The sequence below is a fragment of the Mercenaria mercenaria genome, chromosome 9 (assembly GCF_021730395.1).
Source record: "Mercenaria mercenaria strain notata chromosome 9, MADL_Memer_1, whole genome shotgun sequence".
NCBI lineage: Eukaryota > Metazoa > Mollusca > Bivalvia > Venerida > Veneridae > Mercenaria > Mercenaria mercenaria.
The window spans coordinates 60,491,212-60,628,548 of NC_069369.1; the positions used below are offsets into that span (position 1 = coordinate 60,491,212).

The 137,337-nt window shown below is 35.7% G+C and overlaps 6 protein-coding genes and 1 long non-coding RNA gene across 9 annotated transcripts in view; 2 read left to right on the plus strand and 5 right to left on the minus strand.

The window, feature by feature from the left end:
• LOC123547242 (BRCA1-A complex subunit Abraxas 1-like) overlaps nucleotides 1-462 on the minus strand; it is a 25,692-nt gene extending 25,230 nt beyond the window's left edge. Inside the window, exon 1 of the mRNA XM_053551531.1 lies at nucleotides 371-462. Coding sequence (XP_053407506.1) covers nucleotides 371-454 — 84 coding nt within the window. The 5' untranslated portion in view covers nucleotides 455-462. The remainder of the gene's footprint in view (nucleotides 1-370) is intronic.
• A 7,912-nt stretch (nucleotides 463-8,374) lies between these two features.
• Nucleotides 8,375-31,658, minus strand: LOC123546233 (uncharacterized). The gene is made up of 11 exons (XM_045332427.2): nucleotides 31,553-31,658; nucleotides 25,856-25,892; nucleotides 25,335-25,413; nucleotides 23,904-24,032; nucleotides 17,251-19,589; nucleotides 16,625-16,769; nucleotides 15,391-15,537; nucleotides 14,141-14,308; nucleotides 13,117-13,236; nucleotides 11,216-11,378; nucleotides 8,375-10,774 (listed from the first exon to the last, which is right to left on the minus strand). The coding sequence occupies exons 4-11, from the start codon at nucleotides 23,904-23,906 to the stop codon at nucleotides 10,509-10,511; spliced, it is 3,351 nt and encodes a 1,116-aa protein (XP_045188362.2). The 5' UTR covers nucleotides 23,907-24,032; nucleotides 25,335-25,413; nucleotides 25,856-25,892; nucleotides 31,553-31,658; the 3' UTR covers nucleotides 8,375-10,508.
• Nucleotides 31,659-31,765: 107 nt separating this feature from the next.
• Nucleotides 31,766-56,355, minus strand: LOC123546234 (DNA nucleotidylexotransferase-like). The gene is made up of 11 exons (XM_053551530.1): nucleotides 56,189-56,355; nucleotides 52,614-52,821; nucleotides 52,130-52,216; nucleotides 50,868-50,944; nucleotides 50,093-50,195; nucleotides 46,929-47,000; nucleotides 46,232-46,352; nucleotides 40,069-40,201; nucleotides 38,641-39,300; nucleotides 37,231-37,354; nucleotides 31,766-36,230 (listed from the first exon to the last, which is right to left on the minus strand). The coding sequence occupies exons 1-11, from the start codon at nucleotides 56,311-56,313 to the stop codon at nucleotides 36,144-36,146; spliced, it is 1,797 nt and encodes a 598-aa protein (XP_053407505.1). The 5' UTR covers nucleotides 56,314-56,355; the 3' UTR covers nucleotides 31,766-36,143.
• Nucleotides 56,356-59,912: 3,557 nt separating this feature from the next.
• Nucleotides 59,913-75,278, plus strand: LOC123547244 (ornithine aminotransferase, mitochondrial-like). The gene is made up of 8 exons (XM_053551532.1): nucleotides 59,913-60,070; nucleotides 66,693-66,903; nucleotides 67,744-67,841; nucleotides 71,175-71,301; nucleotides 72,511-72,734; nucleotides 73,031-73,203; nucleotides 74,485-74,563; nucleotides 75,141-75,278. The coding sequence occupies exons 2-8, from the start codon at nucleotides 66,714-66,716 to the stop codon at nucleotides 75,258-75,260; spliced, it is 1,011 nt and encodes a 336-aa protein (XP_053407507.1). The 5' UTR covers nucleotides 59,913-60,070; nucleotides 66,693-66,713; the 3' UTR covers nucleotides 75,261-75,278.
• Nucleotides 75,279-77,202: 1,924 nt separating this feature from the next.
• On the plus strand, nucleotides 77,203-81,160 carry LOC128559543 (uncharacterized). Its single transcript, XR_008372444.1, has 2 exons — nucleotides 77,203-78,889; nucleotides 79,045-81,160. It is a non-coding gene; the product is annotated as an uncharacterized LOC128559543 (long non-coding RNA).
• Nucleotides 81,161-84,071: 2,911 nt separating this feature from the next.
• Nucleotides 84,072-110,248, minus strand: LOC123547312 (uncharacterized). 3 transcript variants are annotated; one of them, XM_053551534.1, is made up of 3 exons: nucleotides 110,227-110,248; nucleotides 102,326-104,064; nucleotides 84,072-84,533 (listed from the first exon to the last, which is right to left on the minus strand). In XM_053551534.1, exons 2-3 carry the CDS (start codon nucleotides 104,031-104,033, stop codon nucleotides 84,358-84,360), a joined length of 1,884 nt encoding a protein of 627 aa, XP_053407509.1. In that variant the 5' UTR covers nucleotides 104,034-104,064; nucleotides 110,227-110,248; the 3' UTR covers nucleotides 84,072-84,357. The 3 variants fall into 3 exon arrangements, with proteins under 3 accessions (XP_053407509.1, XP_045190239.2, XP_053407508.1); XM_045334304.2 differs by lacking the exons at nucleotides 102,326-104,064; nucleotides 110,227-110,248 and adding exons at nucleotides 84,875-86,613; nucleotides 95,778-95,985; XM_053551533.1 differs by lacking the exons at nucleotides 84,072-84,533; nucleotides 110,227-110,248 and adding an exon at nucleotides 97,634-101,983.
• Nucleotides 110,249-120,753: 10,505 nt separating this feature from the next.
• On the minus strand, nucleotides 120,754-125,382 carry LOC123547246 (uncharacterized). Its single transcript, XM_045334195.2, has 3 exons — nucleotides 125,221-125,382; nucleotides 121,545-123,283; nucleotides 120,754-121,217 (listed from the first exon to the last, which is right to left on the minus strand). Exons 2-3 carry the CDS (start codon nucleotides 123,250-123,252, stop codon nucleotides 121,042-121,044), a joined length of 1,884 nt encoding a protein of 627 aa, XP_045190130.2. The 5' UTR covers nucleotides 123,253-123,283; nucleotides 125,221-125,382; the 3' UTR covers nucleotides 120,754-121,041.
• Between the last annotated feature and the right edge of the window lie 11,955 nt (nucleotides 125,383-137,337).

A 137,337-nucleotide genomic window follows, 5' to 3' on the forward strand; every position in this document is an offset into this window, starting at 1 on the left:
GAAGGGGGGTCTTTTTTCATATACAGACTTTTCGTTGCTTTTAGATAGAATTTCAGGCTCCTGTGGCTGGACCTAGTCTTGGCAGCTGCTAAAAAAAATTGCCAGTCCCTGTCGCCAAAATAAAAAAGTATTCGCCATCTATATAAAATAATCGGAACTGGCAATAATGGCGACTGACAGCATGAGTTCTGAGAATATATGCTGAACTGATGAAATTTTTCTCCTTTTTTCAGAAAATTTGTGAAAAACTGAATGAATCAGTGGGTAAAAAGTCTTGTTATTTCATTAAACTTTGTGAAAACATCCTGGAAAATATTGTTTATACAAAGAAGAACTATGCTTTAATAAAAAGAAGTTCAATAATTAATACCTGGTCTCCGTTACTCGATGAATTATCGTAGAAAAGCGAAGCAAGAACAGTTCCCGAAATATTCACCGCCATTTCCGCTTTCATTCGGAATATCTCGCCAAAGTGAGATAAAACCCATCCATAACACGTACATAAATCTGTATTGCTAATTTATTTCTATTTATCAAACATTGCACGATTGGCTTTATAAATGTAAATGGTTATTTACAACTTGATTAGTATTAAAATAATACTCTTGGTAAACAGTGACAAGGGGTTTCATGAATTTCGACTTTGTTTTACCAGATACAAGAAACTTTAAACAAAATTAATGTAAAAAGATAAAACATTAGCAAATTAACAGCATTAAAATGATCGAAATAGATTAGATGATATATTGTAAGGTCAACTATAAGCTCATAAGAGCAACAATTACAAGTACAAACATGAACAATTAAGAAGGATTGCTCAAGCACTCTTGTCATTACCTTAAGACCTCAAGCGAATGGTGTTTTATTGAATTCTTCAGTGCTTAAATCTTGTATTCTTACCTTCTTCAAGCTTTGTATCTTTGTTTTTGAAAAAGTTGTGGTATAGTTTGGTCTGGTTAGATTGACTTAATCAGCATCTTCCCAGAAGGAACAGTACATAAATGTTTAAAAGCACAAACAAGCCAAAAGAAAAAAATAAAATAAAACAGAAGCTAAAAAGCACCTGGAAAAAATATGGCTCTCACTGACATTTAAAAGTCTAACTTGCCCCTCCAGGTTCAGATATAAGTAATTCATTACTTTGAAAACTTCTGGAATGGAAATAGTATTTTTTTCCAATTTCAGAGATATTTCATGTAATGATTAAGATATAGCCCCCCCCCCCCCTTTAAAAAAACTGCAAAGTTCTAGTCGTCTAATGCGATGAGTTTTTGAAAAGAAACATGAATTTAATAGCTCAGTTTCATCGACAAAGTCTGAGATCATAATAGGCATTAAATCCCGGCAAAATCCGGAACATCACACCAATGAACTTGACATAGATTTAGTTAGTCAGTATTTAAAAGAGCTGCGTGACACACGCAGGTTGTGGATTATTCATCGCAGTTAGAGATTGCAAGATTGCATTAACAATTTAACAACCTATCAGAAAAAATCACTCCGTCAAAATATCTTCCAACAGAAACAATTTTCCCAGGGTAAATCAAAATCTAAAGAGGGTAACCAGAAGGCGTGATAGGGTTTTCAAAAATAGTTAAGAAATCGAATAAATTCTCTGACGGTAAATATTTCTAAGGACCTCAGATATATAGCCTGAAGGAAAAGAAAACATGCTAATCAAAATATTAAACGGAAATCTACCTGATTCTCTCCCCCCCCTCCCCATTCCACTGTATCAAAACCAAACACTAAAAAAAATTGTCCCCACCCCTCTCTTTCACTGTATCAAAACCAAACACTAAAAATTCTGCTCCCTCCTCAAGCATGCAGACAAGATTTAGTATCCCTACCAACCTTAAAATACCATGCAACAATAAACTCCTTTCCGATGAAACTTCAAAAGCAACAGATCAAAGCAAACAACATCAGTCAGTCTGTATCTATTGCAAAATTCGATTTAAATTTACCATCCTACTGCAAAAGAAACTCCAAGACATATCCGATCAAAAATAAGTCTCACCTCCGGAAAACTGTCAAAACTACCCTAAAATGCAAAAGAGTCATATAAATACCAATGACAAAGAATAGTTCCTGTCGAATCTTAATCCTTATGAGGCATGTAGACCGCTATAACTACACAGCCATCCGGTATACAGCAAGGTGGTGCTGAATATCTGAGGTCCCTCCAGGGAGATTCAGTGCCGGGCTTTGAGCCTCGACAGAGTCCACCCACAGCTACTGGGGTCCTCCTTCATTCCACAACATGCAAAGAGAAGGAGGAACATACCAATGAGGAGAACCAAGAACCAATCAACATCAGCCTTTCAGGTTGAAGCATTGGAATGCAGAGGGTGTCTTCAACAAGAAGGCTGAACTTGAGCATATCCTCAATGAGAAAGACATCAATATCTGTTGCATTCAGGAAATTCACCTGCAACCAGAGAAATCCTTCAAAGTCAGAGGATACCAGTGTTTTCGCTGTGACAGCATTGGCAGACGAAAAGGAGGCATCATGACACTGGTCAGGAACAAAATGCTGTCCAGACCAACATGCATACGGATGACTCCGAGTTCCAAGTTCTGAGCCTCAGAAAGAACGAGTTCAACTTGAAACTTGTGAATATATACTCCCCAAGTGATAAAGCTCTATCCCTAGACAAAGTTGCAACTGATGAAACCAGGTTCATCATTGTATGAGACTTTAAAAAGTCACTCAAAAAGCTGGGGATATGACCACCTGGATCATGCTGAGAGGAAGTGGAGACCTGACAAGATGATTATAAGCCGAGCCTTATCAACAAGCCAGACGACCCCCCAACCTTTTACTCCAGAAGCTGGTGAACGTCAACCCCTGACCTTGCCTTATGTACTGATGACATACACGGACAAGTTGATGAGCAACTAGGAGGTAGCGACCATAGCCCAGTCCATCTTACTTAGTAACTATGGACCGTATATCCTCTATTTCACCCAACATCCCCAGATGGAACTACAAGAAGGCCAGACGGACCTTTCACCAAAGTCTGAGTGATGAGCTCTGTAAAGACATCAGAGTGGAAGGTAGAGACATCAAGTTCCAACCGGGTTGTCAAAGACTTCAACGCAAGTATACTAAAGGCAGCTTACAGCGCCATTCCAAGGGAAGCAAGAAAGGACTATAAGCCCTACTGGAGTGATGAGTTGGAGAATCTCCAGGCAAAGCTATCAGAAGTCAGGGAGGAAGCAGAAAACAATCCCTCACAAGAAAGAGACAAGGCCAAATTCCTCAGGCACAAACTGGAAGCACAGAGGAAGAGCTGGAGAAACAAAACAGCCTCGCTCAAACTAGAGCGAGTTTTGTCAAAAGCTATGGAGATTGAAGAGACAGCTGGACGATGAAGACACAGGAAGAGGCTCAACAACTTTTGAAGAGAATGGTGACCTGTTGATGGGTAAACAAGCGGCAGACACTTTTGCCTCCAACTACAAAGATGTTTCCAACATCCCCATCAACATGGAATGGCAAAGAGAATCCCGGAGAGAAACAAGAGGGTCATGATGGCCCTAGGTCGCTCACCTGAGAAACACATCATAACAATATAAACATGTTTGACCTAGTGATTTCATGGGGGGAAAAATCTGACCAATTATCATTTAAATTGGAGCAAAAATCTTGAGTATAAACAAGTATTTTCTTCGATTTGACCCAGTGACCTAGTTTTTGACCCCAGATGATACATATATGAACTTGACCTAGATTTCATCAAGGCTGTCATTCTGATCAAATTTCAAGATCAAATGAAAAATACAGCCTTAATTGCATACACAAAGTTTTTCATTGATTTGACATACTGACCTAGTTTTTGATCCCAGATGACCCATTTTCGAACTTGACCTATATTTTATCAAGGCAACCACTCTGACTAAATTTTATGAAAATCAAGTGTAAAATGTAGTCCCTATTGCATACACAAGGTTTTTCCTTGATTTGACCTAGTGGCCTAGTTTTTGAACCCAGGGGACTAATCTTCGAATTTGATCTAGAATTCATCAAGGCTATCATTCTGACCAAATGTCATGAAGATCAACTGAAAAATACAGCTTCTACTGCGTATACAAGGATTTTCTTTAATTTGACCCAGTGACCTAGTTTTTAGCCCCACAGGTGACCCATATTCAAACTTGATATAGATTTTATCAAGGCAATCATATTGACCAAATTTCATGAAGATCAATTGAAAAATACAGCCTATATCGCATACACAAAGTTTTCCTTTGATTTGACCTAGTGACCTACTTTTTGATCCTAGATGATCTATATTCAAATTTGACCTAGATTTAATCAAGGTAAACATTCTGACCAAATTTCATGAAGATCAATTGAAAAATACAGCCTCTATCGCATACACAAAGTTTTTCTTTGATTTGACCTAGTGAACTACTTTTTGACCCCAAATGATCCATAATCAAACTCGGCCTAGATTCAATCAAAGCAATTATTCTGACCAAATTTTTGAAGATCAATTGAAAAATACAGCCTCTATCGCATACTCAAGGTTTTTCTTTGATTTGACCTAGTGTCCTACTTTTTGACCCAAGATGACCCATATTCAAACTTGACCTAGAATTCATCAAGGCAATCATTCTGACTTAATTTCAGGAAAATCAAAATATAGCCTCTATCGCATACACAAAGTTTTTCTTTGATTTGACCTAGTGACCTAGTTTTTGGACCCCAGATGACCCATTTTCGAACTAGGCCTATATTTCATCAAGGTTATCATTCTGACCAAATTTCAAGAAGATCAGTTGAAAAAACACCCTCTATCGCATACACAAGTTTTCCCTTTGATTTGACCTAGTGACCTACTTTTTGACCCCAGATGACCCATATTCGAACTTGACCCGGGCAATCATTCTGGCCAAAATTCATGAAGCTTAGTTGAAAAATACAACCTCTATCGCATACACAAGGGTTTTCTTTGATTTGACCTAGTGACCTAGTTTTTGATCCCAGATGACCCATTTTTGAATTCGGCCTAGATTTCATCAAGGTTATCATTCCGACAAAATTTCATGAAGATCAGTTGAAAAGTACAGCCTCTATTGCATACACAAGGTTTTACTTTGATTTGACCTAGTGACCTAGTTTTTGAACCCAGATGACCCATTTTCGAACTCGGCCTAGATTTCATCAAAGTAATCATTCCAACAAAATTCTATGAAGATCAATTGAAAAATACAGCCTCTATCGCTTACACAAGGTTTTTCTTTGATTTGATCTAGTGACCTAGTTTTTGACCCCAGATGACCCATTTTCGAACTCGGCCTAGATTTCATCAAGGTAAACATTCTGACAAAATTTCATAAAGATCAGTTGAAAAATACAGCCTCTATCGCATACACAATCTAAATGTTGACAGACGACAGATGACAGACAGACGCCGGACATCGAGCGATCACAAAAAACTCACTAAAAAGGGAAAGGCAGACAACTCAAGTGACATCAAAATGAAAGAGACAGAGTCTTAAACTACATGAGCTACAGACAGCTCTCAGACAGTTGAAGACAAAGAAGTCTCATAGACCAGATGGAGTCACAAATGAAATGCTGACCCACTTATGCACTGCAGAAATTTGCAACTACAGCTGGACACAAGGACTACTCCCACAGATATGAAAAGAGGCAGTCAGGTTCCCCATCCATAAAAAGGGAAGGATCCAAAGAAAGCTGCCAGCTATCGTCCAGTCGGTCTAACCAGTTGTGTTGGAAAGACCATGGAGAGGGTTGTGAATGCATGTCTGAAGTGGTACATGGAGACTAACAGCCTACTCGCAACACAACAAGCTGGCTTTAGACGATTCCACTACACTGAAGACCAGACTACTTATCTATCGCAAGAGATAGAGGACACCTTCCAAGAGCAGAAAGTCGTGCTTACAGCATGGATTGATCTGCAGTGATCGTTCGACAAAGTCTGGACTGATGGATTCCTCGTCAAACTGATGAGGGGTGGAGAATGTGTCATGCTGAGGTAGATTAAGTCATACCTTTACAACAGGAGAGCAAAAGTCAGCTTAGAACATGCCAACAGTAAGAAGTCCATGTTGTGTCATAGTGTCCCGCATGGCGGAGTCTTATCCCCTACACTCTTCCTGCTTTTCATCGATGACATGGTATCTGAACTGCCGAAAGGAGTAAAGGCTGCACTCTACGCTGGCGACCTGGTGTTATGGTGCAAGGAAGAACATGCCACAACAGCCACATACAGGATGCAAGAATCCATCAAAAAGCTTTTAGCTTGAACTGAGGATTGATGTGTCATGATCAATACAGAGAAATCGTCCACCACAATATTCTCCCTGTCGTCAAAGCAGAGGGCGGGCAATATCAAGATGGTTAATACTTCACTGACTGAAGCAGACGAGGCGACATACCTTAGAGTGACATTTGACAAACGGCTAACCTGGAGAACCCTCATTAGTGAAGCAGAAGGGAATGCCCGTAGGAAGCTTGCCATGATGCGTAAACTTGCTGGAGCAACGCGAGGAGCAAATGAGCACCTACTCAAAAGACAGTAATCAGGGAACAGGGAGACCCCATTCAGAGTATAGTTCAACTGCCTGGTCTCCTCTAACATACATAAAAGTTTTTCCCCTCTATCATAGCATGTGACGGATCCCTGTGCTTGACTTGGAATATATAGAATAGCTATAACTCTTTGATTTGAATATATTGTATAGCTGTGGCTTTGAATGTATCTATATATAGCACTTTGACTATAATCAAAGAGCATTTTGGCTTTACATATATCGCATATCTGTAACTCTTTGACTATATCTTAGAGCCATTGGACTTCAAATATATCGTATATCTATAGCTCGTTGACTATGAATATATCTTACAGTTCTTTGGCTTTGAATATGTCGTATATCTTTAGCTCTTTGACTATGAATATATCTTAAAGCTCTTTGGCTTTGAATATATCGTATAGCTATAGCTCTTTGACTTTGAATACAGCTTAAGAGTTTTTTGGCTTTGAACATATATTGTATAGCTATAGCTCTAGCTCTTTGACTTTGAGTATATATTAGAGCTCTTTGGCTTTGAATATGTCATATAGATATAGGTTTTTGACTTTGAATATATCTTAAGAGTTCTTGGGCTTTGACTTTGAATATATCTTAGAGCCCTTTGACTTTGAATATACCTTAGAGCTCTTTGGCTTTGAATATATCTTAGAGCTCTTTGACTTTGAATATATCGTATAGCTATAGCTCTTTGACTATGAATATATCTTAGAGCTCTTTGACTTGGAATAGATCTTAGAGCTCGTTGGCTTTGAATATATCGTATAGCTATAGCTCTTTGACTGAATAGATCATATAGCTCTTTGACTTTGAATAGATATTAGAGCTCTTTGGCTTTGAATATATTGTATAGCTTTAGCTCTTTGACTTTGAATATATCTTAGAGCTCTTTGACTTTGAATAGATCTTAGAGCTCTTTGGCTTTGAATATATCGTATAGATATAGCTCTTTGACTTTGAATATATCGTTTAGCTATAGCTGTTTGACTATGAATATATCTTAGAGCTCTTTGACTTGGAATAGATCTTAGAGCTCGTTGGCTTTGAATATATCGTCTAGCTATAGCTCTTTGACTTTGAATATATCGTATAGCTATAGCTCTTTGACTATGAATATATCTTAGAGCTCTTTTACTTGGAATAGATCTTAGAGCTCTTCGACTTTGAATATATTGTAACACTAGAGCTCTTTGACTTTGAATATATCTAAGAGCTCTTTGACTATGAATATATCTTAGAGCTCTTTGACTTGGAATAGATCTGAGAGCTCTTTGACTTTGAATATATTGTATAGCTATAGCTCTTTGACTTTGAATATATCTAAGAGCTCTTTGACTATGAATATATCTTAGAGCTCATTGGCTTTGAATATATCGTATAGCTATAGCTCTTTGGCTTGGAATATATTCTATACCTATAGCTCTTTGATTTTGAATATTTCATAGAATATATCGATAGCTCTTTGACTTTGAAAATATCAAATAGCTATAGCTCTTTGACTTTTGAATATATCTTAGATCTCTTTGGCTTTGAATATGTTGTACAGCTATAGCTTTTCGACTTTGAATATGTAATACAGCTCTGGCTTTGAATATATCTATATCTATAGCTGTAGCTCTTTGACTTTGAATATATATATTCTTGTATCCTTCCGGGATCCAGTGTGTCTGAAAGGCATTTCGTTGATGTTTTTTCTTTAATATCTCACTTAATTGTATAGCTATAGCTATAGCTCTTTGGTTTTGATAATATAGTACAGTTCTTTGGATCTGAATATACTACATTTATATTTGAATGTATTATGATAGCTCTTTGGCTCTGATTATGTCTTACAGCTCTTTGGATATATATTCCCGCTATCAGGTGTGTACTATTAATTATTGTTGTATGAAATCAGCACTCGTCATTTTCAGTCCTTGATCAAAAGAACAAGAAATAGAACATTCTATATAATAAATAGATTATTCATATTGAAATTACCAATGCTTGATAAGGATGGTAAATGGACACAAAGCAGCAACATGTGATTTAAAGATGTTTTTCACAATTATTTCTAGCGGACAGAATTTTTTGTAATTTTGCATATTCATAGATTGATGTATGACAAGATTAAATAAAAAATAAAAATGATAGGTACCCGTGCTTCTTTTTTCGATATTCAAAGTTTATTAAGAACACCAAATAGGTATTTTTGTCTCAAGAAACAATACATACATGTCATAATAAAACTACTGCAAACAACTATTTATTCAAAGTTTCACTCTGATGTGTCTGTTTATGCATCACAATTAATGAAACCAGTATAACTATGCATAAAATGTCAACATATAGATTTATTAACTCAGAAACATTACTCTTGACAGATGTCGAAAGTATCTGAAACTGAGAAAAACACGAAGTATTTCTTAATGATATGAAAAATCTAGCGGACAGAATTTTACCAAATTTTATATTATGTAAGCTAGAACTAAGACAAAAAAAAATTAAACCAAAAAAATAATATCAACCAGTGCTTGTTTTCAAGAAAAATTAAAAAATATTCACTCCACCCACAAAAGTATTTTTTCATTACCCCACCCACCTAAAAATTATGAACATTTTTTTTCTTACAAAACAAATTGCACAATGTTATTATCAGTTTCTTAACCAATTTTCTTACTCACATGCGAAATAATGCTCCTTTAAGGTTGCATGCCTCTAGGTCAAATACTTTTTGAGATACGTGCTACACAAGCTTTCACATGCCATTTACGTATATATTTGACCACGTCAAGGGACATAAATCTGTGTTTTACTGAGTGAAACCACAAATAAAAGCACTGGTGCACAACTTCGCATGCTGAATTTAATTCTTGTGTGGTTTCATAACTCTTGGCGCATATACTTTTGAGGTACATGAGACACAAATGTTTAGACCCTTTAAGTACAATTTGACTGTCAAGGGCCATAACTCTGGTCTTACTATGTAAAATGCGGGATGGGGCACAAAAAGTATAACAACATTTTTAGGAAGTCACATCTGAACTTGAAGGAGATAGATCTACGTTAAGATTTTCTGGAATTTTATTTGACTTGGAGCCAGCTGCATCATTACTGGACGAAATAGATTACTTTCAAATTGGCTGTCCACAATGTATTCGATTCGAGCACTTCCTACGACTACTCCTCCAATAAAACACCATTACTTTTAAAGGTAAAATATGGATGCACGACCTATATTGTCAGTACATACAATATTTTTGGCGCTAGTGCGCTGCATATCCGACATGCACTTTCGGCGGCGAATCCTGAACTTTACAGTGGTTATCGCTTGCTGCGCGATTGAGCTGCGCACAAAATATTGTGATGAACTCCTTTAAATTCATTGTATTTCATTTCAGTATCAAAGTTAGATTATTTAAGTAAATAACACATATATCAAATATAGGTATTATACAATATGCAAAATATCAAATTCAAACATATCACATACAGCACATTTTGTAAGCAATCAAATAAATATTCATGGTTTAATATGCAGAAAACAGTGGATGCAATAGGAAAATTATAGACTTTTCTTTACTTTTGGGTAGACATGAATGTAACTGGGGATATTAACAACCACACTGTCTAAGAAGACTCCTGGTCTTCAACTGGTATGTAACTTTCGTTTTGGGGTGAGGTTAGGACACACATGCATGGTTACCTTAAATCATGTGTGCGAATTCTTTCTATTTTCTTTTTAACCAGATTATTTCTTTTTATTGTAATTTCTTTTAACATTTTGTTTTTATTTTCCATATTGAAATAATAACTGATATACACCTGTACAATGTATTATCACAGTAAGGACTTGCCACTGTGATATTTTCTGTGAATCTTGACTGCTGTGATAAGTTACAGCTGGTGTCTATCACTCCAGTTAATATTTTTTCTGTGGTGCCAGTCGTTCTATCATTTTACAATGTTCTTTGGTCTGTATCTTCCTCTGTGATACCAGTTACAATATAACTATCAATATTGGTAATTGTAGTCACAGTATCTATAGCAAGTTTCCATGTCTTTACTTTAGCCTTAAAACCCTCCAGGGCATATCCTGCTTCAAGGGAACTGTCTCTGAATAACCTTGAATAATCTTGGAACGATGGTATCATTGAATCAAGCACAACTTGCTTATACTGCATGTTGTGACTGGTCACTGACTTTTGGTCTCTTCTTATACTTTCTGTAGAAAAAAATACACATGTACAATTAACAAATCTTCTAATGCAACACTTGATATTCTGTAAATAGTGACAGTTATAATATATAGTGACAGTGTATTTTCAGAATTCATCACACTTTTAGAGCAAAGTGGTGATTGCAGCCCAGTGATTGAGTGTTACTTTTCATAGATTTTCCTTTATGCTGAAATCTGCTCTTAGCTGCAGTTTCAATTAAGAGGGCAATGTCTATCATTTGACAGATGTATAAAAAGAGCAAATATCAGATCAAACCAAGAGCATTATGGAAGGTGTAAAGTGCAATGTACATAGTCACTCCTAAAGAAATGGATGCAAGTGTGTCTAATAAACATAAAATCCAAATTTTATACTTGTAAAATATGATTTATTTATCAATGCAAAGAGGCATTGAGTGTTAAAATATTGTATTAAATGATACTTACCCAATTTATCACTTAGAAACCCGACACAATCCTCTTCAGTCTGTCCAGCACCTAACACCAAATACCCATGATGCAACACAGAGGAAACGTGAAGTAGGCATTCCCAAAGTTCTTGCTCCTTCAAGTCTATCAACACAGGTGAGACACCATATAATATCACAGTCTGTAAAATCATGCTGAGTATTTAGGAATCAAATATCGCTAGTATGTAAAAAAAGACATAAAAATGTAGTACAAATAATTTGAGATGCATTGTCTTTTGTCTGTTGTCACAAGAAATTTTAACTCACCAGAGGATTGAGCACATAGCTGATACAGTGGAAGTTTAATGCTCTTCATAAATAGCAAGAAATAAAAAATGAGGTATCTTCCGTTTAAACTGAAACTACTTGCACAACTGTAGTCACTTTTAACTAGAGATTGTTTTTAATGAAAAACATTGTCTCTAGCCACTTAACAAGCAGACATTGTAAATTGCCACAAATCAAGGGCCATATCTCCAGTAAAAATCAATAAACTACAACATTCCAAGGATGTACACAACTAGGCTTGGCACTGATCACTCTTATGCAGGTTGGTGGAATTTCAATCAGTGGTATAGGAGATGTAGCACAGACATGCTTGTTGAAAACATGCCCAATAGCGAAAGTGAAGCTGCAAAAACATTATAAAATTTGACAAATAAAGAACATGAAAATAAATGAACCAGAACATGCTAATAATATCCATAATAAGGGTTGGCACTGATCATTTCTGTAAGGCTTGGTGGAAATTCAAACAATAATAAACAAGAGGGCCATGATGGCCCTATATCGCTCACCTGTTATCATTGGACTTGCGGACAAGAAGGTCCTCAGAAAAAATATCTATAGGGGCCATAACTCTGGAATCCATAATGGGATCTGGCCAGTTCAAAAAAGGAACCGAGATCTTATGGTGATACAAGTTGTGTGCAAGTTTGGTTAAAATAAAATCATAAATGAAGCTGTTATTGTGCAAACAATGTCAAAATAGCTAATTCTGGTCCTTTTAGGGGCCATAACTCTGGAACTCATAATGGGATCTGGCCAGTTCAAGAAAGGAACCAAGATCTTATGGTGATACAAGTTGTGTGCCAGTTTGGTAAAAATCAAATCATAAATAAAGCTGCTATTGTGCAGACAAGGTCAAAATAGCTGATTTTGGCCCTTTCAGGGGCTACAACTCTGGAACCAATAATGGGATCTGACCAGTTCAAGAAAGGAACCAAGATCTTATGGTGATACAAGTTGTGTGCCAGTTTGGTAAAAATCAAATCATCAATAAAGCTGCTATTGTGCAGACAAGGTCAAAATAGCTGATTTTGGCCCTTTTAGGGGCCATAACTCTGGAACCCATATTGGGATCTGGCCAGTTCAAGAAAGGAACCGAGATCTTATGGTGATACAAGTTGTGTGCAAGTTTGGTTAAAATAAAATCATAAATGAAACCACTATCATGCAGACAGGAAATTGTTGACGCACACACGCACGGACTGACGACAGACGACGGGTGATCACAAAAGCTCACCTTCTCACTATGTGACAGGTGAGCTAAAAAGAAGTGGCTAAAATATCATAAATTTAATAAATCAAGGGCCATAACTCTACTGAAAATCAATGAACAGGAATATTCCTAAGAAATGCAGAACTAAGCTCGGCAATGATCATTTTTGTGAAGTTTTGTGTAAATCCACCTTGAGTTGCCAGCGGAGTTCCGCTGATAAACTTTGTGACATACAGACTCTAACAGACAGACTTTTAATTATTATTACATAGACTGTTTGGTTCACAAAAAGAAGTGTGCTCACTCACTTGTTAACAATATAAAACTAAAAGGCTATGCAAGCTATTATTTGACACGGTGGCATTAAATACCCTTACCTGAGGATTGCTTTCAGCAAGTGAAATAACAGTGTCCACTTTACTATACCAACTTCTATCCACTTTGTTACACCAGTTCTGCTGCAGGGGTGAAATAGAGATCCCTGTACATACATTATCCTGTAAAATATTATGTCAAGTATGCATCTTAAAGCCTTACTATGGAGGAAACTAGCAATTTTACTCCTCTTAACTTGCTGGACTATAAGATACAGGGAGTATCTCAGATGTATACATACAGTCAATTGTTCTGGGAAAAATTAAAGACATATACATCTATAGTATATAATATAATTATCAACTCATTACTGTCTTCTACGCTGCTGCAATAAACCTTCCACTCAGGTGACAAGTTATGTGTGCTGACCAGAAGCATAAATTACATTATATTCTGTCATTTTGTTATCATATACACTTAATAACTTTCCTTGGGTTTAGTGCAAAACAGACACAATGTAGGTCATACATTGACTTTGCAAACACTTGATGGAGGAAGACTCCAGGTGCCCTTTCCGGCTTAATTTCAGGCATAAGTGGGCAATTGGATAGAATCACCACCCTTCTGTAAGCCAGCTTAATGGTTTCCTCACATGAAAACATTCTACACCCCAAATGAAATTTCGAACCCACAGTAGCAAGGGGCAAGAGATTAGAAGTTAGTAACCTTAACTACTTGACCATAGAGGCCTCTAATTTTCCAACATTTCTGAACATGTTTGTTAGGGTTTAGCACTGTGGTATTTCAGCCATGTAATGGCACACAGTTAACCTTACAAGAGTTTCTGGATACTATGCCAGTTATAACCTGTCCTGTGCAAGTAATTTCGAACTTCTCCACATGTGTCAGAGGTGGAGGACAGAATGACTGGAGACACAATGTCTTCTATCAAATCGTCATGGAGAACATAGACCTCGCCCTAGGAAAGAACTCACAACCCTATAATCCATAGATCTGCACTCTCCCTACTAAGATAAATGTCTGGGAAACTTTCTGGACCACTCAACTAAGTGAATCAAAACTAACCTCCGTTGCCAAGGTAACATAGGTTACCATATCAACTTCCATGGCCTCACTGAGTTGAACTAGTTGTTTATAGGGAATGGTATCCATGGCAACTATGTCAAGTTGTTCACAGATACTTACTACATCATCTGATATGTTGCCCTTTACAAGTAGCACATCAATAAAAAGCTGAAATATACAAAAAAAACTAGTATACAAGGAAATTTGTTTAAAAATTACTTATTTCTGCAACTGAAAATCAGACAGTGGAAGAATTTTCAAAATCAGCTTAAAACTGAGGAAGTTATGAACATTTAAATATTTGATCAAAATGACAGTCATTCTGTTCCAAGAGCAAAATTAAACAATATACATCTATCTTTTTTATTTCTTTGAACAGTTTTTCTTAAATCTGTAAAATAATATCTCTACATTTTCCAAACAGACAGAATTATATTATCATGCTTGGCATATTGAACTCAATCAAAAGGTCATTTACTAAATAAATAATTTGAGCCGTGCCATGAGAAAATCAACATAGTGGCTTTGCGACCAGCATGGATCCAGACCAGCCTGCGCATCCGCGCAGTCTGGTCAGGACCCATGCTGTTCGCTTTCAAAGCCTATTGCTATTAGAGGAACCGTTAGCGAACAGCATGGATCCTGACCAGACTGCGCAGATGCGCAGGCTGGTCTGGATCCATGCTAGTTGCAAAGCCACTATGTTGATTTTCTCATGGTGCGGCTCATTTAGCAAAGTGTAAATGCACACAAAAATGGCTGTCTCCATTGCTAACCATTCTCTTAAATTTCAAACTGCCATATCTTTTAAACAGTGGTCCAATTTTTACAATTCTTATGAATGGCTGGCCAATGTCATTCAGATGCCTATCATTATATCACACTGGCTGTGCCATTATTATAACTTGGCATCTGAAATTTTATTCAATGACAAATCACCTTTTGGGATATACTACGTCTTAAATGTCAGATGGTTTAAAAACATTTGAGCCGTGCCATAGGAAAACCAACATAGTGGGTTTGCGACCAGCATGGATCCAGACCAGCCTGCGCATCCGCGCAGTCTGGTCAGGATCCATGCTGTTCGCTAACAGCTTCTCCAATTCCAATAGGCTTTAAAAGCGAACAGCATGGAGCCTGACCAGACTGCGCGGATGCGCAGGCTGGTCTGGATCCATGCTGGTCGCAAACCCACTATGTTGGTTTTCCCATGGCACGGCTCATTTAATGAAACAATGAATCAACCATACCATTTTCAAGACATCAATGATATCTGTTTGCCAACTATCAAGTTTAGATTTACCACAGGAAAACCTCTCCAGGGAAGAAAATTCTTTTACTTTCACTGGTTTATAACCTTTATGTCTGAACGTCATTGTTAGGTCTGCATTAACCAGCTGTAAAATACAAATAAAGGGTTGTTTACATTATACACTTATTAAATGGCAAACCGCCTTGGTAGCCTAGTGGTAGAGCACCCCTTTTGTGTGCAGGAGGTCATAGGTTCGCTGCCTGACTGCATTTTACCAGACATGAAAAATGGTACTAGTAGCCTCCTGGCTTAGCACTAAGCATTATGTGGATAGCACTAGGACTGGTCAGCCCAGAAACAGTATAATGTGACTGGGTGGGGTATCATGTCACCTGTCTATGAGGAGATATTCCTGTAAGGCAGCACTAAAAAGTTTGGCATTGTGCTCACTGCTACAAGTAGATACCATTGCTTTTATGACTGAAAAATTGTTGAAAAGGGCATTAAACCACACACATTAAATGGCAATGATGGGCCTGGAGTGGTTATTAGAACAACTAATCCTATATTCACATGGTGAAGTACAAGTGCTAATATAGACTTGGGAGCTGTAATAACCATGTAAGGAACACTACTGTATGTGTTGTTTATTATACACCTACACCAAGTAACAATTACATTGATTGTTTGAATCACTTCATCATATGAAATATTAACGTTGACGAATTTTTTATGGGGACAACATGGGGTAAAATGATGTCAAAAATGATGCCACACATCCATGGCAGTCCAATAACTAGTTATTTTGCTCACTTACGGTTATTTTGCCCACTTTCAGTTTTTGACCTGGGTTACAGGATTTTGTCTAATGCAGTATTGCAACTATTTATAGTAAGGTATATAATAACTTGTTATATTTTACAAAAATTCTAATAGGACCATTTCTGTTAAAACACGCTTACGCTAAAATGACGTCACGTTTTTGTTGAGACCAAGAAAGAGCACTACTATATTTTATCTACTGTTTTAGATTAAGGGCATATTAGAATCAAAATAATGTATAGCAAAATCGTGTTTTACCTAAATTACTACACTCAAAATTGATTATACGTTGCCAGAACAACTCACTCCGGCTACGCCCTCATAAAATTATTCCGCGGACATATAACCTGTTTCCGTGTATTAATAACGTTAAAACACAGTTTTTCTATACATTATTTCTTAAATATTACCAATGCTCTACAGTGTTTTCCATGGATTTTCTGTAGTGTCATCATTGTCTCTATAGATGTTTGTACAACAACTCCATCAATAACCTCTAGAGAGGCAGTGTGTGCACCAGCTCTGGTATAGCAGTCTACTAGGTTGGTATTCAGCCTGCAAACATGTACAAACATTAATTTCATTACCATGAATAGACAAATTAACAAATGTATATCTTTTGACTAGCATTGCATTTCAATAAATAAAAAGGAACTTGTGAAAGAATTAACTAGCTTAAAGTAATATGCGCCACCTACTGATTTTCAACGGACTGTTATGAATTTTTCACAAATTAAAGTTGACGATATTTCCGACAGACTGGTATTTTTTCTCTGTTAATCTACAAGCATGGTCACTAACATCATTTTTTGATGTTATTTTGCCACAAAATCACTGTTTTTAAATTGCAATTACTATGCCAAATGTATTTGATGAATGTTGTCAAGGATGTAGTTAATAATCTTTGATCTTGTGTTATCTCTGTCCCATTATGATAAAATTCTTTCGCCTCTGAACTTTAATGATTTTGTTCGATGACAAAATCACTGTATGGGATATACATGTATTATTTCTTAAACATTTTATTGTAACTAACCTTGGGTTTCCATCTTTGCTCTGTTTCAGTACAATATCACACACAGCTCTGCTTATATCGTCATCTCCATCATAGTTCACACCCCAAACCAAATGTTTCATTTCTTCTTTCATGTCTTCAAACTGACTTTTATTTTCACACACCTGTTCTCCAGTACACTTACAATCATCAATATGTTTTGCTTTCACAGTAAATGAAATTTCTTGATCTAGAGGATTTATTCTGCTGAAATTTTCTAAAACTTCGCTTTTCTCATTTAACTCTGCTTCTGTATTCATATGTCTACTTCTTAGAAATACACTTGAATGTTTTACACTTACTGGCTTTGTGCCCTTCAAACTGGACATGTTTTCAGGCATACAATGATCAACTTTCGTCTTTACAATTCTTATTTCCATATCGGGCTTGGATGAACTGCCTGAACCATTTTCAGATATTTCTCTAAAATCAGTGTCTCTGCCTTTAGAATGACAGGCTGCTGTTTGTAAGTTTTCAGTCCTACTATCCATATTTCTATTGGATATATTGTTTATGTCTTTTAACATACAGTTCAAGCTGTCCAAATTCAGAATTTCAGGTGGTTTTCCTGCAGTAACATTCAACTTTCTCTCAGACACTAAAGCAGCTGTGTGCAATGAATTTTGAATATCTTGCTGAGCACCAGAACTTTGTTCAAAGTATGGAGAGATTTCATCAATTACATTGTTTTCTTTAACTATAAAATTGTTTGCATCTTCATTACGATTGATAACATTTCTAATACTATGCTCTACATGGTCAATATTTGGTATATATTTATCACTTCCACCTGATGGTTCAGACTCTTCTTCCCGGAAATGTCTGCTACGAAATTTTAACGCAGAAACATTTGTTTTACTTGGTGCTGTACTAGTTGTTTTTCCAAGTGAACCAAGTAAAGCATTTATCTGTTGTATCTGTCCTCCTTGAAGTGAACCATGTCCACTCCTCTGTCCCTCAATACAATCTGACTTGACAGGTTTATCATGACTACTAATTTTCAAATTTTCTTTACCAATAACTGCTTTCATTTGATTTTGTGACACATTACTGAGTTCCTGTGTCTTTTTCTCAATATTGTTTAACTCAACATTTTTTTTCAATATCTGATCTACTTTTCTCAACGCCTCATGATTAACAGCAATGCCTAAAACTTCCTTTGTCTTACAATATTCTTTATGACACTTCTGAATGTTTATATCAAAAGAACCTTGATTTGCCTTGGCAGCATCAGCTTTAGAATTTAAACTGTCTAATAAATTCTTAGGTGGTCTGTCATGAGATGGTTTGAGAGTTGAATCATTTATTTTCCTTTTCATATTTTCTTTCACGTTTGAGTTAGTAATTATAAATTCTACTGTTTCAAACTCCTCATCCCCCGCAATATTTTTGCTTTCCCTATTATCTTCTTTTTCATAAGTTGTCCTTTTATCATAATGATTTTCTTCAAAACAATCACTGAATTCAGAATCAGAGTCATCAAAGCAACTATCAAATTCTTCATCAATATCTGCATGTTCTTGATCCATATTTTGTGTACTACTAGCATTGTGTTTATATATATTAACCTGTTTCTGCCTTTCTTTCTTGTCCTTTAACATTTTCAAGTCATTTTCTATGTCCCTCTTCAGATTTTCTATATCTGTAATAATTGCCCCAGAATCATTAGAATTCTCTTCATCTTCTACAGCCTCATCAAAGACACCACTTTGATCTGTTTTGTTTCTGTCATCTTCAGTACTTTCACTTTGATCACCTTTTAAATTTTCAAACTTTTCAGTACAATCTCCTTTCATAGCTTCAACATCATCAAAAAACCCAGATGTATCATCAAGTTCTTCTTTTTCTAATTCATTGTTTTTCATTTCTAAATGAATAAACTCTACACCATCTTCATTCAGATAGCTAGCTGATTTGTTTGTACAAATCTTATTAAAGTTTTCTTTATCATTACACGTCTCGTGGCCAACAATCATTTCTTGTATATGATGTAGAACTTTTGAGTCATTTTCTACTACATTATCATTAGCATTATCTATCTTAATTGCAACTGAATCAACTTTTGGATTACACTCTGGATCACTTAAATGTTCCGCAGTAGGACCTTTCTTAACATCCTCATTTTTCTGCAAATTGTTCAAAATACTAATGCCCTTATCTTCATGATAAGCACCGACATCATCAAAATTAGGTATCTTGTCTCTGTCTGCGACAATTTTTTGTCTTGCTTCAGAAACTCTAATCTTTCGAGTCTCAATGTGTTGAATACATTCATTTATAACTGCTTTCATATGGTAAGTAACATTAGCCATTGGAATCCCCTGCAAAAGTGACATTTAAAGATAGAACATTTTTTAAGTAATAAAAACATAGTGATGAATACTAGATAACCATTTGCAAACACCATGTTTCAGAAACTGTCAGTAAATTTCAAAATTTTGTTAATCATGAGAACTTATTAAGAATTACTTTTTAACCTTTAGCCTGCTAAATTTCAAAAATGAACTGGTCCATCATTCAATTTTAGGCACTACCATTTATTATTTGAATGGGTGTCCACTGAAAATTAACTGACTGAATAGTGAACAGTGAAAATTAACAGACAGAAATGCAAACAGTACAGACCATAATCATCCTGTATCTGTATACTGTGAAATCATTAATATTCGTGGGGGACTAATTTTCGTGGATTTCGTGGTTGAGTAAATCCACAAAATTAAATCCCAACAAACAAGTAAAATTCCCATTCATTTTATGCTCAAAAGTGGAAATCCACGAATTCATATCCCCAAGAAATTGCCGTTTTTACCAAAACCACGAAATTTCATGCCCACGAAATTTAATGATTTCACAGTATTGTATCTTAAACCCCCAACTGCCATATAAAGGCCAGAAGATGGCGCTGGGGCAGGTTTCTATGTAAATTATACATGCTTCACATCAGGGAGCCCTTTTTCAAAATTTTGAATGAACTACTGTTAATTTTAAAATGAAAAATTGCATAAACATACATTGAAACATGCTTTATCAAATGGTGCAATTATTTTTACAAACAAAAAATTGTGAAGTATACTTTCAAAAAAAAAATTTAAACCAACTGCCAAAAATTTGAATTTGCCGGGAGGAGCTAATGGGGTCATGAACCCAGGAGAGATAAAGAATGTAAACAGTTCCCACGTGGTAATGTTTATAAACAATCCTGAAACAGCAGAGAGGGTCATTAATCAATGAAATCAACACCAGTTACATGTAAAGCTTTGCTGTGATTTATTTTTGAAGAAAAGTAATTGGTATTTAACTGATAAAATATCATAATAGATCATTATATTTTATTTCTCAGTGTATTTACATTAAAGTTTTAAATCCAGTTGTAAGTTTTATGAGTAAAATTATACTGTTTTACTGTCATACAATGGTTCACCAATAATGTCCCATGTAAGGTACTCCTTTTGGATTTGGATACAGTGTCCGAACCTGGTTTAATACACAATCTGGCATCAACTCCCTTTGTGTCAGTTCAACATGAGCTTCTGTCATAGCACTATTTTTTCTTTCCAAATAAACAGTATTACTCCATAAACCTCTCCGATCTAGCATTGTCCAAAACTTTCTGTACAATCTTTTCCTGATGATATTATTCCCGGGACGAGCTGTTAGACCATTCCCGAGCCATGACTGTGGACTTGCAGTCACACATGGAAAATTCAAGCAAAATACACATGGAATGTCATCCCTGGGTTGATCACTTTGGCTATCCTCTTGGTTAGATTTATCTTGATTTGCTGGTTGGCAAACGTTTGATTCTTGTTGCAAAACACAGTTACCGTCATTTTCTGTCGAAGTTGTGCATACATTTACAGACATCTGTTCTGGATCTGCATTATTAGATTCATCAACATGCTGGCTTCTAACAGCACTAGGAGAGTATGTATCATCATGTTCTATAAGTATGTCCCATCCATTAAAATTAAAAAATCCTTCTGTGATTTCAATTTGTTTATTTGTCATGACCACTGTATATCTTTTTTTCTCATTTGCAACAAAATTAGAATCCATCCTTTCCTCACAAACATGCACACTTGCAGTGTTTACTTTTATCAAACTCTGATAATTTTGGCCACAGCAACATTTGTTAATGGGTGCTTATTGTTCTACATTCCAGACTTTAATAGTTTATTATTTCTACATCGATTGATACATTATCTCAATTAATGGACCAGTGCCAGCAGTGTCAGAAATGTCAAATGAGTATGCTGGATTTTAGGTTTCACTCATTTTAATCTAATAAGTTGTGAGGAATGCAATTTTTCTAGTTTTGTCATAACTGATATAAAATGGATGAACAAAATATGGATATTATCAATGAGCAGCCACCATTAAAAAGACTACGAGATGACCTCAGAAAAGAACGACAGGACTTTCCATCCCATTCAAAAGAAGCCAGAAAAGAATCTAACAGAAAGCAGAAATTAGCCAAAAACAGACTTCGAGGAAGACTAGAGTATTACTACAAGGAGGAAAATGACAAAATTGAATTACTGAACAAAATGGATAAACTGAAAATATTTCTTGGTGAAGGAAAGTTAAATGTTGTGTCTACATTTGAATTATTACACAGAGTGTTTGATTATTTCATAAACCAAAACATTCCGAGTGAAAGAGATAGAAATCAAAATCCTACAGATGTTGAGGGTTCTATGTACATGTACCAAGAAATACAGAAAGAAGATGCCAAAACTGATCAGCTGTATGTTGGAAGTACGACTTCTTTACGGACACTAATCTCCCAAGTTGAGTCACACTCGTCAAGGTGTCCTCAAAGTTTACAAGTTAGAGGGACTACAATGCTTCGGCATGTCATGTCAATGGATATGGAATGTGATGATTCTCAGCATTCATTTTCATGGACATCATCACCACACATGAAAAATGGCAAATTCCTAGTGAATGCCAGGATTGCTCATGGATACTTTTCATCTGGTATATTACCAAATCAATTTGGCAAATTTTGCGAGGCATCAAATATTGGAGACATGGGAGAAAAATACCTGAAAGAATTTCAAAAATCTTATGAAGAAGTTATTTCACAAGAAACCAAAAAATCTAAGGAAAACGCATTACAACAAGAAATTGCATCAACAGCTGCTATGTTGCCAGATGACGAAAATATTACTGGAATAAATATACTTACTGACGCACGCCATTGTTGGCGTAAAAATGCAGCATTTAGTGATATAGTGTGCCTAGGACAGGCAACAAGCAAAGTTTTGGACATACAAACTGTGTCAAAAAAGGATGATGACCCATGCTCTCAAAGACACGAGCTTATTGGAGTTAAAAGAATTTATCAAAATTTGGATGAACAATCTTGCCCTGTCAATATTCACGCACATGATAACAATAATCAAATAAATAAGTACATTCAAGAGGAAAGGAGCCCAACTGAAAATGCCCTTGATTCATGGCACATGACAAAGTCAATTGCAAAAGCTGCCAAAAAAATAACATCTGGTCAAAAAGCAACTCACGGAAAAATTTGGCATGAAGAACTCTGGGATAAAGGTGCTTCTATTAGAACTCATGTGTATCATTCAATGAAAAATTGTCAAAATAATGCGGATATTTTAAGAAAAAATCTTTTGAATTTGATAGATCACTATAAGGGCGATCACGAAAACTGTCTTCTTACATCGAGGTGTAAGACTGACCAAAATTATGAATGTTCCAAATATTTGATCAAAAGTGAAACAGCTGAAAAAATCCTGACAGACTTCTTAAAAGGACTGCAAGTCTATAAAAATGCTGAAAAATGCAAATTTTGCATGGATACACATTACGTGGAATCATTCAATAATGCACTGTTACAATATGTGGACAAAAGGATATCATTTGGATCAAGTACATATAAAATGAGGATTAATTTGGCATTGCTAGACTGGAATGAGAATGTAAACAGAGGTTCTACTTCTGAAAAAATTATTAGTTACAAAAGAAATCCAGAAAGAACATACAGTGTACCAATTAAAAAAAGAAAAACCAATAATTTCAAAGAAGAAATCTGGGTAATGTGGATTAACAGAACATATGGCCTTTAAATGTAAGTTCATATTTTGATTTCGTCTGCTACAGCATGGCAATTGTTTACATCTGTTGGTGAATCATTGATAAGCAAACTATTTTTAGTTAATTGACATCCCAGTGTAGCGTTGCTATTTGATAGGCTCCTCCTACAAAATTTACTACCAGGGCAGTAAAAGTTGGGGCTTTAAGACATTTACTTCATTTGCAGATAATCCTCATCAAATATATTTAACTTGACTAACAATTTAAATTGATTTAAAAATAAATGTCAGGCAGTAACAAAGGATAAGTAAAAGAACTTACATTTTTTGTGGTAGTACACATTTCTGCTGTGTTTAGCTGAACATTTACAAGGTGTTTACAATTTTAAGCCTAATGCATAGTACCATTAATCCACATAACCTAAGTTAATGGTATGTTTACATAAACAGTATCTCTAGCAATTGATCATATTTTCAAATATGAAACTGGGTCTAGTATACCTTTAAGCACATAAATTTTCAACTGACATGATCAAAACTAAAGCTAGACACATCATTATAAAAGATACAAACCATTTCATTCAAGTATGTTGCAAGCCTGGACCAGGAATGGATATAGTACAGAAGATCGTCAGCTGCTCTGGCGCCAAATCGTTTCCTAAACTCCTGGGATACACTGATTATATACTGATATACTGGGTGCTGTAAAAATAACATATAAATTACTGATTCCTAATGTGTTCTGTTTCAATTTCTTATGTTCTTGGCATGTTTACAGTGACTGTCTTGATTAAAGTTTTTAAATATATCTACTTGATCTTGCTGTGAGAAGCTATCACTACTGTTACTTCACTTGTGAACTAGAAGTACTCAAAAGAACCCCATAAAATGGAGACATATTTCAATGTATAATTACTGTCTAATAGCCTATTGCAGATGATGATACTGCTGAAAAATATACTGCCAGTACAATAAAGTTCAACAACAAGAGTCACGTAGAGCAAAATATCTAAGGGGAATAATTCGGTAAAGAAACAGCTATGGTTCCTTCACACTACATTTCCACTTAATGCCCTCCTTTTAAGGGGCCATAACTCAAAAATGTCATCTGAGTAGGACAAGCTGATGATGTGCACTACCAGGCTACATTTGTGGGGGTGTGTGGGGGGGGGGGGGGGGGGGGGGGGGGGGGGGGGGGGGGTGACCAAGGCAAGGTGGTGGCCAGGTGTGGGTACACAACTTCACATGTTTATAATAAACGTTCATGGAAAAGAATGAAAGAAGTTTAATGAAAGTCTACCAATTGGTTGGTTTGTTATGTACAAATCTGTTGATTTTTAAACAATAAAACTCTAAGGAAAATTGACCAATTAAAAAAAATGACAGACATCATCAAAGTATATTGGTTCATATTTATTTCAAGTTTCATGAAATTCTACCAGCTTGTTACTGAGAAATGACTGCAGACGTGGATTTTTCATTAAATCAAGGGCAATAACTCTAAGGGAAATTGACTAAACAAAAGAAAAAACTTGACAGGCATCATCGCAGTATCTGATAGTTACTGAGAAATGGCTGCAGACGGACACTTTTGGGCATTTTTCATTAAATCAAGGGCAATAACTCTAAGGGAAATTGACTAATCAAAAAAAAACTTGATGGGCATCACCGCAGTATGATGGTTCATGTTTATTTCAAGTTTCATGAAATTCTACCTGCTAGTTACTGAGAAATGGCTGCGGACGGACAGACGGATGCACACGATGGTCGGACAACGCCATTTCAATACCCCCCCCCCCCCCCCCCATATTTCATTGGCGGAGGATAATAACCAAAAGGATTTTAGCTTGGAACTAACTTTTGGAACTTGTAACAATAGTTTGAACCATCATACCTATACACTGCAGCATAGCATCTTAATTTTCAAAAGGGTTAATAAAATCCTTTTACATGACTAATGTATTTATGCCAGATTACTGCTCTAAATTATGAATGGAAAAATACCTCAACATCAAGATGTTCAAGAAGAAGTGATGCATATCTGAAATATTGACTGCCGACTTCATCTTCAACACACTTTATCCTGAAAAAAAAAAGCAATTATTTTACACTTAAATCTTTAACTAAATTAGTTCACATAATCTACAAAGTTAAAGGTTTCTTATTACATATATTTCATGCTGTTACTAATAAATGGTGATTAACTTGATAATCAACATCTCTGAATTATACTTTGTAGCAGGAACATAACATAATTATGGCCTAATGTTTTGTTTTTTTTATTTAAAATTTTCGCTTCAATGATAGTTGTTCAAATATTAGCTGTGACTGAGATACCTTTAAGTGAAATGACAGAAAATGTTCTTGCCTTAAAAACAGGAAAATTATTACACAAGTGACTGTCAACAGGAAATGTAAAACTATAGGCCAAACAATATTACACTGAACAAGTTTAACTTAATGAAGTTTCAGAGTTTTGCATTACATCATGCTAATGATTTCCAAAACAAAATATATCATTTTACCTTCTTGATGGCCCTAAGAACGATTTTACCAGGTTATCTACAAAGAAAGTAAATACAGTATTTATTTAATTGATATATAATTATGCTGTATTATTAGTCTAATAGATATTAACTGGACAAAATATAGATAAAATTCTGTATAAGCTGATCCTGATACTGACAAATAATTTAGTAAAGGCCAATGGTATGACATGGCAAGGAACTGAAGGATTATACTGAAAAGATGAAAACACCAGTATAAAAAGCTAAACAACTGACTGCCACAGTCAGTACACCTTGAGGTACACATAAATGGTTTTCAAACTGTCAGATTTATAAGCATTTCTGGCCCCTATAAAAATTATACTGTAAGCATATAATATATTATATTCATAAACCATGACATGACTATAATAGCAAAATAACATAAAAATAAATCAATATCTGACAATGTTTAAAAATACAACCATTCACCACCAAAGCCTTACTCATTCAGTTTATCCAAATGGTTTATATTATGATCTGGTATATTACTGGTACCATAATACCATCCCTCTAAGAAAAGCAGCCAGTAAAATGTTATCATGCTGTCTTACATGTCCTATTACTTGTACTATGAGTGTGTAACTTACTGTAGTACTTTAACACTGATATATATATTGTAAATGTTAACATTTTCTTTGTATGATCATATAAATGCTAAAGGAATGCTCTCGATCACCTTTAGCTATGATATCGGAATCAGCTTCTTCGAACACTGTTAAGGTTATTGTATCAATACCATAAACAAATCATCTGCTTTACAATATTAACAGCAAGCTCCTCACAGCAGTTATCTTCCCTTGCGTTCATTATAATTTATAATTTATGTACCTGTAAGGGGAGGTAATCACTGCGGGGAGTTTGTATTAACAGTTGAAACTCGATATCTTGAACTCACTTATCTCAAAATTCAGACATTTTCATGTCCGGGCATGCAGAAAACACATACTCAAAATATCATTTTAAGGTTTAGGAGTATATCTATATAACACAGAAATATTTGATAAACAAACAACATCTTTACCAACAATCTACCTGACCATTACATGTTCTGCCATACTGTCCTGTACGATGGATACTTAAAATATTCTCAAAAAGTTATCCCCCTTTAAAAATGAATACCATTTGTAAAGAAGTAAAAATAAAAAATTGCTGAAAACTACATTCAACCTAGTTATGTAAAATTTCAGCACTGGGACATTACTGCAAGTGCATCGAAATCGACGTAACAGTTCTATATATGGCTAAGTCTTGTTTAATTTGGGTCAATCCTAGTCCAATAAATTTGTCGCAATCCTAGGAAATATTGAGATAATTTTTTCATATGGGCAATATCCCCACTCGCATCAAACACTTGAAAGACCAAAATAGTTGAAGCAATTACCGATGAAATTTCCATTGCTGCCGACGCTTTACATGCTATAGGTTTAAATGCCGACTGTTTCACGAATTGGCCATAAATTCAAATAAAACTTACATGCATCAAAAGGGGATTCAATTCCTCATTGATTTATGTAAAAATTTTCAAATAATATCCAAACTTATGAATTTTCTTGTGATTTAAACCTATGTAGGTACTGTACAGTGCTTTAGGGTATAGCGGATAGCTAACTAATTTTCTTGCATTCTAATTCAAAGAAACATAATTTTGTAGTTTTTTTTTCTGTATATCAGACAGAAAACAGCTATTCTTTTCAAAACATTCAGCCTTTGATAGAAATTCATGTATTTTTTCTCTCCATGCTATTGTTTACATAGTTACGTGCTGGTTTAGGGTGTACAGGATAGCTTTGGTCACTTTTCCATTATTAGTTTATAATCTACACCTAAACAAACTTCCCAAGATTTTATTGCTATAAATCAGAATAATAATTTATTCTCTTTTCAAAAACATTCAGCTTTTTAAATTTCTATCAAATACTTTTCATTCATTGATGTTTTTTTTACATACACACTCATTTAGTCAGTAACGGATAGCCTCGATTTTTATTTGAATACATATGAAATATGACACAACAAGCAAACATTTAAAATGTATGTCAGAATGTCTGTCTGCATGCCAGTAAAAGAATGATATGAAAATTTATACAATAATTCAAGTCTAAATATAAAATTTATCAACCTATCCCCTAAATTTCGCTATACCCTAAAGCACTGTATACGATTAACATTTACCGTGTGTATACACGCTATACACGCCAATATGCGCAAGCGGTAAAACCAATAACTTTACATGACTGTGTACTGTGATTCATCCTCCATTATTTTGGTCCTTCCAAGTTTTTACATTTAGATTGCCAGTCACAAATATAAAACAATCTGAACATCGAATTATTTTGACTAGGTCAATCCCCTGGAATTTGAGGTAGTGAGTTTTAACTGCAATTACATTTCTAGTCAATTAATACATTATACATGTAACCAGAGCGTTACTGTTGAAACCAGATAAGGGGAGCAGTGGTCTAGTGGTTATAAGGTGTTGACTGCTCAATCCAGGGATTGTGGGTTCGCATCCCACGGGGACCAAGCCTTCTAAATTTTTAAAAATGATACCAATGCTGGATTTTCCAGGAAGCAGACTAAAGAGTGGTTCAAATAAGTCGCATCTTTCATCACATTAAACTAAACAAGAAAATATTTATCCGAAAATAAAGTATCCGAAATTAAGTAAGACGCAAATTCAAGAAATCTGAGAACCTGCATGTAAAAATTTGATGATTTACAGTCACAATGATAGGACATACCCAGTAGAAGCTTGTTCTGGAAGGTATATGATTTGTTTTTGCTCATCCTTTGCAAAAAAAAAAAATACAAAATTACAGCTATTTGTTTACAAATCAAGAGCATTAAAGGGAAGTAAATCATATATCATTTAAAAATGTACCCAACAACTCAGAATGAACCACAAGTGTTACTGAAGTTAAATAAAGTTCACCACTGCTCAGTTGAATAAAAGTATATGTCAACATGTGAACATCAGTAAGAAACATTTCAAAGAGATAGCAGCATCCTTTTAATATCATACCAGTAAATTAATAAACACTGTTGCAATCTGATATTTTTGCATAAGTTAGATAGTATCTTTATTACAAAGACAGTCTTAAATTGAGGGTTTTACTGCAGACCAAAAATCTGTTGATTTACATCCACCTTCACATCTGTTAATACAATATTTATTAACATACTTCTTTCACTAATTAGTAACTAAACTGCACTGCTTTTAAAAATATTTTCTCCATTTTATTGTAGTACTGAACTTGTGAACACTGTTTATAAAATACATGGCAAAGGTTTTTTAAATATATTTTCTTCTTTAATAAGTTTATTGGTGCATGTTTTTTCTGCTGCAGAATAAGAATTTTACTAAACCGTGGTTATAAGATGGGTACAATTTAGCAATGCTTAAAGTGTCATGGTGGTTCAAGGTAACTTGTAACACTGAAATACCAATATCTGTAGGCTCACAATATTAGATTTTAATTGATGTTTGAGATCTTTATTTTTGCAAATGGTCTTAAAAGAAACTACAGCCTTCCCCGAGCAGCAGTTACATCTTCTATTTTGTTGTTTGTTTATTTGGGTTTTACGATGCACCAACACAGTATAGGTTAAACAGGACTACAAATTTTGGTTTCACATCTCATTTACATCGAAATAAAAACATGAGATATGGAATCAAAATTTGCATACCTGCTGGAATCACAGAGTTACAGCAAAACCAAGTGTTAAGACCCTATTAGTCGCCTCTTACGATCATGCAAGGGTAAGGCAGTGGTTCCAATTCTTTTCATACACAGATCGTCCCAGAACCACATGGGGCTCTATTTTGTTGAGATTTGTCGAGATCTCTTCATGTGACAGCAGCACTATTTTTTATACGGGTGGTGGATTAAGTTCAAAAAGAAACTAAAATAAGACTCAAACTGTTTTCATAATATTGACCTAAATGTAAAGCTATTTTTGTAAACTATATACCATGGTACAAACTAAGTTACAGTAGGATACAATATGTGTCACTGCTGCCAGTTGGTAGAACACTTGCCCATAAGGGAAGGGTCCTGGGTTTGAGCCCCATACTGACTGCACATTTTTCTCACTATAACATTTGATAACAAATGTGGGACCACCACTGTATATACTCCAAGATCATTTTCACCTTATTCTCTATCCCAAAAGAAATTCGGGGACAAAGTTCAATATAGGTTAGGAGTATGTCTGTATGTCATGGTACAAACTTAGTCACATACAGTAGGGTAGAATTAAAAAATTATGTCAGGCAGCCAGTTAGCTCAGTCAGTAGAGCACTCACCTTGTAAGCGAGGAGTCTAAGGTTTGAGCCCCTGATTGACTGCACATTTATCTCCTAAAATGACCGACTTATTTCATACCATAACATACTTCCTCTACTATATTGAAATTTGAATTTCTTATGGGATAGAAGACAAGGTGAACAAGATCTCCGAGTATATACAGTCTCAGTTCCATTTTGGTCACCATTTGTTGGGCTTTTGGTAGAGCAAATACAGTAATCTGGGGGTGTCACTAAATAAGATTAAATAAAACCATATGCAGTTCATCAGAATTATTTCAAATTCAGACTACTAATTTTACTTTTATTTTTGAAACTTTTAATACTGTCATTTGAGGAAATGTTACTTTTCCTGCAGAACAAGTTTTTTTTTCTATCAGTAGGTAACCCATTTTTCTCAATAGATTTGCTTTTCTATGGGATGCCTTATCAATCACAAATCAATGAATGAATTTGTTTTTGCTAGTTGGTATGTCGCATGAAAAGAAGCCAGATTAGGTTGTTCTGTGACTGAGGGGACTATATTTTGTAAGATAAGTTATTTCCAGATATACACACAGGCTGTGTCATAATTTGTTGGTTCAGTTGGTTCACTCACTGATTTGAGTATAGTGTGATTTATTTCCCAGATATCCAACCATGAAAATATGGCAATAACTGTCTAAAGTTAAAAAAAGATAGCCTGACAAAGTTGCATGTGCACAACTGCCCTACTGTGATCTACATTTGTATTAAATTTCATCAAGATTCGTCAATGGATTACTGTAATGTGATAATTTATCAATTTTAGAACAATTCAAGGGCAATAACTCAGCAGTTACTGAAGAGATCCTGATGGAAGTTGTGCTTGAATTGCTGCCCTATAGTGACCTAAATATGTATTAAGTTTCATTAAGATCCATCCATGGATTACACTATTTGTAGGAATTCATGAATTTTAAATAATTAAAGGGTAATAACTCTGTAGTTACTGAAGAGATCCTAATGAAAGATGGGCATGCACCACTGCCCTATAGTAATCTATAATTGTATTAAATTTCATCAAGATCCACCAATGCATTACTTTATTATGTGGGAATTTATGGACTATCAAATAATTAAAGGACAATAACTCTTCAGTTACTGGTGATCATGATAAAAGTTGTGCATTATCTACATTTGTACTGTTTCAGGAAGGTCCACCAATAAGTTACTTAGACAGTCAAAAATCCCTTCTTTTTACCAAATCAAGGGGAAAAACTCTGCTTTCACAGGGTAAAGTGGGATAATAAAACATGGTCATGTGCTAATTAATAATTATGAGGTTTGGTGAGCCTAGCTAAAATAATTTTTGAATTATAAACATTTTCAATTCCTGACAGACTTACATACATACAGCCAGATGGACCACACCAGATCTATATCCTTTTCCCTTCTGCAGCAGATAATTATTCCGTTTAAGTTGTACCAAACCAGTTTTGTTGAACGAACATGTCAGTGGATGTAAGTTTCCATTATTCCAGACCTCTCACAACAGCTTATCATTGGACTTCAGGTAAGGCATGTCTTAAATGAAGAAGTACAAGAAAGAAACTACCAGAAAATCTACTTATAATTTATTAATTTCATTTGTATTTCATTACTGTAAAGGTATACAACAATGCTATGGCTGTAAAAATTTAAACAAGTCTTTGAGTTGCCATGAATCTCTCTAGAAGTATATCAATCAACAATAATAGTAATTATAATACATATTTTAAAATACTATCAGACTACCAATGTTTAACAGAACATCAGCTGAGGTATACTTGTCCAGTTCAACAGTAGAAAACAAAAATTTCATAAATCAGTGAAATTTACTTCCACTTTTACTTAAAAATTAATCTGGAACATTCATATAAACTGTCTTAAACAGATAGACATAAATATTCTGTATTTTTAGAGCAGATTACAAACTAACAGTGAATCTAATTATGAAAATATTTACTTTAAAATCTGTAAATGAAAAAAGAACCTATCCTACAAAAATCTAACAAAAATATTATAATAACCAGTAACATTACTTAAAACTAAAAATACACTGTAAACATGTAAACAGCAAAACTACATACAGTAGAACCTTGCGTTAAGACCATCCCTAAGACCACCTAATTACAAAGGCCACTTTTTCAAGGTATTAATTTTTTCTGTACTATTTCAATGGTTGCAAACCTCTTTAAAAAGATCTCCCTGCCATTTGCTAATAATATGTCAACACCAACTGCCCCAAACTTCCATTAATACGACCAATTTTTGATGCTTTAACATCTTTTTGTCTATAAATGTTTATGTAAAATGAGAGGAGTTAAATGCATTAAACATAATAAATAACTAGAATTCTTATGGGACAAGTGAATTTCTTCTCTTTTTTTACCTTGAAAACTGTGTTAAACCTTACCCTACTAAATTTCTATAATGAACTTGTCCATCTTTCAACTTGGACAGTGCCATTAACTGTTAAAAGGGATGCTTACCAAAAAAATACTGACTGAATGGTGAACAGTGCAGACCATGATCAGACTGCATGGACATGCAGGCTGATCATGATCTACACTGGTCGCAAAGGCAGAATCAATCATGTCCAGCATGATAAGGGTTAAACAAATGGAAAAGATTAACAGTCAGATGAAAGATTATAACTAAATACATTTTGTTAATAATCATAAATTTTCATTTTTGTTTTGAAATTGTTTTGAACTCGATTGTAAAATTTTCTAAATTGTAAGTTCGTGACATGTAACCGTGCTAAACATGCAGAAAACATACCTTATGATATTTAAACTTTCACTAAGTGAAAACGGGGCATAATTCTGACAGAAAGTATGAGAAGAGTCATCACACCTGCTACATGAGGTCATCTTAAGATACCAAAGATGTTGTAGAATTTGAAAACATTTGTTTGAGTTTGAAAAACAAGCTCAAAATAAAAAAAATTCCAAAAAAAATCTACATTAAAATGGGAAGCAATTTTAATAGAACAGGCATTATGTAAACTTGCTCAGTGAGGTCTTCTCAAGATGTCAAAACATCTAATTTTAACAAAACATTAGCTAGAGAGACTGATGTAACTTGCCCTATGACTGGACATCTCAAAGACGTGTGTGACTATTAAACACATTTAGCTTTAGCTTAGTTTTAGAGAATTCTGCTCAAATGCTCAAAACTTTCAGAACAAAAGTGCAGATTCCAATGCTAACAAATGGTTGACAACAAAAGCTCAATCCTGTATGCCTTTTTGATATACATTGTATGTACATGTTGTAAATGAATTGTGATTAATAAAATATTGTTTTAACCAAAAGCTCTTGTATTGGAAAAAATTAAAATAGTTGAGCTTAAAAAGTTCAAGACAATATAAAAAACAACATATCATTAATTTTGTAAATTACAATTCTTGTTTCTTTTCTAGCAACATCATGACCGGTAGAAAAACAATCTGAATTATTTTTATTTCTAAACTAAGACAGAGGTTTATTAGTATTTGTAAAGTAAATCCAATAGTAAGACAGTTCTGTTTAAGACCAGTATTTATAGGACCCACATGAGGTCTTACTAGCAGGGTTCTACTGTAGTCAAAAACAAAATAACATGCAAATATACAACAAAATAAATCGCTAAATTGAGCAAAAATGTTATTCTATCACATTTATCAAAGCCATTCATGAATTTACAAAAGTTAATCTCAATGTAGAAAAACAATCTGAATTATTTTTATTTCTAAACTGAGACAGAGGTTTATTAGTATTTGTAAAGTAAATCCAGTAGTAAGACAGTTCTGTTTAAGATCAGTATTTAAAGGACCCACATGAGGTCTTACTAGCAGGGTTCTACTGTAGTCAAAAACAAAATAACATGCAAATACAGTCTAACCTGTACTAACGGTCACCTCCGATCAGCGGTCACCTCCGTTCAGCGGCCATTTTATGACGCCCCCGACGGATTTTCCTCTATTTTATCACTTTATTCAGCGGCCACCTGCCGTCCGCGGTCAGCGGCCACCGAAATTGCCTCCCGACCGCCGTATCTGACCCCTTTCAGCGGCCATTTTTCTTCCAAAACGAATTATTTTTAGGCAATAATCGCCGAAGATACCCGATTTTGAGAAGCACGTGGTTGCTAAGTTTCGCGTGACTTCACCATAAGAACGACAAAATGACATGAGCTTCTCAATTAAAACTGATAACCAAAGGTGTAATCCCCTTTTGTTATGATCAAATGGCCAGTAATTATCGGCAATTAACGTGTCGCCTCGTGTCAAATTTGTTGTTCACAGTTTGACCTCGGTTAAAGATAATATTCGATAATTAATTAGTAGCATAATATTTGTGATTTTGTATACTTTTGTCATCAAAATACTTTTAAATTTATACGATATTGTGTTTGAAAAAAAAAAAATAATAAACCACTCTATCTTTTACGGAACGTAACGGCAATCTTAGATTTAGCGTAGACAATAAGCGCCGAGAGTAGCGTCCCTTACCAAAATGGCGAAAATTGTAAACAAACTTGTTTTGAAGTTGGAAAATTGTCTGTAACAATTTTTGTAGTAAAAAAAACACGCCGGAGTTTTAGATTGTTAAGAATACCATTCGTATTGCGAAGGCAAATGCACGTCATTGTATCCTGGTAAAATAATAAAAGAAAACCCAAAAAGAAATGGGCCTAAAGGCTATAGACTGGTCAGAAGTCTGAAAAATACATATACTGGCTGCACCTCCGATCAGCGGTCACCTGGCTTAAGCGGCCAAATTGTCTGCTTCCCTTGGCTGGCTGCTTAAGACAGGTTAGACTGTATACAACAAAATAAATTGCTTAATTGAGCAAAAATGTTATTCTATCACATTTATCAAAGCCATTCATGAATTTACAAAAGTTAATCTCCATGTAGAAAAACAATCTGAATTATTTTTATTTCTAAACTGAGACAGAGGTTTATAAGTATTTGTAAAATAAATCCAATAGTAAGACAGTTCTGTTTAAGACCAGTATTTAAAGGACCCACATGAGGTCTTACTAGCAGGGTTCTACTGTACTCAAAAACAAAATAACATGCAAATATACAACAAAATAAATTGCTAAATTGAGCAAAAATGTTATTCTTTCACATTTATCAAAGCCATTCATGAATTTACAAAAGTTAATCTCCATGTAATATACTTCGTCATTATAACTTTCTTGTCCAAAACAGACAGCAGGAGATATTTCGTTTTTGTTTGCTTAAAAGATCAGTGAAAATTGGAATTGACAAAGTACTGATGTTTTCTTAACATATTGAAAAACAACTAACAGAAAAGAAACAACGTTTTCTTAAGATATTTAAAACAACTACCAGGTAAGGATTTACATATTTTCGTGAAGAATATCTTACTAATACAAAAGGCTCTGCATATCAAATACCTGGTATTTTTTAAACACAGCACTGATGAAACAAGGAACATTTATTTAAGGCTTCTTGAAATAAACTGAAATTCTGCAGGATTTTCAAAGACAGGAAAATTTGTCTTTAGGAAAAGATTGTTTTTTCTATTAAAGATTAAAAAAGAGACATCTACAACAGACATACTCCAAGTAATCTATATTGAATAAATCTTATTTTTTTACGCATCTAAATTTTAGGTTCAGATACTGGTAGTTTTCAGAAATATTGGAATACAGTGTAACTTCTCTTAATGGCACCAGTCCTGTGATAAGTAAATGCATTGTACCTCTTCACAGAGACATTTTTCCCCTTCCAATTACATATTATTCAATTTATTCTTAGTAAAATAAACTCTTCATAGCATAACCTGTAATTAATAAATACATTTTTGTCTTCCATGTGGTGCCTGCCCTACAGAGACTACACTGAACAGTGGATGGTTTAAAAGTTTCTCTCCTAAAGTTCATTAACCAGAGGCTTCAATACTTTTTTTCTCTCCCAAAGTTCATGTTACGGCAGGTTCAACAGTTTCTCTCCCAAGGTTCATGATATGGTAGCTTTAAATTGTCAAAAACTTCCTTCTCACTTCCTGCTGGAACCTTCTTACCCTGTACAGAAACCACAAAACATTTTCATTTCTTTAGAAGCAATATTATAATTGAGCCGTGGCATGAGAAAATCAACATAGTGGGTTTGCGACCAGCATGGATCCAGACCAGCCTGCGCGTTCGCTATTAAAGCCTACTGCAATTAGAGAAACCGTTAGCAAACAGCATGGATCCTGACCAGACTGCGCGGATGCGCAGGCTGCTCTGGATTCATGCTGGTCGCAAACCCACTATGTTGGTTTTCTCATGGCACGCTCAATTATAAAGAACGATATTTAACAATTTTGAAAGTGAAAATTCGGATATTTTAAAAAGTACATGTCATGACTAGAGTACATTGTATATGTCTGAAACACCTATTTTTTCTCAAGTACATGTATATATTTTGCAATAGTTTGGTGCTATAAGACTTTAGAACAGCTGATTTTCAATTAATGCTTTACTATCAACAACATTCAGCAGTTGAATTAAGTTGGAAATTCATGTTGGAATTGCTCCTCATATATTTCATAGAAAACAAGGTATATTTATAAATGTGGTTAATAAATGCAGTTGAACTTTGTTCCCTCGAATTCGACCAGAATGGCAAATTTTTTTGCAAGTAATCTGTAGTAAAACAATATACAACAAACGGATTTTGCCAGGACCTGACGATGAGTTCGAGCAAAGGGTGGAGTTTGAATTATCCAAGTTCGAGCAAAGGAAGTTCGACTGTTTACATTTCTAGATAGTTCCTTTTCCTTTGCGTTTTGCTAAAGTAGTCTAAAATACTTCATATGCTGTCCTTCCAGCTTTTAATGCTGGCAGGACAAAGGTGTCCCTCCAGGTATTATTTCCATCAATCTTCAACAAGCCAGACAATTGCTTCCTCACTTGCTGCCCTTAGCACGGACTTGAAGCCACAGAGGTGAAAGGCAAGTTATTTGAAGTTAATGTCCTAAAACACTCAGCTAGGGAGACCCTGTATTTTCATATGCCATATATTTTCACAAGAACTTACCAGGGTATAGTCATACAGTCCATGACTTGTCAGCTTCATATTAAGTTTCCTCTCAGAGTAAGTTCTGGCATCCCTGTTGAACTGCTTACTTCCTGTCCAACCAACCAATGCGTAATAATACTGACTGTAAATAAACATAGATCTAAAATATAGTCTGAAAGATAACACTGGCTATGAATAAAATCTTAAATCTGAATATATGATATTGTAAAAGAAATGTTATGTATAACAAGAGCTGTTAGGGGACAGCATTGTTTGACTATTCAACAGCCTTGTCACTAAGAAAAGTTATTTCAATGAGGTCAAAACAGAGACATAATATTGTAAACATGCGAAAAAGAATTATGGAACCTGTATCATGTTGTTAGTTCAGTAAAGTGGACAATGTGTGAAGTTTCAATCCATTCCCATTATTGGGTACTAAGATATCAACTTATATAAAAAACTTGATAAAAAATTGCAGAGTAGAAAAATGGGCATAATTTTGTAAACATGCCAAAAAGAGTTAAGGAATCTAAGAAATGCATTTCATATCATCACAGTGAACAAGTGTGTGAAGTTTCAATCAATTCCAACATGTGGTTACTGAGATATCAGCTTACGTACAAAACCAAACCGGGACAAAAATGCAGACACCGAAGAATAAGCGCGTGCAATCACTCTACCTATCCTTCTATCCTTCAAATAGTCAAGCAAAAAACACTGAACAGTACTGCCATCAGCTTTTAACTCAACCAACATAATCTAGGACACATAGCAACATTCCAGCACCAATGATGGAAGAAAGACCACTTGTGCCTTTCACGTTATTATTTCAAGCCTGGGTAGTACCTACTGACTTTCTTCAAGCTGGCTGGATAGTTTAACCCTTACCCTGCTTAATTACTATAATGAACTTGTCCATCTTTGAATTTGGACAGTACCATTAACTGTTATAAGGGGTGCTTACCAAAAGATACTGATTTGGGAACAGTAAAGATCTTGATCAGACTGCATGGATGTGCAGGCTGATCATGATCTAAACTGATTGCAAAGGCAGAACCAATTGTGTCCAGCATGGTAAGGCTGGATAGCTTAATTCCTCATGTGAAGGAATTCTATAACCCGAGCGAAGTTTCGAACTCACAGTGGTAACAGATATGTGATTCAAAACGTCTGTCCCCTAATGTTGATTTACAGTAGTGTAGTAGTGATTCAGTTGCTTTACAACTTTGCAGTCTAGAACCGTATTAATGTCAAAACCATATAGTGCAAATTCTCCACCCCATCTCCCCTAGAAGCAAAAGTTTGGGAATCTTTAAATTGTAGTTAGTAACAAGAAAATAAGTATAAATTGAACTTTTAATATACTAGAGTTAAGCTTTGCAAAAACTCATGAAATATTCCAAAGATTATCTCTCTCTCGAATACCTGAATGGAGCCATTATTAAGTCCACTCTCCTTGCAATCCAGTCCCTCTCCTCAGCAGCAAGTTCAACTGGGGGTTTATCACTGGGTCCAGTGCCTTTAATATGTCCTGATTTCAGTTCAGAAACATCAACACTTCCTTCTAGAGAGTCCACAACCTCATTTTTAACTTCTTCTAGAGTATCATCATCTTCAACTGCTAAAACATTAGGTTCTTTGTTTCCACTTGCACCATTTCTTGAATAAATTACTTCAGTAGAACTGGCCCCCATCTTTTTTACTTCCTTACTAATGTCTACATTTTCATTATGTGATCTGTAGGTTCCATTATCAGTATTTCCATTGTTCAACTGATTACCAAATGGCTGTAAGCCTGGCGTAAGAATGTCGGTATTTATTTCACTTTCACCACCACTGTTTCTTACTTTTTTGGGAACCTTTATAACACCAATCCATTTTTCAAAATGGTCTAGTTGCCCTCTTGAGCTAAGTTTTGTGTTTCTAGCTAATACATCATCAGTATATGTGCTACGTTCAAGCCGCCCACACAGAACAGTGTCTGCAGATTCTAGACTGTGCAGTAACTTAGGCAGTGCTCCAACTATCTTGTCTTCTGTTGGGTGTGTTATCAATATATCTACATCATGTCCACTGGTCTTACCTCTAAAAATACACAAACATTGGAGAAAAATTTGAAAGAGCATGACTTTGTACTTGTACAAACCTGTAAATTATTATAACTACATGGAATGTTATGGATACTGGTTTCTCAAGGAATTTGAAAACAATAGGTTTTTTATTTTGTTTTGTTTTTGTTGGGTTTCCAGTCAAACAGACACAATTTAGGTCATACAAGGTCCTTCCAGTTATAGTTGTGTATCAAGGGCAGGTCCATCCAAAAGGGTGGGGTGCAGCTGGCATGCTCTCCCTCCTAAATTCTGGTCATACACTTTGATGACCTAAAATTGACTTGGTCAAAATTTTCAATTCTGTTTGCTTGTAAAACTTTACTAGTATTTATAATTGCTGAAGTAGATTGTTTGCTTGCAAATCTTTAAGCAGACAGTCAAATTAAAACAATTATCAACTTCATCATATTCATTTTTTTATTTACAAATGTAAACTAAATTTAATAGATGAAATTGTGTCAAATATTCCTGCATAAACTCTGCCAAATATACGACACATTGCACCATTTGAGGTAAACTTGACAAAACACTTCTTTCTAGGCATGCCCAAGGACTCCCTAGTAGTTTCAGAGGAGTAGTCTGGACAAACTTTTGTGACAGACGGACAGACAGACAGAAGACAGACAGACTGATGGATAAGACAAAATCAATACATCTCCCCAGACATATCTGTTCAATCTGCCAAAACATTACGAGGTTTAATACTCTTAGATCTTCAGCTACATTGAAATTTTAAACAAACCTTCTGAATCCACCAGTGACTGTTGCAATAGCTCCATGCAAAACTTTCCTAAGATGTTTTTGCACCAACTCATAGATAAAGCAAGCTTCGTGCCTCAATACTGGTGTTGTAAGATCATCACGAAAAGCAAGACCTGTAAAATATGGTACCTGTTTAATACAGTCAAATCTTTTTGGAAGACCACCTGTGAACAGAGATCTAATGACTCTAAAGACCAATAGTTTCGTATCTGGTCTTAACCTGTAAACACTTTGAAATTCTCATACTCCAAATCATTATCTTTATATAGAGGAATGACAAGATCTGCAACAGCATGCTTCTATATTTCTCATTATACTTCATCTGTATTTCCCTATATAGTATATAATATTTCTATATTGTAATGGTTCAGTGTTTTATAGCCTAAGGCCATTTCTTTAAAACTAGATGCACGGGCAACATATCGAGCCTGCCATGCACGTACGCCCCCACAGACAGAGGGACGCATGCACATACACTGAACAGCCATTCTGACAACTACGTCTTCCCTTCCGCAAGCTGGCTCGACAAAAATTGACATCAAATATGCTACAGCATGCTGGCATGTATCTATTAAAAAAACAGTCTAAAAATATATCAAGTTTGTTTTGTTTTTAATAAAAAAAGGTTTAATGTCATAACACCATTAAAATAACAACACAAACCTAAATATAGCCAAACAGTCTAAAAATAAACCACGATTTGTTTTAAACAAGAGATCACAGAGTGATCTTGGCGCCCACCAATGTGCCATTTTTGAGTGTTCCAAATTTCAAGACTTATTGACTAGATCATGGTCAAATTTCATTTCCATACACAACACTGTGCATGTGGTCCAAATTCGAAAGCCGCAGCTTGAGAAATGTGAAAGTAGGTCACTAGATCAATTTCAAGGACAAAGTTCTTTGTACACAAAACTATGCATGTGCATCAACAGGGGTTTTTTTTATTCAATAGCAGAGGCCGAATATCGGCCTCGTCCCCCAGCCGAGGATTTCCCCCACAGCCATGGATTTCCCCTACCGCAGTCGAAATTCCCCTACGTCCGAAATTCCCCCTCCGAAATCGTAAACAAAGCAATGGAGATTACTCCCAGCGATTTTCCTGACCGAATATCGGACCCGTTCACAATTGCAGACGGTCTTTCACAATTTTCAATGGGTGTGAAAACCTTTAGAAATAGTAGAAAAATGTTAGAAGAGCGTTCAGTGGACCGAAGGTTCCGGTTTTGACCAGCGAAAATCGATAAAATCTCGTATCTGACCCGCACATAATATGCCGTGAGCGTCTGCTTGTCTAGCGGTAATACTCTTTGATGCGTAACGAGTTAGAAAGCTCTGCCCCTTGTCAATCAAAATCCCAGTAAACTTCATACTGTTTGTCGACACCAGCGTTAGTATGATAGTAGGCGGAGCGTCGTATGTTAATTAGCTACTGACAGATGTCAATCACGCAACGCGCTGACTGATACGCGGTTATCATCAGTATGTAATATAGTTGATTGATAAACAATGCAGCGTCAGATTATCATATTTGTACCTCTTGTTAATTAGCGGTAACAGCTTATGCTGTATTGTGTAGTATGTGTTGTTAATTTAAAGTAATTATTTTATGTGCTTGATTTGATTAAATAAGCTGGTCGGCCGTTACGCAAATTTATTATCTTTGCCGAGGTATTTTGCTAGAGCAAAATAAAATATAAATGTTTTAAGTAATCAGATATTATAAGTATGGAATAGTTCTGGTGAAAAGATGAAATTTAAAACGGGTATTTTATCAAGAATTTTTAATGTTTGCTTTCGTTTTTTTCATATTTGTCACACGTTTTCGCGATCGTGATTTTCGGACTTTTTTATCCTTTCTTACAAGATTTTCTAGTACAACTGAAATAAAAAGCCAACAAAAGTATGCATTTAATAATAATATGATGACTCTTGCAAAAGCAACTCTTATTTTAAAGCATTTTTTGTGAATAAAAGCATGTGACCTTTAAATATTCAATGATTTGAGCATTTCAACTCTCCCCCACCCACCTTGTTACAATGATAAGTGAACATTAGTGCAAGTCCATCTATTGCTAAGTGACAGTGTGTATAGTTGATGAAAGTTGCAAGAATATGTAATAAAAACATAGTTTAAAGTGTTTATTATGCATAATTGTAAATTCCCCCGAGTGAAAAAATCCCCCAAAACTGCTCGTCGTGCGCTATTTTCTTCCCCAAAAGACAGGCTGGGGCCTCTTCCCCCAGTCGTAAAAAAAAACCCTGATCAAGTTTGAAGGCTGAAGTTTGAGAAATGTGAAAGTAGGTCACTGGGTCAAAATCAAGGTCAAATTACACTTCAGAACACAAATCTATGCATGTGGTCCAAATTTAAAGCCTGAACCTTCAAAAATGTGAAAGTAGTTCACTAGGTCAATGTCAAGGTCAAAGTTTGTTTCGGTACACAATCCTACGCATGTGGTCTAAATTTGAAGCTTGTAGCTACAGAAATGTGAAAGTAGGTCACTAGGTCAATCTCAAGGTCAAAGTTCATTTCGGTACACAAAACTATGCAAGTGGTACAAATTTGAAGGCTGTAGCTCGAGAAATGTGAATGTAGGTCACTAGGTCAAAATCATGGTCAAATTTTATTTCGGAACACAGAACTATGCATGTGGTCCAAATTTGAAGCCTGTACCTTCAAAAATGTGAAAGTAGGTCACTAGGTCAATGTAAAGGTCAAAGTTTGTTTCGGTACACAAAACTATGCATGTGGTCCAAATCTGAAGGCTGTAGCTTGAGAAATGTGAAAGTAGGTCACTAGGTCAAAATCAAGGTCAGATTTAATTTCGGAACACGAAACTATGCATGTGATCCAAATTTGAAGCCTGTACCTTCAAAAATGTGAAAGTAGGTCACTAGGTCAATGTCAAGGTCAAAGTTTTTTTCAGTGCACAAAACTATGCATGTGGTCCAAATTTGAAGGCTGTAGCTACAGAAATGTGAAAGTAGGTCACTAGGTCAAAATCAAGGTAAACTCATGTCAAGGTTCATCTTGCCACTCAAAACCATACATGTGGTCCAAATTTGAATGTTGTAGGTTATTGACAAGAAGATTTTAAAAGCTTTCCTCTATATAGGTCTATATGAACCATGTGGCCCCCAGGGCGGGGCCATATTTGACCCTAGGGGGATAATTTGAACAAACTTGGTAGAGAACCACTAGATGATGCTACATTACAAATGCCAAAGCCCTAGGCTTTGTGGTTTGGACAAGAAGATTTTCAAAGTTTTTCCCTATATAAGTCTATGTAAACCATGTGACCCACGGGGCAGGGCCATATTTGACCCTAGGGGGATAATTTGAACAATCTTAGTAGAAGACCACTAGATGATGTCACATACAAAATATCAAAGCCCTAGGCCCTGTGGTTTTGAACAAGAGGTTTTTCAAAGTTTTTCCCTATATAAGTCTATATAAACCATGTGACCCCCAGGGCGAGGCCATATTAGACCCCAGGGAAATAATTTGAATCATCTTGGTAGAGGACCACTAGATGATGCTTCATACCAAATATCAAAGTCCTAGGCTCTGTGGTTTTGGACAAGAAGACTTTCAAAGTTTTTGCCTATATAAATGATTTATATGTGATACGTCCCGGATTGTCCCGGAAATTACATACTCGTCCCGGTGTCCCGGACAGTCTTGAAATGTCCCGGAAAAATAAAAATACAGGAACAAATAAAAATAATCCCCCAAAAAACTTGGTTTTTTTTGTCTATAAGTTGTTGAAATTTACACAATAAACAGTCCCCGGTGTCACATTGTTTATTCCTAATCAGTTTCATGCCCTCGAGCGGGACACGTGTTGATTAAGTCCGCTTTGATCACGCGACGATCTTTTGATGACACTGATTAAGTTACAGTCAGTTATTATGATGACCCTGATTAAGAACTGACAGGATTATGCAATCAATAACTGTTTTATGGTACTTAAATTAGGAACAATAGTCGTAAATCTCTATGTTTTTAGCACGTTGGCGGTAAAGCTACATGTAGCCTTTATGGAAGAGATTATTGAAAACTGTCAATTCAACGATAATTATTTCAAAAGGTTGTAATAATTTAAGATCAAGATCGACTGTCACACATATTCTAAATTAAAATATTGAATGCCTTTGCCGACCGGCCCATTGAAATTGACCCGACTCCAAATATTTTATATTGGCGATTTTAATTACAAGATATATTTTATTCCTGTAAGGATTCAATTTAATTATTTGATAAATGTTTAAGCTTTAGAATGATACCAAATTAGCTAGAATCTAAATCACGATGACCAGGTTGATTTTTCGTATATAGTAAGTCTCCTAATTCTGTTCACCTCGGGAACGCAATAAATTCACGTGCCGAACTACAGATGTGTATTACCCGTACATGAATTTACCTCCCTTGGAAAGCTAGACGACATTTGCAGCAAACATTGTAAGCGAGTGAACAATGTTTATCTCGCAAAACTACATGTAATATTACGATATTTTTGCATGAAACAGACGAATACCAATGTCACGATGTATGTCCCGGACAAAAGGTAAAAATCCCGGAAATTTTAACTCAGAATCCCGGAAACGTTCTGAAAAATTATGGCATGTATGATAAATCTATGTAAATTATAGAAATAAACAAAGGGCCATAACTAACTAAAAAATTGTTGAACCAGTCTGATTTTCAGGGGGACACAACTAGGGTACTAATACATCATTCTGACAAAGTTTGGTCAAAAACCCTCCTGGTAGTTTCTGAGGAGATGTGATAACGAGAAATTGTTAACGGAAGGACCGACGGACGGACGGAAGGACGACGGACCATGGACGCAGAGTGATTTGAATAGCCCACCATCTGATGATGGTTAGCTAAAAATGAGTTGGCCTGATAGCCCTGAGTCATTCACCTTACACTGACTGATTTATCTTGAATATATTTCATGGCAAACTTACTACTAACCGTAAAATTTGTATTTAGTATGACACTTGATACATAGCAAAGATTCATTAAGATCCATTACTGGGATTTTTCATGTTAATCTTTTTTCTATTATTTGACCCAGAGACTAGATTTTATGCCAAGATGACTAAGTTTTGTAACTGCCATTACGACAAAACTAGAAAATGTCAGCTATAGAGTGACAGTTAACTTCCGCGAGTGTCAACTAGGTTTTTCTGTTATACGGCTCAATACTTCTTCTACAATTTGACCTAATGACCTAGTTTATGACACAAGATGACTCATCGATCAGTTTCAAAATTTACCTACGTTTTACAGAAAAACATTCTGTCAAAGTTTTAAACAGACTAACTAGGAAATAATGTCTACAGAAAGTTAACAAGGTTTTCCTATTATCAAAACTACCAGGTTTTTTCACCCCACATGACTACTAAAAAAGACAAACTTTTAAGCTGTGTATACATATTTTTGACTAGGTCCAGAGCCATAACTCTGGTCTGACTGAGTCAAATCCAAAATAGAACACAGGTGCACAACTTCACATGCTATATCACAAACATCTAATAGGTTAAACACAAACTTTTAGGTCCTTAATGCACATTTTTGACTACATCATGGGCCATAACTCTGGTCTGGCCAAGGGAAATCCAAAACAAAACCCCAGGTGCACAAGTTCCCTTGCTGAAAAATACTCCTGAAACTTCTAATGACTTAAGTCAAATAGATTTCGAGATACATGGGACCAAAAATTTTATTCCCATTATGCATATTTTTACTAAGTCAAGGGCCATAACTCTGGCGTGACACAGTCTAAGTCCCTGGTGCACAATTTCACAAGCTTCACAACAATACAATCAAGTTTGATGACTGTAGGTTAAATACTTTTTGAAAATTCTGAGGAAGGGACATCTACAACAGAAAATTCCTTTTCACACATAGTGAAGTAGAAATTGAATAAAAGCAATTAAGCCCTTATTACCATTATCCCTAATTGCAATTAGCATGCTATTAAGCAACAATTATCTTTTTGATGTAAGAATTTTTTCTTTCAGAACCTAAGGAAAGACATAACACAACAAATGCTTATGTCGTAAATACAGTATGTAATGACTATACTGCATCAGGCACAGAGGAGGTAACAAAATCCAAATAATTTTACCCCACTGGACTCTCCAATCAGCTGATTTATGCCCTTTCTGTACCTCTTCAATGGAGCTCCAACCTTTGGCTATAAACTGCTTGGCTGTTGAAGGTCCAATACCAAATATTTCAGTAAACAGCTGTAAACATTACATTATCATTCATGTTCAAGTTATTATCAACTGAAATAAATAAACACTCTAGATCTGCTCCCAATATTTTGATAAACCCTGGAGAATGCATCTAGAGGTTTGTTTGTTTGTATGTTAGCTTATTTATAGTCACCATCATTAATCCATATGGGTGACTCCTCCAGAAGACTGCTAGAAATGTTAGTGGGAGGATATTGCAAGATACATAAGACACTCTAATTCCAGAAGCTTCCCTGGTTCTTTAGTGTCCCAGCTGTAAAGCACCCATACACAGGACTCTTAATATGCTAATGTAAGTATTTATTCTTAGTTGGTGGATTGGGGCCTTAACTCACAACCCCTGGATTCATAGTCAGACAGTGTTACCACTGGACCACTGCGTCTGCTGTTAAACATCCAGAGGTCATCTCAATATCACTTAAAAAAGATAGCAAAATGTAAACAGAAACCATTTATCAATAACATATTATCATTTATGTTAAGCATGAATTTAAAACTTCACTTATACTTTACTTATTGTACCTATAAAATATCAACTGAAATAAGAATTAAACATTCCGTTACCTTCATTTTGTGAAACCAAGGATCTTTCAGAATATTTTCAACTTCCAAACATTCCCCGTCTTCAAGGATTTCCTATCCATGAAAATAATATACAATGTAGATATTTATCATCTCAAAATACTGCAAAAGTAATGTCTCATCTAACAGCACATCCTAGCACTAAACTAACTTTAAAATAAATGGGAAAAACGATAATACCCTGTATTTACAGTCAGCCCTGTCTGTAAAGACCATCATTAGGGAATGAAAAGTGGTCTCTGCTGACAATAGGTCTCTCAACACATGATTGTAAATTTACACTATAAATTGTTTAATGTGAAGAGAATATCTTGACCTTTATCAGCAGGTTTTGTATTAGTGGCTTTTATTCAAAGGTGGTCTTTAGTATCGGCTTGGCTGTATTTTCTAAAATTAGATTCTTAAAGCTTTAGATTCAGATTGCATTTGAAAAAGTATGTTCAATGTTTGTATTTTCTGTGACGATTTCCGTAACGTTCTGGTCAGTGACTGAAACTATTTAAAAGAAATGAAATGAAAGAAATTTTCTTTGCAACTAAAGAAATTATCTATGAACAACAGCTGCTGCATAATGTCATTTGACAGAAGAAACAAGATCTTCGTACAACACTACTGCTTTTCTAACGGAAGTTGATTTGAGAGTGAGTCAACATTTAAAACAATCAAGCTTAGGTAAATTTAGTGTACCATTAAAACTAGATATTAGTTAAATTTCAGTTTGATATATCCTTCATTTGAGATTCACAGCTGAATTGAACAATTTTGGTAGAGGGTCACCCAAGAAAAATTGCTATGAAATAATCTGAAATCAGACCAGTGACTTCTGAGAAGATTTTCAAAGTTTTCCATATAGTCATATAGAGGAGACTATTAGTTACCCTGCCCCTAGTAGCTACATTTTTAGACAAATCAAAATACTTTGTTTCAGAAAAGATTTTTTTAAAGTTTTGCATTTAGCTATATAGTTAGAATTAGCCCCGCCCCATGGCATGCATGCCTTTTAACAAAACAAAATGATTCTAAGGATATTGGTAGAGGGTCACCTAGGGAATATTTCTTTAAAATAAATTTGAAACTGACCCAGTGATTTCTGAGAAGCAGATTTTTTTTCCTTCTGCTCCCTGTATGGAGGACCTAAATCTGAAGGAGTTTGAAAAAGAATCAGTGTGATGTTTGGCTGAAACTGGCTTGATAATTTAGGAGAAAATGTTCTTTAATTTTTAAAGAAATTATGGATGGATAGACATTTAACAATCTGACATAAAAGTTCATCAATAGCATGAATGAGCACTTCACAGTCAGGTGAGCTATAAGTCCCCACCTACTTTCTGGTTAACACTGAACACTTCACACTCAGGTGAGCTATAAGTCCCTACTACTTTCTGGTTCACACAAAGCACTTCACACTCAGTGCGCTATAAGTCCCCATCTACTTTCTGCTTCACACTGAGCACTTCACAATTAAGTGAGCTATAAGTCCTCACCTACTTTCTGGTTCACAATGAGCACTTCACAGTCATGTGAGGTATAAGTCCCCATCTACTTTCTGCTTCACACTGAGCACTTCACAGTCATGTGAGCTATAAGTCCCCATCTTCTTTCTGGTTCACACTGAGCACTTCACAGTCATGTGAGCTATAAGTCCCCACCTACTTTCTGGTTCACACTGAGCACTTCACACTCAGGTGAGCTGTAAGTCCCCATCTACTTTCTGGTTCACACTGAGCACTTCACAGTCAGGTGAGGTATAAGTCCCCATCTACTTTCTGGTTCACACTGAGCACTTCACAGTCATGTGAGCTATAAGTCCCCATCTACTTTCTGGTTCACACTGAGCACTTCATACTCAGGTGAGCTATAAGTCCCCATCTACTTTCTGCTTCACACTGAGCACTTCACAGTCATGTGAGCTATAATTCCCCATCTACGTTCTGGTTCACACTGAGCACGTCACAGTCATGTGAGCTATAAGTCCCCACCTACTTTCTGGTTCACACTGAGCACTTCACAGTCATGTGAGCTATAAGTCCCCACCTACTTTCTGGTTCACACTGAGCACTTCACAGTCAGGTGAGGTATAAGTCCCCATCTACTTTCTGGTTCACAGTCAGGTGAGGTATAAGTCCCCATCTACTTTCTGGTTCACACTGAGCACTTCACAGTCATGTGAGGTATAAGTCCCAATCTACTTTCTGGTTCACACTGAGCACTTCTCACTCAGGTGAGATATAAGTCCCCATCTACTTTCTGGTTCACACTGAGCACTTCACACTCAGGTGAGCTATAAGTCCCCATCTACTTTCTGGTTCACACTGAGCACTTCACAGTCATGTGAGGTATAAGTCCCAATCTACTTTCTGGTTCACACTGAGCACTTCTCACTCAGGTGAGCCAAAGTCCCCATCTACTTTCTGGTTCACACTGAGCACTTCACAGTCATGTGAGGTATAAGTCCCCATCTACTTTCTGGTTCACACTGAGCACTTCTCACTCAGGTGAGCTGTAAGTCCCCATCTACTTTCTGGTTCACACTGAGCACTTCACAGACATGTGAGGTATAAGTCCCCACCTACTTTCTGGTTCACACTGAGCACTTCACACTCAGGTGATCTGTAAGTCTGCATCTACTTTCTGGTTCACATTGAGCACTTCTCACTCAGGTGAGTTGTAAGTCCCCATCTACTTTCTGGTTCACACTGAGCACTTCACACTCAGGTGAGCTGTAAGTCCCCATCTACTTTCTGGTTCACACTGAGCACTTCAGTCATGTGAGGTATAAGTCCCCATCTACTTTCTGGTTCACACTGAGCACTTCAGTCATGTGAGGTATAAGTCCCCATCTACTTTCTGGTTCACACTGAGCGTTTCACAGTCATGTGAGCTATAAGTCCCCATCTACTTTCTGGTTCACAATGAGCACTTCACACTCAGGTGAGCTATAAGTCCCTGTCTACTTTGTGGTTCACACTGAGCACTTCACACTCAGGTGAGCTGTAAGTCCCCGTCTACTTTCTGGTTCACTCTGTCTACTTTAAATAACTGATATCCCTGGGTATAGTAAACTCACTTTTCATCGAACACTCGTGAGTGCTTCTTAACAACATGCAATTAGACATATTTCACTCTCAACTCTAAACATATTTTACCTGTACAACTCTTTTACTGTGGTCTCCTATATTTGTTATATTGTGTAACTGCTGTATACTGGACAAAGCAAAGGGTAATGACTTCAATACACATGATGCCCTCCTGAAAGCATAATTATGCAGTATGTATAAATTATTTTTAAAACAGCTTTCTTCTGTTATGTCGACAAGTTTTAGCAGTCTTAGATTTTACTTAAAATACTTTTCATAATGTCAATTTCATGGTCAAAAATGTATATTTTTTGTTCCATTGTAAAACGCAGATAAAATCACAGTTAAAAACCTTTTTTAGAAATTTTACATTTTTGTATAGAAATGTTGCTATTGTACTTATTAAGTTTTTTTTCACTATAAATTAAAAATCTCTTTTTACCACTCTAAGAGTATTTTCGAATAAGAAAAGCCTTGTAACAGAAAGGGTCAATCAAACAGTAGGTACCATATCCGACCATAATAGTACACCATAACAGTACATTTTTATATGAGCCGTGCCAAGAGAAAACCAACATAGTGGGTTGGCGACCAGCATGGATCCAGACCAGCCTGCGCATCCGCGCAGTCTGGTCAGGATCCATGCTGTTTGCTTTCAAAGCCTATTGGAATTGGAGAAACTGTTAGCGAACAGCATGGATCCTGACCAGACTGCGCGGATGCGCAGGCTGGTCTGGATCCATGCTGGTCGCAAACCCACTATGTTGGTTTTCCCATAGCACGGCTCATATATCTTTTTCTAAATCTACCAACTCTTAAAATAGGTCAGAAATAATTGTTAAACCTGAAAGCTAGTGCCCTGGAATAATCATGGTCTCCCTCTCGTAGGTCAGCAAACTTCTCCAGTACTTCTAATGCTTTCTGTAAGAACCAAAGTTACAGTCAATCAATAGCCAATATTGACCCTTTTCAAGTTTTGTTAAAGTTATTCGCTCACAGATGAGGTGAAATTTTTCAACATGTTCATTTCCACCAAGTTTGGCATGTCACACAGTGTGACAGAAAAAAATGATTAAAGTGAGTGAAAAAATGGGTTAGATATTGGTAAAAAAGCAAGGGGAAAGTAAATTTTCTCCATCATTTAAAAGGTGCTACAATAGTTTAATACCTTTTGAACAGCACTTTTGGTAATTTATTAGGATATATTGTAAAATTCTTAATATCTTCATTTCAAGAATTATGCACTTGCATACAGTGTGAATTGCATGATAAACATTTCATTCTAATATAAATAAATGCATGTCACAGACAAAATCTTCCAAAACTAGAGCTATCACTAAAGGTGATGAATGTACCCCCCGCATGCACTGACACAGTACATTGCAATTTGACGCACACAAGATTGCATAATTATGTGGACTGTATATATATATAGACTGTATGTATACAGTACAGTAACAAAAACTAAGTCCCATAACTATGCAGAATATTTATCTAAAAGAACGTAACATGCACCATGCACAACTAGGGTTGGTACTGATCACTTGTGTGAAGTTTCATTAAATTGTGTGCAAGGGTTCGGAAGATTAGGCGCACACAAGATTGCATATGCAGACTGTAAGTACATAGTATGTTAACAAGAAACAAAGTCCCATAACTCTGCAATTTTTGTTGTTGAAAGAACCTAACATGCCCCATGCACAAATACTGTTGTTACTGATCACTTGTGTGAAGTTTCATTAAATTGTGTCAAGGGGATGAGGAGAGATGGTGCGCACAAGATTGTGTCTATGTATATAGTATAGTAACAAAAAACAAAGTCCCCATCTCTGCAATTTTTTTTTCTGAAAGGACCTAACATGCCCCATGCACAATTACTGTTGTTACTGATCACTTGTGTGAAGTTTCATTAAATTGTGTCAAGGGGATGAGGAGAGATGGTACGCACAAGATTGTGTCTACAGACAGACAGACAGACAACCTGAAACCAGTATACCCCACCCCCCCTTACAACTTTGTTGTCGGGTGGGTACAATAACTTTATTCACATTTTAAATGAAAATTGATAATGATACTTTTTGTGCTTATCATTAAGCAAGAACTTACTGTATACTTCTCATTCAAGTGCCTTAAGGGCGTAGCTCTTTGACAACCATACTCGGCCAAAACTGCAGACTGGTTTGTACTATCAACCTGAAATATATGTACATGTAGTTAAAATTAGCAAAGTAAAACAAGCAGTCATTATGCCTCAATCAAACTGTAAAACCACTGAAAATGCAGATCAACAGAAATTATGTATAATTTTGTCACATGGATGCATTAAATTCTTATTTAAATAAAATAATATTCAGTCCAAACTTATAAACCTGTGGAGACCAGTTTCAAAACTCAGAAATCTGACTGGTTCTCTGAGAGCACATATTTGATATTGACTAGTGGCAAGGCTGTTTTCTGAGACAAGTCTGAATCAAGCTATAGGTGCTAAATAATATATATATTTATGCAAATTTCACAGCTCAAGCAACATTGAAATAACCTGATCTGATAGAACTATCGCCAGAGTGTTAATTCAATACTTCTTATACACCTCTTCATTTCTCTGTGCACTGTTACTGGTCCTCTGAAGCCTGTGTTTTTGTTCCACACTGACAACTGTGCCTGCTCTCATACAGTCTGCAAACCACTGTACTGAGACAACATTTACATCATCTAGGCTGCTTGAATCTGCCATATTAAGCTTCCGCAACACTTGATCATATTCTTTAAACTCTGTTACAACATGCGTAACACTTGTACTGAAATTAAACATGCAGAAATTTGCTGAAAATGGTTATCTATATATATTTCAATTATCCTACATTTAGCAATAAAATTGAATTAATCTATAAAATTCACAGTCCAAGATCAAACAAGATTCTACATGAGTAATAAAAGTACATTTTCTCCCAGTTTTGTTCTATATTATTCTGCAAGTGGTTCTTTTGACAAAGTTTTTATGGAAAAGGGCTCTTTATTGACTGAGCCTAATTTAACCCTTACCTTGCTAAATTTCTATAACAAACTTGTCCATCTTTCAGTTTGGATAGTACCATTAACTGTTAAAAGAAGTGCTTACCAAAACCAGGGGTGTAAAATTCCACTCGCCCGCTCGCATTGGCGAGTTAAAGTCTGAGTAGGACGAGTGGACCTCGCTGTATACTCGACCGATCGGGCGAGTGGTTTTTTACGTCCTTACTTTACCAAAATTCAGAAATTACAACTCCAAAATGTCAACAAACTTTGAGATGGTTCAGTCGCTACCTGGGTTGACTGGAATTTACCCGCGAATCGTAAAGATATCAAAACGTCATGCAGGTAATTTTCCATTCCACAAGCACGTGCGACCTATCGTATTAAATATCTAATTTACGTAGACACGTACACAAAAAACGTGCGTAGTGCATTCATTTTTTAACATTTTCGCTTCAAGTTTCCAACACCTCTTGAGAAATAATACTATTTGAATTCTATAATGATCTTAATAAGATATCGACAGGAATATAGGCAAAATTCTATAAAAACGGTCGAATTTTCATATAATCATTTGTAAAAATTCAAACAGCGCGATCTTAGTTACTTATTTCTTTCTAAAAGTAAATAAATGATGAATACTCTGGGCATAAAATTCAGACTTTTGACCAGAAAGAACAAAAAACAGAATAAAAAAATCTTAAATAATGAAAAAGCAGCAGCAATTACAATACATGGAGTAAAACGATTTTTGGCAAACAGATTTTCTGTTAGTACGGCAGAATAGGTTACGTGACCTCGTGAACGTAAATAGAAATGCGATTTTAAAATAAAGCAATGTGATGTCATTGCGGTTTTTAATAAGTTTTAAATGAATCTTTGTACATGTATTTTTTGACCAACAATTTAAAAGTTTTTTTTGTCAAACAATAATGTAAATTCCTTGAGGGCAAATAGGTCACAGAGGTAGGATATCCACTATAGTAACTATCGTTTGAGACATTTACCTTTTATACGGGATATAGCACATTCGCTTTTGATAGCAAATTAAGAAGAAACTTTTTATTGATTTCTATTTTTCAGCAATTTTAAGAACCGATGCGGTAAGATCAGACAGTGATGTGTCACATGGCGCGAAAACATGACGTAATGCCATGACAATCTCGAGCAAAAATACCGCTTTGATCTCCACTTCAGATGTCAACATACTGACACACTTCTTTTAGTTCTTTGAGGGGGTGTAAATTGATCATGAATTACTTAAAGCAGGCCCTTCCCCAGAAATTTTTTAAGGCGCTGGGGTAAAGTTTGCGTGGCGGGATAAGGGGTGGGTGCGGGAGGGGTTTTCCCTCCCGTGTTCGATTTTTTTTTTAAATCAAACCCAAATGGTGGTTTTTTAAGTATACCATATGCAAAACAACACAACAACATGTATTTCATTACTTCTACATTTTTATGCCCCCGAAGGGAGGCATATAGTTTTTGAACCGTCTGTCTGTCTGTCGGTCTGTCAGTCTGTCGGTCTGTCCGCAATTTTCGTGTCCGGTCCATATCTTTGTCATCGATGGATGGATTTTCAAATAACTTGGCATGAATGTGTACCACAGTAAGACGATGTGCAGTGCGCAAGACCCAGGTCCGTAGCTCAAAGGTCAAGGTCACACTTAGACATTAAAGGATAGTGCATTGATGGGCGTGTCCGGTCCATATCTTTGTCATCGATGGATGGATTTTCAAATAACTTGGCATGAATGTGTACCACAGTAAGTCAACGTGCAGTGCGCAAGACCCAGGTCCGTAGCTCAAAGGTCAAGGTCACACTTAGACGTTAAAGGATAGTGCATTGATGGGCGTGTCCGGTCCATATCTTTGTCATCGATGGATGGATTTTCAAATAACTTGGCATGAATGTGTACCACAGTAAGACCACATGCAGTGCGCAAGACCCAGGTTCGTAGCTCAAAGGTCAAGGTCACACGTAGACGTTAAAGATCATTTTTCATGATAGTGCATTGATGGGCATGTCCGGTCCATATCTTTGTCATTCATGCATGGATTTTAAAATAACTATGCATGAATGTGTGACACAGTAAGACGATGTGTCGCGCGCAAGACCCAGCTCCGTAGGTCAAAGGTCCTAAACTCTAACATCGGCCATAACTATTCATTCAAAGTGCCATCGGGGGCATGTGTCATCCTACGGAGACAGCTCTTGTTACATAATCATATAACCATCAATATATCATATACACTAAACAGATGTCCACTTCTTTTATATGTATTTTCGAACAACACATAATTATTATGTCCTTCCACTTCTTTTGTACTAACACTAACAACACATAGGCATTTTTGTTTTCATATACCGGTAAGTGTCTGTCTTTGGCTCTGTGCCATTCCTTTACTGCACCACTGAGTCTTAGTTTATCAACTGAATAATTACCGATAATCTTTAACGTTTTTTTTTCATCTCTGTCAACACGGGTGGATGGACGATGATTATTGTGTCCAAATTTTTTAGACACTTTTCAAAATAAATATTTTCGGGAAATAATACTTACTATTGTACATAACACTCCTTTTATAAAAGTGACAGTATTAAAAGTGTCAATTATTAGGGCGAGTGGCTGTTCACTAAGGGCGAGTAGATATTACTGGCTACTAGTCCTGCAGGGCGAGTGGTGTGAAAAAAAAATTTACACCCCTGAAAACCATACTGACTGAAGAGCGAACAGTGAAAATCATGATCAGACTGCAAGGATGTGCAGGCTGATCACGATCTACACTGGTTACAAAGGCAGAATTCAATCAATCATGTCCTGCATGATAAGGGTTAAAAGCAAGGACTTTAAGCTAAATCTATGCACTCTCACTCTACTGCTGATGTGCAAGCTGTGAAATATTTACACAGACATGTAGTGACAGTTTTTTCCCACTATTTTGGGAATGGGGCTGGGTCCTTTCAGCTCAGTTGGTATAACACCTGACTTGCAAGCAGGAGGTCGTAGGTTCAAGTCCTTCGCTGGGAAGATGATTTTCTCAATTAATTTCAACAGATGAGTAAAAACTGTGATTTAATTAAAGAGTCTAGTAAGTAGCCGAGAAAACAAATATCCGAATTGTATGCACTAAACACATAATCATGACATTTACCTAAATGTGTCTGTTACTGATATTTTCCTCTTGGCTGCCGCATTTTTCATGTCCTTCAGACGTTGTTTCTGAATCTTAGCATCCAGAATATACACTAAAAGTGGTATTTTGGTCTTTGTTGACATTTCCGCGGGAGATAATCGGTGTTCGTTCGTTCGACGGAGTTCCTAATTCCCGTATCCTACCCGTTCCGCTGCAGAAAAAAAACATTTACATTTGAACTTTTGTTTATCGCAAGCTACTTTATGTCAGATACGATATAGCAAGCCGAGCTACCGTATATGTAAATGGTTTAAATGTTTTTTGTTTTGATTTCTGCAAAATTAACAGGATCTTTTCTCGATAGTAGCCAGGCAACCTTCTACTTCTCTGGTAATCTATGGATTATTCAAGGCTAATAATACCGCTACACCCAGAAATTGTTTAAGTATTATTTTTTCTGTAATATGAAGTGGATTTCTGTAGTGGTCAGCTTGTTATACCCAAGGTTGCTAATACATTTGCACTCTATCATTTTGAGGGAAAATAACTATCCACCAATGAATGAAAAATGGCATTTTAAGAATAATCATTTAAAAAAAAAGTATCTTCATATTAAAAGAGAAAAGGTTGAAACTCCACAGTTCGCTCAACAGGACAACAATGGAAACGCTGCAGGCACAATTTGACTGATGGTAGTGGAAATGTATTCTACCGTCCACACCATGTAGCAACCTGTTTGCAAATGTTACAAGTACCAAAATACAATTTAGAGACATTCGCAGATGTGTTCGTATGGCAGCGTACATACATGAAACATTTAATGGCACACGCGATGCAATTCCATAGAAAGCGGCGTATGAATCCCAGTTAAAATAATGGGCCCTAAACAAGAAAAAAAATGGACAGAACTAAACATACTATAATTTTAAAAGGGAAGCAGAGGTTTTTGAACTTGCATATCACAGAAACTGTCAAAACAAAATAAAACAAAAAGCTAGCAAAGTGTGATTGATCAAAATCTAAAACTAGGAAAACGAGAGTATTAGACCCATTCAAGGTGAAATATTCAAAATTGAACATTACCACTAACACAACATAAATTCCGTCCTGAACAATCTGAAAAGATCGACAATTTAACAGTTACAACCCATTATGTGTGTAACAGCACTGTGGGGAGTGGGTGGAGGGGGGTGGGTGGGGGTGGGGTAGGGGGGGGCGGGGGAGCGGGTAGGAAAATATTCGGACCTTATGCTCGTTCTCAAAAACCGTTCAATATTTTTTCAAAACATTTTTATTCTTTTTCAAGGTATTCCCAACCTACGTCTATACACTTTTGCCATATTCGTGGGAGCTTTTGTACCCTCTAATAACCATGAAGCAGGCTTACTGCTGAGCTTTTTATCAGTTCTGGAAAGAAATAAAAGTCGCAGAGGCCAAGGTCTGGGCTGTGCTGAGGGTGGTACAACAATTGCCATTTGAAGGACTGAAGATGAAATTGTATGACAGAGTGCATTGTCATGCAAAAGAATGGCATTTTTTCTGGCCTGGCCCGGGACGAAACTTTTCAGTTTTTCTTTGAGTTTTATTCCCAAAATTACGTCTGAACAGTATCTAACAGTTACATTTTGACTTTTTGGCATGGAATGAGCGTGGATCCCAAAAAAGCAACCAGCATAAACTTGCTAGGAGAGAGAGACAGCTAAAACTTCTTCGGAGGTGGGGAACCAGTCCGTTTCCACGGCTTTGACTGAGCTTTTGATTCAGCTTCAGTATAATGAACCCACATTTCTTCCTTTCAAAAACACATTTTCATCACGGTTATAACGATCTAAATTTTCTTTTGCTATGGTCAACCTGGATACCTTAAATTGGTCTTCTGTCAACTGTTTCAGCACCCACCTAGCACTTACCTTGCTCATACCTAATTTTGCGTGTAAAATCTTATGTACTGCCGCTTTACTGATCCTAAACTGAATGATTTCCTCCTCAATGTCAGATTTGTGATCTATGTTGACAGAAACCTCAACATTCGGCACCATTGTAGATTCTACGTAGATACTAGTTGAGAAGGCATATTTTATTTACGCCTTTTAGCTCGACTATTCAAAGAACAGGTAGAGCTATTGGACACGCCCATGCGTCGATGTTCACGTCGCTGCTGGCGTCGGCGTCCCAATTTGTTTAAATTTTTGTATGTAAGCTGGTATCTCAGTAACTACTTGTGGGAATGGATTGAAACGTCACGCATTTGTTCATCGTGATAAACTGACTTACACTGCACAGGTTCCATAACTTTATTTTGCATTTTTTACAAAACTATGTCTCTTTTTCGACTTAGAAATTTTAGTTTAAGGTTTTATATGTAAGCTGGTATCTCAGTACCCACTAATGGGAATGGATTGAAACTTCACACACTTGTTCACTGTTATGATTTGATATGCAGTACACAGGTTCTATATCTCTAATTTGTATTTTTACAAAATTATGCCCCTTTTATTTTTTCGAGTATGTAAGCTGGTTTCTCAGTACCCACTAATGGAAATGGATTGAAACTTCACACAATTGTCCATTGTCACAAGAAGGTCTAATCAAAGAAGTTATAGCTCTTTGGTCTAATACGTATCAGTTGTTCCAGATTGTCATGAGCTGAAATGCTTGTACAGGTTCCATAACCCTGTTTTGAAATTTTACAAAATTATACCCCTTTTTCAACTTTAATATTCATTCAATTGACATTTGACAGTTGAAAAGTCCTCCGACAGCTCTGGTTATATTAGAAACCAGGGACGGTAGCTTGCATTTCCACTGCCATGCATGAACAGGCTCAAGCAAACCGAGCCTGTAGCAAGTTTTCATTTTTGTCGTGTTGATCCACCTGTGGAGTTTTCAATTTTTCTACTATATCAGCAAATACATCTATTCTTGATAAGGAAAATGATACCATTTGCAGTGTAAAGTGAAGGTGAATAACTCATTGCTGATGGTACACCGCATATGAATTACAAAATGTATCTTTTTTTTACACTACTGCAGTAATGGTAAAACATTGGTGATTTTTTTTAGCGATTTAGCAATTATACAGTATAGATTCTGGCTGGCAGGGCAGTCAGAATAAGATTATTATGACTTGCCATCACTCCTAACCCCACTTAGGCCGAATTTTCTATTAAATTTATGTTAAATAAACTTTTTGTTATTTTTCACTTCTGAAAATAAAACGTACGCACGTGCGGTACTGGGAGGGATAAGGTCAGTAATTCGGTCGAAAAATGTGCTTCCGTGGTGTAGTCGAAAGAAGTCCATAATAAATAGATCCTAATTTTTCCATTTTTTGCGCAAATTCGTGTAGAACGAGTGCTTTAATCACCATTTTTCACTACTAGAATACATTCTGCATGAAATGAGACGGTTTTCATGTTCATACATCCCACATGGCAAGTTTTGCAGATCGAAACCGGAAGTAGGTGTTTATTGCGCGGACGAGAGCAAATATGCGCCATTTTTAGGGTAGCAGACCACAACTGACTGGCATTTCACTAGGAACTACATAACCCCCTATTTTCTTTTCATTTTTTCGTTAATTTGTGATAGAACTTTCATGAAAAATAGTTGTAGGAAAAAGTGATGTTCTCTAAAGATACGTAAAGACGATCTGAAGTTGTCGTTTTTTATATGAAACAAAGAAGGATTTGAATTACTGACCTTTAACCTGGGAGTAGGAACAACCGATGTAAATGCCGTAAAACCGTTACAATATACCGGACAAGTGCGCATTCATTTGACACGTGTTGGCTTGTTCCCTGTAAACTGCGACAACGCTGTGTTACGTTACAGACTTGAGAACCAGCCTTCCATATTTACACGGTTTTTGTTTTGTTCGGCAAATTAGAAGATTCCTTGGTAATTTAAAGGTTTTTGTCTTTAATTAATGTGGCAAGCTTTGGTAGATATCATGCATTTTGTTTCATTTGTTGACAACTTGTCAGTGAGGCTTATAGCCTTGAATGAACATTTTAAATATGAAAAATTGGGAAGAAATTATGCCAGTTTGGTGTCCTTCATTGGGTCTTTTCAAATTCGTGTCTTTTATTGGGGTCTGTTACACAGGTGCTTGTAACGCTGTACTATTTTTAATTTTCTTGATGTATACATGACATTTTATGGTGAAGTTGGCTCAACAGACATACAGATAGTTTATATATATATTGAACTTATAAATATTCATTTGAAGAGGATTTCTTGACAATCTGACTAAAGTACATCTCCTATTACGCTACGCATAGGATCTGAAAACGACCTATTCATTGCCTCGTTCTGACGGCCCTTTCACTAGCCAATCAGAGCCTAGCTTACAACATCTTGCAAATCTACCTCTGGCATTGACTTTTGATATTTACAATTCTTATGTCGTAATGTATCAGATAGCCGGTTAGCTCAGTCAGTAGGCCACTTGCTTTGTAAGCGAGGGGTCCCGGGTTCGAGTCCTGGAATAACTGCATATTTTTCTTACTCTTTGACAATCGAACAAGTCGTCTGATTGGATAACATAAAAATGGCAATCATGGAAATCCAAAATATACAGAAGACGAATGTGAATGGGTCGTTCTCAGATCTTCGTTTAGAAGATCAAGTACTTTAGTCAGATTGATTTCTTGATACATGCACATCATTTGTAACACTCATTCTGAGTCCATAAATTCCAATGTTTCCAGTCGGCCAGATCAGTAAATAAGACTTAGGGTGAAAAAGTAACGATAACGACATGGTGAATCAATTTCAGTTTTTAGCTTGACTTTTCGAAGAAAAAGTAGAGCTATTGCACTTGCCCCAGCGTCGGCGTAGCCATTGGTTAAAGTTTTTGTTAAAGTCAAATATATCTCTCTGTTACTATCAAAGCTATTGACTTGAAACTTAAAATTGTAATTTACTATCAAAGTCTACACCAGGAGAAACAATCCCTGTAACTCTGTTTGAATTTTGACAGAGTTATGCCCTTTTTTTAACTTAGATTGTTTTTGGTTAAAGTTTTTGATAATTTTAGTCAAATATCTCTGTTACTATGAAAGATTTGACTTGAAACTTAAAATATTATTTACTATCAAAGTCTACACCAGGAGAAACAATCCCCATAATTCTGATTTTAACTTTTACAGAGTTATGCCCCTTTTGTACTTAGATTTTTTCGGTTAAAGTTTTTAATAAAGTCAAATATCTCTGTTGCTATCAAAGCTTTTGACTTGAAACTTAAAATAGTTATTTACTATCAAAGTCTACACCAGGAGAAACAAACATAACTCTGATTTGAATTTTGACAGAGTTATGCCCATTTTATTTTAGAATTTTTTGGTTAAAATTTTATAAAGCTTTTACTCCAGGCATAGCTCTAATTCCGAGTCAAGCACTGCGAAAAGTCTAGTGCCTGTTATAAATTATTCCCCTTTCTGTATAGAATTTTACATAAAATTGTTTCAATTCAACAATTACTCAATTTAGTCTGTGGATTCTGATAAGAGGCATTGTGTCTGATATCTTTCGGCCTCCATGTCGGATTCATGTGGAGAAGTGGTGCATTTACTTGCAGAGAACAGCAAGGTTAATGTTAGTACTGGTACAGAATCCAGGAATACTGGCTTAGGTTAACTGCCTGCCATTACATATCTGAAATACTGTTCAGAAAGGTATTAAACCCCAAAGAAACAAACAGATTTTTCAGGTATGCCCACATCTCCCTAGTCAGCATTACAAGTCTCCTCTGACAATTCATGTTTATGCTGCTTGTTAGTTGGGGAAAAAGGAATATTTTTATATTGTATAATTTGAATTTATGTGAAATAGCAAATTTTTTCACTTCAAATATTTGGACAACGGCTAGGTGTGTTACTAGTCCCCTAGTCCTAAAAATAAGACCTGACATAACATATTTTTGGCTCATCTGAACCGAAGGTTCAGGGTGAGCTATTAGTATAGAATGGTCCGGCATCCATCGTCCATCGTCCACATTTTTACTTAAACATCTTCTCCTCTGAAACTACTGGTCAGAATAACACCAAATTTGGTCTGTAGCATCCTGGTGAGGTTCTCTATCAATGTTGTTCAAATGGGAGCATTTGGCCCCTTTTAGGGGCGCTAGAGCTAATAATAAAAAAACCCTTTAAACGACTTCTTCTCATGAACTGCTTGATGGATCTTCATTAAACTTGGTCTGTAGCATCATTATAAGGTTCTTTCGGTTTTATTCAAATGGGGGCACTTGGGCCGCCTAAGAGCTTAAAATAGAAAAACTTAATTAAACAACTTCTTCTCTTGAACTGCTTGATGGATCTTCATCAAACTTGGTCTGTAGCATCATTATAAGGTCCTCTCCCAAGTTTGTTCAAATGGGGGCACTTGGCCCCTTAAGGGGCTGCTAGAGCTAAAAACAAATCCCTGTAAACGACTTCTTCTCATGAACCATTTGATGGATTTTCATCAAACTTGGTCTTTAGCATCATTATAAGGTCCTTTCTCAAATTTGTTCAAATGGGGGCATTTGGCCCCTTATAGGGGCCGCTAGAGCTAAAAATAGAAAAAACTTTAAACGACTTCTTCTCATGAACTGCTTGATGGATCTTCATCAAACTTGGTCTGTAGCATCATTATAAGGTCCTCTCCCAAATTTGTTCAAGTGGGGTGACGGCCGCACTTGGCCCCTTTTAGGGGCCACTAGAGCTATCATCAAACTTGGTCTGTAGCATCATTAAAAGGTCCTTCCTCAAATTTGTTTAAATGGGGGCACTTGGCCCCTTTTACGGGCTGTTAGGGCTAAAAATAGAAATACCTTGAAACAACTTCTTCTCATGAACCGCTTAATAGATCTTCATCAAACTTGGTCTGAAGCATCATTATATGGTCCTCTCCCAAGTTTGTTCCAATTGGGGCACTTGGCCCCTTTACGGACCGCTAGAGCTAAAAATAGAAATACCTTTAAACAACTTCTTGCCATGCACCGCTTGATGGATCTTCATTAAACTTGGTCTGTGGCATCATTATATGGTCCTCTCCCAAGTTTGTTCAAATGGGGGCACTTGGCCCCTTTTAGGGGCCTCTAGTGCAAAACATAGAATTACTTTTAAAGGTCTTTTTTAATTCTAAAATTTTTATTTTTTTTTTTTAAATTATTTTGTAAATTTAATACTTTGTCACAAGCAAGATCTAATTAGGTCAAAGTCGGCCTCAGATGAGCGACTTAGGCCCCTCTTGTTACACTTAGACGTCTATTGGATTATAATGAAAAAAAAATTGAAAATGAAATGTAAAATAATTAAATAATGAATGTTTAAGGTAAAATGAGCATGTACATGTCTGATATTTTTAACTACCATACCAGCCCCTGTGATTTTGACTATGTTCAAACATACATTTGTACTCTAAATTATTGAAGAAAATTTTTTTTGCATTTTGAGCACAATGAGCAGTATAGATCTTATCAGTCATACAGGAATCATGAACTAAACACTTGCAGAACGTGGCTTCAAGATAACATTTAGTGAATAGATAAGCTTTAGCATCGGTAATTTTTTCCTGTGTCATCTTGGGAGATATCAAAAAGTCTAAGAAAACTGTAAATATAAATCATATATTCTATAACTGTCAGTTCAGATCTCGAACTATTGCTTTAAAGACAGTAAAAATAATTTTGATATGATTTTAATTAACATACTTTTAAACACACTTTTTAATTTTTTGCCAACATTTCATTGAGTCACTGTAAATTGGATTATATGAAAATATAAATGAATTACTGCCATGTGTTATTTAAGGCTAACAAGTGCACACACAGTGAAAAAAACGTTGTCAATCGATTTATAAATGCAAAAACATCATCTTCAACAAATTGAAACTGAAAGTTGAAGAAATGAAAACTGCTATCCATCGTTTGAACTCACAAAAATGTGCAAGTGTGTGGAATGACTTCTTGCATTTCACATTTTACTCTGGCATTTTGTGAATATGCGAGCTTAAATTGGAACCCAGAATCTGCATAATTGTGACTTGATGTTTCATTTTGATCAATTTTTTTTCTGCTGCAGGGATTTCTTTATATGAGCCAGGTAATGACATGGTTATTATTTTCTCAACCATTAAATACTGGAAGTTGCAAAATGAGTCTGACTTAAAATCCTACCAAAAAAAACCCACAAAACGTACCTCACATAATTATACAAGTAGTAAATGTATGGTTAAGAAACCTATGATGTTGCATTTGGACCATTAAGATTTTTTATTTCTGACCCGGTGAAAACTGGAAATTATGTGACATTTTCATTATTGTTTTGTCCGATTGTAGGACATTTGCCCCCCAATGAAAAAATGTACTACTGGACATTTGTCCCCCAGTTGAAATGGCAGATAGGACATTTGCCCCCCACTTCTTATTTTTAGAATGGACATTTGCCCCCCAATATTTTTATCCTATGTGCCAGTAGATATACTGTGTTTTATGTTGTTAGCTCGACTATTCGAAGAATAAGTAGAGCTATCCTACTCACCACGGCGTTGGCGTCGGCGTCGGCGTCACACCCTGGTTAAGTTTTTCGTACCAGTCCACATTTTGACAAAGTCTTTTGAGATAAAGCTTTGAAACTTTCAACACTTGTTTACCATCACCATGTCCAGTTATAGGCAAGAGTACATAACTCTGTCAAGCATTTTGACTGAATTATGGCCCCTTTTGACTTAGAAATCTTGGTTAAGTTTTTCATACCAGTTCATATTTTGACAAAGTCTTTTGAGATAAAGCTTTGAAACTTTCAACACTTGTTTACCATCACCATGTTCAGTTGTAGGCAAGAGTACATAACTCCATCAAGCATTTTGACTGAATTATGGCCCCTTTTGACTTAGAAATCTTGGTTAAGTTTTTCGTACCAGTTTATATTTTGGGTAAAGTGTTTGACATATGGCTTTGAAACTTTTATATCTTGTTCAGTATAATAGTCTCTATCAATAGGCAAGAGTACGTAACTCTCTCATCTTTTTTGGCTGAATTATGGCCCTTTTTGAACTTGGAAATTGGTTCTGTTTTGTAAATGTCCATGTTTTGTCAAGACTATTTTACATATGGCTTTTAAACTTTAAACACTTGTTTATCATTATGATTTCCATCTGTAGGCAAGAGTACATAACTCTGACAATTATTTTGACTGAATTATGGCCCTTTTTGGACTTTGAAATTTGTTCAGTTTTTCTTACAAGTCAGCGTTTTGTCAAAACTGTTTGAACTGTGGCTTTGAAACTTTTAACACTAGTTTATCAACATGATTTCCATCTGTAGGCAAGAGTACATAACTCTGTCAACTATTTTGACTGAATTATGGCCCTTTTTGGACTTAGAAATTAGTTAAATTTTTCATATAAGTCCATGTTTTGCCTAACATATAACTTAACATATTTGCTATCATGGTCACACATTGCCATTTAGTGCAAGACTAATCGAAATCCACAAATACAGGAACATTTTTTGTTTAATCCATTTTTTTGTTTAGTCTGAAAATCTATGGAAATATTTTGACCCCATTCTTCAATCAATTCTTCGAATAGTCGAGCGCGCTGTCATCCGACAGCTCTTGTTTTATTATCAGAATTACTCTAAAAGGCAATTTTCAGTAAAAAAAAACTATGTTATTGATAAAAATTTGATGAATATGTTAATTACATTCAGGTGTTAAGGTAAATAATAGCCTATTATTGAGTTATAAAAGTGCTCATAACAATGTTATAATTTTTTAATTTGTGCAATGTTTTCAACACTCAAACTTGTTAATTTGGCAATTATCTACTAGAAAGATGTAAGAAACAAAGACATTGTTATCTATAATATGATAATTATCTTCTACCAAGTTCCTAAAAAATCACTAGGGGGCAAAAATATTGGGGGGCAAATGTCCGCTTCAGAAATAAGCACTGGGGGGCAAATGTCCTATCTACCATTTCAACTGGGGGGCAAATGTCCAGCAGTCCTCTTTTTTATTGGGGGGCAAATGTCCGGATCCTGTTTTGTCAACCACATCTGCAAAGAAGTTGGGGGTATATTGCTTTGCACTTGTCAGTCGCTGTTGTTATTTCTTGATGGAATATTGATGGAAACCATCATGATCAGAGTTGAAATCAGAGTGAAGAAAATGCAAAATTATATTTTATTTTTTGTCATGATTAAGAGTTCATTGTTTGACCCCCAACTTATAATTATGTAAAATTATGTAATTGGGTGAGGGGGGAGGGGGTGGGGGGGTCAGAAAAAGTACTAATACAAAGTTATATTTGTTCAATTTGGATCATAAAACATTTAACTTTAACTGTTATTCATCTATAATAGGTCTTTTTTTTAAAAAATCATGAAATTATTGAGGATCGTTTTTGTTTCTTAAATGACAAAGGCTTTAAGTTTGATTTTAAATTATATTTGATGCACATTTACTTCATAACAAAGCCACCCTGCATGTTTAAATGCAATTTAAAATCATATTGACTTGTTTATTTACAGTGTTAAAGCTTACAGTACAGCATGTTGAGCAGACTTTATAGACCACTGGTTGCAGCCTCACAGAGGATATCACAGACTGCAGTGAGGTGCACCTCCTCCGGTGTGAAACCCGCAAAGATCGGCCAGAAATCAGAGGCCATATTTGAAAGAGAAGACAGATATGGGGCTCACAATTACGCTCCACTTGGCGTGGCCTTAAATAAGGGACAAGGTTAACATTATTATTTATAATGTTACAGTTTCTTAGTATATGTTGTCATTAAAAAGTTTCTCTGAAATTAGATAAGCTTGCTTAATAGTGTTTATATTCTAAGGAGAACAGTCCTTGACAGGTTAACGGTGATAAATGATTCATGATCTCTAAAAACAGGCACATTTGCCATAATTTTGCATGTTGTTTATTTTCCTCATGTTTGTTGATGTAATTTGTATACATGTACTTACTACTGATGGTATGTATAATTGAGCCGCGCCATGGGAAAATCAACATAGTGGGTTTGCGACCAGCATGGATCAAGACCAGCCTGCGCATCCGCGCAGTCTGGTCAGGATCCATGCTGTTCGCTTTCAAAGCCTTTGCAATTAGAGAAACTGTTAGCGAACAGCATGGATCCTGACCAGACTGCACGGATGCGCAGGCTGGTCTGGATCCATGCTGGTCGCAAAGCCACTATGTTGGTTTTCCCATGGCGCGGCTCAATTATGTTAGCTACTACTTAATGTTTAAGTGCAATTTTGACTTATAAATATTCACAATGTTAAGAAATATAAACAAAGTCCCTGGTTCATTTTAAAATTGAAATATTTAAATGAAGTGAGAGATTTTAAAAAGATTATCTGCTGTTTAATTAATTAATCGTTTATTACATATATCAAAATTAGTAATAATGGTCATTTTCTATTTATGAGTCAAAAGAGTCTTTCATTTAGTGAAGAGATGGGATATCGTAAATCAACCGGTTTCAGAAAATATTTTAGTCAAAAATGATTGTGCAGTGTAATTAACATGAGGTATAAAGTACAGTTTTACAATGAGTGTTTATTTTTGCAGGTGTGTTTGTATGGGACGTGGACGGTAACAAGTACTTTGACTTCCTCAGTGCTTATAGTGCAGTAAATCAAGGTCATTGTCATCCTAGGATCATTAAGGTAATGTATCAAGTATGACAGGTTTCATGTTTAGAAAAGAGATAAATCAACAACTTGGCCGCAATAAAAGTGTAAAAATAGCGTAAAATAGACATTTGAATAACACCTAGCTACGCCTATAAACTGTATCTAATTGTCCAGTTATTTTGCTATGCTGAGCAAATTGTTTTCTGAAAAAAATACTTTTCAACATAAGCATAAGTTTCATCTTATTAATAATTAATGTACCAGTACAACAAAATCATAATTGTTTGTGGGGGACTAATTTTTGCGGATTTCCTGAGCGTATTAATCAGCGAAAGTAACTCCTGAAAAAAATGAAATTCCTATTTATTTTTGTCTAAGTTGAAATCAACAAATTCTTATCGCTATGAAATATCGGTTTTAGTCAATATCACAAAAATTCATGCCCACAAAGTTAAATGATTTTGCTGTATCAGAAAAAGTATTTTTTAACTTTTTTGATGTGTACTATAAATCATTTCAGTTTGCGGGCCCAAAATATCATGGTTTTGGTAGAAACAAGTATTTCGTGGGGATATAAATTCATGGAGTTTGACCTAAAATGAATGGAAATTTTACTGCTTATTTGGGATTAAATTTTTCATGGTTTGACTCAACCAATGAATCCCTGAATGTTAGTGCCCCACGGAAATTAATAATTTCATAGTAATCCCAAAGTGTGCATAAATGTCGTTCTTAATTCATGTTAACAGCAACTGAAGAGGTTTTTGTGTCTTGTTGTAAACTGTAACACAAAACCTCTGTCTTGATTGTGAAGGTTAATTGTAGGCCTATTTTGCGCTTGATAAATCATCACATTTTACAACATACTTGACTGAGTTTAGCCGTTATTTTGTCAAAGATGACAACTTCTTTTGTTGGTGATTCTTTTATCAGATTTGAAGATACAAATGAATCACAAAGGCGGAAATTGTTTACGTTTGTATTTCTTTGCATTAAGGTTTTAAAGTCATTGATTTACTGTTAACAGGGTACCAGTAGTTAAGATAATTGGTTGATACATGCTAAGCATGTGTCTCATCATCTTGCACAAAACATACTGTGTTGAGAAACCAGACACAATGTCTAAATCCAGATAATGTTGCAACATCTTTCTTTAATTCTGTTTTCTAATAAACTGAAAAAAAACTTTACTGAAGTTAGTTGAAAATATTCCACAAAATTATAAGCACTCAGATTCATGAATTTTAACTGTGTAAAATGTACTTTGAAAAAAATATGCAGAATACTGTAAGTTCATTTTATTTTGTTAGCAATTTATGGTTTTGTCAAAAAAAAGTAGTTTTCTGGGAGCATTAATTCATGGTTTTCAAATTATAAAGATAAAATAGATGGAACATTTATATTGTAATAGACTCAGAATTTCAATACCAAATTTAACCTCAAGCTTACATATGGCTATTTTTATAAATAAACAATCTAGACAGTATATCTTAAATGAAGCATAATATATAAACTTTGGATGACAATGTAGGATACTTTACTAACAGAATAAATTGATAATGAAGCTTATATTCGGAGGTATTTAAGGCACTTACCTGCCAGGATTTCTGAACTTCTCGAGACTGTGACATTTTTCCACTATTTTATGTATTCTAAGAGAATATCTCACAAATTAAGATATTAATACAATGTTATAGGACATCTTGAACATATAGGACTTTATAGGACATTTATTAAGGGGTTATATTTGAAGAAATCATTGATTTTCTTACCTTTTTGTAAACTGGCTTCAAAATGGCCGACAAGAGTTGTCTACCTTGGGTCAAATTTCCAAGGCCTCTTTATAAATAATTAGTTGCTAGTTCTTCACATATTATGTGTCACATGAAACCTTTTAATGTTTTCTCATCTAGAAACTATGTAACTTTTCTATCTTTCAGCTATTCTTGCAGTATTTTGTAATAATGATTTGTCCAGCTATGACCTCTAAGTTTGGCAGGCGGGAATATTCAAAATCCTTGCAGCTAGGAATTTATATTCCTTAATAATTCTTTCCTTTTATGAGTTTTTAATAAAGCTTTTGGTTAAACATTTGAAATGACTAGTAAGGCTTGTATTTTAAGTGTTTTTAGCATATTATCATTCATATTATTTATGTAAATTCACTTTTTCTAAAATATTCCTGGCAATATGGCCGCCATTCCAATAAAAATCCTGTCATCCTGCCAGACTTACAGGACAAATGGAACCATATGATTGGTCAATTCTGACAGTCCTGGCACTTTCAGAGCTTATATAAGTGGCCAAGCTGGTCATATGGGACACTTTTCAACTTGGTTGACAAACAAGGTCGTGAAAACTTGTGACAAATCTCTGGTAAATGATTTTAGACTATTATTGACATAAATTCTCCCTGGTGTTCTGCTGAAATAAACAACTAAAACTGTTGAATTTCTTAACCTTATTTGATATAAAACATGATCTGTTTACAATATGTTTCTTGGGATTAAATTTTGTGGATTGAGTCATCTGCAAAATAAATGAAAAAATTGTTCCCCATGAATATTGATGATTTTACAGTAAGCAGACAGTCATGTTTATTAGAGTATGGCACTGAAGACTACAAGTACATACTAACTTGCAACAATATGTCAAATCAATGAGATCATACATTGTGATCCAGAGACAGAAAATAATACAAAATAAAGATGCAACAGAAATTATTGGATCTACCAGCTTCATACTCTCCAGCCAGTAGGAATCAATATTTCGAGATAGAATTGGAATACTCAGCCACTTCATTTACATATTATTCATGTATATCATATTTACCCACGGTTATAATTTATTTATTATGTTTTTAGATACCTGTTAATGTGAACTCTTTTAGCTGCATCTACTGTAAATCATTTAATATTGTGGGCATACAATTTTGTGGTTTTGGAGAAAATGATCATTTCTTGGGGACTTCGATTTGTGGGTTTCAAATTTTAACCCTTGTTATGCTGGACACGATTAATTCTGCCTTTGCGACCAGTGCAGATAATGATCAGCCTGCACATCTGTGCAGTCTGATTATGATCTGCACTGTTCGCCATTCAATCAGTGTCTTTTTGGTATGCACCCATTTTAACAGTTAATGGTACTGGCTAAATTGAAAGATGGACAAGTTCATTATAGAAATTTAGATTGGTAAGGGTTAAACACTGGAAAATTTGCATGTTCCTAGGGATTTAGTTTCTTGGATTGACGCAAAGACAAAATCTGTTAAAGTCAGTCCAGAATGAAAATTAATGATAAAGTGTTAATTGAGAAGCTAAAAGCTGTCTTCTACTGTAATAAAAATGTTAACAATGAATGTTCCAGGCTTTAGTAGACCAAGCCCACAAGCTGACCTTAACCTCGAGGGCTTTCTACAACAACTTGTTGGGAGAATATGAACAGTACATCACCAACCTATTTGGCTACGATAAAGTTCTCCCTATGAACACAGGTACATTAGATTTAAGTTTATTTCAAATTCCTCTATGTTACTTGCAGTCAAACTTGTACAAAGGTCCATCTCCAAATAAAGACCTGCTATGAATGATCATTTACCAGTAAACCATTACAAGAGGGTACTTAGATTTACCATTTGTCTGTCCTGATATACACCTGTCATAAGATTGGTATTCAGCATTTGAAGCTAGCCACTGAGGTTTTGTTTGGGATTTCACTCAGCCAAACCAGAGTTATGGCCCTTGACTTTGTCAAAAATATGCATGAAGGGTCTCAATATTTGTGTTGCTTGTATTTCAAAGTGTTTGGCCTAGAGTTGTTGGACCTTATAGTAATGGTCAAACCAAATTGGTGGCATCTTGTGATAGAAAGGAGTATTTGCTAATCTTGAAGTTATTTTTAGCTCGACTATTCAAAGAATAGGGGAGCTATCCTACTCGCACCGGATTCGGCGTGAGCGTGAGCATCACACAAATGTTAAAGTTTGCGTACCACCCCAGATATTTTCAAAGTCCATTGAGATATTGCTTTCATATTTTGCATACTTGTTTACCATCATGACCCCAGTCTGTAAAAAGGATGAGGCAACTCTATCAAGCATTTTGACTGAAGTATTGCTCCTTCTCGACTTAGAATAAATGTTAAAGTTTGCGTACCATCCCAGATATTTTCAAAGTCCATTGAGATATTGCTTTCATATTTTGCATACTTGTTTATCATCATGACCCCAGTCTGTACAAAGAAGGAGGCAACTCTATCAAGCATTTTGACTGAATTATGGCCCCTTTTCGACTTAGAATATGCTTATTGTAATGTTAAAGTTTTACTCATTGCTTATATTATACTATCAAGCACTGAGAATAGTCGAGCGCGCTGTCCACTGACAGCTCTTGTTTTGTTTGGTCATAAGTAACACCAACACTATGTAGGTCATATGGCAACTTCCATCTCTATCTTATGGAGGGAGACCCCAGGTGCCTCTTCATGGATAGCTTCAGGCACGTACTGGCGCCTGGGTAGAACTGCAAGCTTTTATAAGCCAGCTGAATGCAAGTCTTTTACCATCTAGATATAAGTGGTTAAAAATCCAGTCGATAAGGAAACCCAGTCAGCCCAGCAATATTTAAAATTAATTTGCAGGATGTTAAAAAATAACGATTGATTTTTGTGTTACTATAGCAACCAGAACAATCATTTATTGCAGGTGTCGAAGGAGGTGAGACTGCATGCAAGTTAGCTCGGAAGTGGGCTTACAAGGTCAAGGGCATAACTAAGAACCACGCCAAGATCATCTTTGCAGAAGGGAACTTCTGGGGCCGTACCCTAGCTGCTGTGTCCTCCTCCACTGACCCCTCTGCTTACGAGGATTATGGGCCATATATGCCAGGATTTGAAATTGTCCCATACAATGATCTTGAAGCTTTAGAGGTAAAAAGTAAGACTTAATTATAAGTCTAGCCGTTTAACAAATAGAAGAAAATAATTACAACTAGCTTAAATATTCTTTGCTGTAAAAAGTGAACAGCAAAGGTTTGTTTCCACTTGTTTTTTCCATGAGATCGTGTACATGATAAGGAGCAGTTTTGTCAAAATGGGATAATTCCTTTAAACCCTTATAATTTTTCACCTACATTATTATGTTTTAAAACATTAATTTTGATTAAATGAAATAGGATTCCATAGCTTTTGTTCATTTAAATGAATTTTTATTTTCTTCTTTGCAGCTGAAACTGAAAGACCCAAATGTCTGCGCATTTATGGTAGAACCCATCCAGGGAGAGGCAGGGGTTGTAGTCCCGCATGAGGGGTACCTGAAGGGGGTCAGAGACCTTTGCACGAAATACAATGTGCTATGGATTGCAGATGAGGTTCAGACTGGTCTTGCAAGAACTGGAAAGTAAGTGATTTATCCTTATACGGCAGAAAGGGATGTGACATTTTAGTGGTCATCATGTTAGCTGCCTAACCTGGATGTAGCTTATTTAATCCATCTTACATGTAAGATAGTGAACCTATAATGACAGTCAGAAATTTCCTTTTTATTACTGGTACATATTCTCCATAATGTGATTTGGCATTCCCTTGTATGAATGGAAAGTCAACAGCTTATTTAAGCTACCATCTAAAATGTCATACAAGAATACCTATTTCATGGAAATGATTGAGTGCTGTCTTCGGCCCACTACCCTCAATCACCTCCTCACAAGGAAAACATATTTTTTTTTTTTTTTTTTTTTTTTTTTTTTTTTTTTTTTTTTCGATCATACACAAAATTTAGCTACACTTGTACTACTGTATATACTGAAATATCCTTGGTTTTATGTTTGTCGCTCACACTCAGTATGCTTATCTTTCATCAAAATATTTTACTGTTGGATAATAACATTTTCACATTATAATTAAAACCCTACAGAGCTCCAGATAAGATTTTAGGTTAAAGGGTATTTTACCCCCTAGTTTTTTTTTCAAATGGTATTTTACTCCTAGATGTTTTTCCAAAAGGGTATTTTAGAATTCTAAATGTTTTTTCAGAATTCGAAATCATTTAAAAGGGTAATAATAATAACTGTTCGTTTGTATAATTTTCTGATATTCATGTGCTCCGCTGAAGTGCCTTTGTCGACCAATGCTGTTTTCCTGAATATTTTTTAGCCTTCATTCAAATAGTTTTAACATTTTGTTTACTGCATACATTACATCTTACACTACATCTTAATTTCAGTTACTGACCACTGCGATATATCAACAGCCAGTGATACTTTGACTGTCAATGTTTTTCTCAGAAACACCAACATGTATGGTGCTTCGGCTTTTTCAACAGTTACCCATTATATATCATAGATCACGTGATTAGCGATAGGCATTGTCCGAGTCATCTCTTGTCACACACTAATATACTTGAAGAAGAAAATGGCATTACTTTACGATATCGTTTGCGTTTGCTTTTATGAGACACCATTTTTGTTTGTTGTACTCGATTACAAAAAGGATGTGCTTGATTTACGATAAAATTGGATTACGCACTTAAATCGAGTAAAATACGTATCCCGTTTTTTCAATGCGTATCAGTACGCGTAGGTTTGATTTTAAATGCGTTTTTTGTAAATTTCAAAACGTATTTACGCAAATATGCATCTTATCTGGAGCTCTGACCCTACATACATTTTTGATTTTCCAGGAGACTGGCTGTAGACCATGAGAATGTGAAGCCAGATATACTGATCCTTGGTAAAGCTCTTTCTGGTGGAGTACTACCTGTACGTAATAGTTTTGTTATCTAGAATTTTCATTTTCAGTGCAACTTCATATTTCATTAACAGGAATATTATCATACAAAGTTGTGTTATATTTCATTACCGGGTATCTGGAATATTCTCAAACCGTATTGCCTCAAGTTTCATTAACAGGAATATTCTTAACTTCAAACTTCATAACCTAATTGTTTATTGACAGTAAGTCCCAATCAAGAATGCTTGAGTCTGAAAATTATGCACTAAAGTAACCTGCAGCAGGTCACTTTACATTAAGAATGTTTGCACACATAGCATTTAAATGTCATTATTAGAAATGCTCTCCTACAATGTCAGTTTATTTTTTATTATCAGAGAAATTCTCACACAATGTCACTAAGTTTCACTATGGAAATATATACATATAATTGAAAATGTCAACAGGTTTCATTTTTTTTCTACATTTTGTCATTGGCAGTGTTTCGGCTATCCCTTAAATTTGTTGTTAAGTAATATAAATGTAAATTTGTTATTAAGTATTATAAATGCCAATTTGTTATTAAATAATATTAAATGTAAGTTTTTATGTACCTTAAATTTTAAGGTGTCTGCAGTTTTAGCGGATGATACTGTGATGATGACAATACGACCAGGAGAGCACGGGTCAACATACGGTGGAAATCCTCTTGCATGCACTGTAGCTATGGAATCTCTCAAGGTATGATACATGTAAATTTTAATGTTGCTGTATTAAGGACAACAATATACAATGTTTGTTTTTGTTTTTGTTAGCTCGACTATTCGAAGAATAGTCTAGCTATTCTACTCACCCTGGCGTCGGTGTCGGCGTCACACCTTGGTTAAGTTTTTGCATGCAAGTACATACAGCTATCATTTAAAGGCATATAGCTTTGAAACTTATTTATTCTTTTTCTAGATCAATTACCAACCTCACTGGGTCAAGTTCCATAACTCTAACATGTATTTTGAGCAAATTATGCCCCCTTTTGGACTTAGAAAATTCTGGTTAAAGTTTTACATGCAAGTTACTATCTCCAAAACTAATGCAGATATTGAATTGAAACTTCACATGTGTCTTTGGGGTTATAAAACTAGTTGATAGCACCAAGTCCCATAACTCTGACCTTCATTTTGGCCAAATTATGCCCCCTTTTGGACTTACAAAATTCTGGTTAAAGTTTTGCGTGCAAGTACATACAGCTATTACTAAAAGGCATATAGATTTGAAACTTATTTTTTCTTTTTCTAGATCAATTACCTACCTCACTGGGTCAAGTCCCATAACTCTGACATGTATTTTGGGCAAATTATGCCCCCTTTTGGACTTAGAAAATTCTGGTTAAAGTTTTGCATGCAAGTACATACAGCTATTACTAAAAGGCATACAAATTTGAAACTTATTTTTCTTTTTCTAGATCAATACCTGCTCAACTTGGTCAATGCCCAAAACCTGACAGTTTTTGCAATTAGCCCTCTTTTAGACTTAGAAAATTGAATTCAAAGTTTCTGGCATAGTTAACTATCCCAAAACTACTAAGTATATTAAATTGAAACTCACATGCTTTGGTTAATAAAACTAGTTAATGCCAAGTCCAGTACTGGCATGTTTTATCAATTTAGTCCCATTTACTCAATCCTGGTAAGTTCATAGCGTAGATTTACAAATACATGCTAATACCAAAGGACATATAGCTCAAAACTCTTGAATAAATTTTTTTGAAATTTATCTGAAATTTGTCAATATGTTGAAGTCCATACTCTACTATGATATTATTGAAATTATCCTGCTTCTTGACGTATAAAATCTGGTAAGTTTTATGCAGTAACCCAACTAATGAAATGGAATTGAAATTAAGTCTGTTCTTTCGGGACTTTAACAAACTATTGATAGCAAAATTCCCTAACTCTATATGTATTGGCAATTATCCGTATTGAAAGTTTTGATGTTTAACATTTTTGGTAATAAATTCCCTTAGTGACAGTATGAAAGTCAGCTTGTTCATATGAAGTCTTTGTTAAGAAGCAGAGCACTCAATTGTTGTAGAGACAAAAGCACTTTAAACCATACCTCCGTAAGCAGGAATGCTTTCATAGAATTCTCATCAGATGGTTCAATTAGATCCGATGATGAAGCAATGATTTAAGTCCGACTTTAACCATGACATTGAGGATGCAGTAATATAACTGTAATAGTTACTTTTACAAAAGAGTCAAACTGTAGAGGAAAAGGCTTACTTATGCATATTGATTATAGAATGAAAGTAGAGTCTTGTTAGCTATTTCTGTTTTAGATTTCTATCCTTCTAACCAAATTTGAGTATTATTATAATTACTGTTAATTATTTTCACTAGTACAAATGAAACTTATTGTGGGAGAAATGAGAAGTTAAACAATGTTAATAAAGTTATGCAAGTGAAAAAGAACTGGGTAGGATATTTTTGTGCTAAAAAGAATTAAGAGTACCAAACCTGATGCTTTTTATTTTCCGTTCACATACAAAAAAAAACCATAACAGTTTTGCATCAGGTTGGCTGTTTCCTGGCATATTTTTGAATTGACCAATGGAAATGAAGCATTCATAGAATTGCAGAATCTGGGACAGATGTAAATACTAGAATTTTCCACATACATTGTTACCTAGTTTTGAAGACTTGTGTAAATCCTTCCTGGTGGGTGGATGCTGTTTGATTTATTTTCAGTTAGAAATTAAATTATTTCATCTTCTCCATTTACAGAGATTGATGCTGGAAAAGTGTGCAAGAAGTTACTGTTGAATGGTTTGCTAGCCAAGCCCACTCATGGTGACATCATCAGATTTGCTCCGCCCCTTATTATCAATGAGAGCCAATTAAATGAATGTATTGACATCATTAGCTCTACAGTTTGTTCTATGTAACTCAACATGGAGCAGTGAGGATATAGGAAAAAAACACATGTTATATACTGTAAAGTCAGGATATGTTAACCATCTTTAACACTGCATTTTTTTATAAGATATTGGGTATTGAATGGCATTTTTAGTGTTTTAAAAGAATTGAAATAGTTTTTGTGCTTTTGAAGCTCATATTGTTTTGTATTGCTGTTCTAAATGTAGTTTAAATGCTTATTTGCATTTAGGATAAGATACTGATAAATGAAAGGTAAAGGGGTGTTATTGTATAGTATTATATGGGCATAGTGTTACAGATCGTATATTGCCATGGTAGTTCAGATCTCCTTTGAATCAAATCCAGTAACAGTATTATGAAGAAATTAACTTTACTTGGTCAGAAATTCATGTCAAAAGTTTTTAAAAGATTTCTTTTGTCAATACTAGTCAGCTGCAATATTTGTTTGTATATTCAAAAAAAGGACATTTTCCACGTTTTAAAGGCTGTTATTGCCTCCGTTTGATATTAAAATCTTTCTCAGAATTATTTAAAGGTCCATTACTAAGGGAAAGTGAGTTGGCAATTTTTTTCATAGCCAGTGCATAGACTTCTGCAAGACACTAAATAATGAAGATTGGCAGGTCAAAATTTACAGAAGGTCTTTGGAACTCAAAGAAATGTATGTGTATTATGTTGAAATTTCAGTGAATCGACAGAATGACCCCCCAGGTCTTTTTAACTTTCTTCATACTTCATAGAAAAATAATTGTACATATACTGTGATTTATTTCGAATTTCTACATACCAACTTTCATTTTCCAATAAAATGAAATAGTTTCTGTGCTTTTTAAAAGAAATTAAAATGTTCACTTTCCTTAGTATTGGACCTTTAAACAAAGACATGGATAACTCACCTCTATATATGACCCATATTGTTTTTCTTTGAAAATGTGCAGTTATTTCTTTGGCTTTGTGTGTTTTATGAAAGTCATTATTTCTTACACGTTTATGACATTTAACTGCAGAATTTGGGATGAAAATAGTACTGTTTTGAGAATAAATACAACTTAGTTCCGTTTAGAGTGCTAGGAATCAGATTCTAAGCTCGTAACATTTTCTTTATTGAAGGAAACAAAACAATCTCTAAAATGTATATATAAAACTTTTTACAGATAAAAAGATCTGGTAACCTTTAGCTTGCTTGCGGCAAGTGATTTTGCCTTTGCAATCAGTGCAGACCAAGACCAGCCTGCATCTGCGTGCTGACCATGGTCTGTGCTGTTTGCTATTCAGTCAGTAAATTTTCCATGAACAACCATTTGAATAATAAGTGGTAATGCCTAAATTGAATGATGGAACACTTGATTTTAGAAATATAGGAGGGTAAGTGTTAAACAAGTTTTTGTTTCTTACAGGCTTTTGTGATTGAGATGAATTTGAAACTAGATATTATGTTGGCAGGTGAATTTAAAACTAGATATCATGTTGGCAGGTGAATTTAAAACCAGATATCATGTTGGCAGGTGAATTTAAAACCAGATATCATGTTGGCAGGCGAATTTAAAACTAGATATCATGTTGGCAGGTGAATTTAAAACTAGATATCATGTTGGCAGGTGAATTTAAAACTAGATATTATGTTGGCATTACAACAGGTGTACATTATACTTTGCTCACTTATAGTGGCAAGTTTGCTTGGAAGTTTAAATCTTTATGCATTTCCTTTGTGATAACAAACTGTACTGGTGTATTCAGTTTTTTTTTGAATCTCAAAGAGCTTTTTTAGAATAGTTGTTTAAATTTTTTAGAAGTGTCCAGTAATACTTTCATGATATTGCGATTTTGTTAAATTAAATAAATATGGTATTGTAAACAGAATCTCAAAAAACCACTTGTATAATATTAAATGTGATATATATTTGCTGGCTGCCTTTGAAATACTTGTTTTCTCTTTTAAAACAGTATTATATATGTAACTTTCAAAGGAAAAAACTACTACAGCAGCCTATTGTAAATATTTTTAAGGAAGGTGATAAGTTTGTACTACTACCAGTTAATATTAAATATTATCTTCAGTGAAGATTTTAAGAAGGAGTGAAATACAATGCTGAATAGTTTGGAAAGCAAAATTGTCTTTCTCTAGTGCCTGTAAACTGATGGTATTTATACATACAGTTTTAAATTACTTTTTAAAATAATTTTTGGAGTTTTTTATCTTTTGAAAAAAGAAATCCATAGAATGGATTCCCATTTTTGCTTGTTTTCTAGTGATTTGTTCTTTGATATGCGTAGAAATATTTTAATTTTGTTTTGTGCTTTTATCAAAATGTTGGACATAAAATGTTGTGGGACTGGTGTGTTTTGCCGTGTTTAGGGAATAGGAAGTTTTCATTGATATGAATGTGTTTCTGTTTAATTTACAGTTAATATGTGACCGGAAAATTCATGTTTTGAAGTTTTTGAGTTTAGTTTAAACTGTCAAAAGTTTTCCCCAGTATATTTGAAAAGTCTTACTTTATTATAGAAATGAGAATTATATAAATTTGGTTTAATTTTGTGTTTGGTGTATCTGTCTTTTACTTCACCTGTGTTATATTTATGCTAGAAAAGTGCTAAATTTTCTTGGTGCGTCATGTGCTTTATACATGTATTTACACTCATGATGCTGGTTCTTATTTAAGAGTCTTATATGACAGGGTCTTAGTGGCAGTTTTTTATGATATAAGGGGAAAAGAATGTTGGTCTGTTTGTCGCACAATAAACTTTGATAAATTGTCCAGAACCCCCAGCAGGACTTCCTGTAAATTTGGTAGGAAGATGCATTACTGAGCATAGTTGCACATATTTTAAAACAAAATCTTGATAAAATATTGTGCTAGAGTTATTGAATGGAAAAAAAACTTTTGTATGGAATAATTTTCACTAATTTCTGATTTTAATTGAAACAGCTCTGCACTGAAGTTTCTAGTGTGCCGGTGCAATTTACGCGAGAAGTTTCTGGTGCACTTGTGCATGCAGTCTCTTTTAAATCAGATAAAACTTCTGCTTTTTTCCCATGTAGTAGGGATTTCTTGGTTGATGATTTTAATAAGATCTTTTAGTGCAAACTATTCTTTGGTTAGCAAACACATGTAAGTAAATTTGGTTACCAAGGTAACAAAGGTTATTTTTATAGAAGTTTCTGTAACTGTACAATTTTTGGTCATATATGGAAGCAGGTTCAAGCCTTGATACACATAGCACGGTTTCTACTCATTAACCAGTTGCAGTGCATATGTTGTAGCAACACACGTGCACAGTTCTAAAATTCGTTATTAAAATATAGTTAGTTAATATTTTTATCTTACTGATTTCTTTAGTTTTTAATTCTGATAGAGCAGAGCCAATGAAAAAAAAATTTTGTTGTTTTTTTCGTGGAATTCAACACTTTACCTATAACTTACCTTCAAAAATTAACTTTGTGCAGATTTTAATAAGAAAGTTTTAGGCTAGGAGCATTCATAAATACCAAAACCACTTGAGCATTTTCCATTGAAGTATGTGACGGGAAGATGTTTTCTAAGATAACTGGCATTTTTGCTAGTATCATAGTTGAAAATCGCGCTTTTTGGTGATATGATTTTTCATTTAGTATTAATGTCTGTTGACGTTTTTGTCTCTAGTTGTTTTTGAATGAGATTGTATTTGAAGGCTTTACTGTAACAGCATAATAAAATGAACAAGAGATCATAACTTGTGGTGTTCATTAACACCTGAATGGAATATCAAGTTGAAGGAAGAAATGGGCAATTACAGTCGCTAATGATTTCATTTATTTGATGTCCAAAAGCTCAACAAAGTGTAGCCTGCCATTTGTGGACACATCGTGTTATTAATGCTAAATCCTTTTAATTGAAATAAAGATTGTTGGTCGATGCATGTAAAAATTACAGCCCAAACTAGATCTGACTTGACATTTAACCCTCAAATGTGATCTGAACCATTGCGTAGGCCAAGTAATTGCACATTGCACCTTCTCACTGAGGCTAATATTTCTTCCAAATAGAAAAGATGACAAAATGGAGGCCAAAGTTAATAGTCCGAACAAGCTGGCATACACGAACGTACAACACTGCTATTTTGACAGACAAAAATGTTCCTGGCAATGAGTCGCTCTTTTGATACGTTATTTCTTTTGGTATTCCTGATCGAAGCAGAATATTTAATCAAAATGTCGGACGGATTTATACATTCTGTATACAGTCAAACCTGTCAATGATGTTTTTTTTAGGGGGGGGGGGGGGAAGGTTAACGCCGTTTTTCAACAGTATTTCAGTCATGTAACGGCGGGCAGTTAACCTAACCAGTGTTCCTGGATTCTGTACCAGTACAAACCTGTTCTCCGCATGTAACTACCAACTTCCCCCACATGAATCGGAGGTGGAGGACGAATAAGTTCAGACACAGTCTTATCAAATCGTCACGGAGAACATACGCCCCGCCCGGGGATCGAACTCGCGATCCCGCGATCCGTAGACCAACGCTCTCCCTATTGAGTTAAGCGGGCGGGCTTGACCTGTCAATGTAGACCATTCATAGGAAGCGTAGAAAAATGGTTCATTTAAATTTAAACAGTAAAGGTAAATTTTTACCGTCGCGTTGTGCAACAATTTACGTAACCTCTGCAGAGCTTTTGAGTGAGCCTAATTTAAACAGTTATACCTTACCACCAGAAATTTGCTGGAACTGTTTTACAACTAGGTCTGTTGAGGCGATCATGAATTGCCTTGCTGGGGACTCACCGCAGTGGGATAGGCCATGATTCAAAGGTCATTCATCAGCGAAGGAAAGCGTCTTCACTTTGCCGACCAAAGCGTGCAATTTACAGTCAAACGGGAAGAGAAAATATTGGCATTTTAAAGCAGGTTTTATAGTAACTATAGTGGTCTTTATTCGGAGGTTGTCTGACGTAAGTACTTCATTCCTTGTAAAAATTACCTGAAACATTTTTGCACAATGACCGAAATGACTATACCGTATCCGTAACAGAGCTTTCGTGTAAATTTTAGCTTTATGTTCGATCAGATACATTTATGCATCTTCCTCCCGGATGGAAGCTAATTTAAAGATTCCTACAATAATAATGCCAAGATTATGACGAAAAACATGTTTTCCCCTTCAAAAACGTCTGTAAAAATCGATTTTTTTTCTCGAAACGAGCGCATGGTATAATGTAGCTTTTATGCTAACAAAAATATCTTTAAACATTTAACACATACATGTGAAGTCAAAAATTGAGTGTTTAAACTTTCATATCCAAGTGGACGTATTTACGGTTTGTCGAAACTGAATCTAAAACCCATGCTGGCATTTTGTCAGACTACTAGTAATGCATGCACTGGGTAAAATGAGTTCGGCCTGATTCCACAGCGCCGGTGTAATGAAGTATTTCGACCCCCATAGAATAACGACCCCCCGGTCATTATTCTATAGAAAATGTGACTCCTTTCCTGTAAAATATTGACTCCCCTTATAAAAAGATGACTCCCTTTGAAAACTCTATAGAATAACGACCCCCCGGTCATTATTCTGTAGAAAAACTGACCCCTCCAAGTGAAATACTGACTCCCTAAAGACGACCCCGGTTATTATTCTATAGAAAAAGTGACACCTTCCATGTAAAATGCTCACTGCCGAAATTACTACATTCGAACTCTCATACAATATCGATTCCCGACCATTATTCTATTTAAAAAAGTTACTCTTTCCGTGTAAAACACCGGCTCCTTAGGCTATTTTAGAGACAGATGTATGATGAGTGCCGTGTCATGACCTGTCAGTTTCAATTTGCTAACTGTTTTAGATAAACGTTTTCCCGTTTGTTGGTTTGTGGTAAGTCATTCCTGCCAATCTTAAAAACTACTAATTGCTATAACGATTATAAACTGACTACTAGCTGTTGTTTGGAATAATAAACATGTACGTATATGTATACTATGAGTGTAAAGCTTGGAGAAATATTTCAAGTATTCGCATTAACGGAATAATAAAACATCACAACTAACTGGCATTTGAGCCGTGCCATGGGAAAACCAACATAGTGGCTTTGCGACCAGCATGGATCCAGACCAGCCTGCGCATCCGCGCAGTCTGGTCAGGATCAATGCTGTTCGCCAACAGTTTCTCTAATAGCAATAGGCTTTGAAAGCGAACAGCGCATGGATCCTGACCAGACTGCGCGGATGCTGGTCGCAAAGTCACTTTTTTGGTTTTCTCATGGCACGGCTCATTTCTAAATGAATTTACGGAGTAGAAGTTTATGTCAAATTTCTACTAAGACTGCAATCGTCATTTATCCAGTTTATCGATGGGTGAAGGTGATAAATTACAGGTTGTCCAGTGTCTCTAAAATTCCTCCTTTTACTTACTGCTTATGCTAAAATGTTTTAATGTAGTTTTATAGGTCTTATTGTCAGTGCGAGCAGTTTTATCCAGTTTGTAGACAACTGACCTGGGTTCAGTGTTATTGGCTGTGACTGGATGATAGAGCCGTTTATTTCGAACGAGAATATCTAAGAATTTTATAAAAGAACTGCGGCAGGTATGCTTATAACCTTTCGCTTTAATCCTCGATAAATTTTGATGGGGAAGCAAATAAACTAAGTTGTTTTATTAAATTATTATATATTTATTTAACAATATATCAACACTGATCAACACGTCAGATCAAAACTCTATTAATAAACAAGGTGTGCTGATACTAGTGTTGGATCGAAAATGACCGCATTCAGTGATGAAAACATTATCCCGAGATTTTGGAAAGAGTTTGGCTCGCACGTCAGCATTACACTGCCGGTAACTGTCTGTAACATAGTTTGTGTTATATGGTAATAACAGAGGGAAGATGATCACTTCTTAATTTGGACAATAATAGAGACCGTTACGTTATTTCAACAGTTTTCATGAAACGCATTTCTCTCTGCAAAAACGTCCAAGATGACGTCATCAATCCTTCCATCTTTGATTGCGTTAAAAATATCATCAATCCATTTGTCCATTGGTCCCTGTCCATGGTAGAAGGGTATTCCCAATGTCTCCCGAACGAAGGTATACAGACGACGAGTTCCTGAAAGAAAGAAAGATCAAATTCCAAACAGACGACAAATGAATGTCATTAATAGCAACTGATGAAACGGAAGTATCATTTCTGCATGTAAAATCACAGACAGGGACGCTGTCATAAAAAATGAAATGGCTTGCTTTTTATGAAATGTTTAATACTTCGTAGAAATTACTTTTTAAAAAGCTTTGTCGCGCGCTAAGCTTTGCTCCGTACGAATTAATTAATTTTAAAAATTGCGAGAGCTACAATTTAATCCATCGTAACGTATATATTTATTCTTCGTTATTTTGTTATTAAAAATAAAATGTCTAGAAGTAACATTTATAAATATCATGCATTCATACCTTGTCCGAGATTTTCATCAGTGTGACATCTTCCCTCTTTCATTTCGCTGTATACACTCTGCAAACCATCTACTAGTCCAGCCACAAGCAATGACTTTTCCCCATCAGTTTTGACTTCAAGTTCTTTCATTATTTCATTGGGACGGAGGACAAATTCGTACCAGTGTGTTTGATGAATGCACTCGGCGATTTCAGTGTGCTGTGTACTGATATGGGACAGTTGCTTCGACGCCATTTTGCGAAGATAACGAAGATCAACGGCTTGGACGAGCATGTTTAAGTGGTTGGCTAACATCATCTGGAGGAGCTCCAAAGCATCTTTGGTAAGGCGGCAACTTATCAACGCTAACGAGTTCACTGATTGATTGTGAAGCTCAGCGCTGACGACGTGATTACTCATTGGGTTAACCACTTGATCTAATTCTGACATGTATGCCGCCATTGCGATATCGGCTCCTTTGAAACCAAAGTCGACATGAAAGTCGCTTCCAGATAGGTTTGGTGGAAGGTCAAAGTTCAGATTTACATTGACAAGCTCAGAAAATTGGGCAAATAGCAATTTCCCACAAACCCCTAGACCTTGCCGCATCTGGTCTAGAGTAAGTGACAATGTTTCTCCTTGGAAATTGGCGCCATTTAGAATAGTTCCTGTACGATGATCAATAATTGGGTTGTCGGAGACTCCTTGTAACTCAGTTCGGAACTTTCTGTTCGCCTCTTTCATTGTCTCTACGACCGGACCAATCCACTGTGCTGCACTGCGCAAACTGTACCGATCTTGTTTCAAACGGTGTGTTGAAAGTGTTTCTTTCTTGTTCATATCTAGACGTTGAACAGCTAGTTTACTGTTATGAAGAAGCTCACGCAAATTTTTGGCAACTTCCATCTGGCCGCAGTGAGGCATACAACATTGTATAACGGGGTGAAAACTTTCTGTAGTTCCATGAAGCGCCTCTACTGCTAGAGCTGTACAAGTTTGGGTTAGCAGGCAGGCGATGTTGGCATCGTACAGAACAGGAGCGGACACACCCACTGTGAAAGAAGTACCGTTCACAACCGCCAACCCGTCTCTATGTACCATCATCGCAGGTTTTATTTCGGCAGCCCGAAGTGCTGATAAGCATTTCATTTGCTCTCCTTTGTAATAAACATTCAGGTCTTCTCTTCCAACCAAAGCGGCGGCAACATAGCTCATAGGAATGAGATCTCCACTGGCGCTAATAGATCCTCGTATTGGAACAGCCGGGACGATATTACAATTAATGAGATCTGTAAGCTTTTGAACAAAATTTGCAGAGACCCCAGAATATGCCAAGCTCAGTGAATTCGCTCTGACAGCCATTGCAGCGCGGACAGGACCAGGCGGAAATGTCCTTCCAAATCCAATGTTTAGTAGTCGCAGAATTGAATTTTGAATGTCTGCAGCGTTCTTGGTGCGAACATCCGCTGATCCACCAACTCCAGTATTTAGACCATATATGTATACACTGCTATCATTGTCTACTAAATTCTCTAGAAATTTGGCATTCTTTTCTATTTCTTTCACCGCTGTTTCTGTTAGTTTGACCTTGACATTTTCGTCACTGGCAATACGCTTCAGAGCAGCAACAGTTAGGTTGTGACCGTCAAGATTGACAATGTCTGGCACTGCTTGCAGCTCCTTGATGCAGTCAAGTGATTGTCTCAGGTGCGATGCCGCCGATTCCATCACATCTAGCGCTAACGTTCAACTCCCACAACTAGAATGTATAAAATGTTACAATTGTACTAGTTATGTATGCTTAAAATGTCTTGTTTATTTACTATTGAGCGGAGAATCAAACCGAAGACATGGTAAATCGAATGACTATAAATTGATTCCTATACATTTTGAAAATCTAACTGATATAAGTCGAACGAATACCTCAGCATATTTAATCGGTTACTATTATGACATAATTAAAATTTATTTGTTTGTAAGCTTATTCATGGTCATCGAAGGATATTACAAAATACAGAAGACGCTCCAATTTTCTCCAAGTTTTCCTGATTCTTTTGAGTGTCAACTGTAAAGGACCCATACACGGGACTCTTATCCTATAGTGTTAGTAGAGTGGTGGTCCGTACTCACGACCCCTGCTTTCGTAGTCAGGCAGTGTAAACACCTCTAGGTATATATTTAAAGATGATTGAATGCCTAACTTCAGTATAATTATTATGTTGATTTCATACGAGCTGCTGCCTAATAATTGGTAACGCTAGACTAGCGGCTAGTCAAACTGAGACGTTTCTAAAGGACATTATATTAATTGTTCATTAGAGGGATGGCAAATACAAAACATCAGACTCATTAAATAAGCCATCCCAATAAGCCTAGTCAGTAAGGCCAAAGTAACCCTGAATCATTCTAAAAACCATTGAGAATGACATGACAGTTTCAAAAAGAAAATGGCTATCTTGGCGGCAGCCAACTTAATATTTCAGTTTTAAATAGAAAGCACGATAGTGTCATTTGTTCATGTTAGAAAAAGTGGAAATTTTTGTTCAAACTTTAGGAACCTCAGTTCAAAATATACTAAATTTGCCATTTTGTTTTCCAGTTTATTATGTAATGTATTGCATTACCCCAAATCAGGAATAATGTATACATCTATTTATGTCCCTGATTTGGATAAATTTCTTATTATTATTTTGGATTTTTCCGACATTAGATTTGTGAATGTTTAAATATTTGGCCACGTTTAATAATATCGTTTTAAATACTTGTTTCAGACAGTGCTGTATTTGGAACATATGAGAAGAAAATGAAACTCAGACTCAATCATACCTGTATTACAATTGTTACATATTCTTTGTTTTCGAGATTGGTTTTGGTACCTTCCATGCCCTATAGATAGGTCAAGTGAAGAAGTTCGGAATTTCGTCAAGGCTATTCTAAATTTATTCTCTAATAAGGCGTAAAAAAATTGTTTGTTTCCGGTATCCCGACCTACCCTAAATTTTTGGCCCTACCCTAAATGTTTTTATGGCCTTGGAGAATATTTTTTTCAACTTTTTAATAAAAAGATGCAAAACTGCACTTTTTATGCTTTAAACATAGCCATTGATGTTAGAAATCAACTTACTGATGCTCTAAAGGCATAACCCCCTTATTTGTAATCATGTTTCCCCCTTAATAAAAAAAAATTCCAAAAAAAAAAAAAAAAATTCCGACCTACATGTACCTACCCTAATTTTTTCAGCATGTTACCGGAAACACAGAATTTTTTTTTTAGGCCTAATGAATTCCTTAGGTAAGATTATCAACAATTTTCATCGATAATAACTTTTATATGTTATGCAGTTGTTTTATTATACGCAAAGTTATTGTCTACATCTATTTTAAGCATGTTGTATAAACTGATTAAATCATTTACTTTAACCTTTTGATCACGATACCGGATGTTCACGCGGCATTATTGTATCGTCTGCACATGACGTTACAAAACAACTTCGCGCTGAAGTTAATTCTTCTTCAAAATCAGTGGAAATAAACCGTCTGTGGGTTTCATCAATTTTTCATTTTACAAAAAATGAAATATATATCATTCAAAAGATATAGTCATTGAGATTAAGAAATCGCTTGCACCGCTGTCATATCAAAAGTTTTATTAAAAAAAAATGCTTTAAACAAACGCATATATGAGACTTTTACACATTTTATATAGAAGGAAAACGAATGATGAAATGATGGCATTATAAATCGTCGCGTTGGTAAATACAAATATTGACTACTATGTAGAGGTTGTTGTTCTGGAAAGGTAAATTTCATAATATATTTCAGCTTAGGGAAAATTTGATGATGTTGTTATAGAGAGGTTTTTGCTTAAGAGAGGCTCTGGAGAGGTTGTACTGTATATAATGATCATCTTGTAAAATTTTGGTTGCAATGTCTGTTTTAAATATTGGTCATCAGTGTGTGGAACCCAAAATAAATCCAGCACCCATTTACTATATACTGATTTTTTGGTCCTGGATTGTCTATAAATGATTTTTTATAATATATATCATCATTATTGACCAAACAAATGCGCCGAATGCCTTTGTTTCTAAATGTATGGCAATATACTAAACAGAAAGAAACCATAATAGTGTAAATGTAAGGTAATTCAAAAATAGCAGGAAAAAACAGTGTCTTATACCAACGAGAGACGTATTTAGCTACTTTTATTCCAAAGAGCGTGACAGAATAAGTTTCCAGTCAAATTTAGAATTTAAATGATCAATAGCAAAACTCTTTCGGTCAGATGTGTTGAACCTAATGATAACTTCTTGTTACAGTTTACCCTTACTATTGCTTCAAAATTGTACTCGTGAGTATTTTATACGAATAAACATTTATATATTTATCATACTAGAAAAATTATATTCGTGTAGTACACTTTAAGTCTTACAGCTTTAAATATATCCATATAGGCCCCATGTGGTTCTGGGACGATCTGTGCATTAAAAGAATTGGAATCACTGCCTTACCCTTGCATGATCGTAAAAGGCGACTAATAGGGTCTTAACACTTGGTTTTGCTGTAACTCTGTGATTCAAGCAGGTATGCAAATTTTGATTCCATACCTCATGTTTTTATTTCCATGTAAATGAGATGTGAAACCAAAATTTGCAGTCCTGTTTGGCGTCATATAACCTATACTGTGTTGGTGCGCCGTAAAACCCAAATAAAAAAAAGAGAGAAAAAAAGTATATATATATCCAAAGTGCCTGTCTAAAACAAATTATGTCAAACATTGTAGATACTAGTTTAAACTTTGATCTTCCCTATTCAATTTCAAATAAGCTCCAGTATTGTAGTATCAGCCGAAGTGTTGCCCATAAGTATATCAAATCAATGTCTTAGTATTTTTTATTCGGCACAATAGAATAGTCAGTTTGCGAAGCTTCTTGATTGGCTACTTAATGATTAATACATGTAAGTGACCGCTAAGGCAAAATGTACTGTATACGTCTATCACAGTTCAACATAAATGTCCTTTATATGTGATAAAATAGGCCTGTTAAACCAACCAAATAGCTATTTCTAAACATTCACAAGGACTGCATTTTTCATTCGTGAAACATTCGGATCCCGAATTAATATTCGCATCCCTACCATCATCATTTCGTACTTGGGCACTTATAGCCGGAGCAATGATTTACGGAACCTCTGGATCGGGAGGTAGGGGCACTAGAAAAGTTTACATACCTACGTTTTCTAGCTACTTTATGTCTAATTTCCTACAATATTAATCTTTTTTTTTTTTCAGACCTAATTTATTTCAATGTTTGGTTAAGATTCAAAATAAATCGATGAATTTGTTGGTGCCAAAAGCAAAATCATTTGAAACTTAATGCTTTATCATTATAATTTGTATGTTTTTCATTTTTATCAAAATATCATTGATGGAGAACGGCGCAGTTTATTTTCATTTATTTTGAAGAATATTAAGCGCGAAATTCTTGTTGAAGCAGACGATAGGTAGAACATGTGGTATCGTGAGCAATTGATGAAACTCCATTTATGCCGATTTACGGTTCGTTTGTAATGTCTCTCTTGCGATGGAGGTCTCGGATGCAACACAGGACTTACTTTCTGAGAGGTGTATGTCTATAATATTTTTCTTGATGGAGCGCTGCTGATGTATCTCATACGAGTAAAATTAAATGTAAAAATGTTCAAACAATTTTCCCTAAAATCAAATTAAATGAAGAATCATTTGAATGTTCTTTTCAACCTAATGAAGTTTTATTTTAATTTCACGCCGCAAACAATTTGTTAAAACGCATTTTGATCTTACCTCTGTGGCGAGTTATACTGATATCCAGTCTTTGTAGTAACATCCTTGTCATTGTATGAAAGAAGATTTTTTTTTTTTATAGAAAACTAATGTCCTTTTCAGCATGAGAGCAACATTAGACGGAACTTTGATTTTAGGGAAAATTGTTTGAACATTTTTACATTTAATTTTACTCGTATGAGATAAATCAGCAGCGCTCCATCAAGAAGAATATTATAGACATACACCTCTCAGAAAGTAAGTCCTGTGTTGCATCCGAGACCTCCATCGCAAGAGAGACATTACAAACGAACCATAAATCGGCATTAGTACCCGGGGTAGATCGCGGAGTGAAAGGGTAATTTTTCTCTTTAATATAAAAACAGCGCAACAAAGTGTGTTTTTCATATCATATATCCTATTTCTGGGGGAGCCCCCACAAACCCTCCTATGGAGGAGGGTGGGACACAACCTTCCAAATTAATGCCTGTCGGGGCTTTGCCTTTACCATTCAAATTTACCTAACAACAACGAACAAACGCACATACACGTTTGCATCGGTAAAATTTAGTCTCTCGCTACGGTCATGTATTATGAGTGTAATTATTCGTGATATTAAGAAAATGGCGGAAAATAGTTTAACAAATTAAAATGAAATAATAGATATCTATTGCCTCAGTTAGGTTATGCCTTTTAAGATGGTGACTCAAAACATATCCTTTTTTCTCATAATCTTGGCAGAAATACAGGGAGGCACCGGCCTCCCTGTGCCTCAGTGTAGCTACGGGCCTGGAATTACCAGCCGTTCTTCAAGAATCTGATCTCGGTTTGGAAAGTATTATTCGAATAGATGTGTTATAAAAACTATGGAACAAACTATTGCAGTATAGCATATATCTACGACGTCACAACTGTGTGACGTATGAGAGATATGTCAGTATCGTACTACGGCTGTTCAAAGTGCACATTTCTACGTACATTTCAGATTAGTGTTTTTAATATTCCCCAGGCTCAGCATCATCCGAAAATACCAGCCTGTAGAGGTCACTCCCGGGTGCGTAGCGTGGCACACTCGCTCTGCTAATTGCGCTAAGTAGCCTAACATTTGCAATCAAAGCCTGAAAATGGGGGATAAAAGATCGAAAGAAGCAAGGATAAGATCAGGCGAGGGTATGAAGCTAATGCCAGTGTTTGCGCATAATTATTATATAAGTAAACTGTATTTTTGTAGATTTGTAAATTTCAGAAGTAAATACAGGGCTGTAGCTTGACTCTGTTTGATCTTAAATACCACATACCTCAATCTCCTCCCCTCAGTAAAAACTGTTACAAATCATTGCGTAAATTATTGCATCTATAAAATTTCGGACTCCTACTTACGAGGGCATGTTTAAAAAAATATAAGACAGGCCCGTAGCCAGAGGTAAAAAAATAGGGAGGCATTTGGTAGGGGGTCCATGGGCATGCTCCCTTGGGATTTATTTAGGATGCCATTTCGTGCGTTTTTCTGCATTTCAAACATGTTTTTGTTACTTTTTGAAACAGCCAACCTATTTGCGATTATTGTCACTCTAAAACGCCAATTTAAAGGCATATGGTCATGTTTGCTTGCTTGGTATAATGTTATTCGAACCATATCAGATATCATATATAAAAAACAAGAAAAACTATCCCACTCACATTCTTTACTGAAGTTTAATTTATACAGTGAAAGATTTTCAACAAATGATTTTACAACAACAACAATAAACTGATGTCAGGTTGACATTTTAAGATATTCATTTCATGATTCAGACACGCAAATAAAGAAAAGAAATTTAAATATCTTCAAACGATTTACCAAATAAGCCAGTAATACTAAATCAAGTTTTGGAGTCAAGGATGTTACATATTAAGTTACTTTTGCATCGTAATATAAACACGCTAAATGAAACAATATATACAATACCGTGGAAAAAATGATCTTAAAATGTATGAAGCGTAATGAATGCCGCAAAGTAGTTTTTATGCCTTTTTAGTTGTTAGTTGGTTGGATCTCATTACTTGGTAATATGGGCATAAGTTGCAGTGTCATTGAATTTGTGAAATAAAATAGGAATAAAAAAGCACCTGATAACTCCGTTACGAATAATAGAAACAGACAGCAGCCTCAAACTATTGCACTTTTAGTTTTCATAGCTTTAAATATATCCATAATATTTGTGTCAAACAAATTAAGTAATTCATTGCAGATACCAAATTCAAACTTTGATCTTCCCCTTTCATTTTCAAATAAGCTCCCAAATTGTAGTATCAGGGCCAAGGATGAGGGCTCATGGTGTTGCCCATATATCAAAACAATATTAAAGTACTTTCCATTCAAAACAATAGTTTCTGCGTTCTTACTCTTTTAGCAAACTAAGTCGAATGGGACTATAGCAAACCTATCTTAAGCAGCCATCAAAGGAAGCGACTCAGCGTGACTGCTTGACGGCTGCTTAAGTCATGCTGAATAGCTACTTAATACAGTTGATCGCGAAGGCAGGATTTATTCTATACCTCTATTACAGTTTAATAGATTATATTTTTATCAAATGTGTGCAAAATGTCTCCCTAAATCTTCATTTTAGCTCGACTATTCGAAGAATAAGGAGAGCTATCCTACTCACAACGGTGTCGTCGTCTCACCTTGGTTAAGTTTTTCGTATCAGTTCACATTTTGACAAATCCTTTTGTCATATGGCTTTGAAACTTTCAACACTTGTGTACCTTCACCATGTCAAGTTTTAGGCTAGAGTACACAACTCTGTCAAGGATTTTGACCGAATTATGGCCCATTTTAACGTAAAATCTTGGTTAAGTTTTCCGTACCAGTTCATATGTAGTGTAAACTGTTTTACATATGGCTTTGAAACTGTGACAAAGCCTAAAAATAAAAAGGGTAAAATATCGAATATTTAGTCTTTATTGTAGCCCTTATTACAGATACATAAAAGAATTAGCATATTTAAACTAGGGCCGGGACGATTTCAAAATTTTGAAACCGGTTAATCATTTGTTTGAAATCGAATCGAACCGGTTAATCGGCCGCTATATTGAAAATGCTCTTTTCTTTTCTGATGACCGTATCAAGGTACTTCCAGCAGCTGACTTCATTAGGAACTTACGGACTTCATCATTTGCAAGCAGTCTGATAATTAATTAGTCATATTTTGGTGTATTTCAATTTGAATATTTTACGACGGGCAAATCCAAGACTAATGATTATGTTGATTGATGTGTTTTAGGGAAATATACTATGGGTCAATGTGCTGGTCAAAGAAATTAGAAATATATAAAGATAAAGTACGATTCGTGATATTTATTGTTTAAGAGCGATTAGCGGTTTTGCAAAATTGAAACCGGTTTCACATAGTAATTGAACCGGATCCGATTAACCGAGTAATCGTCCCAGTCCTAATTTAAACATCTGTACACAGTCATTAAATACATTAGAATTATAAGACAATTTTGTATACTACACTATGTCTATCCTCTCACATGTACATGTAATTACAGTGTTAAAACCAAGATGGTGTAAAAGGGTGCTAATCGTTAATTAAAAAACTGATATATCTTACGACCTAAAATACATTAAAGCTTAATAAAAACAAGAGCTGTCCGTAAGACAGCAAAGACAGCACGCTCGACTTTTTTCTCAGCTAGATCTGGCTGAATTCTATCAAATATCGAAAGAAGCAATAAAACATATCAGGCGAAGGTATGAGGCTGTGTCAGTGTTTGCGCATATATCAGTAAACTGTATTTTTGGTAGATTTGTATTTCCGTATCGGAAATACAGGAACCGTAGCCAGATTGATTTTTCTGGTCTTAAACACCACATTCCTCCACCTCCTCCCCTTCATAAAACTGTTACAAATCATTTACAGATTCATTCATAAAACTTAACACGCAGTGTATAGCTGGAATAGCCAAAACACGAAGCGCGTGCAGCACAGTTCAATGGTGGTTTATTGATGAATAACCCGAGATAGATTTTTCTCTACATGTATGTAGGTTTTTCGCTGGTCGTGTTAGAATTTCGTTTATTTTGAAGAATATTAAGCGCGAAATTCTTGTTGAAGCAGACGATAGGTAGAACACGGGGTATTGTGATCAATTGATGAAACTCCATTTATGCTGTAATCATTAATTGGTATGGATTTGAATGTTCTTTTCAACCTTATGAAGTTTTATTTTAATTTCACCCTTCAAACGATTTGTTAAAACGCATTTTTCTCTTACCTCTGGATATCCAGTCTTTGTAGCAACATCCCAGTCATTGTATGAAAGAAGAACTTTTTTTATAGAAAACCTTTTTCAGCATGAGAGCAACATTATACGGAACTTTGATTTTAGGGAAAATTGTTTCAACATTTTTACATTTAATTTTACTCGTATAAGATAAATCAGCGGCTCCATCAAGAAGAATAATATAGACATACATCTCCCAAAAAGTAAGTCCTGTGTTGCATCCGAGACCTCCTTCGCAAGAGCGACACAATTCAAACCATAAATCGGTATTAGTACCCGGGGTAGATTGAGGAGTGAAAGGGAAATTTGTCTCTTTAGTATAAAACAGGGCAACAAAGTGTGTTTTTTTTACATATCATATATCCTGTTTTTTGGGGAGCCCCACAAACCCTCATATATGGAGGAGGGTGGGACACAACCTTCCAAATTAATGCCCGTCGGGGCTTTGACTTTACCATTCAAATTTACCTAATAACCACGAACAAACACACATACTCGTTTGCCTCGGTAAAATTTAGTCTCTCGCTACGGCCATGTATAGTGTAATTATTCGTGATATTAAAAAAAATAGCGGAAAATAGTGCCTAAGTTCGGTTTTGCCTTTTAAGATGGTGACTCAAAACATATCCTTTTTTCTCATAAATTTGGCAGAAAAACAGGGAGGCACTGGCCTCCCTGTGCCTCAGTGTAGCTACGGGCCTGTAAGATCTCGATTTTTCAGTCGTTCAATGAAAATGTTTCACATTTTAATGTTATTTATAAGCTAGTTCAGTGAGTGACAAAACATTTGGTTTCATATGCATATCTGAAACTATGGGATACGGTCAAAATAAATGTTTTATATTTACCTTATGCAGATTTTGGTACTCCTAATCATACAGCTTAGTAAATATTACACAATTGTTATTCATATAATAATTTCTATTGTAGCCGCGCACTTTAATTTCACTGTAAATGTTCACCGTGCTCAAATGTAGATGATACTGGTTTATGTCAAAATAAGTTTTACACTATTGCAAAAAGTGGATGACATAACATAATTTGATATCCTTTCATGATCCTTTCAGACACGTCAATGAAGAAATTTTAGTAATCTTCAAAAGATTTATCAGATATAATGGCGGTCAAAATATGTTTACTGTGTAAAAATGACAGTATATCATATCAGATACATTTGTATCATAATCGAAACATTGCGGCTAAATGCAAAAAAAAAAAAAAAAAAAAAAAAAAAAAAAAAAAAATTACAATACAATGGAAAAAATGCTTTTTAATGTAAATAGCGAAATGAATACTGCAAACTAAGTATTTTGCGTTTCAGTTGCTTGGATCACATTACTATGTTATATGTACATAAGCTGCAGCATCATTGCATTTGTAAAACAAAATGGGAAAAAAAGCTGTTGACAGCTGCTTTCTAATGATATTAAGAGATAGAAACTTCTTGTTGCACGTTTATACTTACCATTCCTTCAAAATTTAACGAGTATTTTATACTAATAAAAAGTTAGGTGACCGCTACGGCAGGATGTAATGTATACCTCTATCGCAGTTTAATATTAAATGCGTGACAAAAAGTCTCTGAATCTTTATTTCATCTTACACCTCTTCAGCCTTTAAATTTTATTTATTGATTTTCTTTTTTGATATTTTATTGTCGAAAAATGACGATATGTCTGTGCGTATGTTAGTATGTTGAGTTACGTGCCTGCCATGTGCATTATAGATCTACTCCGGTCATACTGACCAGTCGCTTTCCGAAGAAGCTACAAGTTTTATTTCTTTTCCCAGAATCTTCACCCTTGGGGAGTTTCAACTGACCTGCACAAAGGGAAGTGGATTCCCTTTTTCACATCCCTCCGCTGAATAGCTTCAGAATTGGTTGCGCTACGCCTTGACCCCCTATATATGTAATAAAATAGGCGTGCTAAGACGTACCAAATAGCTATAACCAAACATTCACAAGGATTGCATTTTTCATTCGTGTAACATTCGGATCCCGAATTGAAATTCGCGCTCTTCGCATCGTCATTTCGTACTTGGGCACCTACAACCGGAGCAAAAACATCCACAAGAAAAGTTTACATCCTACGTTTTCTGGCGATTTTATGTTTAATTTCCTACAATATAAATTCATTTTTTTCCAAACCTTATCTGATTTCAAAGCATGGTTTAGATTCAAAATAAACCGACGGATTTGTTGGTGCCAAAAGCAAAATCACTTGAAACTTAATTATTTATCATTTTAGTTTATATCATATGTATTTCATTTTGCCGAAATGTCGTTGATGGGGCAACGGTGCGGTTTATTTTCACTAATTCTTTAGACCACGATAATCCGTAAATAGCCAATCGCAAAGCAGTGTTGTACCCGTCTATATTTCATATACAACAGTAACGTCGTATATATATTGGGAGAACCTGGAGCATTAAACGCGCAGGTTACGTGTCAGTTTGCCATCTAACAATACAGGTTAATGGGTAAAATGACTTTGCAATATTCTCACTAGTTATTTATGGGTTTAAAAAGAAGATTAGCATAAACGTCTCATAAAAACATATGACCTGAGGGTAAAATAAAATAATATTGTTAAAACGGCTCAGGTTACTTGATATCAATAAAAAGAGGTGACATGACAGAAATACGAAACTTAGAATATCTAATACATTGTACGTGTAAAAATTAAAAACAAAGCAACAAAAATAACAGTTTCCATAACCACATGTATTTACATTAGATAGAAAATATAAAAATCCAGCGATCCGCTGAATAACAATGTAGAACCAAAAGGGTATATACTATATATGGAATTTTCACATCACTGAAACGTCCCCACTTAAAAATGACAACAATTGTAATTGTTTCTGGGACATTTTCATTTGGAGATAACGCAATCTCTGCCATAGCTTTCTTGTTGGTCTAACACTGGATCTGCACGATCCTTACAAATGCAAACATCTGTAATAAAATAGAACAATTATAGCATATGTGATATATTGTTATTCCTACGAGTGTTATGCATTAGATATATCAAAATTAACAACAAAACATTTAACGCTGATCAGTAAAATGCAGTAATTTAGTAATTTAAGATACCAATTAAAAGTGGTTACTTACCATTAAACAAAATACTTAAAATACCAGTTTACCTTTACTTTATGGTTTTGGAAACTGTCTATCGTCTTGAATCAGTTTCTGTCCTAGTTTTTCGCAAATATGCCCACACCAAACAAAAAATATTGTCTAGCAGTTTTAATTTAGAGTATTTTCACATTTTAAGTGCTCATCACTAACGACTGCAGCTGACTCAAAGTGTATATGAGCGTCAAATTTTAGTAAATCCGGTACATGTATTTGGAGAACACAGAATTTTTGAAAACTAACATGCATACATTCATATAGGCAACTGGTAAGTAAGCGCTAACGGTACACTTACGGAAATAGAAGCTATACGGCACAGTTTTGTGATTACAGCTTTTATGTCACGTGGTCTAAGTCGGATAGACAAACGCGTGACCGTGTCTATTCGATATATACCCTCGCTGCGCTCGGGCATATATCGAATAGACACGGTCACTCGTTGTCTATCCTATACGAAGAATATGAAGCGCTAAGTTGCTGTTGAAGCGTTATATGCAGACAATAGGTAATGCCGCGGGGTTATGTGGTTTCATAATCAATTCATGGAACTTCATTTATGCTGTAATCATCAATTAATATCTATTTTAATGTTCTTTTCAACCTAATGAGGTTTAATTCTAAGTTAACGTCACAAATAATGTATTTATGATTTGATACGCCTTTTGCACGTATCTCTGCTGTGAGTTACACTGATATCCACCTTGTCATTGTATGAAAGAAGAACTTTTTTTAGAGAAAACTAATGCCCTTTTCAGCATGAGAGCAACATTAGACGGAACTTTATAGGGAAAATGGTTTGAACATTTTTACATTTAATTTTACTCGAATAAGCGTCATCAAGAAGAATATTCTTCATACACCTCCAAAAATGTAGGTCTTGTGACCTCTATCGCAAGAGAGACACATTACAAACGAACCACAAATCGGTATAAGTACCCGGGGTAGATCGCGGAGTAAACGGGTAATGTTTTTTCTTTTAATTATAACAACAGCGCAACAAAGTGTGTTTTTATCAAATATCCTACTTTTCTTGGGGGATCGGCCCCACAAACCCTCCTATGGGGGAGTGTGGGACACAACCTCCCTAACTAACCCCTCTGACTGTCGTCGCTTTGCCTTACCACTCAAATTTACCCAACAACCATGAACAAACGCGCGTACTCAATTGCCTTGGTAAAATTTAGTCTCTCGCTACGGCCATGGACATATTCTAAAACTAGCACCCGAGCTTTGAATTAAGGCCCCTTTTATCATATATAGTACACTAATTACTTAATTGGAACTCATCCAGTCTAGATCTAGGATAAAGATGTAAAAAAAAGAAAGAAAGAAAAAAAATGGCAAAATTATGTCGATTCACGGGCGTACTGGCGTATAGGTAGCTACGCGCCTGGAGGATAGTGTTAGGACAGGTCAGCCCGGTGTCAGTATAATGTGACTGGGTTGGGTATCATGTTACGTGTCTACGGCGTGATATTTCAGTGAGGCAGCACTATAAAGTTGGGCATTGTGATCACTGCTATATATAATTAGACACCGTCGTTTATATGACTGAAAGATTGTTGAAACACGCACGCAATTAACTCATGAATATGTATGTAAATCATTCTGTTCCTGAATCTGAAGCTCCTAAAAAAATTATCATCACCATACATTTGATCTTGAAACTACTTGCACATGGCACACTTCTCACTGAGGCTAATGTTTCTGCCAAATAGAAACGATTGCAAAATGAATGCCAAAGTTAAAAGTCCGAACAAGTTGGCATACACGAAACGTACAACACTGCTATTTTGACAGACAAAAATGTTCCACGCAATGATTCATTCTTTTGATACGTTATTTCTTTTGGTATTCCTGATCGAAGCAAAATATTTAATCAAAATGTCGGTCGGATTTATATATTCTGTATACAGTCAAACCTGTCAATGATGTTTTTTTTGCGGGGAAGGTGGGGGGGGGGGGGGGGGCGTTTAACGCCGTTTTTCAACAGTATTCCAGTCATGTAACGGCGGGCAGTTAACCTAACCAGTGTTCCTGGATTCTGTACCAGTACAAACCTGTTCTCCGCAAGTAACTACCAATTTCCCCACATGAATTGGAGGTGGAGGACAAATGATTTCAGACACAATGTCTTTTATCAAATCGTCACGGAGAACATACGCCCCGCCCGGGGATCGAACTCGCGACCCCGCGATCCGTAGACCGACGCTCTCCCTATTGAGCTAAGCGGGCGGGCTTGACCTGTCAATGGAGACCATTCATAGGAAGCGTAGAAAAATGGTTCATTTAAATTTAAACAGTAAAGGTAAATTTTTACCGTCGCGTTGTGCAACAATTTACGTAACCTCTGCCGAGCTTTTGAGTGAGCATAATTTAAAACAGTTGTACCTTACCACCAGAAATTTGCTGGTACTCAGTTTTTCACAGCTGGGTCTGTTGATGCGACCATGAATTGCCTTGCTGGGGGACTCACCGCAGTGGGATAGGCCAGGATTCAAAGGTCATTCATCAGCGAAGGAAAGCGTCTTCACTTTGCCGACTAATGCGTGCAATTTATGGTCAAACGGGAAGAGAAAATATTGGCCTTTTAAAGCAGGTTTTATAGTAACTATAGTGGTCTTTATTCGGAGGTTGTCTGATACAAGTACTTCATTCCTTGTAAAAATGTCCTGAAATATTTTTGCACAATGACCGAAATGACTATACCGTATCCGTAATTGATTTTTCGTGTAAATTTTAGCTTTATGTTCGATCAGATACATTTATGCATCTTCCTCCCGGATGGAAGCAAATTTAAAGATTCCTACAATAATAATGTCAAGATTATGACGAAAACATGTTTCCCCCTTCAAAAACGTCTGTAAAAATCGATATTTTTCTCGAAACGAGCGCATGGTATAATGTAGCTTTTATGCTAACAAAAATATCTTTAAACATTCAACACATACATGCGAAGTCAAAAATTGAGTGTTTAAACTTTCATATCCAAGTGGACGTATTTACGGTTTGTCGAAACTGAATCTAAAACCCATGCTGGCATTTTGTCAAACTGCTAGTAATGCATGCACATGCATGGGTAAAAAGAGTTTGGCCTGATTCCACAGCGCCGGTAGGAAGTTATTCAGGGTCAGCGACCATAACCACTATGTCACAGAAGTCCCGCTTGTGTTGCGTACAATCTCCAATCACATTGCTTTGAATCGGCCACTAAAAATCTTTTTCACAAGCCAAACATGGCCGAAGCATATGCCAATGGTTTTAGCTGTAATACAATTTTGATTGTCGCCAGTTTAATCTTTTATGAGGATGTAAATATATAATTAATGTTTAGGTCATTTTAGAGACAGATGTATGATCAGTGCCGTGTCATGACCTGTCGGTTTCAATTTGCTGTTTTAGATAAATGTTTTCCCGTTTGTTGGTTTGTGGTAAGTCATTCCTGCCAATCTTAAAAACATGTATGTATATGTATACTATGAGTGTAAAGCTTGGAGAAATATGTCAAACACTATTAATAACCAAGGTGTGCTGATACTAGTGTTGGATCGAAAATGACCGCATTCATCTGAACAGTGATGAGAACATCATTCCGATATTTTGGAAAGAGTTTGGCTCGCACGTCAGCATTACACTGCCGGTAAACTGTCTGTAACATAGTTTATGCTATATGGTAACAACAGAGGAAAACTGATCACTTCTTAATTTGGACAATAATAGACACCGTTACGTTATTTCAACAGTTTTCATGACACCCATTTCTCTCTGCAAAAACGTCCAAGACGACGTCATCAATCCTTCCATCTTTGATTGCGTTAAAAATATCATCAATCCATTTGTCCATTGGTCCCTGTCCATGATAGAAGGGTATTCCCAATGTCTCCCGAACGAAGGTATACAGACGACGAGTTCCTGAATAAAAGAAAGATCAAATTAAAACAGACGAGAAATGAATGTCATTAATAGCAACCGATGAATCGGAAGTATCATTTCTGCATGTAAAACCACAGACAGGGACGCTGTCATAAAAAAATGAAATGGCTTGCTTTTTATGAAATATTTAATACTTCGTAGAAATTAATTTTTAAAAAGCTTTGTCGCGCGCTAAGCTTTGTTCCGTACGAATTAATTTAATTTTGATAATTGCGAGAGCTACAACTTAATCCATCGTAACGTATATATTTATTCTTCATTATTTTGTTATCAAAAACAAAATGTCTAGAAGTAACATTTATAAATATCACGCATTCATACCTTGTCCGAGACTTTTGTCAGTGTGACATCTCCCCTCTTTCATTTCGCTGTATACACTCTGCAAACCATCTACTAGTCCAGCCTCGAGCAATGACTTTTTCCCATCAGTTTTGACTTCAAGTTCTTTCATTATTTCATTGGGACGGAGGACAAATTCGTACCAGTGTGTTTTATGAATGCACTCGGCGATTTCAATGTGCTGTGTACTGAGATGAGATAGTTGCTTCAACGCCATTTTGCGAAGATAACGAAGATCAACGGCTTGGACAAGCATGTTTAAGTGGTTGGCTAACATCATCTGGAGGAGCTCCAAAGCATCTTTGGTAAGGCGGCAACTTATCAACGCTAACGAGTTCACTGATTGATTGTGAAGCTCAGCGCTGACGACGTGATTACTCACTGGGTTAATCACGTGATCTAATTCGGACATGTAGGACGCCATTGCGATATCAGCTCCTTTGAAACCGAAGTCCACGTGAAAGTCGCTCCCAGATAGGTTTGGTGGAAGGTCAAAGTTGAGATTTACATTGACAAGCTCAGAAAATTGGGCAAATAGCAATTTCCCACAAACCCCAAGACTTTGTCGCATCTGGTCTAGAGTAAGTGACAATGTTTCTCCTTGGAAATTGGCGCCATTTAGAATAGTTTCTGTACGATGATCAATAATTGGGTTGTCGGAGACTCCTTGTAACTCAATCCGGAACTTTCTGTTCGCCTCTTTCATTGTCTCTACGACTGGACCAATCCACTGTGCTGCACTACGCAAACTGTACCGATCTTGTTTCAAACGATGTGTTGAAAGTGTTTCTTTCTTGTTCATATCTAGACGTTGAACAGCTAGTTTACTGTTATGAAGAAGCTCACGCAAATTTTTGGCAACTTCCATCTGGCCGCAGTGAGGCATACAACCTTGTATAATGGGATGAAAACTTTCTGTAGTTCCATGAAGCGCCTCTACTGCTAGAGCTGTACAAGCTTGGGTTAGAAGGCAGGCGATATTGGCATCGTACAGAACAGGAGCGGACACACCCACTGTGAAAGAAGTACCGTTCACAACCGCCAACATGTCTCTATGTACCATCAGCGCTGGTTTTATTTCGGCAGCCCGAAGTGCTGATAAGCATTTCATTTGCTCTCCTTTGTAAAAAACATTCAGGTCTTCTCTTCCAACCAAAGCGGCGGCAACATAGCTCATAGGAATGAGATCTCCACTGGCGCTAATAGATCCTCGTATTGGAACAGCCGGGACGATATTACAATTAATGAGATCTGTAAGCTTTTGAACAAAATTTGCAGAGACCCCAGAATATGCCAAGCTCAGTGAATTCGCTCTAACAGCCATTGCTGCGCGGACAGGACCTGGCGGAAATGTCCTTCCAAATCCAATGTTTAGATGTCGCAGAATAGAATTTTGAATATCTGCAGCGTTCTTGGCGCGAACATCCGCTGATCCACCAACTCCAGTATTTAGACCATATATGTATACACTGCTATCATTGTCTACTAAATTCTCTAGAAATTTGGCATTCTTTTCTATTTCTTTCACCGATTTTTCTGTTAGTTTGACCTTGACATTTTCATCACTGGCAATACGCTTCAAAGCAGCAACAGTTAGGTTGTGACCGTCAAGATTGACAATGTCTGGTACTGCTTGCAGCTCCTTGATGCAGTCAAGTGATTGTCTCAGGTGCGATACCGCCGATTCCATCACATCTAGCGCTAACGTTCACCTCCCACAACTAGAATGTATAAAATGTTACAATTGTACTAGTTATGTATGCTTAAAATGTCTTGTTTATTTACTATTGAGCGGAGAATCAAACCGAAGACATGGTAAATCGAATGAAAATCTAACTGATATAAGTCGAACGAATACCTCAGCACATTTAATCGGTTACTATTATGACATGATTAAAAATTTATTTGTTTGTAAACTTATTTATGGTCATCGAAGGATATTACAAAATACAGAATACGCTCCAATTTCAGAAGTTTCCCTGATTCTTTTGAGTTTCAACTGTAAAGGACCCATACACGGGACTCTTATCCTATAGTGTTAGTAGAGTGGTGGTCCGTACTCACGACCCCTGCTTTCGTAGTCAGGCAGTGTAACCACCTCTAGGTATATATTTAAAGATGATTGAATGCCTAACTACAGTATAATTATTATGTTGATTTCATACGATAGCTGCTGTCTAATAATTGGTAACGCTAGTCAAACTGAGACGTTTAGTACATTATATTAATTGTCCATTAGAGGGATGGCAAATACAAAACATCAGACTCATTAAATAAGCCATCCCAATAAGCCTAGTCATTAAGGCCAAAGTAACTCTGAATCATTCTAAAAACCTTTAAGTTATAACTATTGAAAATGACATGACAGTTTCAAAAAGAAAATGGCTATCTTGGCGGCAGCCAACTTAATGTTTCAGTTTTAAATAGAAAGCACGATAGTGTCATTTGTTCATGTTAGAAAAAGTGGAAATTTTTGTTCAAATTTTAGGAAACTCAGTTCAAAATATACTAAATTTGCCATTTTGTTTTCCAGTTTATTATGTAATGAATTTCATTACCCCAAATCAGGAATAATGTATTCATCTATTTATGTCCCTGATTTGGATAAATTTCTTATTATTATTTTGGATTTTTCCGACATTAGATTTGTGAATGTTTAAATATTTGGCCACGTTTAATAATATCGTTTTAAATACTTGTTTCTGACAGTGCTGTATTTAGGACATATGAGAAGAAAATGAAACTCAGACTAAATCATACCTGTGTTACAATTGTTACATATTCTTTGTTCGAGATTGGTTTTGGTACCTTCCATGCCCTATAGATAGGTCAAGTGAAGAAGTTCGGAATTTCGTCAAGGCTATTCTAAATTTATTCTCTAATAATGAATTCCAGGTAGTATATATCTAGAATTCTTTGTTTTAATTATTAGCATATTATATTGGTTTTGCCTTAGGTAAGATTATCAACATTTTTCATCGATAATAACTTTTATCGTTGTTTTATTATACGCAAATTTTAATTAAGTTATTGTCTACATCTATTTTAAGCATGTTGTGTAAACTGATTAAATCATTTACTTTAACCTTTTGATCACGATACCGCATGTTCACGCGGCATTATTGTATCGTCTGCACATGACGTTACACAACAACTTCGCGCTGAAGTTAATTCTTCTTCAAAATCAGTGGAAATAAACCGTCTGTGGGTTCATCAATTTTTCATTTTACAAAAATGAAATATATCATTCAAAAGATATATTCATTGAGATTAAGAAATCGCTTGCACCGCTGTCAATATCAAAAGTTTTATACCAAAAAAAAAATGCTTTAAACAAACGTATATATGAGACTTTTACCAATTTTATATAGAAGAAAAACGAATGATGAAATGATGGCATTATAAATCGTCGCGTTGGTAAATCAAGATTAAAGATTTTTTTCATAAAAAAATAGCGTGTGATGAATCAAATGTTGAACATGGATATTTTTTTGCATCTAAGGATTCTTATTTTAGTAGTTTTGTTATGAAGTAAAATGTGTACATGCCCTTCTTTTTTCTATATAGAAAGTCTGACAGCTATCAATTATTGGCCGGAGGAATATTCTTCAGTATGTTTAAAAAAAAGATTCAAGCGGGCGCTCTATATAGCACGGGTTCTTAAATTACGGACCGGGTAAAATACAAAATCTTGTTCTATACTTTCTAAACATAGACATTCGGCGCATTTGTTTGATCAATAATGATGATATATATTATAAACAAGTTAAAGCATAGCAAAAGTTCCTTCTAGAGCGTATCTATATAAATATATAATGATCATCTTGTAAAATTTTGGTTGCAATGTCTGTTTTAAATATTGGCCATCAGTGTGTGGAACCCAAATTAAATCCAGCACCCATTTACTATATACTGATCAGTATATGAGCCGTGCCATGGGAAAACCAACATAGTGGGTTTGCGACCAGCATGGATCCAGGCCAGCCTGCGCATCCGCGCAGTCTGGTCAGGCTCCATGCTGTTCGCTTTTAAAGCCTATTGGAATTGGAGAAACTGTTAGCGAACAGCATGGTGCCTGACCAGACTGCGCGGATGCTGGTCGCAAACCCACTATGTTGGTTTTCCCATGGCACGGCTCATATAGTAAATTGGTGCTGTATTTATTTTTGGGTCCTGGATTGTCTATAATTTTCTTTTTTATAATATATATCATGATTATTGACCAAACAAGTGCGCCGAATGCCTTTGTTTCTAAATGTATGGCAATATACTAAACAAAGAAACCATAATACTGTAAATGTAAGGTAATTCAAAAATAGCAGGAAAAAAACAGTTTCTTATACCAATGAGAGACGTATTTAGCTACTTTTAAGAGCGTGACAGAGTAAGTTTCCGGTAAAATTTAGAATTTAAATGATCAATAGCAAAACTCTTTCGGTCAGATGTGTTGAACCTAATGATAACTTCTTGTTACAGTTTACCCTTACCATTGCTTCAAAATTGTACTCGTGAGTATTTGATACGAATGCAAATTTATATATTTATCATGCTAGAAAAATGATATTCGTGTAGTACACTTTAAGTCTTACAGCTTTAAATATATCCATATAGGCCCCATGTGGTTCTGGGACGATCTGTGTATGAAAAGAATTGGAACCACTGTTTTACCCTTGCATGATCGTAAGAGGCGACTAATAGGGTCTTAACACTTGGTTTTGCTGTGACTCTGTGATTCAAGCAGGTATGCAAATTTTGATTCCAAAGCTTCTTGATTGGCTACTTAATGATTAATACCTGTAAGAGACCGCTAAGGCAAATGTAATGTATACGTCTATCAAGATAAACAAAATGTCCTTTATAATGTGAATAAAATAGGCCTGTTAAACCAACCAAATAGCATTTCTAAACATTCACAAGGACTGCATTTTTCATTCGTGAAACATTCGGATCCCGAATTAATATTCGCATCCCTACCATCATCATTTCGTACTTGGGCACTTATAGCCGGAGCAATGATTTACGGAACTCGGGATCGTGAGGTAGGGGCACTAGAAAAGTTTACATACCTACGTTTTTTTAGCTACTTTAAGTCAAATTTTCCCTACAATTTTAAATTTTTGTTTTTTCAGACTGATTTATTTAAAAAGTTTGGTTAAGATTCAACTGAATAAATCGATGAATTTGTTGGTGCCAAAAGCAAAATCTTTTGAAACTTAATGATTTTCATTATAATTATATGTTTTTCATTTTTATCAAAATATCATTGATGGAGAACGGGGGCAGTTTATGTTCATTTATTTGAAGAATATTAAGCGCGATTTTCTTGTTGAAGCAGACGAAAAGTAGAACATGTGGTATGTGAGCAATTGATGAAAACTCCATTTATGCTGTAATCATTAATTAATATGGATTTGAATGTTTTTTTCAACCTAAGAAGTTTTTTTTTAATTTCACGCCGCAAACAATTTGTAAAAACGCATTTTGCTCTTACCTCTGTGGCGAGTTATAATACTGATATCCAGTCTTTGTAGCAACATCCTTGTCATTGTATGAAAGAAGATTTTTTTTTATAGAAAACTAATGTCCTTTTCAGCATGAGAGCAACATTAGACGGAACTTTGATTTTAGGGAAAATTGTTTGAACATTTTTACATTTAATTTTACTCGTATGAGATAAATCAGCAGCGCTGCATCAAGAAGAATATTATAGACATACACCTCTCAGAAAGTAAGTCCTGTGTTGCATCCGAGACCTCCATCGCAAGAGAGACATTACAAACGAACCATAATCGGCTTTTAGTCCCCGGGGGTAGATCGCGGAGTGAAGGGTAATTTTGTAGGAATAAACGCATGTTTTTTCGTGTTATAACATCTGCAGAATCCCTCGTGATTGGTTGGTGCCCGAGCCCGTTAGGGCGAGGGTACCAACGTATCCCGAGGGATTCTGCAGATGTTTTAACACGAGATCAACATGCGCTAACGCTATTCTAGCATAAAACGCGTTAAAAACTGATGAATGAATACACTGTCACTCAACGTCATTAAATTTCCACGAAATGCGCGGGAATGTCTGTGTTGTTTTTGTTTACGTTGACGTCATTTTGTTTTGAATTATCCGTTTTGGGGCTGAATGGCGTTTACGCTTTGCCACGGAACGCACATATATAAAAAGGTGTTATAACAGCACGCGAGCGCGAGAATCTCCTTGTGAACACACGTTTTCTCTCCTGTTAAAACAGCCCCGAAAAGTGACAATAACAGCAGTTTTATGCTAGAATTCTCTTTAATATAAAACAGCGCAACAAAGTGTGTTTTTCATATCATATATCCTATTTTTGGGGGAGCCCCCACAAACCCTCCTATGGAGGAGGGTGGGACACAACCTTTCCCAAATAAATGCCTGTCGGGGCTTTGCCTTTACCATTCAAATTTACCTAACAACAACGAACAAACGCACATACACGTTTGCATCGGTAAAATTTAGTCTCTCTCTACGGTCATGTATTATGAGTGTAATTATTCGTGATATTAAGAAAATGGCGGAAAATAGTTTAACAAATTAAAATGAAATAATAGATATCTAGTGCCTCAGTTCGGTTATGCCTTTTAAGATGGTGACTCAAAACATATCCTTTTTTTCTCATAATCTTGGCAGAAATACCGGCCTCCCTGTGCCTCAGTGTAGCTACGGGCCGGGAAATTCCCCAGCCGTTCTTAAAGAATCTGTTTCTCGGTTTGGAAAGTATTATTCAAATAGATGTGTTATAAAAACTATGGAACAAACTATAGAATATATCTACGACGTCACAACTGTGTGACGTATGAGAGATATGTCATTCTAGGATAAAAGTTCTGTTATTGTCACTTTTCTGGGGGTCCTTTAAAAAGGAGAGAAAACGTGTGTTAACAGAGAGATTCTCGCGCTCACGTGCTGTTATAACACCTTTTTATATATGCACGTTCCGTGGCAAAGCGTAAATGCATTACGGCCCAAAACGGATAATTCAAAATGAAATGACGTCAACGTGACAAAACAATGTAGAGTTTACCGCGCATTTCATGGAAATTCAATGACGTTGAAGGACAATGTATCCATTTACCTGGTTTTTATGCGTTTTATGCTAGAATAGCGTTAGCGCATGTTCTTTTCGTGTTATAACATCTTCAGAATCCCTCGGGAATCTTTGGTACCCTCGCCCTGACGGGCTCGGGTACCAACCAATCCCTCGGGATTCTGCAGATGTTATAACACGAAAAAACATGCGTTATCCCTACAGTATCGTACTACGGCTGTTCAAAGTGCACATTTCTACGTACATTTCAGATTAGCGTTTTTAATATTCCCCAGGCTCAGCATCATCCAAAAATATCAGCCTGTAGAGGTCACTCCCGGATGCGTAACGTGGCACACTCGCTCTGCTAATTGCGCTAAGTAACATTTGCAATCAAAGCCTGAAAATGGGGGATAAAAGATCGAAAGAAGCCAGGATAAGATTCAGGCGAGGGATGAAGCTAATCCCAATGTTTGCGCATAATTATTATATTAGTAAACTGTTATTTTTGTAGATTTGTAAATTTCAGAAGTAAATACAGGCTGTAAGCTTGACTACTTTGTTTGATCTTAAATACCACATACCTCAATCTCCTCCCTCAGTAAAAACTGTTACAAATCATTGCGTAAATTATTGCATTTATAAAATTTCGGACTCCTACTTACGAGGGCATGTTTAAAAAAATATAAGATCTCGATTTTTCAGTCGTTCAATTAAAATGTTCCACTTTTTAATGTTATTTATAAACTAGTTCAGTGAGTGACAAAACTTTCGGTTTCATATGCATATCTGAAACTATGGGATACGGTCAAATAAATGTTTTATATTTACCTTATGCAGATTTTGGTACTCCTAATCATACAGTTAGTAAATATTACCACAATTGTTATTCATATAATAATTTCTATGTAGCCGCGCACTTTAATTTCACTGTAAATGTTCACCGTGCTCAAATGTAGATGATACCATACTGGTTTATGTCAAAATAAGTTTTACCACTATTGCAAAAAGTGGATGACATAACATAATTTGATATCCTTTCATGATCCTTTCAGACACGCAATGAAGAAATTTTAGTAATTTCAAAGATTTATCAGATATAATGGCGGTCAAAATATGTTTACTGTGTAAATGACAGTTTTATCATATCAGATACATTTGTATCATAATCGAAACATTGCGGCTAAATGAAAAAAAAAGGAAGAGTTTTTACAATACAATGGAAAAAATGCTTTTTAATGAAAAATAGCGAAATGAATTTTGCAAACAAAAGTATTTTGCGTTTCAGTTGCTTGGATCACATTACTTGTTATATGTACATAAGCTGCAGCGTCATTGCATTTGTAAAACAAAATGAGAAAAAAAAGTGTTGACAGCTGTTTTTCTAATGATATTAAGGGGACAAAAAACTTCTTGTTGAAATTTTATACTTACCATTCCTTCAAAACGTATGAGTATTTTATACTAATAAAAAGTTATGATACTAGAATAGTGCTTAATTAATCCCTGTAGGTGACCCTACGGCAGGATGTAATGTATACCTCTATCGCAGTTTAACATTAAATGCGTGACAAAAAGTCTCTGAATCTTTATTTCATCTTACACCTCTTCAGCCTTTAAATTTTATTTATTGATTTTCTTTTTGTATATTTTATTGTCGAAAAATGACGATATGTCTGTGCGTATGTTAAGTATGTTGATTTACGTGCCTGCCATGTGCATTATAGATCTACTCCGGTCATACTGGCCAGTCGCTTTCAGAAGAAGCTACAAGTTCTATTTCTTTTCCAGTCTTCACCCTTGGGGAGATTCAACTGGCCTGCACAAAGGGAAGTGGATTCCCTTTTCACATCCCCCGCTGAATAGCTTCGAATTGGTTGCGCTATATAGCCTTGACCCCCTGTATAGTAATTAAATAGGCGTGTTAAAACGTCCCAAATAGCTATAATAAATATACAAGGATTCCCTTTTTCATTCGTGTAACATTCGGACCCCGAATTGAAATTCGCGCTCTTCGCTTTCGTCATTTCGTACTTGGACACCTACAACCGGAGCAAAAACTCCACAAGAAAAGTTTACATCCTACGTTTTCTGACGATTTTATGTTTAATTTCCTACAATATAAATTCATTTTTTTTTTCCAAACCTAATCTGATTTCAAAGCATGGTTTAGATTCAAAATAAACGACGGATTTGTTGGTGCCAAAAGCAAAATCATTGAAACTTAATTTTTTATCATTTTAGTTTATATATATGTATTTCATTTTATCGAAATATCATTGGATGGGGAAACGGTGCGGTTTATTTCACTAATTTTGAAGAATATGAAGCGCTAAGTGCTGTTGAAGGGGTTATATGCATACACTAGGTAATGCGCGGGGTTATGTGTTTTCCCTGTTTCCAATTCATGGAACTTCATTTTGCTGTAATCATCAATTAATATCTATTTGAATGTTCTTTTCAACCAATGAGCTTTAATTCTAAGTTAACGTCACAAATAATGTATTGATGTTTTGATACCCCTTTTGCACTTATCTCTGTGTGAGTTACACGATATCCCCCTTGTCATTGTATGAAAGAAGAACTTTTTTTAGAGAAAAATAATGCCCTTTTCAGATGAGAGCAACATTAGACGGAACTTTATAGGGAAATGGTTTGAACATTTTTACATTTAATTTTACTCGAATAAGCGCCATCAAGAAGAATATTCTTCATACACCTCCCAAAATGTAGGTCTTGTGACCTCCATCGCAAGAGAGACACATTACAAACGGAACCACAAATCGGTATAAGTACCCGGGGTAGATCGCGGAGTAAACGGGTAATGTTTTTTCTTTTAATTAATGTTTTTATCAAATATCCTACTTTTTTTGAGGGATCGGCCCCACAAACCCTCCTATGGGGGAGTGTGGGACACAACCTCCCTAACTAACCCCTCTGACTGTCGTCGCTTTGCCTTACCACTCAAAGTTACCCAACACACCTTCCATCCATTAAGTCCTGAAAAACTGCTGTTTGGTGTGGCTAACTTGAACGACGCAGAAAATCAAACCATATTCAATGAAGTACAAACATATATAAAGAATACAGGTCGATTTAAACCAACCTAATATTTATTTATTTCATTTGTTCCCTGTGGAGTCTTCCTATTTAAGAGAAAACGCATTTGAGGTTTGGGTGGTTGACTGGGGCCGGTCGGTGGAACTTTGTTTGGAACAGAGCAGCACATAACATTTTTCTTTTTCTTTTCATCTATAACTCAATCATTTTTTTTCTTTTTTGTTTCTTTTTATCTATCTTTCACTTGAAGATATATTCCGTCATCGGTTTAATCTAGTACGTAATAATGACGAAGTGGGGAGGACTGTTTATAATGTTGACATAACTTTAAGTCCAACCCATTTGCTGTTCTTTTCATTTCAATATATGATAATTTATTATGTATGTTATGTATATATGTAGAAATGAAAATTATATGCAATAAAATTTGATTAAACTAAATTTACCCAACAACCATAAACAAACGCGCGTACTCAATTGCCTCGGTAAAATTTAGTCTTTCGCTACGGCTATGGACATGTTCTAAAACTAGCACCGGGGCTTTGAATTAAGGCCCCTTTTATCATATACTCGTATAGTACACTAATTACTTAACTGGAACACATCCAGTCTAGATCTAGGATAAAGATGTAAAAAAAAAAAAAAGAAATAAAATAAAAAAAAAATGGCAAAATTATGTCGATTCACGGGCGTACTGGCGTATAGGTAGCTACGCGCCTGGAGGATAGTGTTAGGACAGGTCAGCCCGGTGTCAGTATAATGTGACTGGGTTGGGTATCATGTTACGTGTCTACGGCGTGATATTTCAGTGAGGCAGCACTATAAAGTTGGGCACTGTGACCACTGCTATATATAATTAGACACCGTCGTTTATATGACTGAAAGATTGTTGAAACACGCACGCAATTAACTCATGAATATGTATGTAAATCATTCTGTTCCTGAATCTGAAGCTCCTAAAAAAAGTATCATCACCATACTTTTGATCTTGAAACTACTGAAATGCTGTCGGACAATCCGTCTTTTCACCGCCTTGACGAAGCTGCAATTCACTCTATTGATGCAGCCTTTAAAGATTCTTTTCAGGGCAGAAGTTTGTGCGATTCTAAAACTCAACGATAGAATCTATTGTTTAGGGAGTGGTCGATGGTCTATAATCACAAATCAATTCCTTACAAGCGCAAAATCAAGCCATTCAGTCTGAAAATTCTGATTTGCTCCTACGCCTTGAACTCCTAGAAGATAAAGCTATTGCTGCGGGACAGTATAATAGGCGTGATAATGTATGTATTTTTGGAGTGCAAGAAGATGCGAAGGAAAATACGGACCAGCATGTCTTAGATATTGCAACGGCTGTTGGTTTTGATCTCAGCTGACAATTAAGAATTAGCTGTTTCTCATCGCGTTGGAATCCCAGATCATCTGATAAACCACGTGATATTCTGGTTGAATTTACGTCACGTCGCTCAAGAGATAAACTTCTTAGAAAACGTTCCCTACTAAAATCAAAGGCTATGAGGGTATTTTCGTAAAGGAGGACCTCACCAAATACAGATCTGAGCTGCTTTTCGAAGCCCGTCAACTGGTTAAAGGTAAGCTTGATCTACTAATGAAACAATTCTGGTAAAATTCACTCAAAACAAAACAGTTAGACTCCACAGAATCCACTCCAAGCGTGACATCACACAGTCCCTTTCATACACTGTAGCAGAAAACAGCGATGTCTCCTCAAATGTCGGCTAGTTTATATTCCCCGATATAATGGCACAATTTTGTATAACTGAAGTAGAACAATCACAAACTTTTCGTGGATTACCTGTATTGCAAGTTGTTCAATGTCATTGGGTCAAAATTGGTACTTAGTGGTATGGTATGCACTGAATATAATAATATGAATATTAGCTAAAATATGTTTTGACTGTAATGCACTTAGCTGTACTTTTTTGCACGTAAATATTTTATGAGATGTGAATTTACTGTAATGCATTGAAATAAAAACATACTATGAATAACTTCTAACTTACATTTTATTTAAATTAATTCAGTGTTAATTACCATGCTGCAGTTAACAATTCAGAACAAAAATGCCCACTGAAAATGATAAAATGAATTACTTTTTATTCAGAAAAAAGTTTTTTTTTTTTGCATATCACCAGACTTCATTTGACACTGACCGTTCCAAGGCGGTGATCCACTGTGTTCCTTTATTTGTTTGTTTTGTCCTTGTGTGTTTGCTTTGTGTGTGGTGTGCGTGTATGTGTTTGCGTTGGTCGTGTGCGCGTCCGCGTGCTGAGTTTACGGTTGGGGAGGCTGCGTTTTTAGAACGTGGCTTTCCCTGTTGGATATGCATCATTGTTTTCATTACCTATTGGAAACTACGCCCATTTCATGATACACTTTTCTCATTATTTTCACTATCTAGAATTATTCTCTATTAAACATTATACTATCATAGGTTTGTGTGAATTATATGCTTCTGAATATCCCATCCTTTTAATGCCCCAAATTTTATACTCGACAGATATAATTTGACTGCATATGCTCTAACCAATACGCTGATAAACATAAATAGATTACCCTACTTTTTGTAATTAAAAGCATTTATTCTATTTCGATTTTCGCGCTGAAGATCAGCTCTAAAATCTAAATGTGTGCTTAAGATTGTTCAGTTATGTTGTCAAACATTGAAATGTATGTACAGTTCATTCAGCCAATATGACTAAACACCTTTAACAGAGATATAAGTAGTGTTATTCCACTTTACTGTTTTTTCTTGCATCTGTCGTTTGAAATGTTCTTTTTCATACATGACTGCTATCCAGTTAAGTTCAGTGTGGAAGTTATTCATTTATTTGAACCTTTTTTATGATATTAAATAGTCAATAGAATTCTTCTTGTCCATGTGAAACACTCCAAACAAAATATGTATTGATGTAGAACTATTTTAATATGTGTATATTTTAACTATGTAGCATATAAGCGTTTAGCAGAATATTCTTTTTTCTATGTCCTTTTTTCAAAACAGTTAACATTGTTTTTCATATCACTTTTCACATATCCTCCAATTTTCAATGAGATTGTATGTGAAGAGCATAATGAAATAAACAAAGATTATAACTTGTGATGTTCATTAACACCTGGATAGAATATCAAGTTGAAATAAGGAATGCCGGGACCATTACAGTCACTAATGATTTCATTTATTTGATGTTTAAAAGGCCTGTCATTTGTGGACACATTCGTTTTATTAATGCTAAAATTTCTTTCAATTGAAATAAAGGTTTGTCAATGCATGTATGAATTACAGCCCAAACTAGATCTGACTTGGACCCCCGAATGTGACCTGAACCGTTGCATGGTCCAAGGTATTGCACATGATACACTGACTCATTGAGGCTTATATTTCCGTATTTCTGCTATAGAAAAGGTTGCAACATGAATGCTGAACAAGGTCGCATACACAAACGTACCGCTCTGTCTTTTTGACAAAATTTCTGTTTGGACTAAAAATGGAAGAATATTTATCACATGGCAGTCAGTCTCATACTTTTGATACATTATTTGATCGAAGCATACAAACGATAAAGGTTACAAAATATATATGATTAAAATATCAGAACGATTTATATATTCTATATACATTGTACAGTTAATACCATTCATAGAAAACTATTAACAGGTAAGGTATTTTTTTTCCATCGCGTTGTGAAACAATTTACCGTACCTTTGTAGAGCTTTCGAGTGAGCATAATTTAAGAACAGTTAAAACCAGTTATATCTTATCACCAGAAATATGCTGGTGCTCAGTTTTACATCTGGGTCTGTTGAGGCGATCATGAATTGCCTTGCTGGGGGACACACCGCAGTGGGATAGGCCAGGATTCAAAGGTCCTTCATCTCCGAATGAAAGCGTCTTCACTGTCGGCCATGCGTCCATTTTATGGTTAAACGGAAAGAGAAAATATCGGGCTTTTAAAGTAGGTTTTATAGAAGCTCTAGTGGTTTTTATTCGGAGGTTTTCTGAGTACTTCAGTCCTTGTAAAAATGACCTGGAACATTTTTGCAATGACCGAAATGACTACAGTATCCGCTACGGGGCCGTTTTCGTGTTAATTGTATCGTTATGGTCGATCAGATATGTTTGTGCATCTTTCTCCTGGATGGTAGCAGATTTAAAGATATCTACAACAATGACAATATTATGACGAAAAACATGTTTGTTCCTTTAAAAACGTCTGTCAGAAAATTGATTTTTTTTTCAAAACGAGCACATGGTATAATGTTGCTTTTATGCTAACAAAGATATCTCTAATAATTATAACATTCACCAACAGATACATCTGAAGTCAAAAATTGAATTTTTAAATTTTTATATCCAAGTGTACGTATTTACGGTTTGTCGAAAGTTTCAAACTGAATTTAAATCCCATGCTGGCATTTTGTCAATCTAATGCATTCACTAGGTAAAATTAGTTCGGCCTGATTCCACAGCCTTGGTAGCAAGTTATTCTGGGTCAGCGACCATAACCAATATGTCACAGAAGTCCCGCTTGTCGGTGTTACATACAATCTCCAATCACATTGCTTTGAATCGGCCACTAAAAATATTTTCACAAGCCAAACATGGCTGAAGCATATGCCAATGGTTTTAGCTGTAATACAATTTTGGCTGTCGCCAGTTAAATCTTTTATGAGGATATAAATATATAATTAATATTTAGGCCTGTATAATAAGTGTCGTGTCATGACCTGTGAATTTCAATTTGCTAACTGCTAAGACAAACATTTGCCCGTTTTGTTTTAGCTCATCTGAGCACAAAGTGCTCGGGTGAGCTATTGTGATCGCTCACCGTTCGACGTCCGTCCGTCCGTCCATACTTCACTTAAACAACATCTCCTCTGAAACCATTTAGTGGAAGTTGAGGAAACTTGGCCTGGATATTCCTCGGGTGGTCCACTTCCAAAGTTGTTCAAAGAATTGAATTCCACACAGAACTCTGGTTGTCATGGCAACCAAAAGGAAAAACTTTAAAACTCTTCTGGTCAAAAACGGCAAGGCGTAGAGCCTCGATATATGGTATGTGACATCATCTAATGGTCCTCTATGAGGAATGTTCAAATTATGACCCTTGGGGGAAAAGAGGCCTCGCCCCGGAGGTCCCAAGTTTTACATAGACTTACATAGGAAAAATCTTTAAAAATCATCTTGTCTGAAACTGCAAGGCCTAGGCTTTTGATATTTAGTATGTTGCATTGCCTAGTGGTCTTCTACTAAAATTGTTCAAATTATGCCACTGGGTTGAAAAGAGGCCCTGCCCTGGGTGTCCTAAGTTTTACATAGACTTATATAGGAAATAACTTTAAAAATCTTCTTGTCTGAAAGTTCATGGCGCAAGCCTTTGATATTTGGTATATAGCATTGGCTAGTGGTTCTCTACCAAGATTGTTCAAATTATGCCCATGGGGTGAAAAGAGGCACCGCCCCGGCGGTCACTTGTATATGAGTTTTTATTGGAAAAAAATACTTCAAAAAATTTCTATCATATTTCCCAGACTGTTTAATTATAATTACCCGATGACCCCAAGTATTAGGGGTCACTTGACTGTGACCTTGACCTATGACCCACTTTCTTGTTTTTTTTAAGATACAGCTTTGAAATTGGAGGGCATATACAGTTTTTTACACTGATCTTAACACTGACTTTCAGTGATCATGAATGTGATCTACTGACCTACTTTCTTAATATTTTAGCATCAGTTTGACATTTGAAACATGTATCTCATATTACTCAGGTGAGTGATCCAGGGTCATCATGACCCTTTTGTTATCCCCCGACGAAAGTCGGAGGGATAGAGTTTTGGCGTTGTTTCCGTCCGTCCGCGCCCGCTAAATGAATGGTTAAGTGACTGCATAACGGTACTTTCTCTTTGATGTCATTCATTCCGTTCTGTTTATGTGACCTTTTTCTTTTTATGTGACTGTTAGAACAATAGAGAGAACAATGGGGGTGTCACATAAATACCGTTTCGTTAGAACCATCGTCCTTCCGTCCGTCCGTCCGGAGCCATATCTAGGAAATGGTTGGGAATATTTATTTAAAACTTCATATACATGTTCACCACTATGAGTTCTTGCGGCCCGTCAAGTTTCAGTCAGATTGCCCAAGTAACACCAGAGTTATGGCCCTTAGAAGTTTCTAGTGTTAACTATATAGGGTACTATAAATATGGCAATTTCTGCATCATAACTTTTGATATATTTGACCTAGAACTATGAAACTTAAACAGAATTTAGATCACCATAATGTGGTTGTGTACACACAATTTCATTCGGATTTGTATGTAAATTAAGAGTTATTGCCCTTTAATTGTATAAAAATCCACATATTTGTACATAACAAACTTACCATTTGGTAGAATTTCATTAAATTTCTTTCATTCTTTTCCATGAACATTTATTGTAAACATGTGAAGTTGTGTACCCACACCTGGTCACCACCTTACCTTGATCACCCCCCCCCCCAATCCCCCGACAACTCCCCCCCCCCCCCCCCAAAAAAAAAATCATTCCTTATTTTAGATTATTTTCAAACAAACTTCATACACATGTTCACCACTATGAGGTTATGGGCCCATCAAGTTTCAGACAGATTGCCCAAGTAACATCAGAGTTATGGCCCTTAAGAATTTCTAGTGTTAACTATATAGGGTACTATAGATCTATAGATATGGCAATTTCTGCATCATAACTTTTGATATATTTTACCTAGAACTATGAAACTTTAACAGAATTTAGAGCACTATAATATGGTTGTGCACAGACAATTTTGTACTGATTTCTTATGTAACTTCAGAGTTATTGCCCTTTAATTGTCTAAAAATCCACATATTTGTACATAACAAACTTACCATTTGGCAGAATTTCATTAAATTTCTTTCATTCTTTTCTGTGAACATTTATTATAAACATGTGAAGTTGCGCACCCACACCTGGTCACCCAATTGCCTTGGTCACACCCCCCCCCCCCCCCCCCCCCACCCCCCCCCCCCCCCCCCCCCCGACAGAATTTTTTTTTTTCATTTCTTATTTTAGATTTTTTTCAAACCTTCCAAGTTGTACCATTCCCCCACCTCACTTCTCCACCCAGTCATGCCCACCACTGATCATGCATCCTCTGCCAACCCCCTCCCCCCCACCCCCACCCACCCTTTTACCCTTATTTTTTTTTTTCATTTTTAATTTTCAATCAATATTTATAATCAACATGTGAAATTTTGTTTCCTCTCCCGTTCCCCTGCACCCCCACCCCCTAAAAAAATAAATATATTTATATATCTATAAATATACATATATATATTTCCATTCCTTTTTTTAAATGTTCAAACCTTCAACATGTTAAGTTGTGACTGCACAAACCTTGCCCTCAGCCATGTTCAAGATATCTTACCTGTGTTCTCTTAAGGACATCAGTCTGTTCTTTTCAGTTCAAATGTATATGTTAAACAACAACACCTGGTGCCAAACCACTCAAAGACAATATTTCGTTCCAGTTAAACTTCAAGCTCACATTTCAATTAACTGCATTTAATTTTAAAAGCTAAGCTTATTACAGTAAGCATATCCCATTCAAAATAAATTCTTTAGTCAGGATCAAAGTATCATACATTTATTATGTACTCTTTAATTAAACATTTGTTTTCTGTTAAATTGATTTTGACTAATGAAATTATTTGCTTCTTATTAACATCCTTAACTTTTTGCCGGATATATCTTTTTGCCATTCCTCACCACATACCCTTTCGGCGGGGGATACCAATTCATCGAATTTGCTTGTTTTTATTTGTTTTAAGTCATTCTCGGGAAAGAGACCTGCCAATCGTAGAACTACCAATTGCTAACGATTATAAACTGACTGCTATATGGAGTAATATACATGTATGTAAATAATAACATGCATACTATGAGTGTAAAGCTTGAAGAAATATGTCAAGTATCCGCATTGGCAAAATTATAAAACATCACAACTAACTGATATTTCTGAATGAATTTATGGACAAGCACACGGTTAAAAATTTCTACTAAGACTGCAATCGTAATTTTCCAATCGATAGGAGAGCGTGAGAAGTCACCTAACGTCATCAACAGGTCGACCATACAGACATTTTATCTGTATCTAGAATAAGAGGGAGAGAGAAAAGTGCATATAAATGAAGAACTGCGGTAAATATGCTTCTTTCGCTTTCATCCTCGATATATTGTTGATGGGGAAGCAAGTAAACTAAAAATGCGTGTTTTATTATATATTTATTTAACAATATGTCATTACTGATCAACACGTCAGGTCAAAACACGATTAATAGCACAGACTGCCACATCGAGACTTTTCTGAAAATGAGAATGTTGCTGATAGTCGTGTTGGGTCGAAAATGTAAGAATAGTGACGAGAACATCGGCCTGAGATTTTGGAAAGAGTCTGGCTCGCACGTTTGCATTAAACTGCCCGACAACTATCGGTATCATGGCATATGCTATATGGTAATAACATCAGAGAACAGCTGATCGGTTCTTAAGACCGATACGTTATTTCAACAGTTTTCATGAAACCCATTTCTCTCTGCAAAAACGTCCAAGATGACGTCATCAATCCTTCCATCTTTGATTGCGTTAAAAATATCATCAATCCAGTTGTCCATTGGTCCCTGTCCATGGTAGAAGGGTATTCCCAATGTCTGCCGAACGAAGGTATACAGACGACGAGTTCCTGAATAAAAGAAAGATCAAATTCCAAACAGACGACAAATGACAGATGTCATTAATAGCAACCGATGAAACATTTCTGTTTGTAAAATTACAGACAGGGACGCAGTCACAAAAGAATGAAATGGCTTGCTTTTTATGGAATATTTAATACTTCGTAGAAATTACTTTTTAAATAGCTTTGTAACGCGCTAAGCTTTGTTAATTTTATTTTATTAAATTGCGAGAGCTACAACGAAGTCCATCGTAACAGATCTATTTTTGTTGTTATAATTTTGTTATCAAAACAAAATGTCTAGAAGTAACATTTATAAATATCATGCATTCATACCTTGTCCAAGACTTTCATCAGTGTGACATCTCCCCTCTTTCATTTCGCTGTATACACTTTGCAAACCGTTTGAAAGTCCAGCCTCGAGCAATGACTTTTTCCCATCAATTTTGACTTCAAGTTCTTTTATTATTTCATTGGGACGGAGGACAAATTCGTACCAGTGTGTCTGATGAATGCACTCGGCAATTTCAATGTGCTGTGTACTGAGATGGGACAGTTGCTTCAACGCCATTTTGCGAAGATAACGAAGATCCACGGCTTGGACAAGCATGTTTAGGTGGTTGGCTAACATCATCTGGAGTATCTCCAAAGCATCTTTGGTAAGGCGGCAACTAATCAACGCTAACGAGTTCACTGATTGGTTGTGAAGCTCAGCGCTGACGACGTGATTACTCATTGGGTTAATCACGTGATCTAATTCTGACATGTATGCCGCCATTGCGATATCGGCTCCTTTGAAACCGAAGTCCACGTGAAAGTCGCTCCCAGATAGGTTTGGTGGAAGGTCAAAGTTCAGATTTACATTGACAAGCTCAGAAAATTGTGCAAATAGCAACTTCCCACAAACCCCAAGACTTTGCCGCATCTGGTCTAGAGTAAGTGACAATGTTTCTCCTTGGAAATTGGCACCATTTAGAATAGTTTCTGTACGATGATCAATAATGGGGTTGTCAGAGACTCCTTGTAACTCAATCCGGAACTTTCTGTTCGCATCTTTCAGTGTCTCTACGACTGGACCGAGCCACTGTGCTGCACTGCGCAAACTGTAACGATCTTGTTTTAAACGATGTGTTGAAAGTGTTTCTTTCTTGTTCATATCTAGACGTTGAACAGCTAGTTTACTGTTATGAAGAAGTTCACGCAAATTTTTGGCAACTTCCATCTGGCCGCAGTGAGGCATACAACCTTGTATAACGGGGTGAAAACTTTCTGTAGTTCCATGAAGCGCCTCTACTGCTAGAGCTGTACATGCTTGGGTTAGAAGGCAGGCAATGTTGGCATCGTACAGAACAGGAGCTGACACACCCACTGTGAATGAAGTACCGTTGACAACTGCCAATCCGTCTCTATGCCCCATATTTGCAGGTTTTATTTCAGCAGCCCGAAGTGCTGATAAGCATTTCATTTGCTCGCCTTTGTAATAAACATTCAAGTCTTCCCTTCCGACCAAAGCGGCGGCAACATAGCTCAAAGGAATAAGATCTCCACTGGCGCTAATAGATCCTCGTATTGGAACAGCCGGGACGATATTACAATTTATTAGATCTGTAAGCTTTTGAACAAAATTTGCTGAGACCCCAGAATAGGCCAAGCTCAGTGAATTCGCTCTAACAGCCATTGCTGCGCGGACAGGACCAGGCGGAAATGTCCTTCCAAATCCAATGTTTAGATGTCGCAGAAGAGAATCTTGAATGTCTGCAGCGTTCTTGGCGCGAACATCCGCTGATCCACCAAATCCAGTATTTAGACCATATATGTATACACTGCTATCATTGTCTACTAAATTCTCTAGAAATTTTGCATTCTTTTCGATCTCTTTCACCGCTGTATCTGTTAGCTTGACCTTAACATTTTCGTCACTGGCAATACGCTTCAGAGCAGCAACATTTAGGTTGTGGCCGTCGAGACTGACAATGTCCGGCACTGCTTGCAGCTCCTTGATGCAGTCAAGTGATTGTCTCAGGTGCGATGCCGCCGACTCCATCACATCTACTGCTAACGTACACCTCCTTCAACTAGAATATATAAAATGATACTGTGATATTAGTCCTTTAAATGTCTTGTTTGTTATTTCCGGGACAAACGGAAACTCGAACCAAAGACATGATAAATCAAATGAATATAAATTAACCCTTTGAAGATCTTGCCGGAAATTTCAGCGAATAACTACGACACATTTAATCGGGTGCTATTTTTACGTACTTAACAAGCTTATTTAGGGACGTCGCCGGTTACACATACGGGCGAGTCCTCCATGTGTAGTGGAAGGATATTGCAATTTACAGAAGACGCTCAAGTTCAGAAGATTTTCCCGATTCCTTAGCGTGCCAGGTGTAAAGCACACATAGGGACTCCTATCCCAATGTTAGTAACCGGGGCCCATACTCAACGACACCTGGTTTCAGGCAGTTCTCGAACATTAGCACTGGACCAATGCGTCCGCTCTATGTTTATAGGGGATTGATTTCCTTTAATATGAAAGCTGCTACCTGATAATTTGTAACGCTGAATTTTATTTTTAAATCTGGTAAACATTTAGTAAATGGCTAATCGTGGAAGCAGGCAACATAATATAAATGATGTCATTAACACACTGCTGATTGTTTTATTATTATTATTTTGTTACAATAAATCAAAGAGCTATAAAAATAAAGTATTTTATACTTCTTTGAATAAATCAATTTCAGTTGTAAATATAAAGCAAGACAGTCATTTGTTCTAGTTAGCAAGAGCTACAATTTTTTGTTCAAATTTTAGGAAACTGTTTATATCAAATCTGCCGTTTTTTTACGTTGCCATTGACACTTTGATCAAGTAATGACTTTTTAATACTTGCCTCGTTTTAACCTGATCTAGTGTAGTTTGACGAAAATATGAATGTTAGTTTTCTTTGTAATTTCAGACCAAAATTCCAATTTATATATTACATGTTGCATTACCCTAAATATATATTTTGTAGACATAACACACCTTAAATTAAAAGTACACATATATCTTCCATGATTTTCTATATCATATATAGTTATTTTTATTTTACTAATTAAATTGCATAAAATACGTATACAGTTGAACCCGCCTTAACTGTCACCTGTATAAAACAACCACTTGCCTTAAGCAGCCAGTAGGCCAACTTCCTAAATCTTAATAGACCAACTTATATCGTTCCCTTAATTGGTTGTTTGTGTATCAATCAATCTATTTGGATCAACTATCCGATAGAAGATGGACTTAATGTTATTTTCCGAACATTTGTATTAGATAATAATCGCATCATAACAGAACCTTAATTAATGTACATGTACATTTTTATTTAAAATTTGCATGCTAGCATTTTATCGTTCGAGTAGAAAAATGGGGAAAAAATCCTGGTTTTTCTAAATATTTATATAATGCACAACGCAAAAAAATCAAAATGACGGCAAGACTGTCTAAAGCCATTTACATGTCTCTGCTATGGTCTCGGGTTTAAAATAAAAAAAAATGTCCTTTTAATTACGCTGAAGGGATTCACTGACTTTTAAAAAAAATCGTTTAAATGCCTTACAGATGTGTGCTGGCATGCTGGGATTTTTACGAACGATTCTGACGTTCTATGTAGCACGGGTCCAAGACTCCGTGATTCTCTTTCTTAAATTACAGACCGGTACAAAATACACGATCTTGTTCTGTTCTGTTAAATGCATGGCAATATAATAATTTAGCAAAAATGTTCAAATATTTCAAAGATTTTCTTTAAAAATGTCCTTAGGCTCCTGTTGCAACAAAATTACAAACTCGGTCCAATATTTATTGCCTCTTTTGCAGATGTTATTTCGACATTTCCATTTGTTTTCAGCAAAATTGTTACAATAATTAAACAAAACCAAACGGCTTAGTGTAGTGATAAACAACTTAGCTGAAAATAGATTTTAATTAGCACAAATTCATAAATTTCCGAGAAAATTATACTTACTTTTATCGCGTCTAAAATAGACCAAATTCTGTACACTTCTGCCGAAAAATCGGTTAGATATTGTAGACTTATTAATTACCCACAATGACTGATTTGTACATTTATTTGCAATAAGCATGACATCCAAGTCAGGCCTATGAAGTTTTAATAACCTTTGACGGCTTTATAGACACTTTTATAAGACTAAGATGTTATACAAGCAGTGTGTTACGAAGTGCATAGTTTTCCCTGCCCACTCAAAAATTCATCAACCAGATCGCTTTTCATTCATTAGCTAGGATCACTGTTCCTTTTTAACTGCACGCACGCTAACAATATACACTTACTTAATGGCCGGCCACTTGTCAAACGTAACTTTAGGTAAAGGAAAAATTTATTTACCGTCGCTTTGTAACAATGAATATAAGAACAGAACAGAACAGAACAGAACATAAGTTTATTTTTTTTCTAGGAATTGAACCGAAGTTCCTTTTCCAACCACACAATTAATAATAATATACATCAAGGTCAGATAACAATTACATAATTAAATACATTTACATCACAACAAATAAATAAATAAATTCGGAGAGTGAAATACAAAACAGACAATGCATTTACATCACATTATTTACACAGTTATTTCTTATTTCATTCGCTTTTAATACATAAGATGCCAGTTTTGTTAGTGTCTTTTCATTTTCAGAGTTCAACAGTTCTATAAATTTCCACATACTGGGTCTCCTCCAGTAATATTTTGGAATAAGTTCTTTTCTTATATTATTATATTTTGGGCACTTCATCACAAAATGATATTCGTCCTCTATGTCTCCATTTTCAGCACCACAAATTAAACACAGTCTATCTTCCCTATCGAGTCTATTACGGCCATAACGGCCCGTTTCTATCCTAAGGCTATGTGCAGACACACGCAATTTAGTCAAAGTAAATCGTTTGCATTTTGATAACTGGTTTAAATATCCAGCATAACTAAAGTCTGTTTTGATATATTCATATAGTGACAATGTTCTGTTTGTACTAATATTTTCTAACCAGTCTTGCATAAAACAATCAATTAGTCTTTGCTTAAAAAAAGTGATACTAAACTTTTTATGCACTTCAAATGGATTCTCCCAAACGTATCCGAAACCATTCGAGCACAATAAATGTTTAACATTACTTGCCTTCAATATGCAGTTATCAGTATTAACAATTTTGAACCAATACTTTAAAGCACGAACATATCTATTGATTTACAAAGGATATCTACCTAGCTCTCCATAAATACTAGCGTTGCTGGTACTTAAGGAGGAACCACACTATAACTTTTTTTCAGAGCCCACGTTATTGACTGGTACCAACAAAAACTGGAAGATATTTCTGATTTAGATCTGTGTATATTTTTACGTTTAATGCATCAGTGACGTTTCCATGACGTCGCAAACATGACCACTTCGCGCACTTTTGACGTCAGATATACGAAGACAAAATCTGTCTTGAAATTATTGTACCGGCAATATTTTTTAACGTAAACCCATAAATTATACATGAAATGAAAGCTGACATGAAACTCCAGACGATGATCTAATCGGAATTGCTCTACGTTTTCGCGTAATAAAATGAGAGCCAAAAAATGAGTTTTCTTTTTACTTAAATTTTCCACAAAAAACAGCTTCGCTCAGCATTAAAAAAAAATCCATCCGTAATTTTTTTACCAAAATTGAATATGTTTTACACTAATACGTCCTGTAAATATGAAGTAAAAAACAGAAAGTTTTACCGTGCCGTTTTGTGGCTATAAGAACTTTTAAAGCATCACTACAGTAACATTTTTCGACGCTGAAAAGAAGATATGGAACTTAAGGTTAGGCAAAAAAAGTTTGTTTCTGGTAACATGCTAAACAAATAGGGTAGGTAGCTAAAGTGCCGCCAGTTTTAATTTACACATTTACAATCAACTATAATAGATTGTATTTAATGACGATTTAATCGGAATTGCTCTACGTTTTCGTTTAATAAAATGAAAGCCAAAAAATGAGTTTCCTTTTCACTTAAATTTTTACAAAAATAGCTTTGCTCTGCGTTAAAAAATATCCATCCGTAATTTTTTTACCAAAATAGAATATGATTTACACTAATACGTCCTGTAAATATGTAATAAAAAAACAGAAAGTTTTACCGTGCCGTTTTGTGGCTGTAAGAACTTTTTAAGCATCACTACAGTAACATTTTTCGACGCTGAAAAAACAAATGACGTGAAGATATGGCCCTTAAGGTTAGGCAAAAAAGTTTGTTTCTGGTAACATACTAAAAAAATAGGGTAGGAAGCCAAGATGCTGCCAGTTTTTATTACACAGTTACAATTAACTGTAATACATTTATTATTAGGTATAAGGCCATGTTACGGCTACGAAGTAGGCTCGAAAAGGCTTTTTGACCATGTCTGGAAGTTTTTCGTCGACCCAGTTGGGTCCCTTTTGACATAAACTTGTACCCTTTTAATACATGGTCGACTAGGTATGGGTCCTGGCTACGGATTAAGACCATGTTCGAAAACCTGGGTGAGCCATATGTGTCAGGGGAGGTAATATATGGAGGAACGGTACTGTATCAAATTCATACTGAATTTCAGCTGATAATGACACTATGTTAGATTTTGACCCTTGTTCGAATCTCTACACCCCAGATACCTACCTATATCATATATGAATATGTTTGTAGGTGTCTAAGCTTTACATTTAAGCTATTTACAAGTCCATATGATGCCATCAGAGCTCAGGACAGGTATCAGAAAATGACCAAACTTGTTATTTGCAGGAGGGTGCTGGCCAAGACTAAGCTGGTCCGCCCCGGGGAGCCGTGAGAATTGCTCTAATGGTGTCATTGGACTCAGTGAAGGTAGTGCTTGTGTTTTCAGGACTGCCTTGACTGCTCTGAAAAGTTCATATTTTGAGAATATTACCGGAATTTGACCTATGACCTTGACCCCTAGTCAACCTGACGTGGCCTGTTTTCTCTAGGTACTTGCTTGCCCTTTGCAAAAAAGTATCATTTATTAAAATCGGACATCAGGTTATGAAGATATGTCTCTTCTGACAAGGCCAGCCCCTCTATTTAATATATGAAGAAGTACGCATATTTTCACGAAAAATGATACATTTTGAGACGGTCCTCCGACAAAACCGTCGGCGATAAAAATATACAAATTACATACCTGCTTAGACAATGTTTAGATATAATTTATTAAAGTTATTTAATTAAAATATCTTGTGTTTGGAACATTCTACAATTATGTGAAGTTAATGAAAAACACTGCCTTTTACCGTACGGAAAAGTACGGAAATACAGCTTTTATCCTAAATTACGTACAGACGGACGAAAAGATGTTGTCTTTTTTGTCACAAACTTTCAAATTTTGTCATTTTCTGTCAAAACAAGTTTTAATTTGCAGTTATTTCGCAAAAGTAAATATTTTATAAGCACTTTTTCCTTATTTTACGGCAAATATTTTAAGCCCAAAATGGCAAAGTTCAGCAAATGTTCCCGACGGCGTGCTCATCGGGGAAGACAATTGTTTTTCATATTCGATTAGACAATATTTCCAACTACTTTTTAAAAGAACTTTCAGTTTGATCTCTTACTCGTAACGCTTTTTATAATAAAAAGAAATTGATGAATTTTTCGAAAAAATGCGACCAAGATTAGCGTTATACGGTCCCTATAGCAAGTCTACAGATCGTACAGACGGACAAAACTTACCTAAAACTATCTATTTCCATAAAAAATAATTGCTATTCGCCAAAACGTGTTACTTAAGAGCCTTAGTTGATGTAAAATATTTTTTCAGAAAAATAAAGTGTATTTTCGTAATGTTTTTGCTTTTTGACATAATGGCACCCATGTTCGAGCCCGGACGACACTTGGGGTCGGGTTTGAGCCTTGCGCTATACCTTTATGAAATAGTTCTTGAATAGTTCTACAGAAGAATGTAACTTTCATTAAGATATCTAGAGTAATATATCGTATACCTAGTAATAAAGAAGCGATAAAAATCGTAAAATATGCGTCGAGAAATCCGTGCAGAACTACGCGCTATTATCTGAGTCTACATGTCTTTTTGACCACACCAAGTACGTGATCGCGATCGGCCAATTTGCTCTGAACAAATGTGTAATGTTTTATGCTATTATAGACAAATTCGGTAATTTCTGTAAAATTACTACATAAATACGGTACACTTTATACAAAGTATATAAAATATGTTAACTATTTGCGTTGTTAAATAGGCTCAGGTCTATAACTCTCTTTTGCGGAAAATGTATTAGCAATAATTTTGTATATGTTAGAAGAGTTTCAAAAAATACATGTTTATTATCTTGCATAACTTCGAAAATGACCACGCAGATAATGAGGTCACTGAAAGGAAATTTACACTAGTGATTCCACTGATGTGATAATTATTCTTATCACTATAAACAAATGCCATAGTCTCAGCCTATTCTTTAATTAGTACTTTTCCTCGCAGAAACATAATATTTCTGAACGGTAGATATTCGGATCTGGTAGTATGTTAACTAATGATAGCGTTACCGTCTGTGTGATTACACTTTCCATAAAGGCTACCACAATTACTAAATAATGGGATAACTAATGTAATTTCACGTTTATCTGAACGTTGCGTAACTTGTCAATTCTTCAAAAACAATTTAAAATGGTGACGTCGAGAAAACGTAAATTTGTTGACCTAGTATCAACGCATAACAGCTAATTACCTAAAAACGACACCGCAGAACTTTCTAAATTTTGACTATTATTCAGAAAACATACTAATGTAAAACATATTCAGTTTTAATAAAAAAAATTACGAATGGATATTTTTTTAATGCTGAGCGAAGCTATTTTTTTGTGGAAATTTTAAGTAAAAAAAAACTCGTTTTTGGCTTTCATTTTATTAAGCGAAAACTTAGAGCAATTCCGATTAAATCATCATTAAATAAAAATCTATTATAGTTAATTGTAAATGTGTAAGAAAAAAAAACTGGCGGCACTTTAGCTACCTACCCTATTTATTTAGCATGTTACCAGAAACAAACATTTTTTGCCTGGACGTATTAGTGTAAAACATATTCAATTTTGGTAAAAAAATTACGGATGGATTTTTTTTAAATGCTGAGCGAAGCTATTTTTTGTGGAAAATTTAAATAAAAAGAAAACTCGTTTTTGGCTCTCATTTTATTACGCGAAAACGTAGAGCAATTCCGATTAAATCATCATCTGGAGTTTCATGTCAGCTTTCATTTCATGTATAATTTATGGGTTTACGTTAAAAAATATTGCCGGTACAATAATTTCAAGGGAGATTTTGTCCTCGTATATCTGACGTCAAAAGTACGCGAAGTGGTCATGTTTGCGACGTCATGGAAACGTCACTGATGCATTAAACGTAAAAATATACACAGATCTAAATCAGAAATATCTTCCAGTTTTTGTTGGTGCCAGTCAATAACGTGGGCTCTGAAAAAAAGTTATAGTGTGGTTCCTCCTTAACTTTACGTTCAATATTCTCTTACAAAACTTTAAGTGTATACGTTCTATCTCTTTAGACTTAATTATTCCCCACACTTCACACGAGTAGTTGAGAACAGAGCTCACAAAGGAGTCAAATAGCTGACAATATATTTTTGGTTTCATGTCAAACTGTTTTATATTTTGTAACAAAAAGTTCATCGCCTTCCCAGCCAGCATTCTATATCGGCCCGATATCAAACCGACGTCGTTGTCTATAACGGCCCGATATCGGCTTCAATATCGGCTGCAAATAGGAATGATGTCGGCCCGACGTCGGCAGACGATATCGGACCAACATCATAATGACATCGGTCCGACATCGGCAAACGATATTTGGCCAACATCAAAATGATATCGGCCCGATATTGGCAGATCATACTGTGTCGCGAAATAGTGTGACACGCAGTGTTTCATCAAAGTTTTCTTCAAATATACACTTTATAAATTCTCAGAGTAACTTACTTGAGAACAGATGTGTCTTGCATCATGTGTATGATGATTATTTCATTTTATTGATAAAATATCTTTCACAACTATTATACTACATGTTTTATAGAGTTACGAAATTTTCTGTATATTCTTAACACTGTTAAGATTGTTCAATTAGAATTTTAAACATATTTCTATTTTCATTTTTTTTGTAAATATAAATATTTCTACGGCGGCATTCTACATAAAATAAAAATGCATCTTAATCATAACCTCCCTTTATTACATATAAAATTTTGATAAATACCGTCTACAAATTGTGTTTGGAACCTAGTTTGATTAATTCTGGCATACATCATATTTGCTAAATGAATAAGCACACATGTAGATTATTTTTTTCACGTATATCAATAATATTTTGAAAAATACAGCTATATTAGAGAAACCAATATCGGCCCGATGTCAATCCGACTTACGAAATAGTTACACTGATTGATGTCGATCTACCGATATCAATATTTTGCGGCAGTTCAACGGATCGATCTCGGCGATATATGATCATTTTGTGTCGATTCGCCGTAAAACCTAACTCACTCACTCACAACGGCCCGACGTCGGCACATTTTGCTGACATTCCGACATTATACCTATATCGGGCCGATATAGTCATGCTGGCTGGGTTAAGACCTTTTCCTGAAAGCATAGTTTGATTCATATTGAAGGAACCAGACGAGTTAAACACTACACCAAGATAATTGATTTTTGTCACAGTTTCTAGAGGTTGGCCATCATACATCCAATGCTCATTTACCCGTATTCTTCCACTTTTTTTAAATACCATTACTTTAGTCTTTTCGATATTGACTTCAATACCCCAACAGTCACAATAATCTTTCAGCAAGTTTATGTTAGTTTGCAAATCATGTGGTGTCTCAGCTACAATTGCCATATCGTCTGCATACATCAGTAACATCAGCGTGACCTCTTGTAGAGTTATTCCGTCGGTATTGGCTTGTAGATACATTTCTAAATCTTCTATAAATAAAGCATAGAAAAGTGGCGAAGTTATGTCCCCTTGTTTCAAGCCAATGAATATATTGATAAAATCCGAGTACTTGTCACAATGTTTAATTTTACTTCTCACTTCTGTATACATAGCCCTCAACATTCTTAACATTTTTCCCGATATTCCAAGTTTATATAACTTATACCACAATGCATTTCTGTTAATTGAGTCAAAAATTTTCCTCATATCAACCATTGCAACGTACAGCCTTTTACCACTATTCAGCATATTTTCAACAAGTGTATCTAGACTAAAAATCGCATCTACCGTTGACAACCCTGGCCTGAAACCGAACTGTGCATCGAGATCTGTATTAATGTGATAGTTTTTGCACCAATCACTGAGTCGATTTTTCATCACTGATGTAAACAATTTTGCTATACAATTAATCAACGTAATTCCACGATAATTACTAGGTTCCCGTTCATCGCCCTTTTTATACAAGGGTACTATCAAACCTTCCATCCATTTGTTTGGAAATTCGCCGCTCTCGAAAATTTTGTTAAATAAGTCCGTTATATGTCCGAGTAGTATGTCACCTGCTTCTATGAAATATTCATTTATGAGATTATCTATGGAACCCGCTTTTCCTTTTTTCAGTGATTTAATTGCTTTCTCTATTTCCTCCGGGCTAATTCTAACATCTAACTGATCATAGATAACGTCGTTGGGATCTAAATTCCTACCACAAAACTCGTCTGCATTCTCATTATTTGAAATATTGATTTCTTCGGACAGTGCTTTAAAATGTTTGAAAAAGTCTCCAATATCAATATTTTCTCCCTTTCTACTATTTTTCTTCGAGAAATACTTCCAAAACTCCTGCGGTTTCTTTGTTCTTAAATTCTCTATTTCAATCATTTTTCGTTTTTTATACATCATTTTTTTCCTTTTTATAAATGTTTTATATTCACACTTTTTCGAATGTAACAACTGCCTGTTTACGGAAGTTTTCACGATATTAAAAGCACGCAATGTTTCAATATATTCCGTTTTCTTCTCGTAACATTCCTTGTCAAACCATTCAGACATTTTAACCAGGGACACTTTGTCTCTGTTTTTAATTGTTTTTGCAAATAGAGGTAACGCAGCATCATTCATTAGACTTACAAAATCGTCAGCACATGTATTAATTGATTCACTGTTATATAAGCTCTGTAGAGCTTTTGAGCGACCCTATTTTAAAAATAGTTAAAACCAATTATACCTTACCCCCAGCAATTTGCTGGTACTCATTTACAGCTTGGTCGACTGAGGCAATCGTGATAATTCAAGCGCCTTGCCAAAGGACACACCGCAATGGGAGGAGCCAGGAATCGAACCAGGGGCATTCACCTCAGTAGGAAAGCGTCTCAGTCCTGACCAATGCGTCAAAACTACTGTCCGAGATCCGAAGGCCTAGTGACCGGCAAGCCTTTCAGTAAGTGTTTCATTATATCAGAAATAAATCTGGACATTTTTGTTGTTTAGATTTTTACTTTAGCCCAGCAAAATATAGAGTTGAACTATAGACCGGTCAACAGAATAAACTATGAACAACCAGCGATTTCGGAAAATTAAAAAAATAGCGTCATTAAAGACTAGCATTTGCGTTGTATAATTCGTGAGGTTTGTCAGTTGCTGGTTATGTCTGGTCCGTCTGTCTGTCTGTCTGTTGCATATTTTATCCCTGAAATGACTTTAAAATAACTTTGCACAAAAGTTTGCCGTAGGACGACTTTCAGTCATGTAGGTTCAAGGTCTTAAAGCCGAATGGTGAAGATCGCCGACTTCGAACAACTTGCACCTAATCGTTGTTGGTTCGAGCCTCGCTCGGGCATTGAATTCTTCATGCGAGGAAGCCATCCAGCTGGCTTGCAGAAGGTCGACGGTTCTACCCAGATGCCTGTGGTTTTCCTCCTCGATCAAAAGCTAGAAAGTCACCATATGACCTATAATTGTGTCGGTGTGGCGTTAAACAAAACAAACGTCTTTTTTTGCGAGTCCATAGGTCAAATATGCAGATTTTCGTGCTCTATCCATTATTGTTCGACTGTAAGCTCTTTGTCATACCGCTCAACTTTCAGGCATGTATCAGCTCCATGATCGGGCCAAACAGGTAGTATATTTTCCGCCCGCTTTAAAGACGCGCCTAAAAATAGCTGTATTCTCTTGTATTTCCATGATGGTAATTATACATACATGATTTGCATGAAAAAAATGAGAAATACAAATATTTAGTTACAAACTGACGATGGCACATATAAGGCCAAGACGATGTGTTTAATGTCTAGATATATAGTTAAATTAATGTAGCACTATGCACAATACTTGATGAATTAAGGAGAGTTTATACCACACTTTATTTCTACGGTGTTAGTGGAGCAGGATATTGCATAAATACTTCAGTTGATGATACAAGCATCAAATTTACAGGACAGTAACTACCTGGCATGCGCTTTAACATAAGTTCAAGGGCCACTTGAAATAATGTCGTTTTCAAGATGGCCGCCGCGAAAACAAAATGGCCGCCATTTTGTATTTACTTTTCAGTACTTTATTTGAGGCAAGCATGTAATACATTAAAACGATAGCATTTTTATTCCCCCAGCATCTACGGATGCTGGAGACATATAGTGATTGTCCTGTCTGACCGTCCGTCCGTTCGTACGTCCGTCCGTTCGTCCACACGAGGTTAACCAAATGGGACCGTTTCGTCTTGCATCAATACCCCTTACTAGAATGATTTGATACTAATACAGATGTAACCTGTGACCATTCTTCATCTTCAGACATCACCTGACCTCAGTTTGACCTTGACCTTGACCTCACTTTGGACTTAGTTTGCTTTATATGGGTCACCTCTTGGTTAACCAAATGGGACCGTTTCGTCTAGCATCAATACCCCTTACAAGAATGAATTGATACAAATACAGATGTAAACTGTGACCATTCCTCATCTTCAAAAATCACCTGACCTCAGTTTTACCTTGACCTCGTTTTAGACTTAGGTGCAAAATCTACCGACAAGGATGCCACTGGGGGCATCAAGCGTTTATTGAACGCAGCTCCTTGGTTTTATTTATACACTTTCGTTTCAGCCTAGAACAGAATATCAATCTGTAGTATTCATATTCTTTTAATTTGTAATCAATTTTGTATGACTAAGCTCATGGCTTTAGACATCTCAACACTTAAGTTTTTATAACTTGCAGTTTTGTTTTCGAACAATGGTAAAATCTGGAGCACACCAACCAATATAAGTTTTATATACATTACACTCAGATTACATTAAATGCAGTAAATTAACATCGTTAGAAAATGCGTCTTTTAAACCACGAGGGGATAAAGAAATAGGACAGCGTGAGCACTTGCACAGTCAAGAGCAACATTTTCTTATAAGGCAAAACTTTAGAAACTTTTTCTGTTGATTTACTATACCCATGAAATTATACACATCGGAAATCGTGTTCTAACCGAAACCAACAAAAAATGCATATACTGCATTTAGTCATTTTCTTAACAGTTGCAACATCAAATTGCTGTGCATAACAGACCTAAGTGGTGGCACTTGCAATTTCCAATACAGGAAGTCCTTTTGCAGCCACACCTTTGAAGGACCTGGAAGCATTCAGATATAACCGACAATTCCATCCGATAAGGGATCCACATTGTTCTGTTCAGCCATCCCCAGTTTGACAGAGGCGGCAGTTGCTGCATGGTAACAGCTGCTTTACCCCAGACATGGCCTGCCTGAAAAATTGCTCGCTTGATGAATTGTTTCAGAGCACCTTTTGTTGGTGGAATCGCATTATACGCTCTTCGTTTCCGAGCAAACAAATCAAGTCGAGCTTCATCCATCTTGCATGTAGTGCTTGATCGAGCATACAGTATAACTAAATTTTTTTTTCTAATGTATCCATTTCCTACTCAGTTATTATGTATTTGGCAACACTGAGACTATGAAATACTTTGAACTATAGCTGTTTCACAAACATTCCATTCCTGCCATGCAGATTTCTTTCCCTTGTCGGAAAAAGCAAGAAACAATGGCAATGCAGCTGAGTGAGGACCAAGTAAGCAAGCCATAAAACATCAGTACACTGCCATAGCAAGAACTAACTAATAATTGTAATTGTTCGGATACCTGTCAATGAGGCATGCTTTGCATGAACAAATATACGATCATCGGCTTCTTCGTGATTACATGGAGCAAACGCATTTCTGTTTATATATAAATTGCAAACAATATCGGCAGCTTTTTTTGCTATGATCATTTTATTGGTTTGTACAGTTATTATTATACCCCGAGATATCTAGGGGCAATTCTGGATTCCAGTTCGTCCGTCTGTATACTGAATTTGTCGGCGCTATTTCTCAGCAATTATTTGCCAGTTTTCAATCAAACCTTGTAATTATTATCAGTACAAAGCCAAGTTGCGCATGTTGATTTTTCACTTAGTTATGGCCCTTTATTTTTCTTTCTTTATATGTATATGGAAAACTTTTGTCCGCGCTATTTCTCGGTCATCATATGCGAGACTTTTATCAAACCTTGCAATTATTATTTGTACCAAGTCAAGTTGTACATGTGCAAAGCATGTTCCATTTGAATTATTTTTCACATAGTTATAGCCCTTTATTATTTTTTTCTATATATGTATATGGTAAAAATGTCCGCGCTACTTATCAGTCATTGTATGCCAGTCTTTTATCACACCTTGTTATTACTATTATCATTGGTACCAAGTGCAGTTACGCATGTGCAAAATACGTTCCATTAGAATGAGTTTTGACTAAGTTGTTGCCCTTTATTTGTTTCAAATACGAACAGAGTTACATTGGATGTTTTAACATACTTTATTTGTTAAGTATAACTAGTTGATGGCCCTTGGTTATATAATAAAATAAAAAATGTGGAAACCCACAGGTCTCCAAACACGACATAAACGAAAATGTTGCAGGCTTGATTTGATTTGTGGTTATGGAGCCTTCATATCACAGAAAATGCCAAAAGACAAGATTAAAAAAGCAGATTACATGGTCCTTGTCAATCCCCTTGACCTACTGACTTAATTTCTTTTTTTTAAGATATT

What these genes read in the sequence shown, in the direction of transcription:
- LOC123547244 (XM_053551532.1), top strand. Translation starts at nt 66,714, where the DNA reads ATGTTGAGCAGACTTTATAGACCACTGGTTGCAGCCTCACAGAGGATA. An exon ending in GTCATCCTAGGATCATTAAG is followed by an intron (nt 67,842 to 71,174) that starts GTAATGTATCAA and finishes TGAATGTTCCAG; the next exon opens with GCTTTAGTAGACCAAGCCCA. An exon ending in TTTCTGGTGGAGTACTACCT is followed by an intron (nt 74,564 to 75,140) that starts GTACGTAATAGT and finishes TTAAATTTTAAG; the next exon opens with GTGTCTGCAGTTTTAGCGGA.
- LOC123546233 (XM_045332427.2), bottom strand. An exon ending in GAAAACACTGTAGAGCATTG is followed by an intron (nt 15,538 to 16,624) that starts GTAATATTTAAG and finishes TGTATTTTACAG; the next exon opens with CTGGTTAATGCAGACCTAAC. An exon ending in TCATTGATGTCTTGAAAATG is followed by an intron (nt 14,309 to 15,390) that starts GTATGGTTGATT and finishes TGTATATTTCAG; the next exon opens with CTTTTTATTGATGTGCTACT.
- LOC123547246 (XM_045334195.2), bottom strand. Translation starts at nt 123,252, where the DNA reads ATGGAGTCGGCGGCATCGCACCTGAGACAATCACTTGACTGCATCAAG. An exon ending in TGATGAAAGTCTTGGACAAG is followed by an intron (nt 121,218 to 121,544) that starts GTATGAATGCAT and finishes TCTTTTATTCAG; the next exon opens with GAACTCGTCGTCTGTATACC.
- LOC123546234 (XM_053551530.1), bottom strand. Translation starts at nt 56,313, where the DNA reads ATGTCAACAAAGACCAAAATACCACTTTTAGTGTATATTCTGGATGCT. An exon ending in TCCAGGGCACTAGCTTTCAG is followed by an intron (nt 50,196 to 50,867) that starts GTTTAACAATTA and finishes TTATGCTTTCAG; the next exon opens with GAGGGCATCATGTGTATTGA. An exon ending in TTAATAATGGCTCCATTCAG is followed by an intron (nt 37,355 to 38,640) that starts GTATTCGAGAGA and finishes GTTTATTTACAG; the next exon opens with TCAGTATTATTACGCATTGG.
- LOC123547312 (XM_053551534.1), bottom strand. Translation starts at nt 104,033, where the DNA reads ATGGAATCGGCGGTATCGCACCTGAGACAATCACTTGACTGCATCAAG. An exon ending in TGACAAAAGTCTCGGACAAG is followed by an intron (nt 84,534 to 102,325) that starts GTATGAATGCGT and finishes TCTTTCTTTCAG; the next exon opens with GAACTCGTCGTCTGTATACC.